The sequence below is a fragment of the Nelumbo lutea genome, chromosome 3 (assembly GCF_056320005.1).
Source record: "Nelumbo lutea isolate HS-2025 chromosome 3, American lotus-T2T, whole genome shotgun sequence".
NCBI lineage: Eukaryota > Viridiplantae > Streptophyta > Magnoliopsida > Proteales > Nelumbonaceae > Nelumbo > Nelumbo lutea.
In genome coordinates, this window is record NC_142686.1 from 11581423 (window position 1) to 11719127 (window position 137705).

Genomic DNA, 137705 nt, shown 5'->3' on the forward strand with positions numbered 1-137705 from the left:
GCGGCCCTCGAAGAACGGAACCCCCCAAAGAGACCAAAGACCGAAGAACCAATCTTTTTCACGGAGGACGACGCGCGAGGAGTCCACTACCCCCATGATGACGCGCTTCGACAATGATACTACTGGCCAACGATGAAGGCAGAAACTGTTGAGCTCGTCAGAAAATGCGACAAGTGTCAGAAGCACTAACGTCCACCATCAACCCGCCTCCTACCTCAAATACCTCGCCAGCCCGTGGCCCTTCGCACAATGGGGCATCGACCTCCTAGGGCCATTCCCACCAGCAACAGGCAAAAGAAAATTCTTGGTTGTTGCGGTAGATTACTTTACGAAGTGGATAGAAGCCGAACCTCTGGCAACTGTTACGGCTCGAAACATACAGAACTTCTTTTGGAAGAACATAGTATGTCGGTTCGGGTTACCTCAGGTTCTAATCTCCGACAACGGCAAGCAGTTCGAGGATATCAAGTTCCAAGAGTGGTGCCAGAACATGGGGATTCGGTAAAATTTCACGTCAGTCGTGCACCCGCAGGCAAACGGTCAGACGGAAGTAATGAACAGAGCCATCCTGCGCGGACTGAAAGCACGTCTGGATCGAGCTAAGGGATTGTGGGCCGAAGAGCTACCAAGTGTCTTATGGGCTCACCGAACGACCGAAAAAGCAGCCACGGGAGAAACCCCCTTCAACCTCACCTACGGCACTGAAGCAGTGATCCCGACGGAAATCGAAATACCAACATTGCGATTAGAAACATACGACGATCGGATGAACGGAGACGAGTTACGCACCAACCTCGACCTACTGGACGAGGTAAGGGACCTCGCGCACATTCGAACGGCGGCATACCAACAGCAGGTAGCTCGCTACTACAATAACAGAGTAAAGCAATGAAGCTTCCGAGTCGGCGACCTGGTCCTCCGTAAGATTATGGTGCTCGAACCCGGCATCGGCAAGCTTGGACCTAATTGGGAAGGGCCCTATAAAGTAAAAGCAGCACTAGGGAGCGCATACGAACTCGAAACCTTGGAAGGCAAACGAGTACCTCGAACGTGGAACATCGTGAACTTAAGGCGATACTACCTATAAACCACCTAGCGAAGTGGACGAAATCAGGCCCTATGTTCCACAAGGCAAGCCAAGGAACTTCGGCGTAGACTGCACATTATCAGCTCGGCAAAAAATCAGTTTGCGGCATAAAAGACCGCGGAAATTTAATAACCCGGCAAAGAAACAGCTCGGGGAAGTTGAGCAAGGGGAAAAAGACTCCATTGCAAGAAACAATACAATGGTAAAAAAAAAAAAATACATGCCCGGAGCCACTTCTTTGCCATCGGAAGGCACTTCAACAACACCCGAAGGCCCTACCTCTCCTTCAGAGTCCGGCTCGCCATTGGCAGCATTGGCCATCTCCTGAGTTATACGCGAAGTGGTTATGGCACTTACATCGAGGTCGGGGTACGTATTCCGGATCATCCACCTGCTCAACTTGAACCCCCTCCTGTAAGAGTCCACCATCAGATCGTCAAAACGCGGAGAGGCAATGTAGTCTTCAACTGCCTTCTTCTTGGCGTCTTCAATGCCTTGGGAAAAAATCTGTGTTCTCTCCCTGATGTCCTCCTGAAGATATTCGATTTGATGCTGCAAATCCAACTTCAAGTCCGCCATATGCTTGACAACTACCCCCATGGCCTCGGCGTCCTGCTGAGACCTCGCCTGTCTGGCCATCGCGACGCGAGCAGCCTCTTCAGCAGAATAAGCAGCCGCCTCAGCAGCCCGGGTATTTGCCTCTGCAACACGGAAGGCTTCTTCAGCAGCATGAGCGGCAGCCTCAGCTGCTCGCGCCAGTCGCGAGCTCCTCTCCACTTGGGCCGCCAAGGCATGAATCGAAGAATTCACCTACCAAAAGAAACAAGTGAGCAAATGACAGCAGAAGCAACAGAATAAAAAGGAATACAGAATCTAACTTACCACCATGGCATGTGTTACGGCACGACAAGCGACCTGATTCAAGGGAAGATCGGTCCACGCCGCGACCTCCTCAGGGAAAGTAGCGTCCCTACTCTTCTGAAGAGCGTAGTTCGGTGTCAGCACGCTCCTAAACTCACCTTGAGCTCCCGAGCCTGAGGGCCTAGCCCGTGTATGAGCAGACCCGGAGTGAGCAGGAGCACTTGAGTACGCAGGAGCGCTCGTATGAGTAGTCTCAGCGTAAGGCGCCCCGGCAGTTTCGTGCACCGGTGGAGTCACTTCGGGCTCCCGGGGCAGATGCTCCGGCGTATGGTCTGGGACTTGGGGCTTCTCATCCAGGGGCAGCTCGGTACGAGTTCGTTTGGCGACCCGCTTCCTCCTCTTCATACCTTGAAACAAGCACCCCCCACGAGTTCTCTCCGCATCCATCACACCTGTAGAAACGAGTTCGACATCAGAAAAAATGAAAGAACAAAGCAAACAAGAAACCACATAGCTAGAAACCTACCCGCACTCAGGCCGGCTGCAATAAGCTTGGCCTCCGTTAAGTAGTGGTGGCACTTTAAGCCTTGCTGTGCCCATTGCCGGAGACCCTTCACCGTCTCTTTATCAAGAGTTACGCCCAAATCGGGAGCGGCCTCACCCCACCCGGTCTGAAAGGGCCATCCTTGTGCACTTCGCACGCCGAAGTAGTCCCGCTTCCAAGCCGGGACCTTATTAGGAAGATCGTGCAGAAGCTTGAAACCCTGGCGAGGAGAAAGGTAATACGCCCGCTTCCCCCCAGGAAGAGAACCCGCCTGTCTCTTGAGCATCAAGATAGAGGAGAATATCTCTAAGTCCAAGGGAAAGTTCTGCTCGCAAAAAAGGGAAATTGTCCCCACCAGGTTCCGAATAGAGTTCGGATGAAGCTGGCCAATGGTGACACCGAAGTGGTTTATGACTTCGACGAGAAGGGGATGGAAAGGAAGTCGCAACCCTGCAGCGATCTGCTCTCGAAAAATCACGATCTCGTCAAGACCGTGTTCCCAAGGAAAGCTACCCGAAGGAATAAAATATGTGTACCCCCTAGGAAGATTGTAAGACAGAAGTATGGATTGAAGCCCCTCAAGCGTCATGGTCGAAGGGCCAAACCGGTCTAGCATCCGACCTCGGCAGAAGGTAGACGCCAAATTGCCCGAAGCGACTCGACCTACTAGTTCGTAGTCCTCAAACTCCACCTCAGGATCACTGAGGCAGTCTGGGGACACGACTCGGTTGGTGGAACCTACATCGGCCCTACTCGAAGAATCGTCTGAGCTATCAAAGCTAGACATTGGGGGAAAAGACGAATTCAAGAAAGTACTCACCGGAAAGTTTGAAGAAAAACCAAAGAACCGTGAAGACTGTATAACCAGCCTTGACGCGAGCTGGAAAAGACTTGGATGCGAACTCAGTAGACAAACTGCAGAAGTGACAAAACAACCGGGGTCCCCCACTATTTATAGCTATAGTAACCAAGAATCGACCGTGCAGACCGAAGATGATCCGACGGCCCACGTTCTTACCGACCGCACAACCCTTGACGTCGAGACGTGATTGGCGCACGTCTTTCCGAAAAAAGCGAAACGTCAGCGCATGTCTTTTTGAAACCGACGTCGCTTCGACACGCGTCTTTCCGAAACTGACGCGCAGCATGTCTCCCTGACAGTCGCCTGCGCACGTACAGCAGTGGCGTGCCTTTTTGAAATGACCCGCTGTCATGTCCCAGCGGCGCAAATTGGTTTGAAATTTAAAACGCGCGGTCACAACCACCAGCGTTCTTGAGTAAGCACGTTTCTAGCCTTCTCGGAAACCGAAAGAACCCTAGCAAAAGCGTCTCGTGTAGTGAAGGTTCGAAGGACAGGACAAATCCACCTGCTACCTCGCGAAAACTCCCCGCACCATGGCAAGACCCTCGGCGCAAGGAGTGGGGGGCAATTGATGAAGGAAGATTTGGCCCGACCTCTCTATTATGTGACACGTGGCAGAAACAACAGCTTGGCAAAAGGGGCCAAGCCTAGGCGGGAACAAGGGGACACACTTCGCCGAACTGACCCTTGTAACAGCTCGGGATACACTTTGCCGAACTGACCCACCTTGTAACAGTTCGGGATACACCTCGCCGAACTGACCTGCCCTATAGATACCTCCGAGCTCAAGACCGCCTCGCTCAGCACTTCGCATCACCTTCTGGGCACCAAAACCAAACAAGTTGTACCATGCCTGACACTAGGGAAGTCCGTGCCCGAGGGCGCCACGCCTGACTGACTTGGGATTTGACGTTTGGAAGCAGCACTCTAAATGGCCACCTGCCACCGCCATTGACACCGTCATCTCCAGTTAGACGGTTAGGCAGTGACGGTTCTGTCTCAGCAGAAAGGATGACGGCCGAATTGGCAAGCACAGGGGTAATCATACCCGACCTGACAAGGGCCTCGGGACGAGTACACGAAGTGACTATAAGAGCCCCCTGCCCCCCGACAACGGAGGTATGCAAAAATTTTGCGCTATCTGGTATTACCTTGCTTTTAAAGGATTTAACTTGAGCTTCGGAGCCTCTACACCGGGTTCCCCCCAGAGCTTTCCCATCTCCTCCGTTTCAGGTTCCCTGCTACCCCGTTCGGAAGCAAGGCAGCGGACAGCTAAGACCAGCCGGATCGCGCTCCATCAGATTTATTGTTAATTTTCTCATAAAAAATAATGGATTTATAAGTATCACAATCCACTTTTATCTTGTGACTCTTTTATCCTTCATTTTATTTCAGATTTTGAATGTTGAGAGAGGCGCAGCCCAATATGCCATTACCAATATGACTTTGAAAAACACAAGGTATATTTTGAAAGTTTGAAAGAAAATGAAGGGTAAAAGATTCACGATGTGTCTTTAAGTCTATGTAAAAAGCATTTGCTTAGGCTCAGTTTGGAAAGAGTACAAATGCAAATATATAGAATGCAAAACCTCATATTTATACTATTTTGTACATATATGCATTTATACTCTGCCTTAATGTACATTTAAGTCGATTTTTAATTATTCGGGATATGTTTAAGTCCTTTACCCTAAACATATTTTCGGCTAAGATGGTGTTTTTTTTTTTTTGAATAAACTTTGGTTGCCCACATTCCACAACCTTCGTTGTCCACAAGACTCTTCTTATATGACAAATAAGTAGGAGTGATCATTTTCAGCCCAGTTTAGACCTGGCCCACGTTTTCTGACTGAGGTATAAGCCTAATACTTTAGGTGGCACACACAATTCATATTATATATAATATTTTATATTATACAATGCATAAAATAAATTTTGCATACATAATATATGACATATATATAATATTTTACACATAAACGATAGAAGGTCCAAAATCAGGCATGGCCCCTCCTAGCCACTTAGCCGGAGCCATGATCGCCCTTACACATAAGCCCATATGAACTCTTTTTTTTTTTTTTAAATACTAATGTTGTTGAAAAATGTCATGTCAAATGCAAGGTGCCAACTAGCTAGTAAGGTAATTGGCTGGTTATAAAGGACATTTGGAAATTGAATCCCGCCTTCTCAAAGTTGGGGGTATGGAGTAGGCTACTCCCCATTGTGTAGTCCCATGGAGCGAAAAAAAAAAAAGATATGACATATAATCTAGGGATAACCCTAATTGCTGTGTAGTGTGGATAACTTTGCAACTTGTCATAAGGTTTAATATTCATTTGAGGCAAAAACAAATAGAAGATTTAGAAATATCATATACAAGGTTTTGCATCAAAAATATTTGTATTTGTACTATTCCCAAATTGAACTTAGTTTAGAAAGGCTGTAAATACAAATATGAAATAATATATACAAAGGTTTGCACTATATATATTTGTATTTATACCCTTTCCAAACTGAGCATAAGACTTCGTTTGGAATCAGTGTAAAACATCAAGTACACTGATGACGTTTTGCACTAAATCAGAAAGTGGCCATTGCTTTTTTGAATATAGTGATGGGTGGAAGAGTGTAAAGTTTTACATCGATAAAATTGATGCAGTTTTCACATCGATTATCGATGTAAACCTTTAGAGCTGATGAGGTTTTACATTGATTATTGACGTAAAACTACACTCTAACCAAACACACGCAAAACTGAACCAAAGTATAGTTTTACGTCAATAATAATTACACCCTCTTTCCAACGCATACAAAACCGAGTCGATGTAAAATTTTCATCAATTATTGATTTACATCATATCCAAATGCATCCAAAGGCGCAAGATTGTGACCACACCACACAACCCCTTTTATCGGCATCATGGCATGTGTGCCACTTTTTTTACCTCAGTAGAGGTATAGATCCTTATTTTCTTAAATGACCTTTTCTAACTCTCTTAATAAAGTAGGGGTATAAATTAGATGCATTTAACTTAGGTTAGAAACCGAACCATCCCTAATTATAGAACTTATATTGAATTCAACCTTAAGGGTCCTCTTTTTTTTTTTTTTTTTTTGAAGCCAAAGGCAAAAAAATTATTTCAAAACAGTAGGTTACATCTCATCCAAAAATGTAGACCTGATGAAATCTGGAGGAGTCGACTAGGTCATAGCATGATTATATCTAACAACATGATTTGCTAGCCCGTGGGCTAAGCGATTACAAGATCGAGATGCATGAATAAAATTGGTTGACATAAAGCCATAAACAAGATGCCTACATTCTAGAATAGTATAATGTAATCTCTAGGGAGGGTCTGCACCCGAAGAGAGAATGTTGATGATGTGTTTTGCATCACTTTCAATGATGAGAGCCACAAGGTCCATTGCAATGACACACCTCATACCTTCCAAAATTGCTAAGGCTTCAGCTTCAGCTGGGGAAGAACAATGGAGGGGAGCACATCTACCCAGTATGAAATAGCCATTGTGATCTTTGATAACAATTCCAAAAGCCAAACGATAAACACTCCACATCCCATCTGTATTAATTTTAATGACTCCAATAAGAAGCCTGATCCACCTCTAAACCAGCTGAGGACCCGTGCTGATTTGAGAGTGAACACTATTAGTGTTTGAATTTGAAATAGTAGATCTAGAAAGTAAGGCACAATGAGCTTCAATGGCTACAAGCGTTTGTAATGGATTAAAAGGGTGTTGCTCAAATATCGCTTTGTTTTTATGCTTCCAAATGAACCACATTACAATGACCCATCGAACAAACATTGGAAAGCAAGAATGTTGATTTCTTATTTTGTTAATATGTCTCCAATGCTGTAACCAATAACGTAAATTATTGTTTTGAGTATTCTCAATCCAGATACCCAATGAGGCAAACCATATGGGCTGAACAATTGGACATTGAAATAAGAGGTGATCCACAGTCTCGTCTGAAACTCTACACAAGTAGCAAGTTGCTTCAATCTTAGTTGATCTTTTAGCCAGCTCTACATTAACTGAAATAGCTCCCTTACAATATCTCCATAAGAACATCTTGACGCGGGAATTAAAGTTTTCATTTTCCACAATTCTTTCCAACTAAGATTTTCGCAAACCCAGGAAGCATGAGAATATTCTAAAACATCTTGACACGACAGTTTATATCCAGAGTTGCAAGAGAACCTTCCATGAGGAGTAAATGACCAAATCAGCTTGTCATTAGTTAAAGGATTCACCTGAGGGATAACAATCTTTGTAATCTGGTTAATAATGTCCTCATCAAAGAGCATATGTAAGAGTTGGTTGTTCCATGTCCATGAGTTCCGATTCATGAGCATGGCCACCTTGCTACAAGCAAGATTCCAGTTATTTGGCTTTTCAATTAGTCGATTAGGAATCCACGGATCTTTGAAAATATCTACATCCCAACCGTTTGAGATTAATCATCTATAACACTTAATGAGATCTTCCTGGCAAGCTAATAGGCTAGACTACAGCAATGAGTGTGAACTTTTATGATTTTGTTTCCAGAAATTTGATTGAGGTAAGATACTTTTCTTTAAGTATTTTAACCCATAAAGAATCGGTTTTTGTGAGAAAACGCCAAGCCAGCTTAAGTAAGAGAGTTATGTCCATCAAACTTGGGTCTCTGAAGCCAATACCCCCTTTCTCGAAAGGGAGTAAAAATGACTTCCATGCTTTTAGGTAGATGGGTCTTTCTTTTGATGCCTTCCCCCACCAAAAATCGTGGCAATTTGATCTTAGCTCCTTGTAGATGGAGGATAGAAGAGCATTGGTTGCCATATGGTAAAGGGGGAGGAAAGCTAAAGTAGATTTAATGAGAGCAGATCCACCTGCATGAGAGAGGATTCCTGATTTCCATTTCTTAAGTTTTGACCTTGCTTTATCTACAATAAATCTCCAGTTTGAGTGCTTCTTTGAGGTATTGAGAAGTGGCCCACCCAAGTACATATCTTCCAACTTCATATCTTTTATTCCCAACATATCCATGATTTCAGATCTTGATGAAAGAGGTGTGCATTTACTAAAGGAGATTGAAGACTTATCATAGTTCACCGCTTGGCCATAACAAGTACAGAACAGATCCAGTAACAGTTTCAACTTTTGAGTCTCCGAAGTGGTTGCTTCCCCGAAAATCAGTAAATTGTCATAAAAAATAAGATGATTTAACTTTAAATTTGATCTTCTAAATTTAAAACCTTTGAGTTCACCAGCATTAAGAGCATCAGAGAGCATTATGGATAGCAATTCCAAATAAATAATAAATAAGTACGGGGAGAGAGGACACCCCTGTCTGATCCCTCTAGTTGGCTATAAAGGTTTATTGGGAGTACCATTAACAATGATGCGCATAGATGAATAAGCTAAACAGTTACTTACAAGACTGATGAAAACCTCAGAGAAACCCAAGAGCTCCATATAGTGAAGAAGAAAATGCCATTCAACATGGTTGTAAGCTTTATAAAGATCGATTTTGAGAATAAAATGACCTGGGGTAGAAGATCTTTTGTTCATTGAATGCATTATTTCTCTAGCCATAATGACATTATCAACAATTTGTCTACCTAGCATAAAAGCATTTTGAAAAGGAGATTTAACCAATTACATCTTGAAGCAACAATATGAAAATATCTAGAGTTCTTGTCCCTGTGATTTAACCAATTACATCTTGATCTTTGCTTCCACTACATTTCTTCAATATCATACCACTTCCTAAGTTGGCTCTCAAAGAAAGTTCTTCAGCTGATGAAATGTTTACCACGTCTCCCATTTGGATATGCTCAATGCACTTTTTGATTTCTTGAATTTTTAAGGAAAATTCTAAGTAGGAATGAAACCAATTCCATAAAATAAACTTACAATTCAAGCACTTTTGTGCAAAAGGAGACATATTGAGTGGTCCAAATTGATGAGAAAATATCAGCATATCCATCACAAGAAGTCCAAAGAGCTTCAAATATCTTTACAGGTTTCACTCGTCTCTTGAAGCCAACTAAGTTACAGAGAATGGGATTGTGGTCACTTCCAATTGTTGGAAAATGTTTTACCATGACCTTCAGATACAACTGCAGCCAAGACGGGTGGGCTAAGAGTCTGTCCAAATGCTCCTTCATGAGTAGATGCACTAATCTTCTATTTGTCCAGGTACAAGGGCCATGGAAGCCCACGTCCAGGAGTTCACAATCATTTATGAAAGAATTGAACACTCTTGTCTCTCTATCACTAACAGCCTGACCACCTGATTTTTCTTTATTGTTTGTTATAGTGTTTATATCTCCAATAATTGCCCATGGACCTGTTAGATTAAGCATGGAAATCTCTTATTGATTGCCATAGTTTTGGTCGGTCTTCTCTTTGGGAAAAGACATAGACGCAAAGTAAGTTCCAACTACCTCTCTCAGCCTGATCCCCTACACTTGCAATAATAAGGTTTTTATCTGAACTAACAATTTTAACATTAATATGATCTGCCCAGAATAGGCACAAGCCACCAGAGAGACCAACAACATCAACGCAGTGAAGATAGTTCTAGTTTAACTGATGCATAAATTTTCTCATTCTTGAACTTGAAGCTTTAATTTCTGACAAAAATGTGATTTCTAGTAAAGTGCTAGTTAAGAGCTTTGACAGGTGACGAACTGCCCGAGTGTCACGGTTTGACATAGGCTTAGCCTTGCCTACGCTTGGCGGGCTTATGTTAAGGGACACCATCACCACTTTCGCCTATAATATTTTTGGGAGAATTGATGTCATTTTCAGACAGACCTCTAAAAACTTAATGTACTCTTTGAGGAGGGGTGGTCAACCTCCTTGGGTGCCTGACCTTGGCACTCCTAGACCAACATCCCTTGCGGGGCGGCCCTAGTTAATGGCTAGCATGGCTACTAGGGTTTCTCATGGGCGCACATGCATATGGGGACAGTGCATGGACCCGCATTGCTCCACTGACACTCAATGGAGGCTTGGCATGCAGGCCTGGCCCAAGCATGACCCTTCACTATGCCAGCCCCTTGCCCAAGCTGAATGAGCTATCCCATTGCCCATAGCACATGAGTGTGTTCTGGCCCAGCAGTTGCCTATCATCATTGGCACACAAGTGCCTACATCATCGACATAAAGGAGACCCTTCACATCGTCGCCAAATTGCCTCGCATCATGACCTTCCCTCTTTAGCATGTAAGCGGTGCCTCCCATGAATCGGACAAAGCCAACAAAAACTCCGACCATACGACTTGAGGTTATAATACAATGCTACTGAACTTGGTAAAACCATCTCATCGAGCAACTCCTAACCCTAAACATATAAAAAGCTTGTCAATCTACGATAGAAGCCTCCCAATCCCTTGGCAGTCCTCTTACCATAGAAGTCGAACTCACGTAGACATCGTTCTCCCATTTCTCACGCATACGATTATTTACATAAGAATCTACGATAAAACCCTTTCATTTCATAACTTTCTTAAGAAAACCCATCACTTACTCTCTAATAAGATAATTATGTTTTTCACAAAAAAAAAAAAACAGATTAAAACTATCTCTCCTCGATCCCCAATACTTAATTGTTTTTCTTTACCCCATTTTAAACGTCTTATTTCTTCTTAAAGTATTAGTTAATTAAGAGCCAACCCAAGACTAGCCTAATAATTACCCTGGACCCAACATATGTCAAGGTCTCAAGTTGCCAGCTCAAACCTAACCATTTTTTTTTTGGTTTTATTTGATTGTCCACTTTCTTTGTCAGAACCTTCCACATGCATAGCCAGTAGTCTTGGCTTTGCGCAGAGGACCATACCACATCAGTTGTCTATCAGTCGTGTCGTCACTAATTTATAGGAGTGCGATTGGGTTAGGTGAGGCAACCTTAACCAATCTGATTATCGGGTTGGGCTTTGGTTGGATGAGAATACTTCGAAATTTTCATATTTTTGTTTTTGAAGCTAGCCACTCACGATTAAGTAATTAATTTTGACAGTAAAAGCTTAAAAAATCTTAACAAATATACATACACATAGGCCAAAATATCTGAGCACTTAATCCTGACCTGACTTTCAACCCAATCGTATTTATAAAGTTGAATTGTTTTTTATGTTTCTTTTTCTTTTTCAGATCAGAAATAAGAAATAGTTATCATTTATTATAGCCTGTCTGACCATATATTTTTTATGAAACAAAAAGCATTCACTCCCACCCATCTCTTCTAAGCTAAAAAACAAGACTCTCATTGTCTAGTCTGTTGCTGTTAGCATTTCTTGTCCAATAAATGGAAATTTCGACAGCACTCCTCTTGCCATGCAAATCAACATGCTGACGAAGTCGGGGAAAATAAAACGAAAAGAAAAGTTTGTCCTTTAATACAAGTGCCTTGCACATGCAAGACCGGCGCGTCTAGTATATACAAAAGCAACCGCAGACTTGCTGCACATATGACGCGGGTACGAATTAATGAAGCAATTTTACAATTGAATCATGGGTTGGAACTTGGAATGGAAGAATCCACTCAACTCATTAGGTTCAATCTAGATAGTCTGTTGGGGTGTACCAAATAGGATGTACCTCCAATGCTACACTCCACATTAGTTCAATATCCAATCTTAAATTGAAATCAGATTTGCTCACTCACAGATCATGGAGCGTGACTGGGAGCATCTTTTCATAAAAGCCCCTAAAATTCAATTATGGGATATAATTTCGATGCATGGCTTAAATCACTGTCAGGTTGGTGTCACATTTTGATAGAAAAATAAAATAAAACAACAAAAAAAAATCCAAGGGAAAGTTAAAAACAAAAAAAGAATTGCAACTTTCTTTAGAACTTTGCGTCAAATTTCTTTCTATTTAAAAATTGGGTAAATTACAATAATTTTGAAGACCCTGGGGTCAATGACAAATACCCTCTTAGCTTTCATTTACAATAAACACCCTTTGAACTCTCACTTTCTAACAATTACCTTCATGGTTAAATCAAATGATAGAATGCGTCAAATTACCAAAATGCCTACATAAACTTTTCTTATTTTATTTTTATCGCCCTTTTCTTTTGAATCCTATTTGACAAAATAAACCCTCCATTTTTCCAAACGAAACCAATTAAAATAACAAGAATCATTTCACTGGCATGAAAAAAAAAACAAATGTTTTAAAATTTTGATTCATTTCACTCACATGAATGTTTCCCATCATTTTAAAATATAAGAATTATCCTATCCTTTCTCCAATAAACCAAAAAAAAAAAATCAAATAAAACCTTACATTTATACCATTTAGTCATAAATCTGTAAGGATCTATTGGAATAACTGAGAGGACTCCAATGTTGTATTTAGACAAGTAATCAAATCATAAATCATTTAAACAAACAAAAAAAGGGTACTTTAGAGATTTAAAAATTTGATTACCCGACTCTCACAGGCTCGCTACGTTTACTGTTACTCTTAGTTTGTGATGGTCACTCACCAAGTTTTTTTTTATCACAATTCAAGTCAAAACGGATACCTTATGAAATATTTTTCACTGGCGAAAATTCAATGAATTGTTGTTTGAATTCAGGTGGGTTAGATATTTTGTCAGATTTGATCAGATATACCCTTTACCAAATCCAATCTGATCCATTTACAACCTTATTAGTCTTTCCGGAGGTCCCCGTTATTTGATATTTTTTTATAGGTTGAACATTTTATACAGTGTTCGGTATTTTGGCCATTTTCCACTTTGTTTGATCTCGAAATGCTACATCAATATTTTCAAAGCGCACCACCCTTAGGCAGTGTTTGATTGCAATGTAAATAAATTTGCACTGATATAAAATCATGGCAGTGCAAATAATTTAATTATAAATTTTGACTTATTTTTGTTTCAAATTCTATCTTATTTTGTTTGATAACAGTATGAATGAAATAAATTAAGACATAAAGTAGACAAAGTAAAATCCAAAACAAAATTAAACAAGAATTTATATTTACACTCCCATGCATTTGTACTAGTATAAATAACCTTACACTGGAAACAAATACAGCCTTAAGGACATTTGATAAACATGATTTGGTAAATTTTGACAAAAATATTTATATTTTATATCCCAGTGCTTTGAATCCATAACTCAGTAGTATATAACATTATTAAAAAACATGACGAGTCTCAAAACCTACCATTTTGAATACACCACAATATGTATCAGCCCATATAAATATAAGTATCAATACTTTTTTTGGGTAGAAGTATATCATAAATAATTAAAACTTAACTAAATATAAACATGTATTATTATTTTTTTAATAGCAGTCCTTACTTCTCATGATCCTTTCTAGGAAAGATTAAAGTTGTGTTTGATTTGATGAAAATTTAGAAAGCAACAGTTATAAAAAATCACAAAATTCCTTAAATCTTTCTTTGCTTGACTGGTTTCCTTTTCACTTTGAAGGAATTGGTTTGAGGAATCTGATACTAAGAACTTTCACAAAGAAAAGGCAAGGCATAAATCATAATGCCGAGTAAATTTGAATCCAGATCTTTCTTAACAAAAAGGCCGCACAGCTTCCATACAACTTTCTATAAGATGCTTTCTTTTTCAAACCAAAGAAACGATACTGAAATTCGATGCCATATCACCCAAATTCAAATTTAGATTCCACACCTCCTCTAATATCTATCATTATTCATGTACCAACCTCAAAATCCCATCCCCTTCCCCCAATTTTAAAGAAAATAAATAAAAATCCAAAAACCTACTACCCTATTTACAACTTATACCATTCCAATTTCCAAATTTCAAACGGAGGCAGAAATGAGAAAACCCCTTAAAAAAAAAGGTCACAGTAATAATCCGTTAATTACAAAGTTGTGACGTGACGACAAATCCAATCAAAACGTTGTGGAAATGGAACCCGACTCGTTGTTTGCGTAACCACCGAATCGTTGACGCGCTCGACTCGTCACCCCCAACTCCAACACGTCCTCCCAGTCCACCTCCTCATCCTCTTCTTCATCTCTCCCTCTCATCATCTGCAACATCCTCTTTGCCTTCTCCCTTGCTCTCTCACTCCCTCTGTCTTCCACCTCCCTCAGTACCTCCATAGCTCCGGCTTCCTTCGCCAATCCCTTAAACCTCAGACTCCCTTGGCTCAGCGCGTACAACGCCGCCACACAGTTCTCCCGAGTCGCTTCCGATTCCAACTCATGCCTCCTCAACATCCCCACGAAGCACTCTACCGCATTGGCGTCGAGCATCGCCGTGCGTCCCTCCATACACACCGCTAAATTGCACAGTATGAGCAATGCACGGCTTGCCAAATCCCCCGCGCTAGCCAAGGCTAACAGCGTCGGGATGGAACCCATTTTCACAAGTTTTGTACGATTGCTCTGAACGAGTGAGAGGTGATACAACGCCAGCGCCGAGTCGTGCCGAGCCCGCTGGCTCTCGGATCGGAGCATGTGAAGAAGCGGCTGCAACGCCCCTAACACCCCTATCGCCATTTTGTTGTCGTCTTCGAGAGCCAAGCTGAAAAGGGCACCCACCGCGTGCTCCTGTGCTTCTGCGAATCCACCTTTCACCACGTCGATCAACGGCGGGACAATTCCCGACCGTACGATCTTTACCTTGTTCATCTTCTCCAAAGACAGATTCACCAACGCCGCGACCGCGTTTATCTGAATGGCAGAGTATCGCGAGACCAGTAGAGGTCGCAGGGCTGACAGTAATCGAGGCGTACAGAGGGTATTCCTAGTTTCTTCTTGGGTTCTAGTTACCTTTCTCAGCGAAATCACGGCTTCTTCCTGCTCGAATACCTGGCAACTCCTGAGCTTAAAGATAAACTCGTCCTCCTCGGATGAATTGGTGTTCGGGGTTTCGTCATCTGCGATAATCTCAGACGACGACGAAGAAGAGTAACAAGAGGGCCTAGTGGCAAGGGGTAGAGGTGTGCTGGGATTGGTCGTCGTCACCGATTCCTCCGACTCCGAGCTCGTGTAGAAGTGAGTCCGTCGACGATTTACCTCAGTCTCCGCGTGAGTAAAATTGACCGGAGGATTCTCTGCAATCCCTTTAAGCAGCTCTTTCTCAGAAGCCCCTAGCTTGGCATCCTCTTCTTTTTCTTCGTCTTCTTTGTTGTTTTTGCTCCGTGATTTTTCGTCTTGAGACGCTATTAATGCAAGAACAAACTTCTCTGCCGGCCCATACTCCATGGGCTTAGGGCATTCGACGCCAGAAGTATCACACCATTTGAGAATAGTCGATTTCAATGCGATGTTGGGAATTACCGTAGAGAAATCAGGTTTTGAGCCGCCGGAGAGGATCGGTGTAAAACCCAAGTTTTTACAAGCCTGAACGCAGTTCCGCTCGAATGTCTGACCGGAAGCAACAATTACCGGATCCGCCATTAACGACTCAGAAATAGGACACACGAATTCCTTGGGAAATTGCTTCATTTCGGCTTTCGAGATGCCAGACGAAGACCGGAAGGAGAACCACTTGTGCCTCCCACTCCCCATTTTTGCAACTAATCTTCAAACCTATTCTCTCTCTCCTTCCAGATTATTTGATCAAATCTTGAGCAACTCATCTCGAAATTCTTCTGAGAGATATAGAAAAAGTTTCGACCATGGACCAAACAAACAAAATCGACGAGATTCAATGAAGTCAAAGCAGTTGCATTTCTGAAAATATAAAGGGTGTGCGTGTACCATATACAGAAGGGAGTCTATGCTACCTTACATCTCTGACTGAGAGGGAAAGAGTTGGTGGTGCGCTGCTGCACACATCGGGCTGACGTAACCGTAGACAGACCAGGTCCCCGCCTTTTCTGCGTCTGCGAGTTTTGAAGAATAGAGCGGCGATACCTCTCTCAATAAGAATGAAACCACAGATTAGAATTCATTCCAATTTCCAACTTCGGAAGCCAACAATTCAATTTGATGACTTTTTTTTTTTTTTTTTTTGGTTTTTTGAGTTTTGACTGATCTACATCAACCTCAACCTCAAGTATTACTATTTACAGAAGGGGAAGAACGGCCACTGACCAGGTTTCGTTACTTATCCAAGTTCCAAATTTGCCCTCGTACCAAACTAAAATATAACGAAGCGTGACATTGTTAAATGATAGTTGACCACACGATCACAGGGTCTCTCTTCTCCGGAGTCTGAGCCTCACAAGTAGATCAAATAATTAATGTATGTCCCAGAAGTTAATCAGACTCAGAAATTGTTTATTAACTTAAAATAAAAAGGTATTTATGTGTATTGGCAATTTTATCCTTTATTTCACATATGCTGTTTTTCACCTTTTTTTTTTTATTGTATTGTATCGTACTTATGATTCACATCTTGTAAGTTTATAAACCCCGATGTGATATATATAGTAAGTTCTTAGAAGAATGGTTGGGTTCTGTTTTATTCATCGATTCTCTTTTTAATAATTGACTTGGATTCCTATTTTCATTCTGTATTTCATGAGTTAAGTTTGCTTCAATAAATTCCTTTAGGCTGTGTTTGATCGAAAAGAAAAGAGAGGAAAAAGGTACATTTGTATTTGCACTCAATCATATATATTTGTATATATATTTGAACCTGTGCAAATACAAACAAAGCCTTGGGAACAAAGGAAGAGTCCTGCCTTTCCTATAAAATAAACCTATCATTTTGCCAAATTGCCAAACTTAATATGAAAAAAAGTATAAATACAAATATATAATTTAAAAATATTATATATATTTGCATTTACACTCTCTCTGAACCGAATCTTGCCAAACGATGGAATGAATAAAGTGGAGTAATGGGCACATATATTTTTCACAAATTGGTGTGGCTTTAGAAAGAAAGGGATAATATTTGAATTAGGAAATATCATATGCGGTGTATCATGTATGGGCTTTTTTTTTTTTTTTTTTTTTTGTCTTTTAATTTTTGTAGGGTAAAGCCAAGATTCCATTTGCCTTCCACCACATTCTCAATTATTTGACCACTAAAAAGCAACAACACATTTCTTATTCTTTCTCCCATCTGCATACTTTCTGCAACAATGTATTTCAATAGGTAATACCAAAAAAAAGCAACAATATATTTTAGTATATATAAATATAAATATAAATATTTTATTTTACTTACTGCTATTATCAAATGCAAAACCTGCATCTTTTTCGCCTTTTATTACCTTATTTTAGAGGCGAAACCGCAAAAGTAATACACTTTAAATAGTGTTTTACACTTGATCCTTGCTGGTTGGTGATTAACGATGAAGCATCAGTTCTGGTCCTTCTGGGTAGAGAGAAATTAAGGTTTCATATATAAAGAAAAATCATATGGGACACAGGGGCACCATGGTTCATATGCTAGTGGTCCCAGTGGATCAATTACTCCATGGCCATTGGTTGCTTATTCATTAAAGATTTGTTTGGTTTGTAGTTGAAATTAGAATTAAAATGGTTTATTCCCATCGTATTCTCTCAGATGGGAGAATGTCATTTCTACAGGAATAGGAATTGGGATCCGATTCTGTCCAATCAAACCATTGGAATTGGAATAACCCATTCCATTCCATCAATGCATTTACTCAAATAAAATAATTCCCCAAAAACCAGGATTTACCGATTTAGTCCATCGGTTCGACCATGGTTTTCAAACTGCTTTTGACCCAGACAGCTAGACCATTAGACCCAAAAACCATTCAGGCAATCAGTTCCATTTTACTTCAAACCCGGTCCTTGGCCAAAAACCATTTGACCATTTTTATTTTAATTATTTTTAATTTTTATTAGAACGGGCCATCTATTCAAATCGAACGGTCAAACCGTCACCCAAAAAAAAAGTGGCCATAATGATTTCGATACCAGGTCTTCAACACTGATGCTACCGGTGTTGATAGCGAGACGTTCTTTTTTCCTTTTCCTTTTTTTTTTTTTTTTTTCCATTTTATACATGGCAATGGCAACCAAGTTTGGGCATCAAAGTATGACTTATTCCCTTTTATCTTCCTCTTTACCTGTCAAATTTCAGCTGAAGGATAAATGCCACGTGGCAATTTTATAAAGGAAAAATAAAATAAAATAATCCCACCAGAGTATATTCTGGAATTGCATGCCTAAGGCCCTCGAATCGAACTGCTTTATTAATGATTGATTGATTGTTACCCATTATGGTTTTGGCTCCATTCCATAATCCATAGCATTGGTTTGAAAATCTTACACCCAAATATAATGCTTTTACACTAGGAAACGAGAATGCCACTTTCGTGATATCAAATCAGTGTTGATACCAAATGTCTTTATTTTGTTTGTGTTATGGTCAAATTGACAACCTGTGATGCACTGGTTCATATAACCTTTAAGTTGCAATTCATAGGATATGTTTTCTTATTCTGGTATCATGTGATATGTTTTCTTATTTCTTTGCTGGCATTTTCGTTCATAAAATTTAAAATGCTGGTCTCAATTAGGGTGTTCATGGTTTGATTAATCAAATTGTGAGTCTAATTTTCAAGCTAAAACTGTTAATACTGGTTTTTGAAAAATTAATAATCAAAATTAAATCAAAGCTGATTGGTTAACTGATTGATTGACCGGTTTAATTAATCTTTGATTCAGTTTGTCAAATTTTTTGGTTTTTTTTATTAAATGTATCATAAATAAATATATAATTATATAATAAAACTTGATCACCCCTAGTCTCAAGTTACGAGCTTATTTAGAGTCCGTTTGGTTGAATTCAGCTTTCCGGGGTTTTCATCAAACATGGTTTCCTGACTTTCCTGGTGGGTCTACCTTGCAAACATACTGGTTCAGCATTTTCTACAAGTACTTTAAATACTATACATACTTTTGATATTAAAAAATAATATTTTTCTATTGTCTTTGATAATGCTAACACTATTGATGTTACCATAAATATTTAAAAAATCAATTAAAACTTATTATTATGAAAAAATATTTTACAATAAATGCACATATCATATTTTAACTTTATGCGTCTAAGATGGTTTCAATATTGTTTCACACTATATTTCAAAAATTAGAAATTGCATTTTGTATATAAGATATTTCGCATAAGTGAAATTCCATATATTCTATGTTAGTAACTTGCATCTCATATAAGACAGTCCTTGTAATGATAGAATACCTATTCGCAATGAAGGCTCAGTTTGGAAGGAGTACAAATACGAATTTGTAGAGTACAAAACCTTGTATTTTGTATTATTTTCTATGTATTTGCATTGTACATATTTGTATTTATACTCTTTCCAAACTAAGCCTAAATGAAAATTGATGATGATAGGAATATTATGTAAAAGGATTTATAGATTTACTACCCAATTTTTTGTATATTAGTTCGTCAAATATATGGTATTAGCTATTTTTTCACAACTAGAAATGAAGAATATTGGCATCAAATTATTGAAGTAATGAAGAATAAATTTAAAAATATTGGAAGCATATTTCTCCTATATATTGTTTATATGCAATACTAGACCCTATGATTAAATAAGAAGGCATGAATACTTATAATTGTTACTATGAGAACATGCAAATTGATGTTATAACAAAAACAAATCTTTATTATTTAAAATGTGTAATTTATACGAATTACAACATAGAAAAAAAAAAAACCTTCACTACCACTATCTAGGGGCGCTAGTAATAGTAGTACATCTTTTGTTTCAGATAAATCATGGTCATAAATAAATAAAAACTAGCAACGATCAATTGCTAGCTCCTTTTTCTCAAGTTCATTAAACGAACATTATTTTACTTGCAAAGTGATTTCACGAGCTTTATGACAAGTGAAGAATTACAAAATTTTAATCTTTTAGCTTACTGAAAAACATATGAACACAATTATTCTATGCTTGCCACCATGGCAAGGTTCAAAGTATTGACACGTATCGGCTTGTATTGGCCGATATGCCCCTATAGTGGGTGTATTGGGGATCTGACCATTTCAGGGGGTGGAGGAGCCCTAAACCGGTTTCAGAAAAAAAAATGATAAAAAAATAGTACCGATACTCCCCTACCGACATATTGGGCGTATCGATATTTTGAACCTTGCACCATGATACATGATCTATTAACCCCTCTAATCTAATATTCATAGTTTGCATCAAGGTCTTGTTTTATTGCTAATAGCAAGGTTTTAGATGATAAAGGAAGCCCATAATGAATGTGATTCTAAAACTGTTTGTTTCAAGGATTAGCTAAATGCAAATGATAGATTACAAGACCAAGGAGGACATGACCCTTCATCTGTTGAATCACCGAAAGATCCAAATGATGCTCAAGGAGGAAATGGAGCTTGAAGACCTAATAATTGTACAAGATTTTTAATACTTGTAAATTTTGATTTTCCATTTTATTTGTAATCCAAGTCACTTTTGATTTTTTTTTCCAATCCCATTGTAAATTTTTATTTTCAATTTTATTATATTTCTCTTTTAGTATTTCATTCCCAATTTCCAATTCCATTATAATTGTTTTCAATTTAATTTTATAATTTCGTATATGAACAATTATATATTAAAACTCATATGAAATAGAATTTTATGGTTTTTTTCATTTAGTTCTCTACTTATCTTAAAATAACTATTATTATTATTCAATATTTTTACTTAAAAAAAGTTAAATGGACTGACCCAATAGCACAGGACAGGCCATGGGCCATATTGGACCACCCTTTTAACTGTTGTATCATGCCAACACGGAGAACTTTGGTGATCGGCTTCGGTCAGGGCAAGCCTGTGCTCACACCGTCCCAACGGCCTCCTGCAGCCTTGCCGAACTCACTGTGGTGCAGGTGACACAACAAACCCGTGCACCTATAAAAAAAATCGGATCATTAAGTACATTAACGACAAAATCAATCTCTAAAGCAGGGCTGGTCTTGGTTGCTGGTAAAATCAAACCCGTGCTCTCTCTCTCTCTCTCTCTCGGTAAAATCACCATTTGTGATTATTGACAGACTTCTACGATTTGCCCGCCAATTTGTGATTATTGACAAAATTTCTCCACATAAGCACTTTTATTAATGATCACTGAATGGCCAAACTACCCTTCAATGGCCATGTTAGAAAAGTTTGGTCATGTAAAATAATTAAATTTTCACCTGAGCAACTTTTATCATGGAAAAATATAAAAACCTCCCCTAAAGTTACTGGCAATCATAATAACTATCTATAAGATTTTACTTTGACATAAAAGCCTTCCCTATAGTTTCACAAGGACCTGCAGTTGACCCCTTTCCTCTTTGTCCCTGTAATTATTAGGGTATCTTTCAATATAATTCAAAATGTCAAATTTGTCCTATATTTTAAAAGACCTAATGTTTTCTTAAGAGTAAAATAAGTTTATTCTTCACTCTTGACGAATTTTTTAGTTAAAAGTGAAAAACTTCTTTGGAGGGTATTTTAATAAATCTTCATATGAATTGATAGATATAAGGGTAAAATGGATCCTTCTGAAAAAATAATGCACTTGGTAAACATTTTCGTCCAAGACAATAAAATTGCAAAATTTTCAATACTATAGGAGAGACGTGTGAAAATGAAACGGGAATGTTTTTATGATTGTCAGAAACCTTGGGAGGTTTTTAAATATCACATCATTACCCTAGATAAATAGGATCACTGAACCGCTAAATAATGTACATTAGGCAATTTCCTTTGGTTTAAACTTCAAAAAGTACATGGCTTATGCTCTGCCAAAGTATCAAGGAACTCACGTCCTCTGAATCTGTGCAGAATTTTCTGCACCAAACCAATATCAATCTGTCACGCCAGCCTATCCTTCCATTAAAATCATTTTTTCTAGATGATGTGGCAGATTACTATTGGTTGGTGCAGAAAGATGTAAAAAGTAAAAGATTGTTTCGACAAAAAAACAAAAACAAAAAAACTCTGGTGACAACTGACAAGTATCCATGCATATCAAGAATGCTATTACGATCAAGGTTCAAAATATTAATACGCCCGACACACCCGGTAGTGGCACATCAGGCAGTATCAATAATTTTTTTTTAGTTTTTTTTTTTTTTTTTTTTATCCGGTTCAGAGGAGATGGTTTAAGGTCTGTCCACCCCCTGAACTGGTCAAAACCCTGATACACCATCTGTAAGAGTGTATCGGGAAGCTCCAAATACGTGTTGACTGATACGTGTGAGATAATTGAACCATGATCATGGCATATATCCATTTCCAACCCGATGCACTTTACGGTACTTTGATCCTAGACATGGACTGGCATGGCAGAATTCAACAGAGAGAACACAATTCAGTAATGGTTGTAAACTTGATTATGCGAAGCTGATAGTCTGTACAACCTGAAAACTTTACAATTTTCTTTATCAAATGCATTTCATATGAATTAGATTGGACGAACGGGCTGAACATCAACCCGTCTTCCACTCTAGCCAGATTCCTACAAATATAATGGCCATGTACACCGAGAGAGAGAGAGAGAGAGAGAGAGAGCAAAAAAAATAAAAAAAAAGAATTAAGGTGACGGCATCAAAATCGCGAGCCCATGGACTCTTTTAACAATATACACTCTGTACACTGACTGCAGCTTGCTTCAGCCATTAAGCTTTGCTAGGAATTGGCTGAGATTGTATTCCTCTGCATACTGTGACTGGTCCCAAAGCTCCTCTAGTCCACCAAGGATGGCTTTCAACCCTTTCCCCCCACCTATTGGTTTTGAGTCTCCGTCAAAGTTGCCATCTGAACTCTTTGAAACAGCAGAACCCTGGTTCATCCAATGGAAATGGATTAGTTATGTCCAGAAAAACATGGCAGTTTATACTTTCTACGAGAAAGTCTGAACTGCATTAATTTAGATTGTCAGAGCTGCATTTAGTAATTGTGGACCAAAATCACCTTTCTGCTGGCCTGTGCGGGTGTGAATAGATCAAGTAACTGGTCCGTATTCATTGTTTTTAGACTAGTGTTCTCAGCATTTATGACAGCATTGGCAACTGACAGTTTAAACTTTTGGAGGCTCATAACTTTCTCCTCAAGGGTTCCACGCATGATCAGCCGATGGACATTCACAACTTTGCGCTGACCCAACCTGTGTGCTCTGTCCATTGCCTGCATAAACATTACAAACAAATGAAACTTGTTAATTATAAAACAGGTTATAGGCTTTCCCGCCCTCCAAATTTAGTCATAACCAGCCATGGCTCAGACGATTTATGGGATGTCTGAAAATGAGCAAAAAGGAGCAGTTTTGTGAAAGTCTTGTAAATGACATCATATACCACAACATATATTCCATTTTTATAGACTAGCCCCACTTGTCACATTACATAATGAAAATGAATTCCTTAAATTTTCAATACATAAAGGGTGTAATATGATTTCCTAATCACAAAGGATAGGGGGTTTTAGGCTTAACAATGTTGGACAGTTTATGCCCTCGAAATCCACTAATTGCTGCAAACATATTTTATTATGAATAAAATTTATTTGTAAAATCAGTGTCATGGGTACTGGTTTCTGTAAATGCACTTGATCTGCATTTTAGGATTGTGATCATTTACTGGTTTGAACTACTGAATTGGAAATATGACGATCAGTATACGGCTAAAATGTTTTAAACTAGTGGCTAGACCTAGGAACGCTTTGCCGAACAAGGTTGACATGCAAATACTACCTTGTGAGAAGGGGCAATATGTCTCTATTGTCGGAGTTGACTCTAGGTATGAGCATAGATGTTTGTGAATCATTGAACTGTACCCATTTCAGATGACTCCTACACTATGATTGGTAAAGTATCTGGTCGTTGTTTTAGATTTTATTGCATTTGACATAGCTAGCCAGTGATGTTTAATTGAGAGATATACATGGATGTCTTGGTACATTCATGAAAAAAATAACAAGTGTTCATTGTGACAGGGCCTGCTATTTCATCATATGTCTTCTATGATGGATTCCCCATAAATCCTGTCAACGGGTGATTTCGAAATGTTTTTTCACTTGGTTTGCAAATTATAAAAACTTATATATATATATATATATATATATATTAGTTAACAACTTGTTTGCAAAATGTTTTCCAAGGGACATCATGAAAAGGATAGGCACTAGATGTCTGTAAGGAAATAAGTCCTTCCCTATCATTCCAAGTGTAAAAAAGTGTGAGAAAAAGGACTATATTGATTGCTCGTAATACCTATTGGATACCATCTAGGTCAAACTAATGTTGTTAGGCCTGTGGGTGGCTAGGCCTGGCAAAACCTACCTCCAGATTAGGCTTGGGCCAAGTTGGACTCAATCCAATACTACGCAGCATGCTACACAGCATTGCATAATCACCTACTGCCAATAGCATTCTACTTGAACCTGATTACCACATTGGATGCTATCTTTAATTTGGATTATTTCCAAATTAGTTTGGATTTGTTCCTATTTGGCATTAAGCTGAGATTTGGGGGAAATCCCAATCCAAACCAATCACCACCCAGCATTGGATGCTATGTTATACAACCCGAAGTCACCGCGACAGAAGTAGGAGTGCAAATGGACCAAATTATGATCCAATCCGCATTCAAATCCAAAATCCAAATCCAAACCAATCACCACCCGGCATTGGATGCTATGTTATAAAATCCGAAGTCACCCCGACAGAAGTAGGAGTGCAAATGGACCAGATTATGATCCAATCTGAATTCAAATCCGTTCCAAATTTATTGGATTTGGATATTCCCTTGTCGGATTTTTGGATTCGATAATAGAAGCCGATAAAAAATTATGATCCAACTGTTCTTTCAACAAAATGAGTCACATCCATCCTAATTTCATTTTTCTCATTTTTCTTGAAGTAAATCTCTTCCAGTTCTTTAAAAGTTTTTCTCGCAAATTTTTTCTTCTCCTATGAATTGAACCCCAAACACTTTGCTCACTTACACTTCAATATTCACAATCTTTTCCAGGTCAACTGTTCTTTCAACAAAATGAGTCACATCCATCCTAATTTCATTTTTCTCATTTTTCTTGAAGTAGCTTTTCCTTCCACAATTTCGCAGTCTGAACCTGCCTGATTTTTGTCATTCAATGGCTTTGTCCCGTAGTTCCTTTTCCTTGTACACCCTAGGACCTGCCACACCCTACAACTGAACCGAACCTAGTTTATTGGAGATTAAACTACAGCACAAAGTCCCTGGCTTGCCAAGCAACCTACAACTGAACCGAACCAACCCGTGAACAATAGTTTAATCTCCAAGAATTATTAAAAAATTATTTTTTTATAGCAAAAATACACAATAAAATAAAATTTAAAAAGCTAAACAACAGTAGTTTAAACTCCAATAATTATTGAAAATTTTCTATTAAATAAAAAATAGATATATACATAATTATTTAAAAAATATTTATCACAAAAAACAATAAAAAATTACTGAAATTCAATAAATATTAATTTTAGTACAGATAAATATATAATAAATAAAGATTAAGTTTTTAAAATTATTATTAGAAAACAATAATTTTTTTGCAAGTTATTTTTCTAGAATTATTAATTGGTATAAATGATATTAGTTATTTACAATATTATTTGAATAGTACCATTATTTAAATTTTAAAATATTAATTACTTGTTGAATTTAATAATCCATAAAATTATAGTACTATTAATACATAATTTTGTTATTTTAACTATTTAAAATCTAGTTATGCTAAATATTTCGTTATTTAAAATATTTAGTTATTTAACTAAATAATTAAAATCTTAATCTATTTATTATAATTGAAAGTTATTCAGTAACTTTTTAAAATATATTATTAATTGATTTAAAACATTAATTTTAATATCTTGTTCTTTAAGATATTTAGTTATTGAAATATTTAAATAATATTTCATTTTTATTGTTAGATTTTTATTATTTGAATAACATTTAGATTGAATAATCCAGAAAATCATAATTTATATTGTTTGTACATAATTTCGTGATGAATTTTGTAAAAACATATAATTACTAATAATACGAATATTATTAAATCAATTACAATTATTTTTTCTTTTTAATAAATATTTTAAAATTATTATATAATTTTGTTAGAATATTTAAATAATTCTTAAGTTTTTTAATTTAAACTTTCTTTAGTAGATGTAGATAAAAAGTGGGGGAGAAGGTAAATAAGAATTAGAGATAACTAAGGAGAGAAACTCCTTACTAAATTAGAGATAACTTAGGAGAAAGTTGAGGATAGTAGGGGAGGTTGTTTAAGAGAAATTTTAGGATATTGGAACATGGTGGAGAGTAGAATTTCTTAGTTTCGAAAATGACATGGATTAAAAAAATTAATAAATTAAAAAAAAGGAGAAAACCTGCCTATAAATCCAAGGCACATGGTGTCTAGTAATAGTCCGGGATACAAAAGTTTTCAGTCACCTTCAACTTCCAAATTCTTGAAGTTAGACTGCTTAGAAAAACCTAGACCTTTCAATAAAGCCATCAGCTTAGCCTTTAGTGAATCTCAACCTCTAAAGGTTCCAAAGATATAAACATCACCTTGCCTGAAGAGTCTCCGAAAAGGCAAAAACATCTCCTGTACCTTCCCTTCCTGGGTTTGCATGGAGAGCTCCCATCAAAATTTAGTTTTATTTTGTTACATGCTGAACATCTAAGGTTTTCATCACGTTGCCCTCAAGGACCTAAAGACCGTAATAACACAAGTCCTCACATACACACAAGTACTGCATAACAAACCTAAAAAGGAACTTTCCAAAAAGAAAAACCAACTTAGGAACCTATAAATGGAGGTCTCCCAAAGGAGGCCGGTTATGTAGGCAGCCCCTCCAAGGGCTGGCCAACTTTTTTCCCCTTTGCCCTCCTCCCTATGATCCAGACTGCCGTTCTCCTTAGACCTTCAGGGCTAGACCACCTCAGTGCTGAATTCCATAGACCCACACCTGGAGTTAGTGAGAAGATGATCTCTTTTATATCTATTCCTATGCTTAACAAGTTATTAATCATATGTATACCTCAATAGATGGTAGCGCAGTATTTGCACATTTCATATTGGTAGAACTTGTTAATCCAGAGGTTACAATTTTAAGTGAAAAGGATAGGGAGCAAAAAGGAATATATGATTTGCAACCACATGTTACAGGACAAGCAGCATTTAGAAATTGCAAACTGACCCAAGGCAAAGAATAATACCTGGTGATCTCTCATTGGATTCCAATCATGTTCCATGAAAATAAGTGTATCAGCTGATGTCAAGTTCAAACCAAGCCCTCCAACTGCCAAAAGTAACATGTGAGCAATTGTTCAGAGCTGAATCAACTATTAAACAGTCAATATCTTACCATGTGTTGTCAGTAGAAGTACATCAATGGTGGGGTCTGAATTGAAGGCTTTCACAATTTCAAAACGCTTTTCTGGTTCAATAGAACCATCCAACCGCAAGTATGTGACACTGCTTCAAATGGAAACCATTATTAGACACAGCAAGTGTTAACATTAGAGATCTGTTTTACATTGCAAAATCAAGGATAAACATCATCACATTATCAGTGACAATAATTTTAATGCTTAGGAAAATGGAGAATAGTTTTCTACAATGTTCAGAGAACCAGACCAGGCATAGAACCAGAGAAGGGAGAGGTTCACAGGTCAGAGGTTCGACCGGGGTCGAACCATGATGATGTGGCATATACATATATATATATACTATGGGTCATATAAATACTGTATGTAATATATTTTACAACTTTTAATGTACTTAAATATGGTGGATGGATGGTAAGCTTCTTAATTTTTAAAACAAATGACTAGGGTTCAAGCTTTTTAACTTTCATTTTTTTAAATACATGCATAATAATGTAATATGTATAATAAATAGTCATTAATTAGCACAATTAAAGAGGTGGATTAGCGGTAATTAAGTAATCTGTGAAAATAAGAGGTCTTTGGTTCAAATCTTGTTAACAACATTTTAAAATTTCACTTATGCACCTTGGCAGTTTCATAAAACTGGGACTGGTTCACCAGTTTTCCGGTTCAACCGGCCGGTCAGCCGGTTTTCAGCGGGTTTTGAGCAAGTCCGGTTATTGGGGTATGACCAAACCGGTCAGAGTCCCAGGTCACAGTTCAACCGGTTCAACTGGCCGTCCGGTTTTGTAAACACTGGTCTTCTAGACTATTATCATCAATGTTTACAAATAGTTTTTTTGAGCCACAAGCAATCAAATGGTTGATATATGATGCCATACAACCATGAGCCACATAATCAAGCGTGTGGCATTTCCACCCCACCCAATCTAAGTGGAAATTGAGAATATCTCAGGGATATTCCACAAATCATGCAAAGTAGGAAAACAAGTAGAGGAGGTTTAGGTTAAGAATGGGAAATTAATGAAAAATTTTAACAGAAATTTAGAGAATGTGACCAATCAGGAATTGAAAACATTAAACACAAATAAGAAAATGCATATACCAATTAATTTAAAGAATGTGAACAACGAGGACCTGAAAAAAATCATGATTAAATAACGTCTGTTTTCTTTATAATGCTTGAGGTCCAACAGGTATACATACATGCAAACCAAATACTTGTATCCAGGTTCCTTCCTTCAACATAACAATAAATTTTGCCAACGGATGTAGTACAGGAAGGGGAGAGAAATAAGAAATGTAACCCCTCGCTAGTAGAGACAAGAGAGACAAGAAATGATAGAGAAACTGGAGCAAGCTCCGACAACCACAATTCCTTGAATCTTAAGACTGTTTGGTAAGAATGCAAAAAGCATATGCATCAATGTAAATGCAAATTCATCAAAAAGTAAGAATTGCAAACTTGGATTGGTTTTGCATTGATAAATTCTGTATTATGTTTGGTTGTGATACAAGTACAAATTTCAAGACCAGAAGTTTTTTACTTTAAGAGTAAAGAAAAATTCATTAAAAGGCAGAAAAAGATAGCACATAAGGAAGGTGATAAGGCATCATTCGAGAGAAAAAATAAAACCCCCAAAACAACCTCAGTACTATACCCTTACTTGGGCAATTACAACTTACAATCTCCTATCCCATTTTGAATGCAAAACGCCAGAAAAAATTACATTCATTTTCAGTGCAAAGTCGTATTTGTACCAAATAAGTATAAAACCGAACTAGAGTACAGATTTGCTTCAGAACACAGCCAAACTTTCATTTATGAAATCAAGCCTATCACTTCAATTGCACTGGCTCTATTTATCAAATCAAGCCTATCATTTATCAAACTGGCTAACTTTAATAGAACCCTGTTTCAACTAGGAAACTGACCAAAAACAACTTCTGACTGCTTGAGAACAAAGGCAAACCCTTGGGTAATTCATAAACACCTAAATAAATACTTAAACCTTTAAAATAACTTTAAATACCCACTACATATTCTAATTAAACTAAACAAACCAAAAGCAACTCCAACATAAATCAAGAAAATGGGAAGATACAAATTCCATTATTGACTAGCACCTTATCACTACAATCGCCTAAGCACTATCAAGACATGTTGAATTTATAAGATCTTGGTCACTATGCACAGATAACAACCTACCTAACAATACCAACCAAAACTGGAAATAGGCTGACAGAAAGGCGAACTGATTGCATCTTTACCTTTTCTAAATTCTGAAACCACTCCAATAAGACTACTTAAACTAATTTGATACTCCAAGATAATAAATATGGAGTCTCTTTACTTTCTTCAACTTATGAATCACCAACTTATCAGATTATAAGTCATCACCGTGGATATGCTATATCAATAAATCCAATTGCACTCTCATATAATTTAAAAGTTATTATACAATTTAATTTATAAATTATACAGATCAATATTATACATGTTGTATATGTAAAGGCATGCAACCAAATTCATCAAATAGAATAAATCCACTACCGTACAATTTATCCTAAATTACTCCCACCTCAGCCCAAATCAATATTCCAACTATATGGGGTTTGCTAGATGAATCATGCATTGACAATATTCTAGGTAACAGTAGCACCCAGTTACCAAGCCAACACTAATGCCTTTCACTTGCACATACCAAATTGAGATATTTGCTAATATATCAAAACTTTCTAGCATTGGGGAAATATCAAGAGATATTTTAGAATTTTCAATTCCAGCCTTCTCCAGAGATTTGTGTTTTGATGATTGAAAAAAATGAAAAATGCTTGCAGAAATTCCACTATGATTTGGTGAAATTGCAAATTTCCCAAAAAGCAGAAAAGACAAAGCCTGCTTGCATAACACCAAGAATCCTCCCAAAACCTCACTTTTTCTCAATTGCACACTTGGAATTTGTAACTTGTGGCCATAGTGTCCTATAAAATAATTCCACTGGCTTGACTAGATGATTTCACATTTTGCATTGCTGCATGCACGATCTTGTCTACATGTTATGGCTCAACCAGACAATTGCACTGTATTCAATTTCTCCAAATCTCAATCAAAGGTAAAAAAAAAAAAAAGGAATTACAGGACAAGTGCCAAATATATACAAACAGCACGCAATTCCTACAAGCCTCAAGAACAAGAGAAGCATTGATCCAGTAGCTACTTTTCTTCAATAACCAAATAGTATGAACATTAAAGAATTTATTGCAAGGCAATCACAGAGGATATAAAGTTATACACCTTAGTTAAAAGCCATTCTCAATTTGGAGGGGGAGGAAGAGGGAAAAGGAAGTGGAAGAGAGTAATACAGAATAATAATATGTTCAATATAAGAAAACAATGGACTGAAACCTTGGAATATAAAGTATTGACAGAGAAGATTATTTCTAACAGGATTAGTCACCAAGAGAAGAGAATTAGAAAATATATGCATGTTTACATGCAATTACCGAATGCAAAAAGTTAAGCAATAAAAAATATACCTTTTCATATGAGTTTGAAATAAGTCCCTTTCAATTATGTCCAACAAACCCTGCATGCAGTGATCATTTAAGAAGGGGATGATAGAATGACCACAACATAAAACAGCATAAAAATCTAAACCAAACATCAAAGAGAAATGATACTTTGTGCTGAGCAAATATCAAAACTCTGTGCTGTCCAACACCAACGGCACCTTCAGAATTGGAAGCATCAATACCTATACCACATTCTTCCAGTATTTCTTGAAGAGCAACTAACTTAGGAGAGTGGTGCAATTCACGAAGGGCTGAGATAAAGTCAGAACTGTCAGGCATGAGTTCAGACAGAAAACTTGTCAGGGAATCTGGAAGCCTTTCACCAATGACAAGCAACGGGTGACTACATAGCTTTAGAAGGTATTGAAGTGCCTGTAATGTAAAATTAGGAGTGAGTACAGTTAGTTATAAAGTGATAAAATAAAATGCACTGGTAATAATTGAATTGCCACTAAACCTGGAAGACATGTGATGATGCTCCCCGTGAAAGGCTATTTCCTTCTGTATCGTGTGAGCTGTTTTGTTTTACAATAGATGACATTTCCTTTTTCACATCTGAAGCAGAGAACTGTTCATATAGTTTTATCTGGATAGGGCTCAGGTCACAGTATCGATCCTGGATAATTTTCTCTGGTAGATCAGACAAAACCTCATCTTTTGTTCGACGGAGCAGGAATGGCATGACCTATCATGTAAAGGAAACCATGAGTTGACAATTGGACAAAATTGCAAAATCTCTTCTTGATTATCAAATGCTCATACGACAAGGAAAAAACCTGCTTATGTAATGCTTCCATAGCAAGGGCACCTGCTTCAGCATCCTTAGCAGAACATTTAGAATCTCTAGCTGCTAGCAATGGTTTCCCGTAAGTTGCTTGGAACTGAAGAAATAACACCAAGTTAGATGATTTTTATCGACAAACATTCAATACATTATAAAAACAGTCAGAACATCCACCAGCCATGATGGAAGAGAATATGTCAAAATCATCTAAACTGATTTTCTTACTTAGCAACCTTATCTGCTGCTCTATTCCCATGGCGAATATAGATCACACACAGATTAAAAAGAACATCCACCAATGTTTGACACTTTAAGGGCATAGAAAAGAAAATCTAAAGGAAAGAAAGATCCAAAGACTCACAACCTATGTTCATTGTAGCAAGCCCAAACAGCTATTCATTCATATAACAAACAGAAAAGGCAATAAAGTAGTTAACTGGTCACATAAGGCTTTCATCAATCCTTGACAAGACCAGAATGCTAGGACAATGATGAAGGTGAAGACATTTCATAATTCATATAAACAATGTAACTTCTGGCTAGTAGATGCAGACAAAATTTTTTTTTTGACAGGAAACGGTAACTTTCATTAGATAAAACCATAAGAAACAACTGTCACCTTCCAAAGTAAAAGGTGACCCCTGAATAACAAAAATCTTACAACACTGCACAAAACAAAAACTCCCCATTCACCCCCTGTTTTGCAAGGTAGTCAGCTAAAGAATTTGCTGACCTCCTAGACCAATACACTTTTGCATCCAGCTCCCTTGTGAGGCTCAATAATTCCCTTACCTGTTGTCCAAGGGACCACGTTCCCAAACTGTTTGATTGCAGCCATCCTACTACTAATTTTGAATCCTCCACTTCCAACTGTTGGAAACCCAATTGCTTGGCCCATCTGAGCCCCTGGAAGAGCGCCAAAACTTCAGCTCTAAGCGAGTCCCTCACACCTACTGGGCCAGAATACAGAGCTAGGATTTTTCCTTCCGCATCTCTAAACACACCCCCTATTTCCAGAAGGTCCGGGGTTCCAAATAGAGCTGCCATAAAAGTCCAGTTTGACATGACACTGCAAAGGAGGGGACCAAACTTCTTTTATGGTAGGTGATGAAGTAAAAGATCTTGCTGAAATATTCCAGCCTCTAATCAAATCATCTGTAGAGACATCCTTGACCAATTCAAGAGTTTTCAGCCAATGTACTGCCTTGATGGTGATCCCTTCAATAACTTCAGGAGCTGATTTTTCTTTCCCTTGGAAAATCCTATTGTTTCTCTCTTCCCATACTGCCCACAAGATAGCTGCCCTCGCTGTTCTTCACATCACCCTTCCTTTCTTCTTTGGTTGTCGGAAAAAGCTAGGGTCAAATAAATCTGCTACACCTGTGAGAGGATTCCACCTACAATCAAACAGAGAGGAGAACCAATCCCAAATTAGAGCACTAAAAGGACAAGAAATTAATAGGTGACTCACCGTCTCACCATTCCCCAAACAAAGGCTACAGACATGAGGTGACAAGCACCAATTTGGTCTCTTTCTTTGAAGCACCTTCAAGTATTTATTTTTTGGAGAAACACTTCCCAACAAAACGCCCTTACTTTTGGGGGGACAGGAGCGCTCCAAACTTCTTTAACAGGAAAAGAGGAAACCGGGCTAAGTCGGACCAAAGCATTAAAAAACGAAGAACAAGAAAAACTACCTGTAGAAGTTTCTGCCCAAACTCTACTGTCCGGAGAGTAGTGGTCTAGAAAAACTAAACTTAGAAGAGAAAAAATATCAATTGTTGACTCCACTTCTGAGTCCCTCAAACCTCTCCTTAGTCCCAATCCCCTGGAATACGAAAAGAAGAGATAAATTGAGATTTTTTCAAAGAAAGGAAATAAAGGTTCGGAAATCTATCCTTAAGAGGAGATTCCCCAATCCACAAGTCCTCCCAAAAAACAATTTTATTACCCACACAAGCATCATACTTGATGAAAGGATAGAAGAAAGGCAAGATACCAACAATATCTTTCCACGGGGAAAAACGCGAAGCCCTTGGGTCGAGTCCAGCGTCCCATCCATTTGCTGCCATTCCATGAATACTTCTTATCACCTTATGCCATACACTCTCTTGCTCCTTAGGAAACCTCCATAACCATCTGCCTAACAAAGCTGCATTTCTTATTCTAATATTTCCAATCCCTAAACCCCCTTTGTCTTTCTTTCTAGACACCACTTCCCATTTTACCCTATGATCCTTTTTGGTATCTCCAGGCTCCCATAGGAACTCTCTCATTTTTTTCAATCTGATTTGCAATCTTAACAGGCAATTTGAAGGTAGACAAAAAGTACACTAGCAAATTTGCTAGTGTTGACTTAATTAGAGTGATTCTACCCCCCAAAGAAATGTAGTTCCTTTTCCAACCCGCTAGTCTTTTTGAGAATCTTTCCAAGACTGGGTACCAAAAGCTAACAAACCTCGGATTTCCTTCCAAAGGTAAGCCTAAATACTTAGGGGCCATTCACTTACCTCACAACCTAGAGATCTAGCCAACAATGCCACCTGACCTTCTTGCTTATTAATTCCAGCTACACAGCTTTTATTCAAATTTACTCTTAAGTTGGAGACCTTTTCAAAATTCTCTACCAAGACCTTTAAATTTTCCAACTCCTCTGGATCTCCTTCACAAAAGAGGATCAAGTCATCAACAAATTGAAGGTGGGTTACAACTATTTCATCCCTCCCTACTCTCCACCCTTTAATCAAATTTCTAGCATTGGCTCTAGTAATCTGGACACTCAACACATCAACTATCAGGGTGAAAAGGAGAAAGAGGGTCCTCTTGTCTTAATCCTCTCTTTGCTGGGAAGAAATCCTTGGCCACCCCATTTACTAGAATGGAGTAGTGACATGAAGAGATATAGCCCTTAACCCACATGCACCACCTTTCTCCAAATCCTCTGATTCTCAATACTTCCAGTAAAAAGTCCCAATCCACCAAATCATAGGCCTTCTCCAAATCTAGTTTGCAAATCAGACCCTTTTCTCCTTGTCTTTTTCTGTAATCCACACATTCATTGGCAATAAGGATCTGATCAATAATTTGTCTTCTTGACACAAATGCCCCTTGGTTCAGAGAAATCAAAGAAGGTAGTACCTTTTTATTCTTTCTACCAAGACCTTTGATATAACCTTATACATACTCCCAATTAGGCTTATGGGCCTAAAATCCTTTGGGTGGTTTGCATTTATCTTTTTAGGAATCAAAGCTATGAAAGTAGCATTGGCACCCGAATTTATCTTACCTCTCTCAAAGAATTCCAAGAAGACCTCCATTAAATCACCACCTATAATATCCCAACAATCTTGGTAAAAGGCCATTGTGAAACCATCTGGGCCTGGGGCTTTAGATCTTTCCATTGAAAAAATAGCATCTCTTACTTCTTGGACTTCAAAATTCTTTTCTAGTTGATCCATCAAAACTCTATTCCCAGGTAGCCAATCAAGGTCAGGGATTTCTTCTCTCTCTCTTCTTGGGCTGTCATAAATGGATTTGAAATGCTCTACAAAGGCTCTTGATATCTCCTCCTCACTTGTAATCACTTCCCCATTCCATTCCAGCCTCCCCACAAAATTCTTTCTCTTCCTTCCATTTACTAAGGTGTCAAAAAATTTGGTATTCCCGTCTCCCTCCTTCAGCCACTTACACCTGGATTTTTGTCTCCAACTTATCTCCTCTTTCCTTATGATTTCATGCAATTCCTGTTTCAGCTTCCAATGCTCTTCCCTCTCTCGTACTGTCATTCTCCTCTCTGCCTCACCTCCATCAATTGGCAATCCACTCTTTTCTTTCTTCCACTCTTCCAAATTCTTCCTTGTTCCAAGCTTTGATTCTAGCTTTTAGGGCCTGCAACTTTTTATAGAATTTGTACCCTTTCCATCTGAGTTCCACTTGGTCTTCTTCCCACCACAATTGAACCTTTTTTATAAAATCAATATGTAGCAACCACATGTTCTCAAACCAGAAGGGACATGGCCCCCTTCCTATGTTTTCTTGGGATAACCTAACTGGACAATGGTCTGAGGTAAGTCTAGGGAGAGCCCTCATTGCTAGTCCCCTCCAAGCAGATTCAAATTCTGAAGAGAATAAGAATCTATTTAATTTACACAGGGGTTCTTCTTGGAAGTTGGACCAAGTGAAGTTTGCTTGCAACATAGGTAGCTCTCTCAATTCATATGAGTCCACAAAAAGGTTGAACTTTCTCATGCTAGAGGTCACCCTATGATTTGAATTGGTAGTTTCATTTAGGAATCTTATGACATTAAAGGTTGAACTTTCATTTTGGTAGTCTCTCAATTCCTTCCTTCCTGTACCTCCTCTTTCATAATCCACACCACACCTAAGTCTTTCGACTACACTCATCTTTTTTCTTCTTGTTTTAGAATTCTCTCCCTCCCCTTTGTTTAAAGCTTTTAACCGAGTTACTTCTTGTCCTTTTTTCTTATTCTTGCTAAGTTTTTTATTTGCCTTTTTAGTTCCAGCACCACTCTTATTAATCTCCCTCTCCTTTTCCATAGAAGTAGTCCCAATCAGTTCCGTCCCCTCTTCTGATCCCAACCTGGAGTAAATTTCCACCTCTATCAACTGCTTGAAAAGGATCACTATTAATTCCCAAATTCTCTCCCCTTCCTCCTTAGACCCTTCTACATCCTCACCGACCCCCATCTCCTGTGTTACTCCCGCCGAGTCACTAGGAACCACAGCTGTTGGGCAGGACTTGGAGACACCTGCAGGCTGAACAGGCAAGACAACCGGAGAGAATAGGATTAGTTGAAACAAAAAAAGGAACTAAGAGGATTGGCACAGCATACTGGGCTTCAAAGGGTCTGCACTAATCTCCACAAAAGACTGGACTAAAGGGATTTTAAGTCGGGGATTCTCCTCCAAACCAACTTTTGAAGGGAAAGACGGGGATGAGGATAATCCTGTAGCTTTGCTTGCTGAATGCTGACAAGGAGGCACTCTACTAACACTTGGCTATGTCTCTGGACAGGGATAGGAACTGCTCCATCTTTGACCAAGGTATTGTCCTTGCCCAGGTGAGGAACTACTGCACCGTAGCTCTTCTGAGTTCCCAAAAGAAGTCCAGAGGGTGCTGGTGAAGAAGGTTCGAACAGAAGTCTTGTTCCCATCTCCGTTTCCTCCAAGAAACTTTTGCCACACCTACTTTTGACGCTGCCTATACTGGAACCTCCAGAAATTTCCACAGCAGTCTTTTCCCCTTCAAAGTTTACCCAATCTGAATCAAACTCATCCTCTTCCTCTTTGCTTCTGCTATACCTCGGATTTGGTCGTTCAGGGCTGGTGGAGTAAGAGACCAGCCTCGGCCTCCAAAACAGTTTTTCCGCAGCCTTAACAGATTGAACCTTCGAACAGGGCTGAGATGGGACGATGATAGACATCTTTTATCATCTCCTGTTTTCTTTGCCTCTCATCACGTGGTCACTTAAAGTGGCATGTGACTTAGCTCTAAGTTGGGCCCTGGTCCACTTTGAGTTCCATGTTAAGAGGTGTAGAAGCAATCGAGTGGAATATCTCATCACTGTAGCCGCCCCTGTCTTCAATATTAGACTCAATGCACTGATATCTAGCTCGTCTCCCATCAAATCTAAAAGAGCTTTATGATCTTCAAAAGGGGTAAACAGTATTGGTCCTTTTACCTTCAAATTTCTAACTAGTCTTCTGCGATAAGCCTCCAGTTTTCTGGTTTTTTTCAACTTCAACCACCAATTTCTTTTCCCAAACTACCTTTTCGGTATTGTAAGCCATTTTATCAATACCCAGACCATTCACCAAGAAATGACTTTCAGTTTCTTTTTCCTTTTCAGGGTAAGGTTCACTCGTTTCTCCATACCCCTGCTTCAACCCCATCAATACCCAGACCATTCACCAAGAAATGACCACTCACTCCAACTTGATCTATTTTTCCCTTCAGGGATACAAACTAGCTGCTTCTTCCCTCTTCCGAAGTATTCAACCAACACAAGGAACCTTCCCTTTTTTTTTTCCCTATTTCTTCAATACAACAGTATTTTGCTCACTTGATGTCCCTCCAAATGAGGTAATAGGGTTCAACAGTGCTCTCCAAGATTGCAGTCATTGGATGAAAAGGCTCCTTGGATGAATGCCATATGAAAGAATATTTCTCTAGAAAGTAAAATAACTAGACCAATGTCAAATGCATATTTTTCTAGAAAGAAATGGAGAATCATTTATTTCACTTGGATTTTAGCCACACAAATCCTGCCCCACAATTGATCTCAATCATAATCCATGTTTTGCTTTCAAATGTAAGCTTTACAATTTACATGATTTCTTACCGTCACTTATGTTTCCTCGGTCTTACCCTAGCTCTTCTAGAGATTTCTACTTGAACCAAGTCACTCACTAGTTGTAGAATCAAACCATCTCAATTAATTGTCGCTCATCTTGTCACCAACTGGCGGCACTCCTTAGTCTTCTCTAGACTCTAATAACAATACTTATAATCTTTGTCATTATCATCATCACCATCTAAGCCCGATCACAGGGGTCAACTATCATTTATAATACTGTCCTTTCTAATTTTACCATGCATCCATTTCAGCTACACTCATTTTTTTAAACATGTTGCTTCTTGATTGTCCGTCACTCTATTCCAGTAAAACAATTCTAGTATTCAAGTTGTTCGTAATGTAGCAGAAAATAAACAAACTTCCCTCCTGTAACATCTCCAGTCAACAGAATTGGACCAAAATAATTTCTAAAGCAGCAAGGTCATTGCCCGAAAAACGTGTTAATAATATAGAAAAATTCATTATAGAATTGAAACTTTAATGTCATGCTCACTGTTGCTCAATGCACTACTTGTATGTCTCACTTGATCTCTAATTTGTTGTTACAGGCCATTCTCTCATATTATTTGTTAACAAACAAGAAATATAATCAATGCAACAAATATTTAGATGATAACTGACAAAAAAAAGCAAGTTATATATTAAAGGTAAAGATCAATACGTACTTGCCGCTCAGTTCCAAGAAACCCTGGCATTAAGAAGTCAAAGAGGGACCATAACTCCAATATGTTGTTCTGAAAAACAAATTAAATATTTGTCAAAAAGAACCTAGAATTTCAAGATTGCATTTTATTTTCTACCCAACCATTTTAACCATCAATGCCAAGAATAAAACAAACCTGTATGGGTGTTCCACTCAATATAAGACGGTGTTCAGCTTTCAACTGTTTCACTGCACCAGTAACCTTAGACTTCGAGTTCTTAATTATATGTCCCTCATCCAATATGCAGTAATTCCAGGGAATCTGTCCAAGATAATCAATATCTTTACGGACCACATCATAAGAAGTTATGATAACATTATGCTTATCAAAATGACTGCGGAGAGAGATCCGTTCTTGGGCAGAACCAACATACTGGAGAGGAATCACCACAGATGAATCTATGTACTTGTCTATTTCATATACCCAGTGTCCAACTAGTGTAGTTGGACAAACAATTAGGGACCAAAGATCCTTGCCATCAATTGAAGAACGACGGTCTACAATGTCAGATGCCACAATAGCCGATGCCTGTAGTGTTTTACCAAGTCCCATATCATCACATAAGATTCCATGAAGCTTGAAACGCTTCAAGAAAGCTAACCAGTTTATACCCTCTTGTTGATACCTGGAAGCAACAAAAATTATAAACCTCAAAGACCAAACTACAGATCCATTCAATAACACTTCACGTTCTAAATAATGAACAGGAAATATGCATCACCAGGTTCAATGCAAGAATAAACACAAGATTGAATAAAGATATTTAGGAACCTCAAATTGCATATAAAAATAACACTATTTTCATAATGATCATAATATAATAGGTAAAGTGGGCACCACCACTTAACCAAGACAGATTCTTTTTCAAATCTCTTACATTCTATGATTCTTTCTTCTTCTCTTTTTTTCCATAGATCTTCTCTGACAGATTACATGGTATCAGAGCATAATCTGTCAGAAAGGAATGTAGCTTTCTTTCTGACTCTCTTCTATATTTCATGCCTGATCCCTTCAACAACTTGAAGGACTAGAGATCTGATTGATCGTCTCTTTTCTCTCTCCCATTTTGCCTCCTTCTTTGTAAGAGAAAGGTTTATTACTGGGTTGCTTCTGAAGAGATTGAAGCACGTAGAAGGCTCTGTTGGACTGCAAGGAAAATTTCTTGCTGAGTTCAATCTGGACGGTGTTTGTGGAAGCCTGTTATAGTTCAAGAAGGTGCTGAAAGGTGACCAGACCTTGCTTTTGATGCGGGGTTGGTATTTTCTATTTGCTGAAATAAAAACCAGAGTTCTAGCAAGTTTGCTCAGACTGTACTTAATGAGTTACAGTGGCAGTGGTTGCATGGTGCAAGTATTAGCATGTTGTGAGTAAGTATTTTTTAGATCAGTTTTGACCCTCCCAGAAAGCAGTGGTGCTGTTTTCTTCAATTGTTACAGTCACGTGCCTGTTTGACCTGAAAAGGAGTGTGTTTGTTATTTAGTGTTGCTGTTTTCCTTTTGGAAGAACAAAGGAGGTTGGAAGTAGTGTTACAGAAGTATCTTCAGAGGGTTCTGTTAATTCAAACTCTTCTGGAGGGCAAGTTGCTTCTGGTGGTGGAATGGGCAGCATGGGTTTACTTGTGTCCATTGTTCTTCTTGATGGACTAAACTACTAGGAAAGGTCCAAGAGTGTGAAGATGATTGATGGAGCCAAGGGAAAGTTGGGGCATCTCATTGGGAACACTAATAAACTTGCTAGTGAAGGGGCTGATTATGAGAAGTGGGAGCAAAAAAGTTATATGATTATGTCATGACTTACATCTTCAATTCAGCCTACTCTTAGAATTTTATGTGGGCCGAAATAGCCAAGGAGATTTGGGACCAAGCAAAATAAATATATTCAGAACAAAGACATTTTGTTTGGATCTACCACCTCCAAATTGAGTCACGGCACGGTTTGCATGTGTAAGGAGTTGGACACTTCGACTATTACAAGACTATTAACTGGTACAGTGATGAGGATGCTCCAGCCTATAGAGAGTTGATTTCCTAACAAAGAAATTTTTTTGGCTTCTAGCAGGTCTGAATTCTATTTATATGAACCTATCTGTGTTCAGATTTTGGATGGTCAAGTGCTTCCAGGTCTTGAAGAGGTTTTTGCATTGATTCAGTCTGAGGAAAGTAGGAAGACTGCAAAAGAAGGGTGAAAATGATAGGGATTAGCTTTGGTGGCGCCATTGTAAGATGCCTAGCCACACAAAAGAATTTTGTTTGGACTTGACTGGTAAGCCTAAGAAGTTCCAACGGAAGCATAAGTACAAGGCCTAATGCAGCTACTATTGCCTCCTTTGCAACTAAGAAAGAAAGTCAGCAACAACCAAATCAAAGTATCTCCTCTATGGGCTCTATATCTAAAGGTCTTCTAAGTACAATGCATGATCAATTTAACCAGTTTGGGCATGTTGTCAAACAGTTTGAGCATGGTCTTCTAAGTACCATGCTCTTTATGTCTCAACTTCACTTCTCAATCACATTGGATCATTGAAGCAGGATCCACAAACCACATGACTGGTCAAGTTAAACTTGTTGATGGATTCTCTCCTACTATTATGAGGTAGGAAGTTATCTCCCTACCTATGGGCCTTGGCTTATTTGATGTTTACCATGTTCTCAAGATGTCCATCAGCCTTCTCTATATTAGTTGCATTACAAAGTCCTTCAATTGTTTAATAACCTTTTTCCCCAAAACTTGTGTGTTTCAGGATTTGGCTTTGGGGAGAAAGTTTGGTAGAGGACACATGAATGATGGTCTCTATATTATGGATTCAATGGCTTCTAAACTCTAAAGTTTCCAAAGGCACAAGTTTATTGAATCAGTCAAGTTACCATAAGAGTCATTGTAATAAAAATCAGAGTCATTTATCTTTTGCTTCCTTGAATATCTTCTTCCCAGATTTTTGCCAATGTCTTTATCCATGTTAGAGTGCTCTACTTCTCAATCGAGTAAACCTTTTAGAAATTCACACCTCACTATTTAAAGAAGATTTGATTTTCCCTTCCATGTTGTGCATACTGAGGGGTAGAGCTCCTTTGAGTCCTTTAAAGTTGAACCTCGTGTTGAATCTTCTATAGTTTCTTCTGTTCCCTTGGTTAAGTCTTCTTCTCCTCCTAACTCTCATATTCCTGTTTCTCCACCTCCTCCTGCAAACCCTCCTATTTTCATAACACATCCTATTGTTTAGAGGAGGCACCAACGGCTAAGGCACAAGAATACACATGTTCCCCCATCTCTAGTTGAAGAGAGGGCAAGTCCTACACCGCTATCTCTAATACCTACCTTCCCAAACCATGACCTACCCACTGCTTATTCTTAAAGCCTTTTGCCCCCTTCCCACTTTTCCTTCCTAGCCTCTATTTCCTCCCAACCCATTTCCAAAACTGTAGCCAAAGCCTTATCTAGACTAGAATGGGGAGGTGCCATAAGAACTGCAATAGAATCACTTCATAAGAACAATTCTGGGACATTGTAGACTTGCCTTCTAGGAAGGAGCTAGTTGGATGTAAGTGGGTTTATACCAAGTATATGTTGGTGGTACGATTGAGAGATATAAAGCCCACCTTGTTGCCAAGGGTTATACTCAAGTGTATGGGATTAGATTATATGGATATCTTCTCTCCAGTAGCTAAAATGACTTCCGTTAGGGTCCTATGTCTTTGGCAATGAGTTGTGTTTGCCTAACAAACTTAAAATTATGATACAATGTAAGAAAACAAAAGGGAATTGACTAACAGATATAGTTAAAAATGGGTAGCAGAAAAGACAAACAGGTTAACAAGTACCTCCTTAATGTTACTTTTAGTTCAGTGGAAAGTTTATAATCATCAATATGGGAATTATCCAACAGTTGTTCAAGAAACTGTGCATCTTCTGTACTTCTAGATAAATCATCACTCAGACCAGCTGGTGGCGGAAGGCCCCTAGCTAATGGAAGTAGTGGTACAAGAGCAGCAAAACTATGCGTCACGCTCTGTCTGACAGCATGATCACAATCACTCATACACCTTAGCAGAGGGACAACTAACAAAGGAGCATAAGGGACAAGATCCACCCCTAAACCCTGAACAAGCAAAGTTACAAGCATCCCAGCTCCTTGTCTTGCATGAACAGAAGTTGAATCGCCCAACATAGGAATAACTTTCGCAATGACAACTCCCATGACGTGTATAGTCATTGACTTAGCCATTGAGGTGATACACCTTGAAGCAGCTAATCTAACAGCAACATGGAAATGCCGCACACATTCGAAGATGCAAGGTAAAAGTGTGAGTAATTTTAGTCTTAGCGTATCATCCAGCATAGACACAATGGAGCGAACCACCTGGAAAGCATCACATATATAAGATAGAGAACATTAAACTCCACGAGAACAAAGGCAATTGCAAGGATGGATATAGAATAGTCAACAAAGAACAAAATGTCATTCAAAATAAAGGTGATGGACATGGAAATCAGAAACAATAATAACCTGGATATTGTTTATTAATATCTGTGGATCCTTAACAGAGGCAATTGCAAGCTTCAATCGATGATCATCCGTAGAAATAGGCCCTTCCAAACTTCCAGGCCTGAGAACTTCAGTTAGGCAATCCCACAACTTTGGAAGTTTATCAAATAGTGAACTTCCAAACTTTCCACATAAATGTTTAAGTGCAAGCTCTGATCCACGTTTACTTATAAAGCCCTCAATCCTTGACCTGTCTTCCACGCCAGCTAGCAAATGAACTCTTGTCTTCTGATTACTGATATTTCTCCCAAAAGACAGCAGATTTTGATCCTCGATAATCTCCATGGAATTTATTATGGCAGCTTGAGGTGTCTCACAAGGATCCACACATGTCAAACTACAAAGGTTCTTAATTAATTTATCATTTGGACCAGGTTTACGTGTGATACAGTGATAAATAAGCTCAGCAAGCGCCTCAGCTGCCTTCTCTTGAAGAATTTCCTCCTAGCATTATTTGGTCAAAAGCAATATTAAAAAAACAAAGCACACATTCCTATACAATTTGAAACAAGAGAGAGAGAGAGAACTTGTGGAGTTGTTACCTGCTCTCTTTTTATAGAAGCCATTAGAGGTAGTATAATTGGATTGAGTTTAGCAGGCAGCTCAGACATCCATACAACTGCTGCTGCAACCAATGCAGAGACAGTAACATGCAAATTGCTCTGTGTACAGTTTCAAGCAAGGAGAGCATATAAGGTGAAACATATTAGTACTAGTTTCATGTAAGCATCAAAATACCAGCACAAGAAACTGCTGACCATTACTAGACAAAAAATGAGAAATTTCGAATCTCACAACAGAGGCATACCTGAACACATTTTAAATAGCCAGATGTTGTCAGAAGTCTTTGCTTAGAAGATTCTATATCATCAAGAATATGTCTTTCAGTAGTATCCACCCCAGTGGGCAGCACAATTTTTGAGGCGAAACTTATCGCATCATCAACACTTAGGGTATCCAAGTCAAACTTAGTAGCTGCCAACATGCTCTTGAACAAACCAGATGAATTGACCTTATGAAACAATAGATTGGCCTCATTACGCATCTTGGAATAAGTTCTTGAAAGCTCAGAATATGGAAGAAGTGAGTCTTTTGTAGGAAAAGCTGGATCGGAACACACCAACAAATCCAACAGCCGTTCTCTAATACGACCAGCAAAACTAGACATAACTCCGTAATTTACAGAAACATGCCTACTCTTGATCTCCTTGAACCAAGAAACAAGAACCATGGAAGCAACCTGTAGAAAATCAATATCTTAGTGTAAAACCAGTGAAGGATAAGTTATAACAAATATGTGGACCTACCTGTCTTTGGACCCCTGATAAAGAGGCTAGATCCATCCACAGTGGATCAAAAACATACTGCAAAGACCACTCCGGCAGTTTAGAAGCAAAAATGCCTAATGCTGCAGCAGTTACTGCCCGTGTGTGAGTCACAGACTTGTCACCATCTGTGCCAACTATTATTTTAACAAAATTTGCAGAAGCATCTCCCTTTCTTTCCAGCAAAATAGCTCCTTTGGCAGAATCAAAACTAAATTGTCCACTGCATTCATTCTCAAGTTTTACGGCCCTCATCTTAGCGGCAGCTCTAAAATGACTTTTCCGAGGAAGGGCAACTGGCCAAAACATTTTTGAAGAATCCAAGGGCGAACCGTACGGAGTAGTTGCAAGCTCTATCCAAAATGAAAAATATGATTTTGCTGCAGCTTCCAGATCCGGCTCTGGACACTGGTAAAAATGATATAATGATAAGAGAAAAAAAATTGCAACTTCTACTAAAATGCATAAATGGGTAACAATCAAAAACCTGAAGCAGGAGCCTCCAAACCCTCTCTGAACATTGAAGGATCTCCTCGTTTGATTCCAAGAGCAAGTTCTGGAAAACAATCCTAAGGGTATCACCCAGAATAAAAGAAGGCCAAATAGAATTAACTACAGGCTCAGTTGAGTTCCTTCTGCATCCAACTTCAAGCAATCGCTCCTGGAACAAAATCCTCAGGCAATGTCAGAACTTATCATATCATAATACAGCAATATTTTATAAGCAAAAGGCAAGACACATTTTTCAAAGAAACGTGCAAAAATGAAAAAAAAAGCCAAATTTTGATAAATCCAGAAAGAAAAATAAAAAATTGAAAATATTAAACAAAATTAGTTAAGATGCAAATTAAAATTTTAAATAAATGCTTAAAAAACAAATTATCTCAAATTAAAATATATAAACATAACATGTAAAACATATTCAGAATGAAAATTTAAAAATAAAATGATTTTATAGTTTTAGTTGTCTTTTAAAAAGATATTTATTAGGATGAAGGAATGAAACATTGAAGGTCTCTTCATGTCTTGTAACATCTTGAATCTCAGTTCCACAGTGGTAGAAATAGCAAAAGTGAAGCTGGAGGAGATTCCACAATGGTAGAAATCTCAAATAGTGTTTGGACGAAGGTCTGGGACGTGACAGAACATGAAGCGTCACTCTGGGTGGAAGGTTGAGAGCATAGTTTTCAAGGCGTCTAGGAGATTCTGGGCGACATTGGGATGCCTAGTCCCCTAGGCGGGTGCCTAGGTGATAAAAGTTTTATAATATAAAAAACTGACTTTTGGCTAGTTTCCTAGTTTTATATACCATTCATCATGTATGTTAATTGAAAAAATAGCAACTATCTTTATTAGGAACATTAAATTTCCTCTAAAAATGTGGCAAATCATTACATCTAAAAGATAAAAAATCTTTTACATGTATTAATTTCATTATTTTCAAAAACAATACTACTATAATAAGTATTTAATAGAGCAAATTCATATTAATTAGCAGTTAAAGAAGGTTATTAACTTTATATGATAAATATTCAAGATAGAAAGTAAAATAGAAAAAAAAACTAGGATGGAGTTTCTGCTTAATTTAATTAGAGAAAGAGAGAATAGAAAAAAAAAAGAACTTTATTATTCTATTCTTTCTTTCCTCTCTTTCCTTTTCTTTTTCTCTCCTCAAAACCCTTTGATCTTTTAAATTTCAATAGTAAAACATTAAAACAAAGTATAATTGATATATATAGCATATAATAAAATGTAGTAACACATACATTAATAAGGCACATCAATATAAATGACATTATAAAAGGCGCCTGCCTTGCCATTTTTGTCGCCTAGGCGGGCGCCTAGTTGCCTAGAAGGGCACCTAGTTGCTAAAAGTCAAGGCGTTTGGGGGAGGCACCCAGCCAAGGGTGCCTAGTCGCCTAGGTGATGCCTTGACAACTATGGTTGAGAGGTTGGAGATGAAGCTGATGCAACAGGGTGGAGGCCCCATGGCAACAAAGGAATGGGAGGGAGACTATTTACAAATGCACCTGGTATGGAAAAGCGGATGGAAGGAAAGAGGAAATATTTATTCCTTGGATAGGTTGGAAATTTTAAATGGTCTTGAAAAGGAGGAGAATAATCTCGAGAAACAAAAGAACAATGAAGTATTAAAATCGGGTACCATGTTAGACCTGATTAGGTTATGCAATAAAACATGTAAAACGAGCGGGACAGGTAACAGGGGCAATTGCTTTGAACTAGGTGGAATTCAGAGGGCCTTTAGCAACTCGCCAGACAATCCCATGAGTCTGATGGCCCCCAACGTCATGACTTGAGCTATTGGGCCTTATCCAATACATTATCCATTTCATCTACATCTTCCTCAAAAGAAGACGATAGGGTAAGAGAAGTTGATATTAAAAAGTTGGAAATGTCAAAGGAAGAAAAAGAAGGGAAAGGAAGGGAGAACAGCCTAGGGAAGAAGATAATATGGAGGGGAAGGAGAGGGGGACAACATTCAAATAGGGCCCAAGTTGGAAGATATGATCCCAAGATTGTTAGTGAAACAGTAGAGAAGAATGTTAAGAAGGGTGAAAAGGGAGGATTTAGGCGATGAGGGTGGTGCAGCTCCGGCTACAGAGGAGGAGGAAGCAATTATAGATGGAAGACTACCGAAATTGAGAGAATAGTGGATATGGAAATGGTGCTGAACAAAGAGGTGGAAGGCTAAAAGCTAAAAGGAGACAATTACAGATTCCTATTTAAGATACTTAATCTTCTCGATCATCATCATCCAGGAATTGTCACACCATATCTTTGCTAAATTATGGAAACTTAATTATTTCTAATGACTTCGATACATGTCCTTCAACATGCAACAGATCAATCCTTGTTACAGGTGCTGTTGTTCTTCTATGAACATGACCCAACCATCCGTGTTACAGGTGGTTCTCCTAGGTTCTTTTGAATGACTTCATTTCTGACCCTATCATTTATAATTTTTCCACACATCCATCTCAGCATATTCCATTAATTCAAAGATTGGTTACATGAAAATCCCCTTAGAGAGGCACCAGGTGCAGCCTCTCCATACAGAAAACACAAAAACTACATAAAAAAGTGCATGACTGTTAAAAAGCAAAAATTACAGTTCAACCCAGAACAATGTTTCCCTGTTTGTCCCTTGTTTTGCCAAGACATCAACAAATACATTAGCTGATCTCCCAACCCACTGTACTGTTACAGACATATTCCTTGTCAGCCATTTGAATTTCTTTATCTCATTCTTGTAGTCCCACGTGACATCCTCCGGACTATTTAACCAGTTCACCACTGTCTTAAGAGTCCCATTCAACCAGAAGCTGCTCCACACCCATTTCTTTTGCAAGAATTATTCCTTGTATTGCAGATAACAGCTCTGCCCGAAGAGAGTTCCCAACACCTAAAGGGCCAATATATAGTAAGACAGCCTCTCCAGCCTCATTCCTCAGTACACCTCCCAATCTAGAGGGACCCAGGTTGCCCTGCCTACTTCCATCAAAATTCAGCTTCAAAGAACCGTGAGGAGGGGGGGACCCAGCTTGTCATTACCTTTACCTTGGAGGAGGAATAGCTTGCTACTGATAACCAATCCCTCCGAGGCCTGACTGCTCCTCTCCTTTTCCTGGAAGGTCCTGGCATTCCTTTCTTCCCAAACTGTCCATAACAACGCTGCTCGTGCACACCTCCACATTTTCCTTCCTCTTTTATGGGGCCAGTAGAACATAGAAGGGTTAAAGATGTACTTACTTCTGTTGGCATATCCCTTCTACACCCAAACAATGATAGAAGCCAAACCCAGTGCTCTGCAGTGACACTACAAGATAACAATAATTGATAACAGTCCTCACCATGAGATCTACAAAGAGTGCACCGGTTTGGAGAAATACAAAGGAAGGGTCTTCTCTTTTGTAGGTTATCCATTGTGCTTACTTTACCATGCCACACTTCCCAACACAAAGCTATGACCTTGAGGGGAACCAGCCTACATCAGACTTCTTTGGAAGGGGAACTTTGTTGAGAGGAGGTTTGGCATAGGAAATTAAAAAAGGAACCACGAGAAACCAAAATCCTCTTATTAGGTTTCAAAGGACCCAACCAAACCTTATTGAGGAGACCAAGAAGAGAAGACAAACAATCAACTTCATCCTCCCTTAACCCTCTACAAAAACCAAAATCCCAAGACAATGACAACAAATTTAAAATTGAAGGAATGAATTTTTAAATCATCTCTTTTTTATACAAAGAAACGGAGTACAAGGGTGGAAAAAGGTCTTTTAGGGGAAAGATCTCCAACCCAAATGTCCTCCCAAAACAGAATAGAAATACCGGAACAAGCACCATACCTAATACAACCAAGGAACTACAAAAGAATTTTGTGAATTGCTTTCCATGGTGTTGCTAGGTTAGCCCTCCTTGAAGCACCAGCATCCCATCCACGCTCTGAGCATCCATGAATACTCTTCACCACTTCATGCCACAACCTATCTCGCTCCATAGGCCACCTCCACAACCACTTCCCTAACAAAGCTGATTTCTTTTTCAGCACATTTCCAAGCCCTAATCCTCCTTCCTCTTTGTAGCTTCTACTCACAACCTCCCAACTGATTAAGTGGCCTTTTTTACCTTCTCCCGGTTCCCAAAGAAAATCTCTCATCAAGGTGATCCTCCCACCCAAAGAGATGTAATTTTTCTTCCACACAACTAATCTCTTTTCAAACTTCTCTATGACAGGGGTCCATAACCTACTCTCGCTAGGGTTTGCCCCTAATGGCAACCCTAAATAGGACAAAGGCCAGGTAGAAATGGAGAACTGAAGACAATTTGCAATAGCCTCAACCTTCTCAAAGTCCAGATTGACTCCAGCTAAGCAGTTCTTTTCTAAATTGATTTTCAAATTGGACACTACTTCAAAGGCTTTAATCATTTCTTTCAAGTTTCCAACCTTCTCACTAAAACCACCACCACATAAGAGCATCAACTCATCTGCAAACTACGAATGAGTTACTAGAATTTGGTTTGTGCCTTTCTCCATCCCCCTATCACATCTTCCCTAACAGCCCTGGTGATAATTTGACTGAACACATCAGCTACCAAGGTAAAGAGAAAAGGTGAAAGTGGATCCCCTTGTCTAATACCCCTACTAATTTGGAAAAAAATTCCTTACCACCCCATTTACTAGGATGGAGTAGTGACAAGAGCTGACACAACCAAACATCCAACCACACCATCTTCTTCCTCAAAGATTTTTTCTAGCCACCTAACTTGATCTTCATCCAGATTTGGCCAATCTATCGCTTCCAAATCCAACCTCTTAAAGTGATCCACAAACTTCTTAGTAATATCATCCTGATTAGTGAAAACCTCCCCCCTAGCTCTAGCTTAGACACAAAGTTCTTTCTCCTCCCATTTACCACATCATAAAAAAAACTTTTGTATTTCCATCACCTTCCTTGATCCACCTATGCCTCGATTTCTGCCTCCAACTTATTTCTTCTCTCAATAAGACCTCTTCTAAATCCTTCAATTGTCTCCTCATGTTTCTCTCACCCTCCATTCTAGTTTGAGCTTCTCTTTCGTCCAGCTCTTCTATCCTAGAGATCACTTTTTGCTCCTCAATTCTTCCAAAGTGATCCATATTCCATTCTTTTATTTTGGATCTCAGCCTTTGCAGTTCATGTGAAATCTTACCCCTTTCTACTTTATCCTCCTCAATTCCTTATTCCACCATAATTTAACTTTATTCACAATGTCCGGGTGAGTTAGCTACATGTTCTCAAAACTAAAAGGCCTAGGTCCACCGGTAAAATCTTCCCACCTATTCTTTTAGGACAGTGATCCGAGGTTACCCTGGGCAAAGCTCTAGACACCAAGTTTCCCCAATAGTTCTAGACCTGTCAAACTTTGACCGCAAGGGAGTTTCCTATAGGTTAGACCAAGTAAATTTAGCTTGTAGCAGCAGGATCTCATTTAACTCACAATCAGCAATAAAGCTATTATACTTTCTCATGCTAGTTGTGATGGTTTGTTGGGAATTTATAGTTTCTTCGAAAAAACGTATTACATTGAAGTCCCCTCCTAAACACCACAGACCTTCCCATAGACCCTGAATTGCACACAACTCCTCCCACATGCCTTTCCTTTCTCTATAGATATTGCTTAACACCCAAGTGAAGTCATCCTCTACATTCTTGAATTTGATGGAAACCGAGAACCTCCCTATTAACATCTCCAATGCTTCTACTACATCATCCTTCCATAATGTGACAATCCCTTCCGAGGATCCCCAAGAAGGGGCTGAGGTCCACCTTACTCCTCTAGACCTCCACACACTCCTCACCCATCTTCTGTTCAACTCCAACAACTTTGTTTCTTGTAACATAACAATGTAAGGCCTTTTTCTACTAAGTAAATCCTTTATCACCCTCCTTTTCCTTGCACTCCCTAACCCCCTAATATCCCAACTAACTATTCTAGATTCCCTTAGTTCATCCCCTTTCTCCTATAACCTCTACCACTAAACTCTAGATTCCCTTCGATGTCACCAATTAATCTTTCCACTTCAGATTGTTTCTTCTTTTCCTTATTCTTTTCTGCCTCACTCTTTTTATTATAAATTTCACATGTCCTTTCCTTTCGGCCCTCTCTTCAACCTGACCTCCCTCAGCAATAGCTTCCAAAACTGAAGTCTGAAATCCTCCTTTATCATAGTCAGCCCCTTCCTTTCCCCTAACCATCACCATTTCACTGAACCTGTCCACATATCCTTCCTTTTGTTTGAGATTCTCAAACTCGGTACAAATCAGTCTCCAAATTTTATCTACCCCCCCACTTTTCCCTTCAATGCACCCTTCCCCAACTCTTCCACGTTCTTCCACCTCCAATCATACCCTTTTTGTACCTTCTGGGTGGGATATGCTGGTACCTCTGTTTCAGGCATAATACACTGGTTAGTAACCAAAAACAGATTGACATCCATATCAGGTTGGATAGGGATAGCACAAGGAACGCTAGGACTAGATTGTTTGCCAAATACGATTGAAATTGGTGCCATTTCCTTACAGTGGACTAGACTTCTTATCCATGCTCACAAGAGAGGGTTGTTCCCTTACGTTTAAGTCCTGTACGTCCTGATACTTTTCGTTGGCTCCCTCATTATGGGATAGTGGGATCTGTCCAGCAAACGCAGCACCTCCAACCCTTTGTTCTTCCTTGGGAAGTCTGCAGTAGTCCCTTGTTCTGCTAAATACAACACCTCTGTATTCAAGCTCCCCGTTTCAAACAGATTTTGTTTAGCTTGCAAATCGAGACTACCCAGAATTTGGGCTCCATCTGACTCATAGTCATCGTCGCTGCTGCTTTCATCTCCAGACCAAACTACAGATTCTAGATTTTTTAAATCAATGCGCTTAACGCATCTAGGATTCCACCTCTCAGGCGACAACTGATTCAAGCTCTTAGTTGGGATCCACTGAAAAGATCTACTAGAATGTGCACTCTGCCCTGAGTTCTGAACTCGAGCCATGGAACTTGAGGAGGAAGAAGATAGACGATTAAAAATGTCTATCAACTGAATCCCGGTTGCATTAGAGTGAAGAATTAGAATGGTAAAAACATAATGGTCAGGTAAGGTTTGCTGAGAGGGCGAGAGGGGGAGGAGCTGAGATGGGAGAGGAACTGTGTTTTCATCTGGTGCCATTGTCTGAGATGGTGAGAGGGTGAGAGGGTGAAGCAAAGAGAAGGTTGCTGAGAGGGTGAGAGGGAGAGGAACTGTGTTTTCATCTGGTGCCATTGTCTGAGTTGGTGAGAGGGTGAGAGGGTGAAGCAAAGAGAAGGTTGCTGAGAGGGTGAGAAGGGGAGAGGGGGAGGAGCTGAGATGGGAGAATTTGTGGAGGTAGGCCGTTGGAAAAAAGTTTTGAAGATTGAATCTAAGGAACTCCTATTTGAGGAACAGAGATTAAATGGTCAGCTGAGCTTGAAGATCAGGGAAGCAAAGAGAGGGATGGTGCTGTTAGAAGGACTGGGGGTCATTGAAGGGCTCAAGGAGTTTGTGGAAGGTGCAAGTAACAAAGGCAAGCAAAATAGTTGGAAAGAGCTTTTCTCAGAATCTGGAAGAAGGGTTGTTGTAGAGTGTAAGAGAAACCTTAAAGGTTATTTTATCTCCTTGACAGAATTTTTTGGCAAGGGTAGAAAGCAGATGATCTGCTTTCCAGAAGGAAGGAAGAGTCAGGGCTGGAAGGCAGTTCTTGACGCCTTGTGTGAACTGCTGAAACGCATGAGTGTAAAAAGAGAAGCAATCGTAAAAAGAAAGATAAGCAGGTCTAGTAGTATGGTGAACAAGACTAAGCAAGAGGCTCCTTTAGTGTTAGCTGGGGCAGGTAATTACAGAATGGGAGTAAACATACAGAGAGGGGATTGGGAAAGTAAATTGATAGCTGAAGCTTCAGCGCCCATTCTTGACTGGAGGAAAGTTGCAGATCTGTTAACAGCAAGGTTAAAGTTAAAGAGCACATTTATTTTAACATTCTTTGAGAAGAACAAGGCTTTGCTGGATTTGCTTGAGAACAGAGTAGAAGTTGAGGCTTTAAACATCCAAGCTAAGCTTGGAAATTTCACAGTATCAAGATGGTGTCCGGGTTCAAACTCCAAAGATTTCTTTGTTGAAGATGGAATGGCGGTGCGTCTGCTAGGTCTTCCCTTTCATTTGTGGAAGCAAGAAACTGCTGAAGTCATTGCTTTGATGTGTGGAGGATCACTAGGAGGGGCCTTTTGGGGAGACCTTCGTTCAGCTTCCATTTTATTGAATGGAGTAAAACCTGAGGAGATACCTCGGAAGATAGAGGTGCTAGTCGAGAGGCAGTGCTACTCAGTGTGGCTGGCTTCATCCACTGAATCGATGCTCTGGAAAGAGGCTCGTATGGAGGGAGATGAGAAGGTTGAAGAAGAACAGCTGCGTGGCAAGAAAGGGTTGGAGGATTCAAACAAGAAAAGCACTTTCACTAAAATGGAAAAACATTTGCTGGAGAAACAAAAGGGTAGTAGTCAGGGGGTGGGATTTTCGCGTGTGGAAGAAGTGAGCAGTTTGGAGGGTGGCAGGTCCTTTGCACAGGTTGTAACTGGCGCCAAGACTGTTCTGAAGAGGGAAAAGGGGTTGGGCCAAGGAAGATTTGAACTTAAACCTGTTAGAACCAAACCGAGGTCGGGGCTGGACGCGCGTGACCTTCTTAAAAGTCACATGAGCTCGCGGGTGCTTACAAATGGGCCAAAGTAAAAGCCCATGTGGGCTGCAAAGGGTATTCTTAAAGGCCCAAACAGGCCAGCGGGCCCGACCCAAATTGTTTATAAGGCGCGTGAGCCACTAAAGAAACACGTGACTGGGGTTTCGACTATGATAGACTTCGGTTTCGGTCTATCATCGTCCCCAACGTGAGCCACAAAAGGGGGAATGCACGCAGCGTCAGAAACCAGGAAAGAAGAGGGCGTTACAGTGGGTCTCTCAACACAGCTTGAAGGTGCTTAGCCCCGTGCAAGGCTTCTCAGAGAGGCTGGAGCTAAGTTTCACTAGGGGAAGAACTGAAGAGAAGAAAGAGAAGTTTGAAGGGTGGGTGCAGTGCGGTGAAGACGATGATGAACCGGAGGACCTTTCTGTCGATGGCTCTAGCATGGGCAATGTAAACAATGAAGGCAGCTGTGCTGGAGGTGATATGGAAGGGTGGAATATTGCAAGATAATTCCAGGGTGAAGACTGCAATCGGATTATCTCATTCCCAAGACCACAGAGTGCGCAAGGTTTATCAGAAGGGGAAAATCGGGAGAACCGGAAGCAGAGCAGGAATATGCTATCTAGGGGTGACCCAGAGGTAGAGTGGAAAGATCACCAGGTTGACCAAAGGACAGAAGTATTTCCCAACCAACTCAGGAAGATAATTATTTACCAACCTTCGGAACAAGAGAAGGAGGCCGGGCACAGTCCTATTCTAGCTTGTCCTTCAGTCCCAGGTAACCATGTGATTTCGGTTTGTGCTACTAATGTGTCTCCTGTGTCTTTGGTTCCAGATTTCGTTCCTATACCATGTCCTGTAACCCATGAATATGCAGTCGAGCTAGTAGGCGGGCTCTCTGAGGAGGGGGAGAGGGGAAGGAAGGATTGTGGGAAGGTGTGGGAAGAAACGTATAGAAGTGGACGAGTGTGGGAAATCATTGAAAGAGTGTTTAAGGATGTGGAAGGGCAACTGATATGGAGGAGGGAAGGGGAGGAAGGAAGAGAGGAGGGACAGGAATGAGGGTAGAGATGGAGCGGTTTACGGGGAGAAAGCAAGGAAGGAGGGAGGTAACAGTAAGGGGAGGAAGGTTGGAGAGGAAAGAACTGAGGTGGGAATAGAGGAGAGGAAGGAAAGGCATGGGGACAGAGATGAAGGGGATTCTGTAGGAAGGATAGGGATGGTGGAATCAGTGAGAGAAGACACGATAGCAGAATTTGTAGGGAAGTTGGGCTGTAGGCTGGAGGATTTGAACGAGTTGAAAGAAAGTTTACAGAAGAGGAAGATGCAGATCATAACAAAGAAGAGGAGGTTGAGTGAAGTAGAGAGACTAAAGAGAGATGTAGAAGGAGAATTGGGAGTGCGAAGAAGAGAGCAACAATAAAAGAGGTAATAAGACGGTATGACCCAGACATTGTGCTGTTGCAAGAGTCTAAGAGAATGGAGTTTAGTGACAAATGGGCAAGGAGTGTATGGAAAGCCAGGGGGATTAGCTGGGTGGCGGCTCTATCGTGGGGTGCTTCAGAGGGGATTGTAACAATGTAGAAGAGGGATGTGGTTGAAGGGATGGAGGAGTTGATCGGAAAGTACTCGGTTTCCATGAAGTTTAAGCAGCAAGAGGATGATTATATGTGGGTGCTCACAAATGTTTACAGACCGAATGATTACAGAGAGAGAAAGGAGTTGTGGGAGGAACTGGCTGATGTTAGAGGGTTGTGGGATGGGCCTTGGTGCATGGGTGAGGACTTCAATGTGATAAGGTTCTCGGAAGAGTCCAATAAGATTAACCAGAGGGTGACAAAAAGCATGAGGAAGTTTAACAGTTTTGTGGATGCCCTTGAGAATAAAGAGATTCCCCTAGCGCATAAGGCATTTACATGGTCAAATCTCCAATCTAGACCCATTTGCTCTAAGCTGGATAGATTCCTGTTCTCTTTGGATTGGTAAGAACATTGGGGAACCTTGGATGCTAGAGCTCTCCCAAGGGTGACCTCAGATCACTGGCCCATAGTGTTATGCAAGGAGTAAAGAAGGTGTGGAAGTCCTACCCCCTTTAGATTTGAAAATATGTAGTTATTGCATCCAGGGTTTACTAACAAAGTGAGGGAGTGGTGGCATGAGTGTAACCCATCGGTGGAGTGGGAGGGGATAAAATTCCATAAGAAACTACAATTCTTGAAAGCAAGAATTAAGGAGTGGAACTTGATGGAGTTCAAGAGGACAGAAGAAAGAAAGGGAGACTTGATGAAGAAGATTGAAAGCCTTGACTTTAAAGAGGAAAGGGGAGAATTTGGAGAGGAAGACAATGACCTCAGGAGAGAATTGAGAAGACAGTTAGAGGATTGCCTGCACAAGGAGGAAATTAGCTAGAGGCAAAAATCTCGGTGTAAATGGTTGCAAGAGGGAGATAGAAACACTAGGTATTTCCACTCTCTAGCAGATGGCAGGAGAAGGAAGAACTTTATCTCCAAATTGGTACTAGAAGGATTGAGTTAGTACAGCAAAAGGAGATTGCCAGGGCATGTGTGGAGCATTTCAAATCTATTCTAAGAAGGCCTGTGAGTAGAAGGGTGTGGGTAGAAGGTTTGGATTGGCCAGATGTAGGGGTGGGGAACATAAGAAGGATGGAAAGAAGCTTTAATATAGAAAAGATCAAGGAGGCTGTGTTTTCTATGGATAGAACAAAAGCTCCAGAGTCGGATGGGTTTATAATGGCTTTTTATCAGGATTATTGGGATATTTTGAAAGATGATCTCTCGCGGGTGTTTGAGGAGTTTTTTAGGAGAGGAATTGTCAATCCGGGTGTGAACTCTACATTTATAGCCTTAATTCCCAAGAGAGAGAGCTTCTGGAACCCAGTGATGGAAAGGTTTGAAAAAAGATTGGTATCCTGGAAAAAGAATTACCTCTCTTGGCGGGAGAATTACATTAATTAAGGCCACGCATGCTAACTTACCCATCTTCTTCATGTCGGTGTTTAAAGTCCTAGTGAAGATTGCTAACAGATTAGAGAAGTTAATGAGAGATTTCCTGTGGGAGCCGGGAGAAGAGAAGAGGGATCATAGAGATAGCTGGGAAATAGTGTGCAGGAGTAAGTCGTGTGGGGGTTTGGGGCTTGAGAGTATTAGGAGAAGGAATATGACTCTACTGGGGAAGTGTTTGTGGAAGTTTCCTATGGAGAAAGAGAAGCTATGGGCTAGAATAGTGGCAAGTATTCATGGGTTGGAGCACAACGGATGGGACACTGGAATCAGAGCTAGGATCACAAGCAATTCTCCTTGGAAATCCATTCATGACCTGCTACCAGTTTTCATTCCTGATATCAGGTATGACTTGAATTCCAGTAATTCCATAAAATTTTGGGAACAAACTTGGGTGGGGAGTGCCCCTCTAAGGATCAATTTCCGTCTTTGTACGCTCTTTCTTATTTGAAAAATGAGTCGATCTCGTCTTTCACCACCCCATCCTCTTCCAATTCTGGGATTTAGTGGAACTTGGGTGTAAGAAGGGATTTGAGAGATTCAGACTTCGACTGTATTTCGAGCCTTCTTGCAATTCTTGATAACGTTGTCTTAGACCCCACTAGGGCGGATTCTAGAATTTGGACACCTAATTTGGAAATCCATTCATGACCTGCTACCAGATTAAAATGAAAACACCCTCCACTCTTATTTCCACCTTCCTTGGTATATCTTCAGGTGTCACTCTGCTCAGGAGAATAACTACAGAATGGAGGTCTCCCTCCACCCATCAGTGCAATGGCATCTGCTACTTCTTGCCTCCAAAGATGGAAAGGCAATCCGATTATCCGTACCAGAACCCCATCTTCAATAGAAAAGTTTTTGGCATTAGAGAGAGGATTCCATCTGAAGATTGTAATAGTTCCCAGATCAGTCTGAAAATTAACTGTTGAGAAGTTTGCTCTGTTCTCCCCAAAATCAACTAAAGCTTTACATTTATCAAAGGGAGTTACAAGAAACTCACTCTCCAGCTTCAGATTCAACATCAAGTAATCTGCAACTCTCCTCCAGTCAACAGATTGCAACCCTACCTCTATTATGAACTTACTAATCCATTTTTCCTTCTTCGAATGTTCCATCACCTTGCACTGTCCATTGGCTTTTGCTACAATCACTGGCTCTTGCTCCATGCTTCCAAACATACTGGACCTCCATGGAGCAAAAATTCCTCAAGCACACTACACATTCCCCTCCAACCTTGACGTAGTCTTCCTGCTGGGAAACAAACCAGCTTTGCATTCTTTCTGCTTTCAACTATATAATTCTTACCATCATCATCTGCAGCCATGCCAATACTTCTATCCCACTCAACAGAACCATAGCCCTCCTTGCTTCCCTTATATTCAGATTTCTTCTCCATCGACCTGCCTCCACAAACTTCTGCCACACTCAGTTTTTGGACATGTGGTTTCTCAACTGTCCAACATTCTGCTTCATACAGTGTAGTTGGCCTTATAAATGCTTTACAAAATTTTCCTTTTGATCAAGTGGTATCATCTATCACACAAGACTGGAAATGAATACCTCCATTTTGCTCATCCCAATCTAAATCTATGGAGAACATCCTCCTCAATCTCTCCCTTGTTATGATTTATTGAATCAAGGTACCTGAAAAGGTCAAATTGCATTATCCCTTGATCTCCAACCCTGAGTGCATTCTCATTTGCACTACTATTATCACTAAAATTACATATCATATATATATATATATATATATATATATATATATATATATATATATATATATTCTATCTCAGTCCTAATTATTTTAAAACCAAATGGTTCTAGGGTGCTTGTCCATAATCTTATTTTTGCATTTAATCCTTCATTAGTTTCATCAATTACAACAATGTCATTAGCAAACAACAAGCACCATGAGAACTCTTTTTTTAATATGTTTAGCCGATTCAGCTGTGACTAATGCATATATATAAGAGTATAAGAGTTGAGTGCTGAACCTTGGTAAAGACCCACAACTGCAAAATCTAATGTCCCTCCAACAAGTGTTCTGACATTTATTATTGCACTTTCGTAATATCCTTAATTAGATCTATATGGCTATCGGTGATTCCCTTCTTTTCCAACATTTGGAGATCTCTACTTTTTTTTAATCTTTTGAAGGGCTACACAACAGGGGGTAGCCCATCCCCCAACCCAGGTGCAGGCGTGATTCGACCCCAAGTCTCCGCTACGACCAGCAGGAGACCTTACCAATCAGCTGGTTGGCACATTGCAATCTCTCTTCTCTCTAAACTTTTCTATCAATCAGCTGAAAGGAAAGATAGCTTTCGTGGCTGCTCCCTAGTATAAACCGAAATTGCTTTTCCGATATACTAGGGTCATGACGTAATCCTCAATTATTCTCTCCCAAAGTTTAAAAGTGTGGTTCATGAGCTTAATCTCCTAATAGTTATCACAATTTGTATATCACCTTTGTTCTTAAATATAAGCACTATATTACTTTTTCTCCATTCATTATGTATATTATTTTCTTCAGTTATCTAATTAAATAGCTTAGTTACCCATAATAAGCGTACCTTTTTTATAACTTTCCTACCTCTATCGGAATACCATATGGACTTAACGCCTTTTCCTTCTTCATCATATTTATCACTTCTTTCATTTCAGGAATTCTAATTTTACGAGGTACATGCCATTTCCAACAATATTTGTATTACTAATCTCTCTTCTAGTGCCCTTTGTACCATGTCTCTCCAGTACGATAGATTTTCCCTTTTCTAGTTTATAAATTCATTTTTCTCCCTCTTTGCTACCTTGTTTCTGATAGCTCTCATCATATGGTTTTATATTTTTGCAAGTTTTCTTTATTTTTAGATTTTTACCAGTCTTTATAACATGCTCAATTTAACCTGATTATGTTATGAACCCCTCTTCATTCCCCCACAAAGTTTCATTGACACTTTTCCAATTCCCTTTAGACTCTCCTAAAACATCATTTGCTACTTTCTTGATGCAGTTTGCAATTTCAAGCCACATCTCATTAGTGTTTCCATCTACATCCCATTTTCCTTCTACTATGAGCCAACCTATAAATTGTGCTAATTTTTCTCCCTTTAGATCTCCCACCTAATTATTGAACACCTATTTTTTATCCTATTTCTCTTCCATTTCCTAATATGCATTTTTACCACCACTATCTATGTCGTGGTTAAACATTCCCGGTGATAACTTCTTCATTCATAATCCTTCACACAAAATTTGTACTATTGTCCTAGTAAGGAGAATACATATTTCATGTTTGAAATATTTTAAATGTTATTTGTATCTCTTGGTCCATCCCCTCAAACTGTTGTTAAATATGCACCACACAATATCTTACACTTCTTTTTCCAACATGGCCACGTAAATGTCCGCCTATAAAATTGTTGTAATCATATAATGTGCAAAAACTATTGAGCATTATTGCAGTTTTCACTTTCAAAGAATGACCTAGCTTCTTTACCCACACTCGTCCCAACCCTTGCCAAATTCTGACCTCAACCAAGCATTATTGCAGTTTTCGCTTTCAAATAATGATTACGAACAAAAAACTCAGGATCCAAAGTAGAGCTCCCCTTAAAAAGAAGTAAATGGAGAAGAACAAGAAAAACAAAAGAGGTGAGTCCCAAACTTCTATACAAAAGGAGCAAAGACCGATCTTTCAAGAAGAAAACAAGGGAGGAAAAAATAATAACAAGAAGAAAGAAGAAGAAGAAGAAGAAGAAGAAGAAGAAGAAGAAAAGGGCAGAAAATCATGTTTTTCATTGAAAAAATAATAATAACAATAAGCAACCCCTAAAATTTAGAAGAAAAGGAACACTAACAAATAACAGTCCTGCTTATTTGGGCCATAGGAGGGTAGAATGGATAGAGACAAACACATATGCAAGGAAATGGCCCCTTGAATAAAAAGACAAGGAAACTCAAACACATATACAAGGACATGAACATGAACAATAAAAGATGTTTGCAAAACAATGAACATGTGGAGGTGGAAAAAGTTTACCAATGTACGTATAGCTGAATGTCGAACAGATGTAATACTATGTCTCATAAATGGCCATAGACGTGGAGCCAATGTTGATAACATGTAAGGATTTTCTTCAGACTTAATTCCACCACCGTGCTGATCACCCTGAACCAATTCATTCAGATCAAAGTCTTGTTTCTCTTTCAAGGTCAATGCTCCATACATCTTTGGAATCATCTCTTCCTCAGAATATACTTCTGCCAGTAAATTCATGACACTGGAAACCAAACCACAAATATTTAAGTGTTTCATTCATAACATAAACATCAATGTCAGGCAACAAATGATAACCTGCCAACCAAGCACCATCATGACACTGTCATGCAGATAACTGGATCCAGTCTCTATGTACACCTCAACTTGAAGAATGAACTAAGAAAATACAAATGTGTACAAAAACCCCACTATAAATGCAAAATACAAGCTAATCAAATCAAAGTGAAATGGTGGAAAATAACATGCATTTAGAAGCAACACAGCAATTAGCCTGCCCAAGGGAATCAACAGTCACCACACAGGCGAGGCACATGCCTGGTGCACCTGGTGCGCCTTGCGCTTCAGCCTAGGTGCATGCCTTTTGAAAATTTGCTCACTCATTCATCCTAATAAAAGATATTGTATTGAAAATTATAAAACCATTTTTATAGGGATTAAGAATTTAAGACCCTAGTACAGATTTGTTTGAGCTTGCCTAGAGGGGCTTGGTACAAAAGCAGCACATAAAATCAGGAACGCGTAATGTTTAACATCACATTAGCCATTTGAAGTAAAGCAATTCGATGAAAATAAAGAAATTGAGAGTTTACACTTGAACATGTTTAATATGTTATGATTGATTTTATTTTTGAATTTTCATTATAAATATGTTTTACATGTTACATTTATGCATTTTAATTTGAGATAATAAGTTTTTTAACACATTTATTTTAAATTTTAAGTTTATATTTTATATTACACCTTGCTCCTCCCACCTTGGGGAAAAAATGCCCCTTGCGTTTTTTTGCGCCTTGCTCTTTTAAAACATTGCCTCTAGTAGTACATATTATAAAACTCACCCTCAAGTTGGGTAAAAAATTCCTATCATTCCCAACATGAGGGCGAGCAAACAGTTACATCCTCCATAAATACATCTAGTTGCTCCTTGCATTTACATTTCATTTCTTTCTAATGAAATGCTTATGAGCTTCAATATACTTCATTCATTCATGTAAAGGGGCATGGATCTGTCAACTGGGAATCCCAACTCTCCAAGAAGGTGCTTAATCCACAACGCTTCAGCCACTCCATGAGCCATAGTGTGGTAGTCAGCTTCAGCACTATAACCCACCAACCACCACCTGCATCTTGCTCTTCAAGGTAGATCTCCTAACATATGCTGATCCGGCCCAAACAGCACCAATGTAAATTTCTACCTTCATATGGTCATGTGTAGCAAAAAAAAAAAAAATGCCAGGTCAGGGTGCTTCTTCAGGTTTCTATGCACTCTTTATGCAGCCATAAGATGAGACTTCTACGAGGAGTGTGTATATTATGAAAACCCACAACATAGGCAATTTCTGGAAGAAATCAACCTTAACTTTTCACCATCCTGTGCTTAAGCTCAATAGGTGTGTCAACTAGTTTGACCCTCAGCTTTCTAGAATCCAGAAGAAAAGTCCTACATCCTTTCCCTCAAACTGAAATATCAAGTATTGTCTCAACATCTTTGTTTCTGATTCCTAGTTACTAGTCATGACAAAGTCATCCAAAGAAACAATCAAAGCCGGAACATTAACCCACTCCCTCTTCACAAATAATGTGTGATCAGCCTAACACTGCCAACAACTGCAAGGGGTCTACCACCCAATATCCACAACCTTTTAAATTGGAATCTAAGGGGTTTTACCATATACACCTCCTCCCCAATGTCCAAATTAAGAAAAGCAATATTAGAGTTCAACGGATGAAGATCCCAATCATAATTTGCTGCCATTTAGTAAAACTTGTATAGAGTTCATTTTAGCAATAAGGGGGAAGGTGTCAACATAATCCACACCATATGCCTAGGAGAAACCCTTTGCAACTAATCTTGCTTTGTATCTCTTCACTGAGCCATCCGCCCAATGTTAACAACCATTGACCCAAAACAGGTTCTTGTTTTTCAGAAACTAATTCACATATGTTATTCTTATGTAGGGACAAATTTCTCCCTTCATAGCATTTGTCCACTCATGTAGAGCAAGGGCATCTATAACATTCTTAGGAAGAGAAACATCAGCCACATCAAACAAGAAATCCTAAAAGAAGTGAAAGAAGTTAACAAGAAGTAAAATGAGAAAAAGGAAGTTTAGTGATACATGAATGAACACCTTTATGAATAGCATTTGTCCACTCACCCATTCACCCATAACAGGTTCTTGTTTCTCAGAAACTAATTCCCATGTATTATTCTTATGTAGGGACGAATTTCTCCCTTCATAGCATTTGTCCACTCAAGTAGAGCAAGGGTTTCTATAACATTCTTAGGAAGAGAAACATCAGACAAGAAAACCTAAAAGAAATGAAAAAAGGTTACAAGTAAAATGAGAAAAAGAAAGTTTAGTGATACATGAATGAACATCTTTTAAATCACCCTTCAATTAAATTAACCAATTGAATTTTTTTCTGAAATTGGGTGAAAACCATCAAATGAAAATCTTGAATGACTTTGGGAACCTTCATCAAATTCGAAGGATTCCTCAATTCTGGACAGGGTGATAGTGCATGGTTGGTTTACCATTCCATCTTCGGAATGATGAAGTAGCAGAAGCCATTGCAGTATTGTGTGGAGTAAGACTGGCTAGTGCTTTCTGGGGAGATCTCAGGTCTGTAGCAAACCTATTAAATGGAGTCAAGCCTGAGGAGGTCCCCAAGAAAGCAAACTTGTGAGTTGAAGGAGCTTTCTTGGCAGTCTGGTTGGCTTCCTCCATAGAAGCTGAACTGTGGAGGGAAACTCGAAGGGAGGAAGACGGCAAGGTTGAAAAAGAAACCTTACGTGGCAGCAAGGGGTTGGTAGACCTGCAAGGAAGAGACAATAACACAGAGAAAAAGGGCGAGCAAGCTTTTATCTGTAACAAATGGCGTTAAAGCTCCTTCTTCAAACACCTGTTTGAATGAGAGAACAAGGAAGCTGATTCACAAACAGTTGAGGATCATGTTGTGAGATTAATGGATCAGCCGGCAAAGACCACGGCTGTGGCTCAGGTGTTGCCTCCACTCGCAAGGGAAGTCAGTCCAGTAGCTCAGGAAAAACAGGATATGGTTTTGGAAGGGAAAGAACCTAACACTTTGATCTATAATGTAACACCAGAAAATGGACAGCACCAGAAGACGAGTCGGCTGTTAAAGTTAACAAGGTATTGAATCCTACTGTAAACTCTCCAATGCAAAGCCAATCACAGGGACCAGGTTTAGGCCTGCCTCCTTATGCTGGTTCCCTTCCCTCGAAAGATGTCCCCTTGGTCCCCAACAACACAGGTATTGTTGCCCATTCGTTTTTGGTTACTAATGTGCCTCCTGTACTTGAAACAGGTACTCCAGCATCCCAAGTGAAAGTTCCAGATGAGGCGAAGAGTAGAGAAAATGGAAACTTTGAAAGTGCGCTGATAGAGGGAGAAGTGGCACCTAAAGAGAAACAGGAGGAGGAACTAGAGAAGATATGGGAGCAGATCTGTACATTGCTGGAGGAGTATAAAGAGAAGGAGGGATTAGATCACAGGAAGTGAGCGGTAACTCCTCAGATGGGCTGTGACAAAAGCTCTAATTTAGGAGGGGGGAGAGGGGTTTCTGAAGCCAGTGCATCAACCAGTAAGACTGAGGGAAATATGAAAAGAAGAAAAGGTCAGAAGTGGAGAGATTAATCTCAGATATTGAGGGTGACATTGAATTCAGTGGTAGAGGGGAAAAAAGAAAGGTTCTTCTATAAGGTGGAGCTTGTTGGGAAGGGTTTTCTGAAACATGATTTTCAATGAAAATCATCAGCTGGAACATGAGAGGTATAGCACGTGAAAGAAAGAGAAGGGCAATTAAAAACTTACTAAGAAAAGAGAAATCAGACATAGTGTTGTTACAGGAATCCAAGCTGGCAGAATTGGATGGAAGATGGGTCAGAAGTGTGTGGAGATCAAGAGGAGTTTGTTGGACTTCGTCTCTTTCTTGGGGAGCCTCTGGAGGTCTAGTTACTTTATGGAGGGAGCTCATAGGGAGATTTTCTGTGCCTTTAAAGTTCAGGAATGTGTGCGATGGTTTCACCTGGGTTCTAACCAACGTCTATGAGCCAAAAATTTATGGAGAAAGGAATGAAATGTGGGAAGAGTTGTATGGAATAAGATGTCTATGGGATGGTCCTTGGTGTCTTGGGGTGGTGGGGGGGTGTCAATGTAATTAAGTTTTGTAATGAATCTAACAACCCCCAAAGATCAGTTACAACAGCATGAGAAAGTCACTGATTAATACTTGTGGCCTTAAGGATTTACCCCTCTTAACAACCGATTTAAAATTGTCTAATTTCCATGGAAATCCCCTTTGCTTGAAACTAGATAGATTCCTCATTAATGAAGAGTGGGAGAATCATTGGAGGAATTTGGTGGCTAAAGCTTTACCCAGAGTCACTTCTGAACACTGCCCTATTGAATTAAGTCTTGAAAATCTAGGCTCCAGTCTACGACCATTTAGATTTGAGAATATGTGGTTAACTCACCCAGACTTATGCACTTGGTTGGGGAATGGTGGAGATTTGAGAGGGGTGAAGTGGAAGGGAGTGAGATTCCACAAAAAGCTGAAAGGACTGAGATCCAATATCAAGGGGTGGAACAGGGAGCACCTTGGAAGGATAGAGGAGCAAAAAACTAACTTGGTGTCCCGGATTTGAGGAACTAGATTCCAAAGAAGTTCAAAAAATTATGAGAAAGAAAGGGTGTTGAGAAGAAATTTAAAGAAGGAATTGGAAGAAAAAAAATTTGTGGCTAAGTAAGAAGTGAATGGAGAGGAAGACATAAATCAAGATGAGATATCCAAATTGTATGTGGATCATTTCAAACTAATCTATAGGAATCCGTTGAATGATAGGCCAAGATTGGAAGGAATGGATTGGACAAGGCTGTCTAAAGAACAAGTAAACTGGATAGAAAGGGATTTTAGTGAAGAGATCAGGCAGGTGGTGTTTTCAATTGATAGATCCAAAGCACCTGGTCCAGATGGCCTCACCATGGCTTTCAATCAATACTATTGAAGTTAATGCTACCTTCTTAGCCCTAATCCCAAAGAAGATAGATGCAAAGGACCCAAAGGATTTTAGACTGATTAACGTACTGGAAAGCATCTACAATCTTCTGTGATGGGGGTGATAGGCGAGAAGTGAGGAATCCTAGGTCCCTGGTACAACACTTTGAGAATGTCTCCAATTTGAAGATAAACCTAGACAAGAGTTGTGTAGTAGGTGTTAATGTGAATGAGAGGGTTCTTGAATCTGTGGCGGATTGTTTAGGTTGTCCCGTTTCTTCTTGGCCCTTGCAATACCTAGGTCTCCCTCTAGGTGCTAACCCAAAGGAGAGTAGTTTTTGGACCCAATTTTGGAAATGTTTGAGAAAAGATTAGCCTTGGAAAAAGAACTACATCTCTCTAGGAGGTTGAGTGACTTTATTGAGAGCCACCCTAGCAAACCTACCAGCCTATTTTTTCTCTGTCTTTAGGATTCCTATTAGGGAGGCTAAGAAGTTGAAGAGATTAATGAGAAATTTTCTTTGGAAGCCAATGGAGGAAAAGAAAGATTACTTAATTAACTGGGAAATAGTTTGTAGGAGTAAAGAGGAGGGTGGACTAGGATTAGGAAGGCTAGTTCTCAAGAATCAAGCTCTCTTGGGAAAATTGTCGGGGAGGTGGCGCTTAGAAACGGAGAGGTTGTGGCATGAATTGATAGCTAGCATATATGGCAGATTGGAATATGTATGAAATGTTGGTGTATCGCATCGAGCTACATTGTCAACTCCGTGGAAAGCAATCCAGTGTATCCTCCCACAATTTCTCAATTATGTCAGGTATAATTGTCAACCCTGGTAACTTTGTTTTCTTTTGGGAAGACATTTGGGTGGGTATCTCTGCCCTTAAGGACCGGTTTCCATCCCTCTACATGGAAAAAGTTATCTCTCACTTTCTCCAACCACCTGCCTCACCCTCCTTAAGTTGGGACTTTGGTTTTTGTAGAGGTTCGAGGGATGATGAATTTATTAGGGTTTCAGACCTGTTGTCTCTTCTTGGTAGTGTTTTTTGGGACCCTCTTAGATTGGATGTGAGATTATGGTCCCCTCATCCTAAAGGTTACTTCACTTATGCTTCCTTTTTTAAGGCCCTTTGTTCTTCCCCAGAATAGTTGGGTTTTCCGACCAAGGAAATATGGACTAGACCTGTTTCACCTAAAATTATTATTTTCTACTAGGAGGTGTTTTATAGAAAGTTCAATACCTTGGATTGCTTGTAGAAGAAACGGCCTTTAATGTGCTTGTCCCCTAACTGGTGCGTATTTTGCAGGGCTAGTGGTGAGGATTGCTCCCACTTACTTCTATCTTGTTCCTTTTCTGTTGCTAATTGGAGTTTGATTTTTGCTTTGTTTGGGTGCAGTTATTTGATCCTTCCTTCTTTGTGTGGCCTGCAAAAAAAGGAAGAACTGTGTGGAGATGTATTAGAGCAGCTGCCTTGTGGACAATCTGGGAAGAAAGAAATGCAAGGTTATTCAAAGAAGAGGAAAGAAGCATTCAGGCTGTGAAGGATTGTATCATGACTAGGGCCATTCATTGGTTGAGAACTTTGGACTCCTTTCATATTTTTTCCTTTGATGATATTTGGAGAAACTGGATAGCAGTGGCTAATAGTGTCATACGAGGAAGGAGAAGAAATCTGTAGTGTGGATGCCTCCATCTGAAGGTTGGGTAAAGCTGAATTTTGATGGTAGCAGCCAAGGAAATCCAGGCCCATCGGGGATAGAGGGGGTGCTGAGAGATCAGGATAGCAGCATCTTAGCCTTGTTTCCAGGCCCCGTGAGAATAGGACTCTAATAGAGCTGAGATTTTAGCGACTGTACAAGGTATTCAGATTGCAGAACAATTAGGAGTTCAGATGTTGGTAATTGAAGGAGACTCCAAAATTGTTGTGGGATGGCTGACACTTGACAGATCCAAGCCCAGCTATATGGCGACACAACGACTTATTAAGGAAAGTTAATTGGCTCACAAATACCTTAGTGGATGCTTAACCCTCCCTGACAAAACAGAAAAAACAGATTACAACAGAGCCCAAAAGAAATTTGCTCTTCCCACCCCCTGTTTAGCCAATGTGTCTGCCATAGAGTTAGCACTCCTCTTGGCCATTGAACCCTAAATTGCATATTTTGAATTAGCTGTGTAATTTTCTTTTTTCATTTGAAAACTTCCACAGATTGGACTCTTCCTTCTGCAGCCATCTAACAGTCAGCCGAGAGTCACCTTCCACCAACAGATTACTGATATTCAGCTGCTTAGCTCTTTTGATCCCTTCCAGAGCTGCCAAAATTACAGCTCTCAACGAATCCCCAACCTATAGATAATTCAACCTTCTTCATCCCTGAAAACACCACCTATACCTGATAGGCCTGGATTTCCTTTACTGCTGCCATCAAAATTCAATTTAATGAATCCCAAGGCTGGCGCAGTCCAAGTTGGACTAGGGGAAGTAGACATGGGAGCAGACCAAGTCACTTCTTTCCAATTTCTAATGATGTCTCCTGCTGAATAGCCTTCAAAGAGCTTCATAGACTTGACCCAGTGAACCACCCTAAAAGATATATTAATTCAATGATGGCTTCCTTTCTTTTTTCTTTTTCATGAAAAACTCTTTGATTTCTTTCCTGACACACCGTCCAACAAACAGCTGCTCTAACACATCTCTACAAGATTTTACCTCTCTTTTTTAAACCCCTCACTGATGTAGAACTAAACAAGCTCTGCACACTTGAAGGGGAGGGCCACTTGCAACCAAATAAGGAGAAAAACCAACACCAGATATCTAAAACAAAGGGACAAGAAACTAACAAGTGATAGCAGCTTTCACCATTCTTCTTACATAAAATGCACCAGTGCGGGGATAAACACCAATTAGGCCTTTTCTTTTGAAGTAGGTCATGTTACACTTTTCTAGGATAGTTTCCCAGCAAAAAGCACCTATGCGGGCTGCACTTTAATTTTATTTCTATTTTACTCCTATCTTAACTTGATGCAATACTATAGTATAAGAGGTAACAGCTAGTGCCTCCCCATGCATTTCTTGTAAAGCCTTAGATCTCTGGTTTAATAAAATTATCTTCATTCATCAAAAAAAAAAAGACTTTGGGAACCTCCTCTATGGATCAAAGATGATAGAGTGGTCAAAAATGAAACTAATAAAATGATGACAACCCCCTCAACACAAAAAGAGGCTGGGCCCTATACCACAAAGTAAACAATATGCAATGAAAAACATATTCTTCTAATTATTGTGAGTGAGATTGGTTTTACGATGTTTATTAAATTAGCACTTACACAACACGAGTATGGCACGTGGACAGACTTGAACAAGATCAGTTAACTATCAGTTCGGTTCGTCGGTTTTCCAGTTTTTTTATTTTTATACTATATTAAAATTAAATATATAATAAAAAACTAGAAATACATATAAAATATTATATCACAAATAATAAATAATATATTATATATTATAAATATATTTATTTATTTATATATATAATGCATATATGTTCATTCATAATATATAGAAAATATAAAATATATATGAAAGATATATAATATATATGTATACCAGTCGGTTCGGTTAACCATAGTTATTTTATTTTGATTAACCAAACCCAAATAGTACCTTCGGTTTTTCAAAAATACCAAACCAAAACTGACCTGTTTGGTTTGGTCCCATTGGTTTGGTTTTTTTATTTTTCATGATCACCCTAACCTGCAATGAGGTAAGAAAGGAAAACATAGAAGAAAACAGAGAGAAGAGAAGAGACAAAGGGAAAAATAAAGACATTAATGCCCCTGCACCTTTAGTTATACATACAACTAAAAGAAATAATCATATCTTAAAAATGTGCTAGAGGACACATGGTGGATTCTTACCATTGTGCATCGTAAACAATATTAGGTGCAGATCTAGAAGCAAGAAAAGAATTCATTGGGTAATAAGATATCGGCATTGTTTAAACTTTTTAAATTTATTTTATATTTGTCGGTCTCTTAGGAAAAGGATTTAAATTTCCCAGAATGTTACAGTTGTTTCAAAAATTACTAAATTCAAGATTTCTTATTTTTAGTAATTTCTGGAGTCTTTACATTAAATTAGTTTTTGTAGGAAGGAAAATGATGTTTAGATGTTAAGAGCACATATTCGAGTGCTCCAATTGGTTACCTATGGATTTGACATAGTTCTAAAGCTATTAGAAGTTTATTTGGGTCAGTTTCAAGTCCAAACTGGAGTCTGTAAAGGGACACCCCAGTTCATAAGTTGTCTATAAATAGAGTCTTTTTTCTATATTCCTGATTTCTTACTCATTCTTTGGTGGGCAGAAAGTTGACTACATGCTTTTCCTCTTTCACACTACCAAGAAAAGTACTAGATCTGAATCTTGTAGGACCCCAATCCCATACAAAATCAGATTGGTAAAACTTGTAAAACATGAGAAACACCATAGTGAAGGAAGCTAAAACCAAGCTCAATGATTTGAAGCAATATCTATGAAGTAAAAGATCAACTCCATGATCAAACCAACTACATGGCATCTAAAGTCACTTCTTTGGAGTTTGGAGCATAAATATATAGTAGTGGATCACAAAATTGAGCAAAAATGTACTGCAACAGATCACAATGTTAAACCGAAATTTGCTGCAATGGATCATTCTAACAAACAAAGAACAGTAAAAAAGTGTTGACCATACCTACTGGTAGATGGACTTAGGTCATCCAGGTCAAGCAAGATATCCCAAAGTAGCATAACTATGGAATGCAAGGTGTGACCATTAAGAGAAACTATTGCAGTAGCAGTGGGTATCAAAGCCTCAGCAGCCACTGCTCTGACATCATCATCTGGATCCTCCAGCCCTGACTTACATGCAGGAAGAACAGAGCCAAGCAGATCATGAAGCATTTCCTGAACAGAAATAAAAGAACAATAATCTCAAAAAACATACAACATGAAATATTATCATAGAGGATGCTTAAAATGAAAATATCAACCGAATACAGTCCCTGAAGTAGATAAATGTACAACTAAGGCCCAAATATACACCATGAATCATTTCATGAATTAGAACATATACTTCTTAAAACATCAACTATCAAGAGATTATCATTCACAAATCGAAGATTTGAATACTAATAGAAGTTCAAAAAACCAAGCCATTAACACAATCAACAAAAACCAAGGCTTCTAAGATATAGAAGCATGTCTATCCCAATCTAATAAATCATCATTTCCTGTTAGATCAGTGAGTTGAACTTTACTTACTTATCCATTAAATTGGTATGCCTATCCATCACAAATCAAAGAATCGGCAAGCCTATCTATCCATGAAAAGTGCAAGATGAATGCATAAGTGCATATCTAGCATGCATGCATGCATGCATTCAAACATATATACATAATGGTGGTTCTACATGCACAAAAACACAAGTTCCTTCGGATAAGAGGCTTTGTGACATGTCCAAAATGCAACCCAATAATACATAATCACCCAATGCATACATTAGAGATACATCAATATAAAGAATCCTACCCTTCTGACAGCAACCAAATACTTGATACCCAACAGGCTTCCATGACGAATTTCCCATTCTGGTCTACACTGAAAAAATATAAAGATATGTTAAAGCAAATGCATCAAAAAAAAAACTTGAGACTTCTAGAACACATGAAGGAATAAATATATTCATGTAATAGTACCTGCATTTGCAGCAGAATGTTTAGTGTCTCATGAACCAAGGAAGGATGCATGTACTTAAGAACAGCACCTAGTGCTTGTGCACAAGTTTCCCGCACAGGAGCAACAACCTGGTCAGAAACATAATCGCCAAAACTGCAAGAAAGAGCAGGATTAACTGAAAGTAAGATCAATTCATGGGGAAAATATATAAAAGATGAACAAAAGAAAACATTCAAAAGAAACATTATGGAATGAACAAAAACAATAGAAGAAAATCAAATAAAAAATCAAAAGCATACCGATCTAATGACAAAACACAAAGAAAACGAAGGGCACAATCCTGAAGAAATTCCCAATTTTTAATCCATGAGTGTCTTGTTTGTTTCACCAACTTAACTAATTTGCTGCTACTGGGTAGACCTTTCAATATCTCCAACCATTGGATGGAATTTTCATCAGCAAAAGATCTGTTATGCTTTGCCATATCATCAAATCCTTTAAACTGCAAATCAGATCCATCAGGATAACAATCAGGTTTTATCTTAATAAGATCACTTCCAGGTGCACCATTGACCTGGACAGTGGTGGAACTCTGTTCACCATCTTCAAAATTTAAGCAGACATCAATCTTTATGTCCTTGTCCACCATTGCTACTGGATTAACAAGTGAACATGACACATCTTCAGATTTTTGTCTTTTAAGATCCGGCTCAGACTCCTCCCCTGCAACTTGGACATTCAGATCAATTTCCCTTTCTCTCTTTGTTTTAACCAAATTAACTCTATCTTCAGATTCAACTGACCACATGCTTTCCGAGCAAGAATCAGACATAAACACACCAGCTGAAGCACCTTGATGTGATAAAATTTCTCTTAGAGCCATAATACTGCCATGGCGCACCTCCCAAGCTGACATAACCACCATCAAAAATACATTGTTAAAGAAATTAAAAAACCCGAAGAAAACTATTGAAAGAACTTACTGGATTAAAACATACAAGGTGCTTACTGGGATCAAACATATCAACGATGAGCTGTTCAACAAAACTCTGGAAAGGCCACCGCCCATCACCTTCACTCTCAAATCCATCCTCTTCCATAACAGCATCCACAAAAATCTGTAGAGTATGACATCTTAGAAAAATTACAAGCAGAGCCACTAAATGCCTCTAAGTTGGCATTAAACAAGAGAAGAAAAAGCCATGAAAATAGATGCAATGTCATTGGCAGTTTTTAAAAGCGCAAAGCGCAAAAAAGGCGCACGGATCAATTTGCGCCTGAGGCGCAAGGCGAGGCGCGCACCTTTTTGAAGCAAGGCGCAAAAATACAAAAATACAAAACAAAACAAAAAAGCTAAAAGATCAAAAAAAAGGTCAGAATTTTCAAAAAAAATGCCAAAATTTTCAAAAAAATAATCAAAAAATATTAAACATAATATTACTAAAAATATAAAGTTAGATTTTAAAATAATGTTTTAAAAAACCTATTATCTAAAATTAAATACATAAACATAAGATGCAAAGCATATTCAAATGAGAATTTAAAAATAAAATCAAATAAAAACCATTTTCAAGCATGTAAAACCACTAATGTAATGTAATGTAAAACATATTACATTCTTGATTCTACGAGCCGCTTTTGTGCCACGCCCCTCGAGGACCTAGGCGAGAAGCATACCCTAAAATGCGCTTCTCGCTTGTGTGCCTAGGCATGCCTGAGGTGTGCCTTTTAAATCACTAGTCATTGGCATAGAAAACAAAAAAGTAGTGGATGTATCCGAAATACCATCATCATCATTAGTGATGCAAGTTGGGCAGGATGGGTCGGATTTATGGTCAATTCACACCCAACCCTAAGACTGCATTGTACCTAGGGTAACAGAATGCTAACTGATAACAGAAAAATTGCAACATGATTTAACTTACCTTCTCACCCCTGATGGTCCCAGATTGATTAGTTAACAGCAATCAAAGTTAAGAATTTCAGACCCTAACATAGACTTGTTCGGGCTTGCCTCGATGGGCATAGTACAAAAGCAACTCATAGAATCAAGAATGCAATATGTTTTATATCACATTAGCAACTTGAAACAATGCAATTAAGGAAAAAAGAGATTGTGGGTTTTACATGCTTGATTTATTTTTAAATTTTCATTTGAATATGCCTTACATGTTATGTTTATGTATTTTAACTTTAGGTAATAGGTTTTTTAAAACATTTATTTTAAAATTTAAGTTTATATTTTTATATGTTTAATATTTTTTGCATTTATTTAATTTTTGGTTTTTTTAATTTTCTGACTTTTTTTTATCTTTTAGCTTTTTTTGGTAATTTTGTGCCTTGCTTAAAAAGATGCGCGCCTCAGGAGCAAATTGGCCCTTGCGCCTCATGGATTCGAGTCTTGTCACATTCACTTTAGGATTTCAATTACTTAGTGACCTGGGTGGTTTCATGAAACTAGGACCTGTTTTCCGGTTAAACCGGATGGTCAGCCGGTTTTCACTGGGTTTTTTGGCATTACGGTTTTCACTGGGTTTTTTGGCATTACGGTTCTTGGGGTGTGACTGAACCAACTAGGGCCCCGGATCACAGTTCAGCGGGTCTGACCAGCCGGTCCGGTCTGGTTTTCTACACTGCCAAATTGCAAGCTGAAATGATGAAACAAATGCACAAGCAAAGTAGCTGCTTATTTTAACTCTGGAAACACAAACCAGAATTCTAGTCAAGCATAGCAGGTATTAAGATAGGCCCCACACAAGAAGAATTCAGCTTGTGTCTTTTTTTATCAATAACAGAAACTTTATTAAGATTTATGAAGCTTTAGGTACAATAAAGGGGAGATAAAAAGTCTTAGCTCCCCATCAGCAAATTACAATGAAAGAAGATTAAATATTAGCCCAAAAAAAATCCCCCCTATTCACCCCTTGCTTGGCCAAACCATCTGCAAAAGAATTAGCAGTCCTTTTCACCCAGCTGTATTGTATCTCAATGCCCCTACATAGCCATAAAACTTTTTTCTTTTCATTATTATAACTCCACAAGCCACTGTCCTCTTTCTTCAACCAGCTAATCCCCACCTTTGAATCACCTTCCAAAATCAGCCAACTGATATTTAGTTCCCTTGCTCTTTGAACCCCTTCCATTGCTGCAAGGATCTCAGCCCTAAGAGAGTCCCCTTCTCCAATAGGGCCTGAGAACAGAGCAATAGCAATCCCTTCCTCATTCCTGAAAACTCCCCCAATCCCAGAGGGCCCTGGATTCCTTATGCTACTGCCATCAAAATTCACTTTTATATAAATCCGGAAAGAGGAGGGGACCAAAAGGGACTAAATATGGCTTTCAGCTTATTCTATTATTAGTTATACACAAATAAATCAGTTATGGAAATGCATGTCAACTAGCAAATTTAAGTCCAACATGAACAGCATTGTACCGTACAAAGCCAAGCTCAGACCCAATGTCAGGAAAAGATGGGACGGAAGTGGGAGTACAATATCAGGCTGCCTCATAAGACTCCAATCCTAGTATGGACCCCATTGCATTCAAATAGCAGCACAATTTTTTTTCTATTGATAAGGGCACAAACAGAACCAATACCAATTATAATTTTCTTTTTTCCCTTCTGAGACAAAAGTCTCTACCAATGGGAGAAAAAGAGGGGAGAACCCTGGAAATATGGCAAAAAAAAAAACATACAAAGCTAAGAGAAAAGACAAACATTCTTAATTTCTTCCACCAAAACTAAGAGGGCTCAAGTAAACAAATGTGCAGAGAAAGGATGAAACATAATAATAATAATAATAATACCTTATTTGAATTTAATGGATCTGAACATGACCCCCTTGGTGTCCCCGAGTTTTGAGAACATGAAACTTCAAGATCACCCTCATCTGTCCACCCTTTCATTTGGTCTTTTGCATTTATTTTTGCTTTCCGTTTCAAGAGATTCAATTCCCTCGCACTTGGTCTTTTAGAAATTAAACTAGGAACCATATTTGCAACTAAGTTTTGGATATTGTGTCCAGATTGTGCAGTATAGAATCTATAGTTCATCTCATCTCCATGGGAATTAAATTTGTGGACAAGAAGATCCTCATCTCTGATCATTTCATTGACATCCATAAACTGCTCACATACATCCAAACCTGTAAATGGAAGTACTCATGCATTTAACAACTGTGAGAGCAAAGAATGTAAAAACAATCTCACTGTAAATAAGGCAGATAGACATGCAAAATTCTTAACAGTCCGTTCGCAGAACATTCTATTAGATAGCAACATATTGCCCTGACCGCTTGAACCAAATGGCATAGGAATTGTGCAACCAACATCATCCAATTCCAGACACTTATACAAGTTAAATACAAAGTTAACCAGAGAATCACTACCACAGTTCCCATGCATCTAACAAAAAATCTATTTTGTGTAGATGCAAATTCCCTAGTAGGGCCATGAAGCCTGCTTGCTACCAACCCTACATGTTTACTGTAAGTAACAATCAGGAATTTTATTGATATATTTATAAGAATAAAAAGATTTTATGTGCCAAGCACCAAATTGAAAGGATAACCATTCTAAAACAGTCTATACTACATATATTTCATTTAATAATTTAAAAACAATTGGCCAAAACCCTATCCATTCTTGCTAAAGGATCAGCCATGCCATTTGATCAATGGATGACTATTTCTGTACGTAGAAGCACTATGTCACTAATGTGATCCATCTATTTGGGCAGGGGACCCTCTGGATTTGCCACATCACTCCCATATTTTGGACCAGCAGGAGAAAAAAGTAAAGAAGAGACTAGAGAGATGGCTTCTAGAAGGTGAGAATAGACATAAAACAAGAAAAACAAGAGGATGTGATAAACGGAGAGAGAGAGAGAGGAAGGAGAATTGCAAGAAAAGAAAACGGAAGAAAGAAAATTGAGAGAAATAGAGTTTTGCATTGATAAAAAAAACACAAGAAAAACACTATTCAATAAGTCACTGATGTAGAACTGTAAGGACAAAAATTCAACTACCGTGGACTGGATGGATGGGATAGAGCGATACAATAGAAGAAGACAATACAGAAGATAAAGAGAAGAGAAGATGACAATAAAGACCTTTTTTATCAGCAAGATGACAATAAAGACTTTAGGCATGTAACCAACAGGGTTTCACAGGCTCCATCAAACCAGACACCCCCTATGGGTAGGAACAATATATCTTGGCATCCAATGTGGCACCTGCTCATCCATGAGTGAGAAATCTGAAATCTCCAGTTTCCCAAGTTATAGGAGCAGTTTTCTTTAATGCTACTAGCACATATCAATCCCCTTAATCCTTATTAAGAGATTTTTAAGTTATATAAAAGTTTTAGTGCCCACCAATATGTATGTAGAATTTAGAAAGTTATCCTGGACCTTGATTTGGAATCATATCACTTTTCTTTAAGGCTGTTTGTTTACACTTCACACAAAAAAGAAAAAAAAAACTTGTCCACTATGTTTGGCTTTGCTTTCTTTGTTATTCATATTGCATGAGAATAAGCACCAAAACATTGGACGTGTCCTCACCACAACTACCTTGAGGGCACTCCTTAGAACTTGAAAAGACTTCACAACTAATAAAGCAAGGCCCAAGTGATCAAACATCAAAAGCGTCAACCACCAACAGAACAATACTCAAGACATTCTGAGGAGGCTTGTATGCTGCCCCTTCACCTAAGTTGTGGGCCCCGCACCTCTTAAAAGCAAACAACTTTATCCTTATTTCATGGGACCCACTGTTAGTCTTCTCAAAATCCTTGCTCGAGGAGTTAATGATTTTATCAGAATCGACCACTATTTAAAGACTCTCATATGTGTCCCTTTTCAAATAAAGGCTTGTCAGTTCCCATCTGCATGATTACATTTACCCCCCCCCTTTTCGAACGTCTCCCCTCTCTCTCTTCCACTTGCCCTTCCCATTCCAGCACCCCCCGACCTTTTGTTTTCCATCGTCTTCCTTCTCCCAGCCTACGTTCTTTTGCTCAAGCAGCTTCCCATTTTCCTCTGCGAAGCAATCTAACTCTTGAATTCGATCAGGCCGGACCACTGAGTCCTCCTGAATCTAACAAAGTCGGATGCAACCTTCAACCACCAACCTCAAGTCACACCACTCTCTAGCAAAGTTTAATGCCAAGCTTATGGGGGATCAGATGTATGTTCTCTACTTTGACGAGTATTCTTTCTGCTACCGAACTCATTAACTTATACGTGCAGGCATCCACTCTTCTAAAGCAACCGCATGCATTTACGATCACAGAACGTATTTAGATTCCAAGCATGGAGCAGAATCCCAAAGGGATAATCTAACTCTTTAATTGTCCCCACTAGCGAATTCCATCTACCCAACCTGAGATCTAGTATCCTGATCTAAGCTATTTCTCAATCCAGGATTTCATCAGCCTCTCCTCCTTGCTGTGAAAAATAAAGAGAAAGAAACCTCCATTTAACTTTCTCACCTGAACGTTTTCTTTGAAGCTCCATTCAGTGGTCTTGTTAATTGTGATTTTATAAACTATGGAGAATGGGTCCCATACAAAAGGTTTTCTTAGGCTGATAATACACCACCTAACCCCTTTTTACTTTGATATTCAGATTCACTAATAACTCTTATCTACTGTCTCCCATAGCAACTGTTCCTTGTAACCCCCTGTTTGGCCAGTGTATCAGCCATATAATGTGCTGATTTGTATGAAAACTCAAGATACATTCACCTTTTGCCTAATGGCAGGAAAAAGAACTTCATGACAAAGTTGGTCGTAGAGGGGAGAGAAATAGCCCAACATGAAGAAATAATAAAGATTTTTTGTGGATCATTTCAAGGACTTTAAGGAACACCCTTGGCAATAGAGATCAATGGGAGAAGTTGGATTGGCCTACCTTGAGAAGTGAATTGGCAGAGATAATAGAAAAGTATAAATTTCATATTAAAGTACAGAAAATCAACATATTCATGAGAAGAAAAGGAAGAAGCAAAATAAAACTCAAAAAACATAGGGGCTGAACCCTTAATTTTGTTATAGGAAAAGAAGAAAATAAAAGTATTGATAGTAGTAGTAGTAGTAGAAGTAGTAGAGGAAGAATGTATGGAAGAGGAAAATGTGCTGATTAGATAAAATTTTAAGTTCTTCCTTACTTATTGGTTCAGGTTTTTAAGTCTCTGAGGGTCAATACAGCATTTAGCAATGTTTGTGTTGATTAAACCCTAATAAATAAGAAAATAATAAAAAAAATAGTATATAAGCACACAAAATGATTATTTTAGTTTAATAATGTCTATTTTATAATTATAATCTCAAAAAAGAATGAATAAAAAAGTATTTTATAGTAGGAAGTAGAAAACTGCTTGGCGATTAGGCGAGGCGAGCCTCAAAGGGCACCTTATCGCCTAGGCGCCACCTTGACAACTATGTTCCATATATCATCTCTCAAGAACAAGGAGCCGTAGTTATGGAAAGGTTAATAGTAAACCAAATTTGGTGGCCAATAAGTGCATACTGTATACAAGATATTAAAAGGGGAGGGAACAGGGAAGAGAGGCTTGATGTGTGTGTCTTATCTAGAATAAGGTTATAATTTAGTTTATTGGTCTTTCCTGGATATGGATTTAAGGCAATGAGGGTTTGGAGACAAATTGAAAGGGATGCTTGAGTGCATGCCACCATTTAATATATGTCTATGGCACTGTTAAAAAATTTCCCCCCCTAAGAGAGGGCATAGGCAAGGAGACCCTCTATCCCTTTCTCTTTACTATTGTTGTCAATGTCCTCAGTCAACTTATTGCTAGAAAAGATAGGCTAAACTTGTTGAAAGGTTGGAGGATAAGCAGAGAGACTGTGAAATGGCACACAGTTGCAATTTGCTGACAACATTATCATTTTCAATGAAGAATCTGGGTTGGGAGGAGCTAGGAACCTACAATCATAAACCAAGTGTTTTAAAAGATTAAAAAAAACCTTAGAGTCGGTTTCCGAGAAAATGGCTTGGCTGATGATTTAGCAAGCAAGGAGTTAATAGGGAGAATATATTTTGGGCATGTTTGTAATTTGCAATTTGATTATGTTATAAGGGGTCACCTTATTTAGGAAGGTGACAGTTGTAATTCTATAATTCCCAAGCCTAATGAAAGATAATTTTCCTATCAAAAAAAAAATCTTAAGAGTCAATTGGGCAACGAGTTGTAATCTGAGAGTCAATCTGGAGGACGAGGTGGTGGAGTCACCTTAATAAACTCCAACCCAACAATGAAAGCTGCATTAATTGCAAAAAGGCTACAGAAATTAATGAAAGATTTCAAATGTTTTAGGCTCAATTGTAAACAAAGAAAGAGAGGATGGATGGAACTTTTATCTCCCAAGAGGTTCATTGTAAATCTGTTACATTTTCTCAATAAAAAGGGTCATTACCCAATATACAGTCCTAACCTTTGTCATTGTTTTGCACAAAGTGGTTGTGGCAGCTCCAAAGCTCAAACCCATGTTTCCACACTTGCTATCCCAAGATTTTATCATTACGCCAAATAATGGCACCCTCATAGTTTATCTAATTTCATAAAATCTATAGTTGTTGATCAAATATAATAATGATATTTCTAATTATCAAAAAATATAAAGACAAATTTCTTGTGGGATCCAAGAACGACTAAAAGGGATCTCTTCATAAATTAGGGTACAAACAGAAGAAAGAAAGAGGAGGTTGGGGTAATACGAACATTGGATTAAAAAACGAAGCACTGCCAGATGGTTGTGGAGGTTTTCGACCAAGGCTCATACACTGTGGAACAAGGTGATCAAGAGCACATATGGCTTGTCCGCTGATGGATGGGAAGTTGGTTTGGCTGCTAAAACCACTTTTACAGCTCCTTGGAAAGCAATCCCCTCTTTATATCCAGAGATCATCAAGCTCATGAGGCTGGAGATAAAGAACTAAATTTTTGCACAACATTTGGTGGGAGGACCTTTGTAATGATAAATTTCCATCTCTCCTTTCTATTTATCATTATAAGGTTGTCATGGTATCTGAGTGTCTCTTTCTTTATTTGATCTTGGCATGTCTTGGAACATGGGTTTTAGAAAAAGGTCTTAGTGACGAGGAGGTATGTTACATTTCCACCCTCATTGAGTCTTCCAATGCTTCTTTTGGACGGGACTAAAACAGATAAAAGAGTACGCATTACTGGTGCTTTTGGGGTTTTCTCATGTGTCTCTTTATTCAGTGACCTGACATCTAATCTGGCTTTACGTCAAGCTTTTCTCCAATATGCATTTCTTTGTAGAGCAAGCTGTGAGACTGGTTCATACTTCCTAACCTCCTGTCCATAGATGTCAAGGTGATGGCTAGACGACTAGGCAGTTTTCAAATCTCATGTTGCCCAAATGCCATTATAATTTGAATAAGGCTCACGACCAAAGAATCAAGACACCTAGGTGACTAGGCAGGCACTTAAATCCAATGTGGGCGCATATATACAATACACATTACTACATTTAATTATTTAATATTTTTATAATGGATTTTTACAGTAAATAATTTGTATTGATTAGTTATATTTGCTACAATAGAACCTATTACATACTATCACCTTTTTCATTAGAAGAATACTAGCAAAGCTTTTGCCTTCTAGGGTTTTGTTTTCATAGTAGGATCAAATAGAAGAGCAAGAACTCTCCACTGACAGGTTAGTTTCACACACAGTCCAACTCCAGCCTGTAGGTAAGGGTGCCAATGGACCGGTTTAGGATTGGACTCCAACCAGTCCAAAATCAAATTGGATGGATTGGACAGACCAACAAGACATATTGGATTTGACCAATCCGGTCCAAAATATTTATTAGATTGGATTGGACTTGGTCTGTCCGTAACAAATTTATATTGGATTGGGTTAGATTAAGTCAGTATCTGGTCCATTGATATAAGATAAGAATATATGTGTCAATGGACCAGGTTTGGGTTGAAACCAATCTAAATCAAAATGAATTTGAACAGATCGGACAGTCCAGACATTGAATTGGACCTGTCAAAATTGGTCCATAACATTCATTGGATTGGAATGGACCTGGTCCATTTATAATGGACTCACATTGGACTGGACCAAATTGGGCCAAATCCAGTCCAATTGACACCCCTACCTGTAGGTACATAACCAAAAGGGAAATCTAAACAACATTGAACAAGGGCTTCTTCTTCTCAGTTTCAGTCTGGCCAACACCACTTATCTTTCTTCTTACCCTCTTTGTTTTGAGCTTTTTTCCTTCCAAAATAAGGGCTTCTTTATTTGTCTTTTCCCTACATTTTTTGAGTGATTCTTTTAGAATGAAACAGGGGCTCCGCCCCCTTCTTTTTCAAGGGCTCTGCCCCCCTGTTTTCTTCTTCTTGGACCAAAACAAGGGTAACGCCCCCAATTTTCTTCTACTTTTTTTCTTTTTTCTAACTTTTCTATTGTACAAGTTCTAACAAGAGAGGGAAAAGAGAACAGAAACTCCTAGAGAGAACAGAAACTCCTAGAGAAGAAACAAGAGAGGGAAGAGAGAACAGAGAGATTTTTGGGTTGAATCTAGCTTCGCTTTCTTATTGCTTTGCCTTTTATTTTTAGACGTACAAGTTGGAAGTTGTAACAACTCAAGAATTCAAGAATCAAGATTACCACTTGCCTCTTGCATATAGCTGGTTTTAATCCATGTGCTCTTTTCCTTGGGTATACTTGTTTGATAGCTAGTATACTGACTTGTTCTTGGTTTCTAACAGTTCCAACCCCCCCCCCCTCTGAAGCAGCCTCATCCTCAAGGATGAGGTGAGAAAACAGTTGCCTTAGTATTGAGCAAGCCTCCCATGTTGCATCATCTGGAGGCAGTCCTTGCCATTCGACTAAAGCTTCACGTACCAGTTATTGATGTTGTTTGATCCAACGATAACCTGGGATATGCTTTTGTTGCCAAACAGTGTGTCCCTCCTCATCAAATTCTGGTAGAGGTGGGGCAAGGAGCTGAAGTATCCACAGGTTTTTTCAATTTTGATATATGAAAAACAGGGTGGGGATGGCAGGATTGGGATATAGATAATCTGTATGCAACTACTCCAACACGTTAAGTGATGAAAAATGGTCCTTAGTACCTTGGAGATAACTTGTGCCAGCTTTTTCACCCCAGTGATGCTTGTCGATAAGGAAGAAGCTTCAGATAAACCAAATCACCTATGTTATATTCAACCCGATGATGATGTTTATCAAATTGGGCCTTCATTTGTTGGTGAGCCTGTGTTAAATTTATTTTGAGCTCCTTGAGAATGTTAACTATATCTGATAGGTGATTGTCAACCACCGCCACTGAGGTGCATCCTTTTTCATAAGGAAGAATGGTGGGTGGTTAACACCCATAAAGTACCTTAAACGGCACCATACGCATTGAGACGTGAAATGTGGAGTTATACCAGAATTCTGCCCAGGGTAGCCACTAGACCCATTGTCATGGGCAGTGATTTAAAAGGTGTGCCTAGGCGCACCGGCAAGGCGCATTTCAGGGTATGCGCCTCGCCTAGGTCCTAGGTGCAGTCCTTTCACGTGCGCCTTTTGAAAAGCAAGTAAAACTATAAAATGTCTTCTTAAAAAGCAAGTAAAACTATAAAATCATTAATTTTTGTGTGAAAACTAAGAATTTAAGACCTAACGCGGACTTGTTTAGGCTTGCCTCAAGGGGCATGGCACAAAGGCAGCTCGTAGAATCAGGAAAGTAATATGTTTTACATTACATTAGCCATGTGAAGTAATGCAATTGAGTGAAAAAAGAGATTAGAGGTTTTAAATGCTTGAAAATGTTTTATATGTTTAATTTTATTTTTAAATTCTCATTTGAATATGCTTTACAAATTACATCTTATGTTTATGTATTTTATTTTTAGATAATAGGTTTTTTAAAACATTATTTTAAAATTTAAGTTTATATTTTTTAATAATATTATGCTTAGAATTTTTTATTTTTTTATTTTTTAAATTTTTTTGGCTTTTTTTTAATTTTCTGACTTTTTTTTATTTTTTAGCATTTTTTTATAATTTTGCGCCTTGCTTCAAAAAGGCATGTGCCTTGCGCCTCAAGCGCAAATTTACCCTTGCGCTTTTAATTTTTAAAACACTGGTCATGGTTTATCACTAACAAAACACCTCAGATATGTTTCTAAATATTTGTTAATATCCTCTGTTTGCCCATCCGTCTATGGGTGTTAACTCATAGACCTGTTGAGGGCGGAGCCTTGGAGCTTGAAATACTCACGCCAGAAATTGCTTAGGAATGTTGGATCACAACCCGACAAGATGGCTTTAGGTGTGCCATGTAAACATGTGATTTCCTTTATGAACACAGTTGCTACCATTGCAGGACTATATGGGTGCGACAAAGGTATAAAATGGGCATATTTTGATAACTGGTCAACCAGCACCAATTTGACAGAGTATCCCTTAGACTTGGGTAGACCCACAATCAAGTCAATATGGATTTCTTCGCATACTAAATCTGGTATTTTCAATGGTTGGAGAATGGCGTAGTACGGAAACAAGGCACGTTGAGAAAAGCTTCAAAGAAAAGAGCATAAGTCGAACTACCAAGAAGAAGAATTCTTCACTAAATAATTAAGAGAAAATTCAATATCAAAAAAATGTCTTAGCCTTCCCCTAGCTACTCTTTATATAGGCATACACCCTTATGGCTCTCCTACAAGAAAGTTTCCTAATCTATGAAAACACTCCATAATAGAATCCTACTAAAACTCCTCAAAAAGAAAGTCTTAATTGAGCAATCCTAATATAAGAAAACACTCCATAATAGAACCCTACTAAAACTCTTCAAAAAGAAAGTCCTAATTGAATACAAATTTGAAATCTCACTATAACGCTAACTTGGTCTTTTTTATCGATAGCAGAAATCTTTATTAATGAATAATACTTGTGAAAATTAATTACAGAAAATGGGGAGGTAAACTATCTTAACTCCCCATTGAGTTAAGATACTCAATGTGCCCAAAACAAATGGCAAGTTAGCGTTAACAAAATACTAAAAATGCGCCCAAAACAAATAATCCTTAGCCACCCCTCGCTTAGCTAGCCCATCAACCATTGAGTTAGCACTTCTCTTAACCCAGCTGTATTGCACCTCTAAGTCCTTACACAGCCAATCAAATTTTTTCTTCTCATAGATGTAGCTCCACAAGCCACTGATATCTCCTTTCAGCCACCTAATCACCACCTTCGAGTCCCCCTCAATCACTAAGCATCTAATGCTTAATTCTCTTGCTCTTTGGATTCCTTCAAGAACTGCTAGAATTTCAGCCCTAAGAGACTCACCCTCTCCAATTGGCCCAGAGAACATGGCAGTAAGATACCCCACCTCATTCCTGAAAACACCCCCTATTCTAGAAGGCCCTGGATTCCTTACACTGCATCCATCAAAATTCAGATTTATGAATCCGGCGGGAGGGGGGTCCAAGTGGGACTACAGTTCCTTTTATACATAGCAACAGTAGCAACCGCTTTCCACTTTCTCAGCATGTCTGCCATAGAGAATTCAGAGAATATCTCCATTGATTTCAGCCAACGAGCAACCCTTGAAAGTATCAAATATGTTAGGTTTTCTGTGGTTATTTCCTTATCTGAAAAAATTTGTGAATTTCTTTCTTCCTTTATTGACTAGCACACTGCAGCCCTAATGCTTCTACACATAATCTTCCCCCTTCTCTTAGGCCAACTAAAGAAAGAAGGAGAGAACAAGCATTGCACACTCACGAAGGGATTCCAAGTATACCCAAAAAGGGAAAACACCCACTCCCAAACAGTCTTAGTAACTGTACAAGTAACCATAATATGATAACCCGTTTCCCCACCATCTTTGCAAAGAATACACCTATTAGGAAGTAAACAACAATTGGGCCTCTTTCTTTGAAGCAAGTCATTTGTGTTAACACTTTCTAGGAAAATTTCCCAACAAAAACTACCAACCCGAGGAGGAATGGGTTTGCTCCAAATCTCTTTAACCGGGAATGACAGCCCAAGCAGAGTAGTAGGATGGACTAATGTCTCAAAAAACGAAGCACAAGAGAAAGAGCTAGTTGAAGAAGGGGTCCAGATTCTGGTGTCTCCCTTACTAGGGTTCAAGAAAACATTTTCAAGGATGGTTAGCAAAGATGACATACACCCCAAATTTGTATCCCTTATTGCCCTTCTCAACCCCAGATTCCACCCAAACTCATAAGAAGAATCAGAAGGAACCAAGAAGGAGGAAATGGGTTCATTTTTCAAATCTAACAAAGCAAACAATGATGGAAATTGGTCTTTCAGGGTAGGTCCCCAACCCAAATTTGCTCCCATAATTTTATTCGATTACCGGAGTTCAAATCGTACTTGATCCAAGGGGAGAAAACTGGAAGCAGATCATGAATGGCTTTCCATGGGGATGCAGCAGTAGTCCTTCCTAAAATTCTAGGATTCCAGTCATTCTCATCCAACCCATGTATGCTAGCCACAATCTTCGTCCACAATTTGTCCCTTTCCAACGGGAATCTCCACAACCATTTCCCTAATAATGCCATGTTCCTTTTCCTAATATTCCCAATCCCAAGCCCCCTAGCTTCTTGCTCCTATTTACCACTTCCCACCTCACCCTATGGTCTTTCTTCTCCACTCCTAGTTCCCATAAAAAATCCCTCATTAATTTTTCTATCTTGTTGGGGACCTCTGTAGGAATCTTGAACACTGACATGAAGTAAATAGGAAGGTTGGAAAGGGTAGACCTAATCAAGGTGATTCTCCCCCCAAGAGAAAGATAATTTTTCCTCTAAGAAGCAAGCCTTTTCTCAAATCTCTCTACTACCGGGTTCCAAAAGCTTTCATTCTTGAGGTTATCTCCTAGGGGGAGGCCCAAATAACTGATAGGCCACTCCGAGATAACACTAACTTGGTAATGACGAACTATGATAGAAACTCTGCAATGGCGCCAACTTGGTAAAAACGAACTAAGATAGAAATTCTGTGGTGATGCTATATCGGTAAATATTTACTAAGTTGGGTCGTTCGCGTCATCTCTGCTTCTTATGTGTCTTGGAATGGTCCCAACTTGCATAGAACTTATTAGCTTCCTTCTGTGATGCATCATCCTCTCCCTATATGTACTAAGATGGGTCATCGAAAACCAACTTTGTAAATGTTTACTCAATTGGTCCAAATTCCATACTACATCAGAGAACACCAGCAGGCGATTGCACCTTGTATTTTTGGAGTTGACAAGTTGATCACACGGCTACAAATTCCTTAATGATGCGCTTCATGCCTACCCAAAAATAGTGTGATGCAATGTGGCAGTATGTTCTTAAAATATTGATGCCCACCCTCTAGTGAATTGTGGTACAATTACAATAACTGAGGCAAGTGTGCTGAAGTGGATGAGAGAACCATGCGACCCTTGTAAAAATAGAATTGGGCCTTGCATTGAGTAACCTGGTACCATTGATGGGTTTTGGAACCATTTAGATTGAATTGCTTGCAGTTTGGGGTCTTCTTGTGTTTTTTGTTTGAGAATGTCTAGTAGTGGGTACTGCGGTTTTGAGACTATTAGAATGGAGAGCTCTTGTTTGTGATACAAGGCATCTGCTACTATATTGGATGTGCATGCCTTAAAGTCTATCACGTAATCGAATCCCATGAGTTTGTAGGTCCACTTGAGCTGAGATTCTGTATGGAGTTGTTGTTAAGCCAAGTGTTTCAAACTTTGTTGGTTTGTTCTTATGATGAACTTACAACCCATTAGGTATGCTCTCCATTTTTAGACTACAAGAACAATTGCCATCAATTCTCTTTCGTATGTGGATTTGCATAATGATTGTCCATTGAGAGCTTTTCTGAAATAGGCTATTAGTTGGTCCTCTTGCATTAGAACGGCTCCTAGGCCTCTCCCAGAAGCATCACATTCAACAATAAAGGTTTTATTGAAATCTGGTAAAGCAAGTATTAATGGTCTGGATAGAGCTTGCTTAAGTAGATTGAATGCAACTCATATCGTCTCATTCCACAGAGAGGCCCAGAAACCCCCTTAGGCTCTTGAGATATGTAAGTTGGGGCCATGATTTGATGGCGGCTACCTTCTCTGAGTCAGCTGAGACCATGCCTTTGCTTACCATGTGGCCCAAATAATTAATCCGGGTTTTGCCAAAATCACATTTTAGATTTTTTTTGCAAATAGTTGGTGATGATGTAATGTTTCTAATGTGATTTTAAGATGGTCCAAATGAGCAGCCCAGTCTGGCTATATACAAGAATATCGTCAAAAAACACAAGCATTAAACGATGAAGGTATGGACGAAATACCTCATTCATGAGTGACTGAAACGTTGGCGGCGCATTTGTGAGTCCAAATGGCATCACCAGGAACTTGTAATGGTTGGCATGTGTTCTAAACATCGATTTGTTGACATCATCCAGGTGGACATGTACTTGATGATAATTGGATCTTAAATCCAATTTGGAGAAGATAGTGGCTAACGTGAGCTCGTCCAAGAGTTCTTCAATCAATGGTATTGGAAACCTATTCTTCACAGCAATCTTGTTTAATGCCTGATAATCAATGCAGAATTGCCAAGTATCGTCTTTTTTCTTGACAAGTAGCATCGGTGATGAACAAGGACTTGAGTTGGATTGTATGTGTTGCTTGGATATCATTTCAGCTACAATCTTCTCTATTTCATTTTTTTTGAGAGTTCGGATACATGTAGGGTTTTACATTTGCCGATGGGGCACCAATGTGATTGGGATTCTGTGGTTACTTTGTCTTCTATGAATACATCCTCAAAGTTTGCAAGGAGTACACTAGTGATGAACAAGGACTTGAGCTAGGTTGTATGTGTTGTGTGGATATCAATTCAGCTACAATCTTCTCTATTTCATTTTTTTGAGAGTTCGGATATTTGTAGGGTCTTACATTTGCCGATGGGGCACCTGGTGCGATTGTGATTCTATGATCACTTTGTCGTGATTGTGGCAACCCTGGGGTTCTTTGAATACATCCACAAAGTTTGCCAAGAATCGTTGGAGTTCCATGGATATCTCTTGTTATGCATGTCTCGGATTCAATTCTTTAAGCTTGGGACTATCCGAGCCTAGGCCCATATTCATCAAAAGATGGTATCCTTGCTATCTACAACACGTAATCATGGATTGGAGGCTTTGATTCTGTGTTGTTGCAGGTCTTACACCTTAGAGATGGTAGTCCACACCATCTACAGAGAAGTTCATTGTCATGCGGCCCCAATCAAATACCACAACGTCTGCTCCTGAGAACTGAAAAGGGTGCAACTCAGCCTAAAGAAGATAACCTTGTACCTTCATGATGACATTTTTGCACAGACCTGAGCATGGAAGGTTATGGCCATTGGCAACCAAAATGTTGAAGGGTTGGGTCTAATACACAATTAGGCCCAATTGCTTGGATAAAATTTCAGAAATGAAAGTTAATGTGCTTATCATAACAAATACGGGTTTACCCAACACTATATCTTCGACCCTAATTTTTCTTGGGGAGCAGGAACCGCTCAAGGCATGTAGAGAGATCTCCGATGAGTCTAGTCTATTCCCCTCCATGCTGTTAGGGTATGCCAGATTCTCTGGTTCTTCAGATTCACCATTTTGGATTAGATAGGCCCTCTGGATCTTGCATTTGTGTCATGGGCCGTACTTTTGTTCGCAATTGTAGCAGAGGCCGCACTCTCGGCGTTTATACACCTCAGTCCAATAGAGCTTTTTGTAGGAGAATAATGCTTGTGAGTTATGTTCTGGAGCTGGGGATATTATGGGCTTGGACCGAATTGGTTCAATTCTGAGTGGGTTCTTGATGAGAGGAGCAAACTATGGTGGTCGTCCTATCTTTTTCCATTGGTTTAATTTTCCTTCTTGTAGTCTTGTGAGTCCCACAGCGGCCATAACAAAGGAGGGCTGCATGCACTTCACTTTGACTCTAATGCCGTCGCGCAGGCCGATGAAGCTCCCAAGCAGTGCAGTTTCCAGCCACCCTTGTACACGATTTGCAAGTTTCAAAAACTCTTGTTGGTATTCCCAAACAGTTCCCTTTTGGTGTATTTTGGACAGGGCTTCATCATGATTTTCGAACCCTATTGGTCCAAATCTTACGCACAGAGCCTCAGTGAAGTCTACCCAGGAAACTTGAGGGTGAGAACATCGAAACCATTGGAACCATACAACGGCTTCACCTTCTAAATGGAACAAAGAAACCAAAATGCGTTGGTTGTTGGGTGTCTCGTGGAACTCAAAGTAACATTAGCATAGAAAATCCAAGGGATTGGATCGTCGCCTGAGGCCCTGAGTACCTTTGGAACTAGTAAGTCACGTTTTACGGGTCGAGTGCTGGTCTGTTTGGGTTCTCAACCGATAACTTCCTGATTTCCTTCCAGATTGTTGTCAGTGGCGCCCCTCACGATTTGAACCAGTATGGCATTCAATGACTTCTTGATGTTTTGAAGGTTGGCGATGACCTTGTACAGGTCGATATCCATTTGATCGACCCAATCTTCCATGGAGTTGGATCATGTGCTTGGCATTGGCTCTGATACCAGCTGTTGGGTTTCTGCCCAACACAAACACTGATTTGAGATAGTATAGCCTCCTAGAGAAGAAACGAGAGAAGGAAGACAGAACTGAGAGATTTCTGGGTTGAATCTAGCTTCGCTTTCTTATTGCTTTGCCAACTATTTATAGATGTACAAGTTCGTAGTTGTAACAACTTAAAAATTCAAGAATCAAGATTACCACTTGTTTCTTGCATAGCTGGTTTTAATCCATGTGCTCTTTTCGGTGAGTATACTTGTTTGATAACTGGTTTACTGACTTGTTCTTCATTTCTAACACTAACTCTATGCATTTTCTTTTCTTCCTACTTGAAGCAAGAAGCACATGCATAAATTGGCATGTGACTTGAGGTAAGCTACATACCTGCATACAATTAAAACTTCAAATTGAACTAGTGACACGCTGATGGGACTGTAGTGGCTCTATATTAGGTGCCAATTGGACTTGGGACTCAACCAGGGCAAAACTGATAGCAGTCTTAAATGGGCTAAGATGGAGCAAGACCCACCAACACAGGCTAATATACACGAATTTTTCTCACTTTGTACATTGTACATATTGTTTATAATATTTCACAATTTTTTTTATTACTGATCAAATATATATATATATACAAAAGCAAATAAATAATACATACCAAAATTCAATTAAATGCAACGAAAAAAGAAACAAGAATTTTCATAGTGGAAAGCAGTTGAACTCACCCAGACGTCGACGAAGATTCTGTTTCTGACGAGCTAACCGCTCTCCTGAGTTCTTGTTACCATCATTTGTAATATCATATTCCTGTACCATAACAGCCATTAACATAAAAAAAGCAACTTGCTCATGGCAAGGTACAAGAAAGAACAAAGATATATACAGAATAAAACTTATCTTTTTATAGAATGTAAAAACATAGCAGATAGAATATCTTGGGAAACCATTACAAGTCAAAACATAAAATATTGAAATAAAGAAAAGGCATCATTAAGGTTGAAGCAGAAGAACAGTTCAAAAGTTTCCAACAAAACCCGGTTAAGTGGCACATCATATTTTTTTGGTGAGCAGAGGCATTCATTAAAACAAAGAAAACAGAGCAACATCATCCAGAACAAAATACAGGACAGAAAATAACACAAACTACACTACTCGACTAAAAAAGGAAACTAACAACTAAGAAAAGTCTGACGCTAGGGAGTTAGAAAGCCAAGCCGGGAAGTCTTATCTAGGGAGCTAGAGGCACATCATATAAGCAATCAAAATGTTAGTTAACATTTTATAAAGATACAAAAGAAACTATAACTTTACAGTGTAATACACCACAAATAAGATTCCAGCAAAAGTTTCCATATTTTTTTAGAGCTAACAATCACATTATTAGGGGAAGACTTCTCCAACCTGTCAAAAACTCTGGTTTCTTTCCCTCCAAAAGCTCCAACAATTTTTACAGAGCCATTACCCATACCAGAATGCTACTAAAGCCAAGGACAGCAAAGGTCAAAAGGTGATAATATCTTCGATGGAATGGACAGCTACCCCGAAATCAGAGAAAACAGAAGGAACCTAACAAACAAATGGTACAAGCATTTTTCCTCACTCTTGCACATGTTACATCTATCCACATCAGGAGGCCTTCAAAGTTCAAGCAAGAACAACTATTTTATGATGGAAAACTATTAAAATAAAAGCCTCTAATACTTGGAGGCTTATTTTTCCCCATGTCCAATCCGGCTTCAGTTGAATTCATTAAAACACCTAGCAAGAACCACATAAAGTAACTTCTACTTCTTTTTCAACCACCTATTTCAAATTAACTCTTCTCAACTGATCGTTCCACAATTCCAACCAAAGTAAAACCATGAATCTCTTTATTCTTGTACAATACATCCCTCTACCTTCTGCTCACCTCACTTCTTCCAGAAACTCCTCTACCTTCTGCTCACCTCACTTCTTCCAGAAACTTAACTTCCTTGGTCCTTAGCTAACAGTCAAGTCAGTAACTTGCTTGAAAATTGCTTCTAACATTTTTTTTCACTGCTTGCAAATATATCTTGCTTATTCTAGAGACTTTTTATGAGTACCTCTGAACTTTATTAGATGTGGTAAAAAAAATGATATTTACAAGCATTTGTCTCCCAAAAGCTACGGTAGCCTCTCTAAACCCTTGTCTTTCCATTGAGTCTGCCACCATGTTTGCTTATCTATTTGACCAAGATGGTTTACTCCCATCTCTCTAGGAAATTCTTTTCTTTGTCATAAAGCACGTCAGTCCTGAAGGAATCATTTCCTAACAACCCTACCACAGTTTTGGTGTCTCCTTCAATCTCATTATTTTGCAAGTTAAACCTCCTAAATAGCTTTAATCTTTTGTGTAAGAGTATGGTCTTATAAAAGACCATAGTAATTCAAACCTACGGCCACGTGCAGAGAGTGAATTCGCAGAACGATGAAACAGTTATGCGAATTCAGAAGTGAAAGCCATGTGAATTCACTCAGTAGAACTTAGGTGATTTTAGAAGCAAATGAGACAGGACAACCGATAACAACAGAAGTTACAGTCATGTGTGGCAATAGGAAAGGGAGACCAAGTACAGTGAAAAGCACGTGACTTGGATCCTAAAAAAAGATGCCGAGAGTGTTATCGGCACACAATCCCATAAATGTGACTAACAAAAATACAAAATTGGCAACTAACTGGCGAATGTCCAGAAAGTTCCCCAAGATTCTATAAAAGACCCTGAAAAAGGGGAAGACAATAATCAGACCCTTTTTAGTTTAGCCTCAGAAAGAGGTAAATAACTTCCTTTTTCACCTTTTTCCCTGTTCTCTTTCTGTGGACATGGATTAACGTCCATCTTCTTTCAGAGATCAAGACATCTCAGATCCCGAAGAGCGCTTTGCCATTTAAACCTTCAAACTCAACTCAACCAATCTCAGGCTACACGCACTTGGAGTAGAGAAAATAATTCTGCTCCTATGGAGTCTCCTTCCTCTATTGGTACCAAGTAAAAAACAAGGAAGTGCAATGAATTGTTTCTCAAGACTCCTCCTATATGAGCTTATTCTGGAGACTTCAATCATTAACAAGAAGTGCAATGAGTTGTTTCTCAAGACTCCTCCTATATGAGCTTATTCTGGAGACTTCAATCATTAACAAGGAAGTGCAATGAGTTTTTTCTCAAGACTCCTCCTATATGAGCTTATTCTGAAGGCTTGAATCATTAACTTCAATATATAAAAATTGAAATTTGTCTTCCAACTTGAATCATTAAATGACAAAGTATTCTCCCAAGTGATTCAGGTCCAAAACAGTGAGAATAACCTCAGAGCTTAAATATTATCTCTCCTACAAGGAATAATGTTTACCTTTTTTCAATGAAGATTAAACTTACAGGTGGAAGTTGAGGGTCCAGTTGCCATAACATGGCTCACTGGCACAGCTGCAGATCCATGGTTTTTTACAATATGAGAATCATCTACTAAAAACAGAAAGAGAATACAAGGATTGGTGATTAAACAATCACCAAAAAAAGAGAAAAACTCTCAATCACTTGTCACTCCACCATATAAAACCAAAAAATCATAAAAAGAAGCTTATATAACCATCAATACAATGAAATCCCAGTTTCCAAATACAAAATAGATGTCTCCCATTCTTGCATATAAGCAAACAACCCAATTTATATTATATATAGAATAGGACTGGGTCCGCATCAGCAGTTTCTCTCCCCTTAGCATTGTGCCTCAAGACCCTCAGGAAATTTTCAGATTAAAAGTTATCTGAAAAAAAAAATCATGTAATATATGTAATAGAATTAGCATTTTGTGTCACATTTTTCCTTGTAAAGTGAATCGTGGAATGCTCATTAAATGTTTTCAATTTGCGAACTCCTAAGACAATGCAACAGCTAACCCATTGGCTTATCTTTGGACCAAACAAAAAGTTGAATTTTACTCCCTAACCAGACATCTCATATCCTGCTACCACCTTTGAGTCACCTTCCACAACGATGTTTATTAGATTTAACAATTTGCCAATTCAAAATCGTTGTAGCGCTGCTAGAATTTCTTTTCCCTTTCTGGAACCAGACTGAATCTCCCAACAGATATTCAGACCACTTCCCTACCAGAAGAAAGATATTTTGGAAATATCTTACAACAAAACTGTAGCTCTATGGATAGTGTGGGGAGAAAGAAACACAATGATATTCAAAGACAACAAAGGCGGTTCATTGTGTCCAAACTAGAGAATATTTCAAAGATTCTAGTGTGGTGACATTACTACAGTAAGGCAGCTTGTGCCTTCAACAGAACAGCATAAAGTTATTTTTGATTGTTGCAGCATCAGGAATCCAGGAAGATCAGGATAATAGGAGACACCTTCCAGAATCACAAGCTAGAAATTTTGATCATATACATGGGTCCATAGCAAAGGAAATTATATGCAATGCTGAGTTGCAATCCCTTCTACAAAAGCTAAGGCTAGCTAAATCGCTAGAGTGCAAATGGCTGGTTGCAGAAGGAAACTAGTTAGTTGTTATTGGATGGTTGGAAGACTGAAAGAGATCCTTTGGGTTCACTCATGCAATAAGAGAGGCCAGATCTTTAGCATTCAATATGAACACATCATTCAGATAGGTGCAAAAACAAAGATGCAGACCTGCAGACAATGAAAACAATGAAAAAGAGTAACGACGAGGGTTTGCTAAACAAGCAGGCAGTTCTAAACTACATAAATTATTATATTAAAATCCTGGGGCTCTACCGCTCTAGGTAGGCCTGTTTTCAGTTATCTAACTCTGACCTAACTCTTTGAATTTCTCCGTTTCTTCTGTCTAAATAAAGCTCTTGTTGTCCCATTATTGGTCAACAGAGAGAACAGTTATAAGTTGGGTATCAATCAAAAATATATATTAATTCCAACTATTCAGATCCAAAAAAAATAACAGCACAGAGAAACTAATTCCAAGGATATCAATACAATAGGTAAACCTTGCTACCATACACCTTAACCATAAGAAAAGCATGCCTTTGGATTTTCTATTATTCCAATAAACTATTTATTACTAATCACAAAATACAAAAGCAGCTCCCAAAAGTTCAAGAAAAATAGTAATATTACCTGTCCTCCAGATGCCAACAAAGCACCAAACTCTAAAATCTTGCTGAAGTCAAAGCTGCAAAATTAAAATCAATGTACAAATAAATAAACAAAGTTGCATTAAAAATAGTTTACAGAAGACTTGTAAAGGACAGATTCATGCATAAAGGCGTCATAAATAGAAAACAAATATAAACAACAAATGAGAAATACAACAGTATCCAATGAGGCAAAAGTGCATTCCAAATCAAGATCCATGATAACCTTCTGAAAGAGAGCCCTGCAACAACTTTTGGATGAAACTCTGGCCAACCCATAACCACATCATCAACAGTGCCAGAAATTCCAGCCCCTTCCATCTCTGCTTCAAGACAAGCAAATACTTCTTTCAGAGATGTATGCTTAACATTCTCTGCAATAGCCCCTACAGCACGAGCAGCAGCAACCCGTGTATCCCAGTTCTTACTACGAAGATATTGAGAAACCTAGAGTCCATAAAGACAAAATGTCAAGTTTAAAATCAATCTTTAACAATGACTTAACTTTCAAAGTTATAACATATAGGCTCAGTTTGCTTCCAGTGTTGTGCCCGGGCTTGGCGTGCAGATTTCTAGGATTAATGCGGGCCTGGGCTAGGCTGAGATTAAGCACAAAAGCCTGGGCCCGGGCTTGGGAATTTTGTGGGTTGGGCAGGCAAGGCAAAGAATGGTCACCCCTAAGAGGGATATTTCTTTTCTAGTGAGATAACAAACAAGATGATGTGGCCACCACTTCATATGAGAGAATTGAAATATGAGCAAGATGGAGCAAATTTTGCATCAGTTTTTGGGATACAAAATTTTCACTGCCAGTGAGAGGAAATGAGACAAAAAGTACAAATTTTATATTGGGTAGGAGTATTCATCATAGTTACAAACAAACGAATGTAAAATTGAATTGGGTGCAAAATTTGTATCCAGATCAGATTTGCATTACGACCAAACAAAACCATACTGACAAATATTAAATACAAAAGCTTAAAGCTATGATGATAGTTCAATAATAGGCTAAATTAGTAGAATGAAAGCAATTACTCCGCCAATTAAATTTCGTTCCACACCTCAAGGTTAAAAATGTTGGCATCAGTGAAGAATGCAGAAATAAACATTGATATTTTATGAAATGATAAAAGAAGCACACACACACAACCTTTTAAATTACTATCTTGTTCCACACTATCAGATAAACCTAGAAGCAAAAGGTTAACAGACAATTATACGCTCCGATCAAAAAAATAATATGTTGCAATGCTGCCATGTGTTAAGAGTCAAAATCACATAATAGAATAAGTTCAAGCAAAAATTTTAGCTCATAAAAAGTTCATTCTAATAGATCAACCAAATATTTCATGTGTAAAAAGACTTTTGAGTATCTCAAAGTGGTAATCATGTCCATTAGAAGCAATAAAATCCCTACTCCACATTATTACTTGCACAAGGGTTTCTTGACTATATAGCAAGCAAAGAGAAAATGGGAGTTTATGCGGTGTATTGAATACCCAACTCCAAAGGGCATATTTTATTAGAAGGGCAGAGAATACAATTACAAAAATCACCCTATTGAGCAAATATACATATATAAGATTATACATAATTGAAGAATCGTAAAACCATAAGACAACATAAAATAAAATATTGTTTAAAATTTTGATTACAATTTTATCCCACTCCCCCTTAAACTGATGTGGGGTGAACATCAATTTGTCCACACTCCCCCTCAAACTGAACTATCCTAATACCGAAGGTTGCTTCTTGAATTTCTATGAAACAATTGAATTTCTTAGATAAACCATTCAGTTGTAGAGCAACGTGTATAAGGCAACCATCCCAATCAGCATATGAATATGCACGAAAATGAAATAAGGATAAAGAGGGAAACAATAATCCCCTCTCTGAAGCAAGAGACATCCAACTTTACAGCCCCTTCCTATCACTCTTCTGATATCTTGCTCCTATATCAAAAAAAAAAAAAAACTACCATGACAAAAGTGAACATTGTAACCATCATCAACCAATTGACCAACAGATATCAGATTACTGGTTAATTTAGGACCCCTATTGTATATAGATTTTCTCAAGAGGTAAGGTATTTATGTCCCCCCTCATAGGTTTTTTCTTGAAACTTAATAAAAATTTACAGTGCCCTCCCTTCCACCGGGGGTAAAGTTTGGGGTTTAAAAAAATAGTGGCTAAATTAGGAACCAAAAATACTGGTTTAGAGATAGACAACTTGAGAGGGTAGCAGACAGGGTCAGATTATTAGGACCAATGATAGTAAGTTTATCCCCATTGGCAGTGACAATTTGATTATTCCAGAGAGCCCTAAGTCAACAATTCAAAGGGAATTCATTGGAGAACAGAAGCAACAATAATTGCCAAAGAGCCCAATAGCAGAGAATGCAAATGAGATAGCTAGCTAATGAAATCATGGCCTGAACATGTTGCTCTAAGAAGCAACTAGGAATATGCAAAGTATGACCTAAAGTTGAGACTTGAGAGAGTGTTCATGAGGTACCAGAAAGAGTTGAACTTGTCTCACAATTAGTCCCATCAGAAGTGACATGATAAGCTTTAAACATTTTCTTTCCTCAAAAATACGTGGTTCTGCAGTCAGCCACCACATGATTATGATGCTTGCAATATACACAAAAAACTTTTTCGCTTGCAATTAGACGCAAGATGGACAAATTTCTTACATTCATTTTTTTGGGAAAAAGGTTAAAGTAATCTTATTCAATGAGAAAGCAGATTACAGCAAGACTCAGGCCAACTAGATCCTCCTGGGCCCAAAACAAATTACAAGAACATCCATGATTTAGTACAAAGAAGGAGAGAAACATTCTGGCTTTTAAACTCCTCATTCACCAACAGCCAGGAGCAAATCTTCTCCACCACTTTCTGCACAATCTCATCTGGACTTTTTGATTGATTACAGAAAATTCTGTTGTTTCTTTCCATCCAAATGGACCAAAGGACAGCCTGTGGAATAGTATTCCAAACAAGCCTGCCTTTCTTGCTAAGACCCTCCAATCTCCAACTCATAAACAGCTCCTTCACAGACTTAGGCATAGCCCAACACACCTCTAGTTTCTTGAAGAAATGTCCCCAGATTGAAGAGGAAATCAGACAGTGATGCACAAATGATCTATAGATTCAGCACCCATGCTGCATAAAACACAGGAGGGATCAAGAATCTGAACACCCCTTCTCTTCAAGTTGACCCTAGTTAAACATTTATTCAAAACCATTGTCCAAACCAGGAAGTTAACCTTGGAAGGACAGATGGGGTTCCAAATCTGCCCATCCGAGAAGTTCTCCTGACCTGAGCTGCACATCTTAAGGAAAAGGGATTTAGCTGTGAAGCTACCATCTGCATTCCATTTCCAAGTCCATTCATCTTCCATACTCATGTCAATTCTCTGATTTTGAATCTGCCTCAACAGACCTACATACTCCTCCACTTCCCAGTCTAGTAAATTCCTCCTACATAGGGGAGTCCAAGTAAAAGAGCTCCCAGAAGTACTAGTGTTATCAGCAACTGAAGAATCTTGATTCACTGCAATTTGGAACAGCCAGGGAAAAGCATCAGCCAAGGGACCTTCATCAGACCAGGAATCCTTCCAAAACTTAATTATATCCCCTTTTCCAACTTTAAACTTGACACGTTCATGAAAAGAGTATTGACCTTAGAAATACAAACCCAGAGAGAGCTACCCCCAAATGAAAGGGGATCAAGAGTTTTCCAATTTCCCCAATCCACACCATACTTAGTCACAATGAGGCACCTCCACCAAGCATTTCTCTCATAAGCAAATCTCCATTTCCATTTGCTAAGAAGAGCAGCATTGAAATCTTTCACTTTCCTAATTCCCAAACCACCCTTCTCCTTAGGAATGCACACTTGCTCCCACTTAACAACGTAAATTTTCTTCTCATCCTTCTAACCCCCCCCCAATAAGAAGTTCCTTTGAAGCTGATCAAACCTCTTTGCAATTTTATTTGGAATTGGAAAGGGAGAAAGAAAATGTGTTGGGAAGTTGGACAGGGAGCTCTTAATCAATGATAAATATTTAGCCTTCCAAAGAGCCAACCTCTTCTCCATTCTCTCAATGATTGGGCACCAGATTGAAGAAGATAAACATTTAGCCCCAAACCCAATCCACACCATACTTAGTCACAATGAGGCACCTCCACCAAGCATTTCTCTCATAAGCAAATCTCCATTTCCATTTGCTAAGAAGAGCAGCATTGAAATCTTTCACTTTCCTAATTCCCAAACCACCCTTCTCCTTAGGAATGCACACTTGCTCCCACTTAACAACGTAAATTTTCTTCTCATCCTTCTAACCCCCCCCCCCCAATAAGAAGTTCCTTTGAAGCTGATCAAACCTCTTTGCAATTTTATTTGGAATTGGAAAGGGAGAAAGAAAATGTGTTGGGAAGTTGAACAGGGAGCTCTTAATCAATGATAAATATTTAGCCTTCCAAAGAGCCAACCTCTTCTCCATTCTCTCAATGATTGGGCACCAGATTGAAGAAGATAAACATTTAGCCCCAAGAGGCAGCCCCAAATACTTAACCAAAAGGAGCTCCATATGGCAGGCCATTATCTGTGCACAATCCTCCAAATTTAAAACTTGACCCACTGGGATGATCTTACTTTTGCTCAGATTGACTTTGAGACCTATAACCACTTCAAACCAACTCAGAAGTCCAAGAACTGTTTCCAACTGAGGCAGAGATGCATCCACAAAGCAGAGGGTATCATCAGCAAACTGAAGAATATTAACTCTCTTTACCTGGAGAGATAGCAAACCCATTCCATAATCCCGATTCTACAGCCTTCTTACTAAAAAGAGTGAGGATTTCCATAACACAGATGAACAGAAAGGGTGACAGAGGATCTCCCTATCTCAGCCCCCTAGAACTACCAAGGAAACCCGTGGATTGCCCATTAATTAGGATTGAAAATTTGGAGGTCTTAGTACAAACACTAACCCAGTTTCTCCATTTCTGGCCAAAATTCATACAATCCAACACCCTATCCAAACAATTCCAATTGACACATTCATAATCCTTCTCAATGTCAAGCTTACAAACAACCCCCGGAATACCCTGTCTTCTCCTTGAGTCAATTAAGTCATTAGCAACTAAAATTGAGTCTACCATCTGTTTGCCTGGAATAAATGCACTCTGATTATTTGAAATAACATTACCCATCACCCTTTCATTCTTTCTGCCAAGACTTCCGCCAAAATTTTATAGAAACTGTGAAGTAAGCTAATCGGCCTAAACTCTTTAATATTCACAGCCCCCTCAATTTTTGGAATAAGGGAGATAAAAGTGGCATTTAGACTTCTTTGTAGGGATGCATTTGTATGAAACTCCTGAAACACCTTCATCACATCTTCTTTCACAAAGTCTCAGCACTTCAGATAGAAGAGATTGGTGAAACCATCCGGCCCAGGAGATAATATCACCTTCAAGCTTCTTAATGGCTGCACTGACTTCCTCTTCTGTAAAAGGCCTTTCAAGCCAAATTTTCTGGGTCTCACTCAGTTGCCTAAAGGAGAGATTTAAGGGAAATGGCCTCAGCTTCCACTTTTCCTTGTAAAGGTCTTTATTTAATCTCTGAATCAGATTCACCACATCTCTCATTCCATGTCAACTTCTTAATAACTGAAACTCTAGCTCTAGCATTAGCCACTTTGTGAAAGAAATGTGTATTTTTGTCACCTACCTTTAGCCAAGTAACTTTAGTCTGTTGTCTCCAATTCAATTCCTCTTTCACCACCAATTTTTCAATGCTGTTTATTTGCTTGAAGTCTTTTCAGCCTTAACTCTTCAGAAATAGGACCCATTTCTTCTGCTTTATCAATCTCTTCAATAATACCCAATAAAGCTTTTCTTTCAGTCCCCAACTTTAACTTATTCTCCAAGCTCCAGACTTTAATTCTTTTTTTTGATAGCCATCATTTTTTTCGCCAGAACAAAGGAACTGAATCCCTCCACCTAAAGTTCTTCCCATACCTTCTTTATCAATGGTCTGAGAGTTTTCTCCTCATACCAAGAGTTTTCAAATTTAAAGGGAATTTTGACCTTCTCCCTCTTCCCACAAATAAGTTGAATAGGACTGTGGTCTGAGACAGGTCTGGGTAAAGATATCTGCCTAAAGTCCGGAGAGATGTCCTCCCAATTTGAAGAAACAAGAAATCTATCCAATCTGACCGGAGTAGGGATATCCTAGTTATTTGTCCAAGTGAACCTGCTACCTTGAATGGGAATGTCCATTAGATCCATAGTATTAATGAAATCTGCAAACTGCCTCATCAACACAGTTCTGCCACTTCTTGTATTCTTCTCTTTCACCAATAAGGTGACATTAAAATCACCCCCAATAACCCAAGGATGAGTCAAAGTCCCCCTCATATCAGCCAGTTCCTCCCAAAAACTCCTCCTAAGATTAGAAACTGTTGGACCATACACATTTGTGACTTGAACGATATTACCATCCTGCACCTTCAAGACAAGAGAGATGGAGAAATTCCCACTTCTGCAAGAAATCAAACTACAAACTAGGGGGTCCCAAAGACATAACAAGCCTCCCGCACTCTCATTGGCTCCCTTTGCCCTCCATCTTACCTGACCATCTCCCCAAATACTCCGAATAATACCAGCATCAATTTTCTCCAATTTGGTTTCTTGAATCAATACAATTCCCGAATTTGAAGCCTTTAAGGAATCACAAACCACCATTCTTCTTCTCCCCGACCTCAGCCCTCGAACATTCCAAGATTTAATATTCATTGATATGAAGAGCCAACACCTCCCACTCCTAGAACTCACTCCCCCCACCCTCTCAGTTTTGCTTCGACCCCCTTACCACCCCAACACTGCTCCCAGCCTTCTCATTCAAGCCCAAGAGAGACACATCATTTCTCTGCTCCTCTTGGAGATTGTCCCCCCCTATTTTAGCCCCCATCTTACCCCTTTCCAACAGATTTCTTTTTTCTATCTCTTCCAAGAACTTCACTGTCTCCGCTTCCATTCCCTCCATTGAGACCCCCAAAAAGCTCCCCAACCCCAGAAGTTTAGAAGAAACCCAGGAAGAGGACTTAGAAGTGCTGCTACTAGACTTACTGGCTTCATCAGTCCCAATATTTGAATTTCCCACACTCACTATCTAGCCATTTTCTTCTCTCCTATCTATTCGCAGCATGGCTTAGCTCCTTTTCCTCTGCCACTCTATGTTGATTTTCAGTATCGCTCCTAATCGCAGACTGATCTTCAACTTCCACTACTGCCAGCGGCGTCACCTCCAGCAATTGCTCGTTCATAGGGACCATGGAAAGGGAAGGTTGGTTCAGTCTTCTACGATCAGCTTTCACCTTCTCCACCATTTCAGAAGGACAAGGTTGGGGGGCCGAGTGCTCTAGGCTATCACCACCGAGCTCTACTTCAGGGGAAGAAGAGGTCTAATTCTTCGAAGTGACAAGCCCAATCCGCCCATCCTATAAACAAGGCCGAGTGATCCATGTCGGTTCAAACCGGTCCAAAGAAGAAGTTGGATCCAAGCTAGCCAGGCTGAACTGTCTTGGTCTACTTTCGGCCCATCTTGGTTCACTTGCAGCTTTAAGGTTGATTTTTCTACTAGGCTTTTGATTAGGCCAGATAAATGGGTTTAGCTGACCCGGATCTGAATCTTGGACCCGCTTTGAAACTCCCACATCTGCACCATCCCCAACCTCAGAGAGAAGTCTTGCCTCATTAATTGTCGTCAGAGAGCACTCTTCCATAGGCACCACTTTTAGGTCTCTTAAGCACTCTTTTATTAAATTTTTAATATTTTCAACCAACTCACCATCTCCAAGAAGACTCATTTTCGAAACAGAGGCACTTCCCTCAAGGCCCACCCTGACTTTTGAATTTTGGCCCTCCGTTAGTATTGCGATCGAACGGTTCCTATCAGAACCGCAGGTCCAATCTTCTTCTTCTTCCTTCTCCGACGATTTCATCGACACAAATCCTCCTCCCCAGAGATTAATTGGATGAGCATGCAATGGGGAGCATTCACTGACGTCCTCTAAGACTACTATCTTCAAGACCATCGAGTCCTCCCTCACCTTTTGAGTTCCCTCTTCTCTGAGCCTCTCTGTCTTCCACCTCCAAACTGACAGAAGGACTTCTAGCCAAATGGAAACCACGAAGAGAACTTCCCCAGCAACAATCTCCACCTTCTTCATAATCGAGCCTCCCTTCTTCACCTTCATTCGAATCCATTCGCATGTAGCCAGCTCAGAGAGAGAATCATCTGTTTCGAGAAAACCACCGCACGCATCCCCAATTGCTCTGATGACACTCGAACACCATAGAAACAAATCCGACCGATCAAATTCCTCTTTCGACTCCGGATAAAAACAACATGCGCTAGCTCCCCACCAGTCAAGAAGAAGAGGGTTCCTCCCCATTGACCACGGACCTTTTTCAAGAATCCATTGTGCAACTGCTCTGGAAGGCAGGATGAACAAGAAGAGCTCATCCGCCAACTTCTTCACCTTCACTCCCCCCGCCTCCTTCCAAATTTGATTAGCCCAGATCTCCACCTCTTGTAACCCCACCTTCCACCCAAATCTACCAACTAAACAATCCCTTAAAAACTTCCTTCTTGCCTCCATCCCGTTCATCTCCGTAAATATCATAAGCTTACCTTCGACAGTTTTCATATCAGAACGTCCCAAGTCTGGCCAAACTCCTACTTTCACTGCTTTTCTGTAGGAGAAATTTGATCTTGACCATGCCCCCATGCCTTCTCTCTTGTACCAGTTCTGAGCTTCCCATCTCTTTCCTCCACTTTGGACACCCCTAGGAAACCTGTTTTCCCTGAACTCCATTAGTATCCCCTTCCTAGCCGTCAAACCCTAGACCATTACAACTTCATTAGTATACTCCTCAATCTCTAAGAATGCGATGCGTTCTATAGTGACCTAATTGTGTAGCTCAAAATGGTACATTTTTTTGAGAGCTTTGAAAATCACAGCATCCCGAAGAAATGTCTTCAAGCTTTGAACCCAAAGAAATGGTATATTTTCTTACATTCATGGCATTCGAGGTGCAAGAAATCATGAATATCAGCTAGCTTCCCATTGTTTGTATGTGCTATAAATGCTACCTCAGCTTCCTACCCTACAAGCATAGCTTGACTATAAATTCATGTCTCTTCCCACAACTTACACATAATAGAATCCATATCATCAATAGCTCCCCTAATAAGAATATTGGTTCAAATTAACTCATATTCAAGATGCAACTTCATAAAAATTGCATAGCCTTCCATTCATTGTTGATCTTTTGAAATTTCTCATTAAATGAATGATCACTTATAAAATACACCATTTCAAGCTCTATCCAAAGAGAAATAAATCCAGCATACTACTCAATGACTTTTCTTGACACCATGGGTGCACATGAATTTGTCATGCTCCAACTGGAATTTCCAAACAACTTGTTGGTAGACCTCTAAATATTCCAAAATTGCTTTAGCTGTCGGAAATCCTTGGAGTTGGTAAGCAATAGTTGTGTCTATAGATCCCAACAACCAAGTTATGATTTGAGCATTGCCAACCTCCCACTATCATAGTTCCAAGGCCAACTTTTTATCATGTCTAATTCTTGTTCCATCAAGTAATCTCCATAGTCCTTTCCCCTTGAAATAAAAGTTAAAGTCAAATCTCCACACTATAGCTCATCTCAAATCCACAGGATAGGGTCTCATACACCACCTAACCAATGCTAAACCCAAATGTAGGAGATCAGAACTCCTAACTCCTAAGAAGAGATATTTTTGGTTCCATGAACAAAGAGGAAAAATGGGTCATCCAAGTAAAGGAAACAAGCCCTAGGCTTAAATCAGAACCCAAACCCTGCCTGATCAAGGAGAAATACAGAGGGAGATCAGAACTGTCCTTGTTTAATTCTAATTTCATGCTTACTTGAAACTTGATCTTTCAGTTCCCAGAAAAGAGTAAGAAAAATAAGGAATAATATCCCTCAAAATACCTCTGATTGAACCTCCATCTGACAATTGGTTAAGCACACTGATTCAAAACTTTGACAATACCTATTTCAAGTAGCCACTATAGACAGAACGAGTGACCAGTACAAGAGCCTTCCCCTCTTTATACACATGTGCAGGTTAGATCTCTCATGCTTCTATACCATATCACTTGCACTAGAGTTTCATGCAATAGCAAGTAGAGAGAAAACAAGAGTTTAGGATGTGCACTCAAATGAATACCCCCACCTCCAATGGGCATGTTTTGTTAGAAGGGCAAAGCATATATTCAATTACAAAAATGCCCTATATTACTTGCACCAGAGTTTAATACTTTAATGGCAATAGCAAGTAAAGAGAAAAGACAAGATTAGGAGATGTTTTCAAATGAATACCCCCCCCAACCTCTAGAGGGCATGTTATCTTATAATGGCAAAGCATATATATAATGAGAGAGAAAGAGAGACGAGCACTAGGGTGTGAATAGGACTGCCAATATCATCATTTTTAAAGAAAAAGATGCATAGCATGGGAATCTGAAATTAAATCAGAAAGACCTACACTTCAGTGGGCTTCAAATTCTGCCTGAGATCTGATTTCGGTTTTTAATTAAAACATTTTAGTCAATACAACTGAATAAATGATGAGACATGTAAATATCATGTACCATTACTAGGCTAAAGATAATCAAACTGCCAAAAAAAATGGATGTTAAAAAATAACTTAAAACAATAACAAAATATTAAAAAATAATTCAACTGTGAAATCAAGTAATGCACTGGACAGATGGACAAAGACAAAAGCAACAGATAGAACATCCTACCTTCCTCAAGAGAGAGTTTAAATCCTGAGGATGCAACTTCGCAATATCCCCAATTTGACGAGCAGCTGCAAATCTTGTTGCTTGGGTTGAACCAGCTTGATTGTGACCAAGAAAGTACCAAATGCAAAAATCATGAGGACAAACCAATCAAAATTTATGCCAACTTGCTAAAAAGGAAGTCTACCAACAGTAAGCATGGATATCAACTTGGTCAAATTTGAGAAGTAAAAAGATACCATCCAATAAAGTGAGTAACCGATTAAGGCGAGACGACTGTTGAGCCATGACACCTGCAAATATGCAGTGTCTCTCATCCGAACATGTAGCACAGGCAAGTGATGTATTCCTTCCGGTTCCAGTAGGCCTTAAAGTACCAAATCATCAACTTGAGTATTGGTACAAGAAAATATATATCCTTCTCAAAACAATTTTGCAAATGCAACCATATAATATGCAAGACAGGTCTAGCTTCACAGCAATCTGCATCAAAACCACATATTCAAGACCTGTATGTGGTAAAGTAATCCAAAGTGCTATATCATAAATCAAAAGCATCCATAAATAAAATTTATATACAAACTGAATATCACTCTCTGAGATATAATTTACAGAAGAAAAGGTCTTAATATGAAAAACTGACAGGAAGTAGAACAGATCAATCTGATATTCTTTATACCACATGAAAAATGAATAAGAAAATAAACCAAGAAATAGGAAGAAGTAACACCTAGCAACCATGAAGACGCCAAAAAAACCACCTATTAATTTAACAAGGATAGGAGAAAGATCAAACTGACTCCAGCTAAGGGCAACCAATGTTGTGATCAAGTAACATGAAATGTTCTAATTTCATATAAGCTAAAAGATTACTCTCAAACATCCCAATGATCCCATGAAAGAGAAGCATCCAGCTTCCTAAGACAAACATAAGAAGCAACACCTCTAGCAAGTCCAGATTTCAAAGGCATAAAATCACACTATGGTGCATAAACAAGGCCCTTACCCAATGTTGGTCCCATCCGTGGTTCACAATAGCGACGATATTCGACAAAACATCACTGATACATCCCCATTTGCTAGGTAGTGATACGAAATAGTCCAGGAATCTTTTTTTCCAAATATCCCCAATATTTTGCCAATATATCAGCAATATTTCAGATTTCATTGATAGATTATATATTTAAAGTTAAAACTTTAAAATACAATTAAAATTGTTCAATGTTTCATTAAAATCATCATAATTTTGTAAAGATAATTTCCTAAAAGATCCAGCAGGAAATTAGTAATTCGATAATTGGTTTACTACTTTGATTGATTACGAGATTATCTGCAAGCAAACTTCCAGCAAGCCCTGTTTATGAAATTCCACATATCCATTTGTTGTGTTTTTTTTTATGAATGAATATAATTTATTAAGTCAGAAATATGAGGCAATGCAGTAGACCCATGAGGAGGCATGAGTTGTTACCACTTCTAACAAATATTACATCAAACTAAAGCAGAATTGACCAGAATTAACCAGAACTGTTTATGAAATTCCACCTATCCATTTGTTGTGTTTTTTTTTATGAATGAATATAATTTATTAAATCAGAAATATGAGGCAATACAGTAGACCCAAGAGGAGGCATGAGTTGTTACCTCTTCTAACAAATATTACATCAAACTAAAGCAGAATTGACCAGAATTAACCAGAACTAAATTACAAAGCAGCCCAAAATAAACGTTCCCTTGAGGCCCCTTGCTTAGCTAACCCATCCGCTAAGGCATTTGCTGATCTTCCCACCCAATGAAAGGTAACAGCCATGTTTTTTGTGATCCAGTTGACTTTCCTTAGCATATCTCTATGTCACCACATAGCTGAAGCTGGTTCTGTCAGCCATCCCACAACAATCTCAGAGTCCCCTCAGAGTCCCCTTCAACTACCAAGCGCTGGACTCCTAATTGTTCTGCAATCTGAATACCTTGTACTGCTGCTAATAACTCAGCTCTATTGGAGTCTCCTATTCCCATGGGGCCTGAAAACAATGCTAATATTTTGCTTTCATTATCTCTCAACACCCCTCCTATCCCTGAAGGGCCTGGGTTTCCTTGGCTGCTTCCATCAAAATTCAGCTTTACCCATCCTTCAAGTGGAGGCATCCACACATTGGATTAGTTTTAGATATATCATAGTTAAGATAGAAATTGAAAATTAACAAAAGTAACGATATGATTAAAAATAAACTTAAATATTTGTTATTCAATTATGACATCATGGGTTTCTTGGAAAAGATGGATCATTGACCCACCATCTAGATAAAAAAATAGCATTGCTTTTGGACTAGTTTTAAATTAGGGAAATTATAGTCAAAGCCGGCTGCACATTTAAAATTAGGCTACAAGTTGGTCCATAAACCAACATAACTTTGACAACCAGCTCTACATTTCAAATTATAAAAAACCCTTGCCAGGTCATCGGAGGATTATGTGGTTGTTGCCAACATGGGACTCTTAATCCATGTTGGACACAACAAAAAGCTTATACTAAAATTTCCCTTTAACGTTGGGTGATTGGAAAATTAAAAAAAAAAAAAGGTTTTGTCTCTCTCTCTCTCATAGTCATCTTTATCTGCTCAACGACCATGTGAATTGAAAATAAATAAAAATGGTTTTTGGTTTTTGTATTTACGTTCTCTATATCAATTTCTCTCATTATCTCTCTCTACCTATCGTTCTCCCTCAATCTCTCTCATTCTCTTTCTTGGTCGATCTCTCCTCCCTTAATTTCTATCATTCTCCTTCATTTTCTCTCCCACTCCCTCTCTCATTTGTTTTATTTTCTTAGACATTTATATGGTATTAATCAAATCGTATAAAAGAACATGAGACCAACTTGGTAATGTTCAAAAATTATTACACCAATTTGATAAAAATTCACAGGAAACTCTTAGCTATGAAATTTACACCAACTAGAGAACGATAGAGATTGAGGGAAAAGGATATATTGACCGAGAGGGAGAGTGGGGGAGAAAATGAGAAAGATTGAGGGAGAACAATAGAGAGAGGTTTTGATTTGGCTACAGAACGTATATGAGAGAGTGGGAGAGACAGAGAGAGCAGAAGATCGAGAGATGACTGTAAGAGTGAGAGAGAAGGGAGGAAAATCGAGAGACAAAGGGAGTGGGAGAGAAACTGAAAACCTACTTTCGATATAGGTTTTTTGATGTGTCCAACATGGACTAAAAGTCCCATGTTGGCAACAGCCACATAAGCCTCCGATGACATGACAGAGGGTTTTTATAATTTGAAATGTAGAGACGGTTCCCAGAGTTTTATTGGTTTCTAGACCAACCTGCAACCTAATTTTAAATGTACAACCGATTTTGACTATAATTTTCCCTTTAAATTATATATTTCATTTACATTATATAAAATATTTTTTACTTTTTACACTTAATTTTTTATTTCTAGGTTGACAGTAAATTTTGCATTACATTTCCATCATTGACAAAATTATTTCTTATGTATAAAACTTATTTTTGTTTAATATAATGAATGCACAATATTAGAGATGTACCCAATATTTTATTTTTTATAAATATATAACATTAGATATGTGCCCAAAATTTTCTCTATCTTCTTTTTTAGTTTTCTAATTCTTTGTAATTTCTATTATTAAAGATTTTATTATCTGACTATAGCATCATTTAATTTCTCGGTAGATTTTGAATTTGGAATTCCATTTTTATCATTTAATAAAATACTTGTTACATTTCATAGTTATTTATTTTAATTTTTTATTATTTAATTATGACATTATTTATTAATCCATTTGACCCCAAATGGTTGAATTTATTGCCCACCACCAGGAGGGAAGAAAATGGTTTTGTTTTCAAATTACTTTTCAAAATATTTATTTTTATACTATTTAAATTAATATTACAGATTTAATTACAAGAATTTAATGATGAGAAAAATATATCTTAAATATAGGATTTAATGAGAGAGAATAGGAAAATATTTTTATTTCCAATTGGTTTTAAATTTTACATCCATTTCCATCATTAATAAAACATTTATTATTTATCATACTTATTATTGTTTAATATGTATGTTAAAAATGTTCCCAATTTTTTAATATAATGAATGCACAATATTAGAGATGTACCAAATATTTTAGTTTGTATAAATATATAACATTAGAAATGTGCCCAAAATTTTCTCTATCTTTTTTTTTGTTTTGTGATTCTTTGCATTTTCTATTATTAAAGATTTTATTATTTGACGATGGCATCATTTAATTTCTAGGTAGATTTTGAATTTGGAATTCCATTTTTATCATTAATAAAAATACTTGTTACATTTCATAGTTATTTATTTTAATTTTTTATTATTTAATTATGACATTATTTATTAATCCATTTGACCCCAAATGGTCGAATTTATTGCCCACCACCAAGAGGGAAGAAAATGGTTTTGTTTTCAAATTACTTTTCAAAATATTTATTTTTATACTATTAAAATTAATATTACGGATTTAATTATAAAAATTTAATGATGAGAAAAATATATCTTAAATATAGGATTTAATGAGAGAGAATAGGAAAATATTTTTATTTCCAATTGGTTTTAAATTTTACATCCATTTCCATCATTAATAAAACATTTCTTATTTATCATACTTATTATTGTTTAAAATGTATGTTAAAAATGTTCCCAATTTTTTAATTTCTATTTTTTTCATTTTATCTATTTTTTAATTTTATTATTTAGTCGTGGCAACATGGATTAACCCATTTGACCCAAAATTATTTAATTTCTTACCACCACCTAGATGCAAACACTATTTTTGCTAGGTAGGTTTTAAAAGTATAAGCTTTTATGTTATTGGAATTATTAATTTATTAAGTATGGATTTAATTAATAGAACTTAATGAGAAGAAACAAAAATGACTTAAATATATGATTCACCGAACACGAATGCAAGTTAATAACTTAAATGTCGGATTTAATAAGAGAGAATTGAATGAATTGAATATCTTTAAATTACCTCTTTTCAACTCATTTAATATCAAGAACCAATTACCCTATTTGCTCTCATTTTTTATCAATAAATTTAAATATAGAGGGGTAAATTTTGTCCTTAGAAAATTCCAGATATATTCTTGAGGCCATTCGTGCTTTTTAAAGTAGTATAGAATCTATAGATATGCCTCAAGGGGCATGGCACAAAGGCAGTTTGTAGAATCAGAAATGTAATATGTTTTACATCACATTATCTACTTGAAGTAATGCAATTGAGGAAAAAAAGAGATTATGGGTTTTATATGTTTGATTTTATTTTTAAGTTCTCATTTGAATATGCTTTATGTGTTATGTTTATGTATTTTAATTTTAGATGATAGGTTATTTTAAAACATTTATTTTAAATTTTAAGTTTATATTTTTTATTAATATTATGTTTAATATTTTTTGCATTTTTTAATTTTTTGGCATTTTTTTGAATTTTCTGGCTTTTTTATTTTTTAGCATTTTTTATTTTTGCGCCTTGCTTCAAAAAGGCGCATGTCTCGCCTTGCACCTTGCACCTTGCCCCTCTGGCGCAAATTGACCGCTACACTTTTTTTGCACCTTGCATTTTTAAAACACTGCCTTAAAGAGGCATGAGGTTCCACCTCTCCAAACAGAAAACACATAAACTAAAGCAAATAGCTTATTTTGCATTTCAGTTAACCAGTTTATTTTGCTTATGTTCCTTTCAGCTGGGGATGAAGCGGTCAGCTCAGTACCATCCTCCTCCCTAGGACCTACAGCATTGGAATTGAACTTACCATGCTCAGAATTGAAACCCTCCAACATCATGATGCAAAATGCCTCACCTGCAGTTACCCATCAGTTCCATCTGGATGGGGAAAAACAAAAGAATCTTTCAAAACAAAGCGAAGGATGTAGACTGTCTCATCTCCTGTGCTGTGGGAAAATTAGTGTCATGAACTGCAGGTGTGAAAGGCTTCAAATCCAACCTAGGGTATTTGGAGCTCAGTTGAGATCCAAAAGTGTATTTGAATTGTAATGTAAGCTGGGAGATTGTTCTCAGTTTTTTTGCTCCTTTTATGGGGCTTATTTCTATGCTCTATTTCAGTTAATAAATTTACCTTACCTTTTTCAAAAAAAAATTAGGGCGTGGTGGTTCCTTTCCAGATCCCCTTCCACACCCAATCATCAATTTTGCTCACAGAGCTACTGAACCAAGGTCTACCACTAACTGATCATTCATAAAGTTTTCTACAAGATTAACTAAAAGTTCCCCTTTCCCGCCCATCTTTCGTCTACAGCTGACAATAACCTGCCACACTCTCTACCATGTTCTTCCCACCTATTATCTGATATTCAGTATTAGAAACAAAAAGTCCACCAGTGGTTTCTCACACACAATTTACAGAAAGCAATACCAGAAAAATAGAGCCTTGGAAATTGTAAATTCATATTCCAGCAGAGGATTACCTGGAAAATGAATAAGGACCTCTTTCCTAGGGTCATCTGCAATTACAGCACTTGTTGGTAATTTCCAAGCCTCCATATCTCGGACATTGTTCAGTTATTCAAGATTAGGCCTTCAGCTGGGAGGAGAGTCCCATATCAGTCACCTCCCTGTAAAAGATAAAAACATAAACTTCTTTTCTAAACAACAAACAAATATAGGCCAACTTCTTTAAAAGCCAAACAAGTACCACCCAACTTCTCTAAGAGCAATACAACAATTACATACCTAATAAAAACAAAAAAAAAGAGCAAAAACTATGCATCTCTTTGGCAAACAAGACATTAGTAGTAGATGATTTTCATCTTTCAATTACATAACTCCACATTACTCATCTCCACCGATAAGACAACAAAAAGTCAACAAACATGACATATGTAAACAATTAAATAAATCATTACATTCGGGCAATTATGTTGGTAAAGAATTAAAATAGAAAAGATGAGTAATACATATAGTGTATGCAGTTTCTTTAACCAAAAAATAACAAAAACAAAATGGAAACTAATTAATAGAAAAAATGGAAGTTCAAGACTCTGCATTTTTCCACCCGTCAATCAATGAAACATACATTCTACAGGAGTACAATACACACAATGAAAAACCTATGAAATCCATGGGTTATACAGAAGAAAATACAAAACACGAAAAAAGTAAAGCCATGCATGCAGTTGCATTTTTCCTTTATAATAAGCAGAAATAACTTGCACTGATTTGGAAGGAGAACTCGTCAATTTGGGTCGATTTGTTTTCCAATCGGACAAATTTCTAGAATTTTCCTCTTTGTCCTCAAAACCCTAGCCACCAAGTGCTTCCCCTATCCTCTCCGTCGTCCAAGCTGAAATGGCTATGCCTTTTCATCTTTTTCTCCTTCTAGATGAAATCTGAAAACGTTTTTTATTTATTCCTATAAGTTTTGCTAGCTCCACCACCACCGTAAAACTCTCTCAATACAAAGAAACATTCAACTGCAGCACAGGCTTGATTAAGTAGGCAGGAAGAGTACTTACCTAGAGTAAATCTGTTTTTCTCTTGTTAATATTAGTGTGTGATAATTGTAATTCATCAGTCTAAAAATTATAAAAATCATCCTTGGAGCACTGGTATAGTAGAGGTCAGATTAACAGGCAAGTGTGAGGTTCCTAATACCTTCCCACATCATACCTTGGTCCCCAAATACAAAGAATCTCTAATCCCCATTGGGCAATGAGTCACCAAGAAAACTTGTTTTCTTGCAAAATCCTGAGCCTCCTAAGTTCCTGATTCCAAAAATTTAGGTGGTGACTCCATCATCATTAATCTATAATCGGTCCACCCCTGGGCACATTCTCACAGTGCCAATTTTGACAGTTTGCTAGGGTTAGGAGTGCTTACGGTTCTGTTAACAGAATCAGTATCACCAGTTTCTACATTAATCCAAACCAAAAAAAACCGCCCTTCTGTTTTTTGGTTTTTGTATATTGTAATTTTTATTCAAAAAAAAAAATATCCCCCTTGCAAAACAGAACAAAGCCATGACTCCCCAATGCAAGACAGTGAAAACACTTCCCTCTGAGATGAATGTCTCATCTTCTCAATGGATTAACAGAAACAGAGAAAGCCACGTAACATCCCAATGATGGAAGCTAGAACCCGTTATGTTGAAAGGCTTCCAAACAGTGGCAGAGCCAGGAATTTTCTCCTGAGGGGACCAAGAGATGAGGGAGAATGACGAACGGTGATTAGGCGAAATTTTCTACAGTGCATGGGATGTGTTCTCCATCTTATTTTTCTACAGTGCACCAAGAGATGACCGAGAAATCTACCTAATAATTGGCTTCTGTCATTCGAGCCCAACATCTTTTTCAAATGAAATTGCCATCAAAGATCATTATCCTTATCTAATGCAACTAATATCAAGAGTCAGATAAGGATCAGAAACTCAAATGGATGTGATTTTTTTATGACAATTGGGATTAGTTAAACGAGTGATAAACTATATATATATATATATAGGAGGAAAAAGCAAAATGAAGGAGATGGAAAGGATTTAAGATAAGATGGTGAAAACAAAAATCAACTAATTTTCATAATCCTTGAGTTGGAACACAAAATAATAATCCCTAAATTGAGATGGGGTTGTTAGTTGTTACCTGAGAGATACACAGAGCGACGGCGGTGGTGAGGCGGCAACCAATTCCAGAAACAGAGTGAGAGACAGAGGCAGGCGTTCCTTCTTCCTTGTGCGACCGCCGACCAGATGGAAGTACCGGAGAGAGTGAAGAATGGAGATTAGAGAGAGTGAGCAACAGAGGAAGAATGGAATATGGCCCGAATCTTGGAAAGGCGGACGGTGGCAGCAGAGGCTAAGTTCGGTGTTCCTGTTCCACTTCCAGGAGGGCAGACGGCGCCGGCGGAGCGTGTTCTTCTTCGCCTGTGTTCACTGTTGGCCGTTCGGTGTTCCACGACCACGAGACTGATAGAGGAATGAGAGAGATTGGGAAGAACAGCGTTTGGTGTTCTACGACCACGATAGATTGAGAGAGATGGGAGAGATTGGAGAAGGAACTCGAGGCTAGGGTTTCTTTCAAAAACAAAAGGAAAAGGTAAAGGGGGAAGGGGAAATGGGAAATATCAATTTCGAGGATTTGGCCATGTGGGAATGGGATGGAAAATAAAAGGGTAAATTATAAAGGCCCCTATACCAATGGGGTCAGTGACAAATAGCCCTCTGAATTTTCATTTGCGACAAAAACTCTCCTCAATTTTTACTTTACAACGAATACCTCCCTCCATTAAAGTTTTGTCCGTTAACTTGTAAAATATTGTCATTCAGCTGTTAAAATATTTAAATTCTCAAACTACCTATTTATGATTTAATTAGTTTTTTAAACATGACATTAAAGCCCTCTCAATTGTTTCAATATGTTCTTGAAGATTTCTAGTCGGATTCAATATTCGAATGAAATTGTAGAAGTTTCTTTTTATGGATATAAAGTTATGATTTGTTTGTTTTTCTTGAGAAATTAGTTGATCATTTCTATTTTTAAAACAAAAAGAGACATTCACGTGGGTGAATAAATCAATCATTAAAAATATTTTACAATGAAGAAAGGCATTCATGTAGTCAATGAATCAATAATTATAAGTGTTAAATACTTAAAGTGCCCTATGGTTTAACAAATGGAAAAAAATCTTACTCTACTATTTGAAAAAATAACTTAAAGACCCTTAAATTTTATGATAATGAACAATAGTTAAGAACCAGTAACAGAAAATTTGAAAAGACTACTCTACCATTGATTTTTCTTCAATTTTTCAAAATGTAACATTTCTTCGTAGCTTTTTCTGTCGTGATAGAATCTCCAAACTCCAGCTTCTCAGTCAAAATCCCCATCACCACTGAGAGACGCGCCTCCATTTCTTCTATATGCTACAAAGAAAAAGGTAAAATGCATTCTCATAATATACGTTTACCTAGTTTAAGAAGGATGACAGACCAAAATCAATAGTGTTGGCAGTGCAATGATATTGGATATATGACAATGTCATTTCCTGGACAATATCATAAGATATATTTGCGGTACTTGCCTTTCGAGCCTGTTGAGTCTGAAGTAGCAATCTTCACTTTTGGCTTGAGATGTCATTTTTTTTCTACTTACAGAGATTATTATATTTCAAGCATGGCAACTCAAACACAGTACACATCCATTCTAAAAATGACACTAACAAGGAAGTCTTTATAGGCCAATAACTTGCTCCACATGGGCGGCACAACAACAATAGTGCAGTCACAAACACAATGCATGACCTAGAAAATATAAATAAAACCCAAATCTCTTATTCTCAAACTAAACAAGCTAACTTCAAAAAGTATTCCATTGTGAATCTTGTGACAAAATGGGACTCTGATTACTTTAGTACATGGTTTCAAATGTCGCAAAATATCACCAAGTCGGGCCAAAAAAAACATATTTCCTAATGTGTCGACAAGCATGTCGACTAACGTACAAGAAAAAGAATATGGTTTCACATCTAACAGAAAAAAAGAGGAAAAAATGAGAGAAAAAAGGCATCCGCACAATACAAAACATAAATTTATACATAGAGAATCACATGCGTGCTTAAAAAAATAAAGAACAAGGGGACAACATGTTACACGCATAGAGAATCATCATACAAATTTTAAGCCTATAAGAAGAAGAGGAAAAAGGGTTTCATACTTCATATAATAAGGGATTTTTTGTTTCCTTACCTAGAGGCTAGAACGAGGAGTCGAGGCTTGGTTTTGGTCTTCTAGAGGCTGCATCAGCAACCAGTTGGAGTTGGAGTATTGGATACTTGGAGGCTGAAGTTGGAGTTGGAGTCTTGAGCAACCGAGCAAGTGAGCAATATCCACTTTTCATTTCAGGTTTCTTAGCCATTCTCGAACTCAAGTAAGAGCATACCCTCTTCCAAATTTTTTAGGAGTAAAGAAAAAAAAAAAAAAAAACTAAAGGTTGAACTTCTGCTGGAAGCCTGGCACCTGAAGTTGATATTCAAGTTATGGGTTTTGCATATGTGATTTGTGAATGACCGAAGGTTGAAGACTTTGAAGTTGAAGCAGAGCTCCCTGAGAACGTTATCAACTTTATGGTTTCCCTCTTTGGAATGAATTACATTCTAAGTGTTAAGACCTTGAGATACTTAGATGATTAGATTATGTGTTGACGTGTTGTTAAATTGTTAAGTATAAAAGTTTAAATATGATGTGTGATGGTCACATTAATCTGGGTAGATGCTCTACAGTAGATGAAGGTCTACCATAATATTGTAGGCCTTCAACAAAACAACTACTTAGTATTTTTAATATTATACGGTATATTATATAATATATTAGTATATTATTTAGTATTGTTAATTTAATAATATAATATATTAGCATATTATATTAATATAAATGATTCCATTAATATTTTATATTTAATATTTCAAAAAATATATTTATAAAAAATAATTAAAAAAATAGTAAATTAATTACTTTATAATATCAAACATAAAATATTTTTCAAGTGATAAAATATTAACTACTTGGTATTTTTAAAATATTTATTAAAAATAATAAAATGTTTATTAAATTTTATAATAAATCATAATTTGTTCTAAATTTAATATAGAAAAGTCATAATAAATTTATTAAAATTTACACTAAATCATAATTTATTATAAATTTTATTATTCAAAAACGGAATAAATTCATTAAGTTTTATAAGAAAACATAATTTAGTAGAGTCTTAATACTGAAAAAAGGAGAATCAATTTGTTAAATTTATAATAAAACATAATGTATTATAACTTTAATATTTAAAAACATTAAAATTAACAATAGGAAAAAAATTAGATAAAATTGTAAAAACATCAAAATGCATAATAAATCAGTATATACGTTAACACTTTATTAAAATAAAATAGTATATTATTTAAATACATAACAATATATTATTTATATTATATAATATATATTTAAGAACATTAATACCCATTATGTTAATATAAATTACTCATATTGACACATAGTTTATTAGCTTTATATAATGGTTGGGAATAAGATAATAGTCTATAAATGTGTATTAATGCTTCTTTTATCATTTTACAAAATATCATTGCATATTTCCACATATTTCATAATATTTTCACAATGTCTCTAATTTTTACAATATTTCCCTTCGACATTTCTGACCTATGTCCTATATTTTGGTAAGTGACATTTCTATTGACATCGACATTTAAAACATTGCTTAAGTAGAGAGGTAATTGCTAAATCACATCAGAGTGTGCCACTTATAGAGTGGGAATAGGCCAACCCACTATATATACAAAATGGGACCCGTATTACATATGAATAAACTTCCTTGTACTCTTCATATCATTGGATTTTATTTTGAAACTTTCAAGAACAATGAAGGGCAAAATCAAGTCACACGACAACACATGCAAATTGATTGTAATAGTGTGCTAACGGTAGGAGAGGATTTTGTTCACTGTCAACAAATCTTAAGGGTCTTTATGTTAGTTTTCAAACATTAAGGTAAGTTTTTGTCTATTTGCTTAGTCATATGGGTACTTTAAGTATTTAGCCTTAATTAAAAAACATATCCCAATGATTATTGTTATTTTAGCAGGTTTTGTTTGGAGAAATTCGAGGTACTTTTGGTCAATTAGGATTTATAAAAAAAGGACTGAGAGAAAAATAAAATAAGACGAGTTTAGGTGGGAATTTTGGTAAATTAATGCATTATATCACATGAATTAACAACTAGGGGGTATTTGTTGCAAAGTGAAAGTTCAGGGGGTATTTGTCATTGACCCTTAGTATATATATATATATATATATATATATATATATATATATATATATATATATATATATATATATATATATATGTGTGTGTATGTATGTATGTATGCATGCATGTATGTATATGTGCGTGTGTGTAATACCAGTCAGTTTGATTAATCGTTTGTTTTTTACTAGATTAATCGAAAATCAAACCGGTCCTTCAATTTTTCTAATCAAGCCGAAGTCAAATTGACCAATTTGGTTAAATAGGTTTTTTGGTTGATTATCAAATTTACCTTAGTTTTTTTTATTCTTCAATTTTTTATGGGCACCCCTAGCTATGACTTTTCCAATGCTTGCCATGTGTTCCACCTTGTCTAAGATGCGTGGTGTTCTCCTTTATTTACTCGTCTATGGTGTTGATGGGTTTTGGAAATTGTTAATATATTATCAAATTTTGGCTTGAGATATTTTATTTATTTAATATTGTTCATAGGCTACACAATGGAGGTGTTCCATCCTTTGTAGCTCGTTTGCCTTCAATATTAACATCTTTCATCTAAAAATTGTTAAAAATCCAGAAACAATGCATGCATGGGTTGTACTCTATTTGGTTCAATCTAATTACAGATGTCACATTGCTCTTGGGGAGTTGGACCCGGTTGAGGATCAACGAAAACCCAACATGAAGTCTTAATTCAATTATGACTACAACATATTTAATTTATTTGTTAATATTTAAGTAATATTTACAAAAAAGAATGACATTTAACATTGTTAAATTAAAATAAATAACATATAACACAAAGAGATAATATGAAAAATAATTATTTTATTAATTAATTAGCAATGTTTTATTATATTGGTTAAAAATAACTATTGTAGTTAATCTAAATTACTAAATTATTGTTATAACAAATAACTAAAATAAAGATTAATTATTTTAAACAACATTGCATACTTCCTTATAATAGTTATTAGTTCATAGGGGTATCAACGGTATTCAAAAATCCAATTTCAAATTCGAAATTCAACATAATCGAATCGAATTTAGATCATTTGAATATCTAGTCGATCGAAGTCGGATATGACTTGATTCAATTCGATAAATATTTGAATTGGATTGATCATTTAATTTTATATAATATATACAACATTTAAACATTTTATATAATTAAAGTATATAAATAATTTATACATTTATGTATTTTATATAAATACAATTGTTAATTTATATATTTATTAATTACCTAAAATAATTAATTGGTCAAATTCAAATCGAATCAATTATTCAAACATTTAATCGAATTTGAATTCAAATATTAACTTCCAATATATATCGGATATCTGTCGAATTCAGATTTTGGCCAACTTGATTCAAATTCGTTCCATTTACACCCCTATTAGTTCCTATCGTTTCACTTTCCTTTTACAAACCACGTGCATCGTACGGGTCCCTACTAATAACGTAAAATAAATAAAATATAATACTAAGAGTTTATATGGAAAAATTTTATTTTCTTAAGTAATTAATAGTAAATTATTATTGTTGTTAAGAATAATTAATCCAAATTGCCAAATTACTAAATTATCTTTATAACAAATCACTAAAATAAAGAGATTTTAAACAACATTGCATTCCTTCTTATAATAGTTACCAATTCATTTTGTTTCACTTCCCCTTAACAAATCACATGCATTGCACAAGTTGAGTATACATCCTAACTGTAAAAATAGGAAAAAATGAATTACTGATCTGGTTAAAATTTGAAACTGGTCAACTAGTTAATTTGGTTTGACTTGGGTTTAGGGATTTTTTTTTTTAAATGATAGTATCAATTCGATTTCAAAAAAACACCCCACAATTTGGTTAGCCGAACAATGAACAGCCCTGATTTCGAGAAATATGGAAAATTATTGATTTCTTATAAAGCATATTTTTCTAAAAATGATGAGGAGATTACAAAAAATAATTAGTGCGGTATTAATGGTAAACTATTGTGATGGGCATATCACCACCTTGTCAGTGGGTCACCCATGAGCCGTCACCCATTAGCCTTCAAAGTTCAAACTAAGGGTAATCATGGGTAGGGCTTGGCTTGAGCTTAGCAACTATGTTAAGGTTTAGCCAAGTCTAGCCCTTGTGCCTAAAATATAAGCATGGGTCTGTGCCACCCATGCTTAGGCTAGCTAAGGCATTAATTGAGTCTAAGGCTGTGTTTGGTTGCAATACAAATAAATTTGTATTGATGTAAAACTATGGCGGTGCAAATAACTTGACTGTAAATTTTGACATATTTTTGTTTTAAATTTTAGCTTATTTTGTTCGGTTTCAATACAAATGAAGTAAATTAAGACACAAAACATAAAAAAGTAAACTCCAAAACAAGATTAAACAAGAATTTGTATTTTTACATTTGCACTTTCATGCATTTGTAGTAGTACAAATAAATTTGCACTGGAACCAAACATAACCTAAGGCACAGTTTGGAAGGAGTATGAATACAAATATATAGCATACAAAACTTTGTATTTTTTGTATTGTTTCCAAACTGAGCAAAAGTAATTAAATACATCAGATTTAACTTACATAATACTAGTGGGGACCGGTTTGATGCATGAGAAAATCCTATTTCGAATTTGATGAAAAATGGATCATAAAGATATACTAATTCATGTGGCAAAAATAATTTCTTTAATTATTGGTTTAAATTATAGTTTTCCAAGATAATTTCCTGAAAATGCAAAAAAAAAAAAAGGTTAGAAACTGCAACAGATAATTTTCAATGAAAGTTACACAAAAATTCCAATTTCCAAAAGTGCACTAAATTATCCTTAATTTTCCATAATGTAATTTTATGAACAATTTGGAAAAATTATTATATTTGTGTAATTTTGATTTTTTTTAATTTTATTTTTAAATTTCTATCGAATAATATATTTACAAAAAGTACATTAATTTAACTTGTGTAATTTTGATTTTTTTTTAATTTTATTTTTAAATTTCTATCGAATAATATATTTACAAAGATTACACTAATTTAACTTTTATTTTTCAAAATATGTTAATCAATAATTTCCTTTTCCACAATTTAAAAAATTACAACCTTTTATTTTCCAATATAAACATCGTAATAAATGATTCCCTTTTCCAAAAGTACATTTTGAAGAAATTAAGTTTCAATAATCATTTACTACATCTTGAGAAAATACAGTTGTTTTTTAATAATTGTCTTTATATTATAATTATTATTGATAACCATTAAACGTATTTTTTAATTATTTGGAATAGTTACTCAATAATCATATTGAATAGTTTTTTTTTGTAAATATTGTTTTTTATAATTAATGTAATTGACAAATTCTATAAACGATCATTTTTAACTATAATTTGCAATTTCTTGGAAATTTTGAATAATTACTATTATTTTAAAACTTCATAACAACTATTAATGATGAATATTTATTGATAATTTAACTATAACATTAGCAATAAACATTTTTTTATAAATTTTAACTGTAATTCTCATTTTTTGTAAAAATTAATTAAAGAGTTTTCAATTTCTAAAAATATCGGTAATTAGCAAAAACAAATTGTAGAACAGAAAATAAATAACATCATAGAATTGAACATAAGTCACCAAACAAAGATGCCTATCGTGATTGGGTTCCTCGGACTCAAATAGGACCTTTGATGGAGATTGGGAATATGCATAGAGCGAAGAAAGTTGGAGGGTATGGGTAACTATCATGGACTAAAGCAGTGACTAAAATATTGATATTAGGTATCGTATCGGACAACTCGGATACATATATAGATACGGATACGGATACGCTTTGAAAACAAATGGATACGGACGAAAAATATGAAAATGCATGGAGGAAAATACATACAAATTCCATAAGTACAATAATATCATTAAATTTAAGATCAAAATAATCACAAATAGTATACAAATACATAAAATTTGTATATTTTAGTGATACATATGAATAAATATATTATAATTAGTATATAAGGATGCATAGAAATCATATAATTTTAATAATGCATAAATCATGAGTCCATGGCACTAAACATATGCACCTATTATATTTTCATTATTATATAAATTATTTTTATTTTTTAATTTTTTAACATTAACACAAAGTCAACTAAATATTAAATTCTCAATTACAAATTGAAATATTAATTAATACTTTATAAAAATATAATCTTAACCTAAAGTATATCAAATTTGTTAAAATTTATAGTATAAAAATCATATAAGAATTCATAAATTTTAATTACTAAAATAATTATTCATTTATTAATATTTTTTTATATAAATTTTCTAATATGAAAAATCATTTTTTGAAATAAATATAGATTAATGGATTTGATAAATTCAATTTAATGTTGTTATAAATAATAAATATGTTGTTATTACTTATTGATATAAATTAAAATATTAATTAATAAGTTGTAAAAATATATAATAATTTTAATATGCATATCATTTGCAAAATTATAAATTTTAAGTATTAAAATAACTATTATACTCTTAATATTTTATTTGTATAACTTTCTTGATATTAAAAACCATCTTTTTATATAAGCATGGATTTGATAGATTATTTATTGTATTAGTTTATAAAATACTGTTTTGAAAATTTAGGGTTTTTTTTTTGTTTTTTTGTTTCGTTTTGAAACTTTAGTTAGAGTTTTTTTTTTTTTTTTGGGGGGGGGGTAATAGATTAAAAAAATTCGCATGTAGATAAAGAAGTTAATAAATTTTATTTATTATCAAAAGGATAAGCGTGGTTTAGTGGCTTAGAATTGCATTTAAGATGCAAGGCTTTGGGCATGCTTTGGTGATTTGAGTTTGATTCACCATGCCTGTACTTTTTTATAGAGAAACATTGTGTATCAATGTGTATGACTCATGGGATATACTTTTATTCGTAACGTATCCCATATTAGCATAGGCCGATACTGATACAATATGTCCCATATCGGATGTATCATGTCGATATTTAAATCCTTGTGCTAGAGTCTCGAGGTTCTAATGTTTACCTTTATATAGAGCCCATGCATTAACAAAACGTGGATGTGATGGGTGAGATATATAGGACCTTAGTAGGGCACATCCAAGTAATTCAAGTGGCACATTCAAAATGCTTGGAAGGTGCCTGGGGCCCACTTTCTTGCAAAGTGGGGAAGTGGGGTGTCTATGCCAACAAGTGGCAGTTAGCAACAAGGTTCAACATATTGATACGTATCTGGCTGTATCGACGATATGTATCATATTGGGGGCTTTTCGATATGCCTCTACAAATGGTGTTTTGGAGTCTTGACCAGTTCAAAGGGTGGAAGAACCTTAAATCGGCCCCTCTCAACCATATTCAAAAAAAAAAAAAAAACTAAGAAAAAAAAAATCTGTGATACACCACTACCGGCGTATGCCAGGTTGGATGCGTGTCCCTAAGGTCGGAGGTATGCTAGGTTGGAGACGTGTCTTTAGGCGTAGGCATGTAACCCAATTTGGGATTGTTACCTTGGGTCGTGTTGTCTGGGAACCTTTGAGGTGTTGTTAAGCATCGCTCACATTGCCACGTGTCACAATGTCAATAACAATATATATCAAAGTTAAATATTAAATAACAACAAATGACACTAACTTTTGATAATTTTACACTAATTTTTGATAATTTGCAATAACTAATGATTAAAATTCAGAAAACAATAGTAAACTACAATAACAAATTAAATATTAAATAACAATAACTTTTAATAAATTTACATTAGTTTATGATCATTTTCAACAATTAATTATTAACATCAGAAAAATAAGAGTAAATTACAATAAAAACTAAATGTTGAGTAAATTGCACTAATTTTTGTTATTTTTTAAATTAATGTTTAAATAAAAAATAACAATAAATGACACTAATTTTTGATTTTTTACACAAAATAACATTACGTTACAATAAAAAAACAAATGTTGGATAACAATAAATTACACCAAATTTTGATAATTTTCAATAATTAATGATTAAAACAATAAAATAAGAGTAGAATACAATGAAAGTTTACAAATTAAATAACAATAGATTATACTAAATTTTGATAATTTTCAACAATTAATGTTTAAATAGCAGAAAATAACACTAAATTACAACAAGAAATTTAATATTAATTAACAATAAATTGCACCAATTTCTGATAATTTTCAATAATTAATGATTAAAATTAAGAAAACAACAGTAAAATATAGTGAAAAATTAAATATTAAATAACAATAAATTCCACTATTTTTTTTCATAATTTTCAATAATTAATGTTTAAAAATAAGAAAATAACAGTAAATTGCAATAAAAAATGAAATATTAATAATAATATATGACACTAATTTCTGATTATTATTGCAATAAATATGATTGGCATGAAATTGTTAATTAGCAAACTATTGTATTTAAACAAAATTTCATAAATAAATGGTTGAAAAATTATTAACTAATATTCATGATTATTATTGCAATTATAGTTACTTAAAAATTATTATTATTATTATTATTATTAAATACTATAATTAGTATTATTTAATGAAACTAAAAATGTGAATGCTGAAACGGATTTGGGTCAAAATATCCAGGATATGACCCAAGACCATCATCATCTTGGCCCGTTTGTGTTACAGTGGTCGCTTGACTCAACAACCACAGTAGCGAAACAGGGCAGGTCTTGGTTGGTTTTTTAATGCATAAAGAACTAAACCGATCCATTTGCGCCGACGACCATTAAGAAATGTTCTTTGTTTTTCACCATTTCTCATTTTCCGACTGTCATCAGTCAAGACTTTTTCATGGGCTTGGTAGTTCAACGGATTGTTCTATCGTAGCTTAAGGCCGCTTCGATAATCTTAAACAAATAATAGGAATATGATATATATCTTAATAATATATAACATGGTTTTTAAAAATGATTCGGAGACCAAACCGGTCAGGGGTCCCGTTATCGGGTCCATTGGTCCAACCGTTTGATTTGAATAGTCGATTCATTCTGACAAAAAAATTAAAACTTTAAAAAAACAAAAAAATAGTCAAAACCATACAAATGGTTCGAACGGCTTGGATCAGTGGTTTACTAACCAAAATCAACATTTTTGAACAAATTTCCAATTTTGCGATACCCTCAAATTTTTTGACAATTGCCTAATACCTCACTAGCGGTTAATTTTTCGTTACACTCCTTTCACATATGACATTAGATGAATGATAATTATTTTAAAATGCCCTTTTCACCCGCTGTTGGAACACGTCACCGGTGGCAATTACAGTGGCGACAAAACACCACAACCACCTTGATGTCTCTAATTCATTGCTCGTTACCCAAATCACTTCTCTGGATCACGACCACCTCTAGAAACCGAACCAGAGGAACACCACGACCACCTCCGAGTCCCAACTAAAAGCCGAGCAAAAGAAGAAGATGAGGATGGCTTCCAAAGAAGAGCAAACTATCTGCCAAAATGGACAAGAACAAGAGTTTGACGAAGAAGAGAGCGAAGATGATGAGGATGACTTGACAACAACAGAAATCAAATGACGGCATAAACCCCCGGCTGCCGTCATCTGGGCTTCATGGCTGGTGAAGAACGGTGAAGGCAATCAGCAATAACCCCCGGCTGTGAACATCCTCGCAACTATGAACTAGTGGTAGCGATAACCCCTTCCACTTCCGCCTCTCTCTCTCTCTATCTCACTCTCTCTCTACTAGTAGTCTATTGTCGTTCCAACCCAATTCAGGTGTAACCATCTGGTTCTCGCCCATTGTTTCAGAGAACCCAGTTGGGAAGCAGCAGGTTTGTTGAATTCGGGTTGGTATAAATCTCTTGTATGGCCGATCATCGTCTTTGAAGAGGATGCCTGGTTTCTCGGTTTGCTGAAGAACCCTTTCCACATAACCGAGATACTGTCTATTTGTTGTAGGTTCTTGGAAGGAAATCCTAACATCTCTATACCTGTAGTTAGGTTGAAAAGCTCTGTATTTGTTCACGAGATGGCTTTGAATGGTAGGGCTGCTTTTAGACGAGGTACCCAAGTAGCAAAAACAATCGAATACACCAACTTCATGAATTTATCTTGCGGAGATTCACGAGCCATACAAGAAATCGTTCTTTTTGTTACTGTCGTCCTCTACATCTGTCGTTGGTTAAGACGATGTCCTCGATTCTGCAACTGAAACACCACCTCCCGCTTATTGTCCATTCCCCAACCGAATTCACGAGCATGGAATTTAGATCACCTTAGTCCCTTATTGATCATTTCGTCGCTACTAGCATAGAACTTTGGTAGATCAAAATTTTTACAGCCAAATCGTCCAAACCCTCCATCGTAAGCCTTCTTCAACCAATCGCTACTCCAAATCGTCCTTCCCCTGCTCCAATTCTCGAACAGTTCTTCACTCTACCTCCCTCTCCACCTTAGCACCACCTCCTCCACAGCCTACAGCATCAAGAAACCTCCAACATTTCGTCATCGTGTCATAGCATCCCGTTCATGTGCTGTTGAGCAACAACAAGCAACGCTTTTCGCTTGTGGCTTTCTGAAATTTCCTCAGAATGAGAAAACTGCAGTGCTTGAAGGATTTTTTGAAATTCATTGTTGCCCGGTTATTTGGTTTCTCCGATGGATCCTTCTTCTTCCCCTTCGTCGAGCTCTTGTCGAGCAATTTCAATTGGGACCAGATGAGAAATCTGAAATTTCTCATTTAATATGAGAAACTGCCATCTGGTTGTGTTTGGATCGTTCAAATATGAAATCACTTCGGTTGTGCATTTAATTTCCTCCCGAGTCCCAACTGAAATTGCCATCAATGAAAGATGACGGAACACCATTACCACCTCCCAAGTCCCAACTGAAGGTCGGAGCAGAGGAACACCACGGCCACCTCCACTTTGATGTCCCTAATTCTCCGCTAGTCACCCAATCTACCTCTAGCCTCTTTCTAGAATACCAAACCAAATGAACAAAAACTGATGCTTGTAGGGGTAATTCCATTGAGAACAGGGGAATGCTTCCACCGTTCTCTCGAGTTTGGGATTGGGAAAAGCAACACCATCACCGGTGGCAATTACATTGAAGACGGAAACACTGGCATCCTCTCCTCAAAGAGCAATGAACCGGTATACACAGTAAATTGGGTTTTACTTCGAAATTTGGATGAATAATGAAGGACAAATTCTATATTTCATTTTTTTATATTTGTCAGCGTATCAATTGTCAACAAATTAAGGACAATATCTAAACAGTTTGTCAATTTTATAATAGAGTATTTTAAGAGATTTATCCTATATATTATATAATTATAAAATTAATAACAAAGAAGTATTATATATATTAAATAATTAATATATTATAAAATATATGTCAAAGTTGGATTTTAGGCTTTATATAGGGCTGAGCTCATGATTTAGGTCCAACAGTTGGGCCAAACTCGGACTCGGGCTTGGTGTTTTTCTATTTATAAGGAGGTAAAGCCCGACCCAATAGGTCCAGTCTTAACGTTGGTTGCTGAAAAATAAAATTTGGGTTTTCGTCAAACTAAGCTTAGGGGGCAATTAATGGTTAATTAGGGCAGGTCTCTTGGAAAACATACATTCGAAGCAAAACTTACCGGCTATGAGTAAAAAATGTCAACAAATTTTGAAGAATTTCCATTATGAACAATTTGGGAAATACAAAAACATTAGGTTCTGTTTGGAAGGAGTACAAATACAAATATGTAGATTGTAAAACCTTACATTTTTTATTATTTTGTATGTATTTGTAATGTACATATTTGCATTTGTACTCTTTCCAAATTAAGCCTTATAGGGAAAACACATAGATAAATAAAGGGAAAGAGAGTGTCTTATAATAGAAAATGAGGAGGGATTGGATTAAATATTCTTTCTTTACTAAAATACCCCTGCTCTTGAATTTAGTTAATCTCCATTGAAAGGGTAGAAAATGTAATTAAAATAATACTATTAAGTACATTCAATTACCTCTCATTAAGTTTCACATTTAAGTCATTAAATAAATCACATTCTTTATCATTGAATCCAACATTTATACTTTTGTTTATCATCGTTAAATTCCACTAATAAATCCATATACAACAAATATTAATAGAATGAAAATTTATATTTTTTAAATAAACATAAAATTTATGAATGAAGATTTGGCCCGACCTCATAGTTACGCAACAAGTGGCAAAGGCAACAGCTCGCCTAAGGCGCGAGCACCAAAGGGAGGAACCAGCGGTCCAAACTCCCTACTAGGAGCCCGAACTCTCCCTGGGGCCCCGAGCCAAACCCAAAGGGCAGTAGCCCAAACTAGCCTGCCCAATGGCAGTTCGGGAAACACATCACCGAACTGGCCGGCCCTATGGCAGTTCGGGACACACCTCCGAACTGGCCTGCCCTATGGCAGTTTGGGACACACCTCCGAACTCAAGACTTCACCTTGCTCACCACTCTAGCACTTCGCCTCCAAGACGCAAAACTGAACAACCGTACCATGCCTGACACCGAGAAAGTTCGTATTTAGGGGCGGTGCACCTGACTGACTTGGGATCTGACGCTTGATAGTCACACTTCAAACGGCCACCTGCCACCGCCATCTCCAGTTACAAAGACGACTCCGACAAGGAGCAATGGCGGTTCTGTCCCAACAGAAGGGATGACACCCGAACTGGCAGAAGCACGGAAGTGATCATATCCGACCTGACAGAAGCCTCAGAGTGAGTGCGCGAAGTGGTTATAAAAGGCCCCCTACCCCTAACAACAAGGTATGCAAACTTTGCGCCATCTGGTTTTATCTTGCCTTTAAGAGAATACTAACTTGAGCTTCGGAGCAATCTCACCGGGTTTTCCCTGGAGTTCCCTCATCTTCTCCATTTCAGGCTACCTGTTGCTTCAGTCAAAGGCAAGGTCATTGACAGTTAGGACCGGCCGGATTGCACACCATGAATTGGCGCCGTCTGTGGGAACGCTACTAAAAGCCTCCCTCTAAAACTCTCTTAACCTCCTCTTCTTCCAAAAACTCCAACACCCATGGCTTCTTCCAACAATGCCGGACGTGGCACAAAAATGAACACCACCGAGGAACAACTCCAAGTTCCCGTGGTGTGGATCGGGAAGTTCACCATCCCTCTTTCAATGAATGGAATCCCCAGCTTGAATGCGCCACAAGCAGTGGCGCCCCTGAACCTTCCTGCCTTGAACATCCCACTTCCACTCCCCATCAAAGCAACCTTCGCTGAACCAACTGCTGTCCCACTGGCGACGCGCCAGAACCAGCTAGATGACCTAATGCAATGCATGCGAGCAATGCAAATCCAAATGCAACAATTCCAGCAGCATCCGGTACTACACCACCTCTCCCAACACCATTATCAGTAGCAGTTCCCTCAACTACCTTTGAACCAGTCACTGCTTCCACCTCGGCACCCTATTCCGAAGCCGGTTAAGGCCTCCCCTCAAGGTGGACGCCCTCACCGAGGAGAAGCTTCCCAACTCTATAACCCCCCTAATAGCTAGGCCTCATCCCCAGGCCGAGAGCAAAGAAAAATTACCCCCACCTCGCAGCTAGCAGGTGGGTTGGGAACCTCGCCCACAAAGTCAGCACCTCGGCGATCCAAGCCTGAGTTCCCACTCACGGAGAACTGGTTCAGCACCCTAGCAGCAGACCAACATTTCAGGCCCATCAAGCTTGGCAACACGGAAGCAAGCAGCGCCAGTACCAGGCCCGCTCAACGAAGGCGCCGACGAAGTCACCGAACTTCCACCCGTGTCCTGCCCGAGCTCAGAGGAAAGAAAAAGACAAGCTCGGACGAGGTAAAAGCCACCCCGATTCTCTCAGTTCCTTCCCCCCTCGCACCAGAACTCCTTGCAGTCCCCATGCCCAAAGACTTCAAGCTTCCATCTTTGGACAAGTATGATGGGTCCTTTGACCCCAACAACCACGTCGATGCTTTCTAGTCGCAAATGCACCTCGTTAGGTCCAATGAGTCATGCATGTGTGTGGTCTTCACCATCACCTTCAGGGGGTGGCCCGCACCTGGTACCAGAACCTAGCCCCCGGGTCAGTAAGAAGCTGGGCCCAGTTCGTGCAGATCCCGCACACTTCATTACCAGCTAGCGGTGCCCCAGAATCGAGGAAAGCATCTTCGGGGTAGTCCAGAGGGAAGGAGAATCCATCCGGGGCTACATCAAGCGATTCAATGAAGCATGCTTGCAGATACCGCGATTAGACCCCGCGGTACCGCTCGTGGCGGCCAAGAGAGGGGTAACGCACAAGGAGTTCAAATGGCACATGGTGGCTAACCAGACAACGACTATGACCGATTTCCTCAAGCTCGTGGACAAGTTCATGAGAACAGAGGAAGAAATCAACTAAAGAACCGAAGGCGGGGTCCAGAAAAGAAAAAGGGAATGTGAGCCCTCCAACCCAGGCGACAGAAGGAGCCAGGCCCGAGAGGCAAAGCCAAGCCAGCTGTCCCAAGCCCCCTTAGCAGTTCGAATGGATTACACGCCGTTAAACACATGGCGAACTGAGATCTTGATGACGATTAAGGACGCCCCCTACGTAAAGTGGCCACCTTGCCTAAAGAGCAATCCAAACGAGAGAAATAAAAATCTATACTGTAGTTTTCATAGATATCACAGTCATAGTACCGAACAATGTAATAATCTTCAGGACGAGATAGAGGGACTCATCCATCGCAGATACTTGAGAAATTTTGTACAACATAATGATAATAATAATAAGGCAGGTCGGCAAGGGGAGCACGGAAAGGATGCCCCCGAATCCAGCAGTAGACCGACCGAAGTGTTGCAACGACCTCCTCTAGAAGAGAGGCCAGTTCGGGGAACCATCCATGTGATAGTGGGTGGTTTGGTGGTAGCAGGGTGCACTTCGGCAGCGGCACAGACGTCAGTTCGTAGGGCAGCCCGAGAAGAACAGAACCCTCCAAAGAGGCCGAAGACGGAAGAACCGATCTTTTTCATGGAAGACGACGTGCGAGGTGTCCACTATCCCCACGATGATGTGCTCGTCATAAAACAAAGGATCAACGACTTCGAAGTCCGGCGCATACTTGTGGACTCAGGCAGCTCGGCGGACATCCTCTTTAAGTCGGCGTTTGACCAACTACAGTTGCAGAGAAGCGAGTTGAAGCCCGCAAACACTCCTCTGGTGGGCTTTAGCGGAGAGGAAGTCTGGCCCCTGGGGAAGATAATAGTACCTGTGGAAGTTGGCACATGGCCTTGCGCGGTCAGACTCAACAATGATTTCTTGGTGGTCGCGACCCCCTCCCCATACAATGCCATAATAGGGTGCCCAATTACGCATATCGTGCAGGCAGTGGTCTCCACCTACTATCTGGCAATGAAGTTCCCCACAGACTTTGGTGTGGGGGTAGCCCGAGGCGACCAGCTTGAGTCCTGCAAGTGTTATGTTGCCGCCCTAAAGGGAAAAACCAAGGCAGCCGATGACCTCGAACTGGAGCGACCTAAGGAACGAGCTTCGCCCACAGAGGAAACGGTCGTGATCCCGACCTCGGCTATAAATCCAACACGAACGCTATAGATTGGTGCTTCCGTCAAAGAGCATCTACAAATTGAACTTGTGAGTTTCTTACTTCAAAATTTAGATATTTTTGCATGGTCCGCGGCCGATATGCTCGGTATTGACCCTGGCCTTATAACTCACAAACTTAACACTGACCCTGTAGTCAAACCCATTAGACAGAAGAAAAGCAACTTAGCCCCGGAGCACTAGAGGGCGGTTGACCAGTTCCTTGCAGCGGACTTCATAAGGGAAGTTCATTACCCGAGCTGGGTAGCCAACCCAGTGCTGGTGAAAAAAGCAAACGGTAAGTGGTGCATGTGCATCGACTACACCGACCTGAATCGAGCTTGCCCAAAAGACTGCTTCCCCCTCCCCCGGATTGATCGCATAGTGGACGCGACCTCGGGACATGAGCTCCAGTTTGATGAGTAAAAAACCAGCTTCATAACCGAGTTCGGCCTGTACTGTTACAAGGTCATGCCCTTCGGACTAAAGAACGCTGGGGCGACCTTCCAAAGACTTGTAAATAAGCTTTTTCGGCCCTTAATTGGCACAAAAATAGAATGTTATGTAGACGACATGGTCGTCAAGACGCAATTTTCACAATAATTAATAAAAGACTTAGATTCTGTCTTCCAAATTCTACGTCAATATAGCATGAAACTGAACCCAAACAAGTGTGTCTTTGGTGTCACCTCGGGTAAGTTCCTAGGGTACATTGTCAACCGGCGCGGTATTGAGGTCAACCCAGACAAGATAAAGGCCATCCTAGATATGAGACCGCCCCGAAAGGTAAAAGAGGTTTAGAGGCTAAACAGCCGCATAGCCGCTTTGAGCCACTTCATGTCCAAATCGGTAGATCGCTGTCTGCCTTTCTTTAAGGCAATCAAAGGCAAAAGGTTTGAATGGACCCAAGACTGCCAGCTCGCGTTCGATGAGCTGAAGAGCTACCTCGCCACTATGCCGACCTTATCCAGGCCCGAGGAGGGCGAGGTCTTAGAACTGTACCTCTCGGCGATCGACAAGGTGGTCAGTTCGGTACTAATAAAAGAAGTAGATCGGGTCCAGCGGCCCGTCTATTATGTTAGTAAAATTCTACAGGGAGCAGAGATGAGATGCCCGCAGATAGAAAAGCTAGCATACGCGCTGGTAATTGCAGCTCAGAAACTCCGCCCATATTTCCAGGCTCACACCGTTGTCGTCTTGACTAACAAACCCCTGAGACAAGTCTTACTCAAGCCTGAGGTTTCTGGTCGGCTGACGAAGTAGGCCATCAAGCTCAGCGAGTATGACCTCCAGTATAAGCCACGGACTGCCATTAAGGCCCAAGCCTTAGTAGATTTTATTGCCAAGTGCACATTCAGCCTCGAAGCCCCTGGAACGGTTGAGCCCGAGATCCCAAGTTCGGGTGAACCCGGAGCTCCCAAGCCAATAAAGTCTGAACCCCGTAAAGTAGCAGCTAGTGTGACATCTCTCCTGGTTAGGCCAAGCGCGAACTGGGATGAGGAACCCTGGATCCTTCACGTAGATGGCTCCTCGAACCAGCAGGGCAGTGGGGCTGGAATAGTCCTATGCGGCCCGGGTGGCTCAAAATTGGAATACACACTATGCTTTGAGTTTGCGACATCCAACAAAGAGGCAGAGTACGAGGCACTAATAGCCGGGCTGAACCTAGTGCAAAAGGTAAGAGCAAAGCACATAGTTATCTGCAGTGATTCCCAGCTCGTGGTCAACCAGGTTACGGGCGAGTACGAAGCACGCGAGCTCTCCATGTTCGCATACTTGGCGAAAGTAAAAGAGGCTCTACTCAACTTCTAGTCACACTTCATTAGGCAAATCCAGAGGTCAAAGAACACTAAGGCCGACGCCCTGTCCCGGTTAGCCAGCACGAGTCACAACACCATGAGAACCATGTACATAGAGGACTTACCTCGGCCTAGCATTCTCGGTGGGGCAGAGGAGGTCGCCCCCGTCCTTGAAGCAGAGCCGAGCTGGATCGACCCACTCGTGAGCTTCTTGCTAGATGGAACCCTCCCTGCGGACCGCAATGCAGCCAAGAGGGTGTAGCGTCAGACAACCAAATATAACATAATAAACGAACGGTTGTACCGACAGTCCTACACGCTACCCTACTTGCGTTGCCTGCGACCTGTCGAAGCCGAGCTTGTACTCTGCGACACTCATGGTCTGTGTGGCGGACACCTAAGGGGCAGAGCCCTCACCCAAAAGGCACTTCGACAAGGATACTACTTCATCAACGATGAAGGCAGAAGCCGTCGAGCTCGCCAGAAAATGCGACAAGTGTCAGAAGCACACCAATATCCACCATCAGCCTGCTTCCGACCTCAAATACCTCACCAGCCCATGGCCCTTTGCACAATGGGGCATCGACCTCCTAGGGCCATTCCCTCCAGCAACAGGTGGGAGAAAGTTCCTGGTGGTGGCAGTAGATTACTTCACAAAATGGATAGAAGCTGAACCTCTAGCAACAATTACAGCCCGAAACATACAGAACTTCTTTTGGAAGAACATAGTATGTCACTTCGGGCTATCTCGGGTACTGATCTCCGACAACGGCAAACAGTTTGAGGATATCAAGTTCCAAGAATGGTGCCAAAATATGGGAATTTGTCAGAACTTTACATCGATCGCACACCCGGGAGAGACCCCCTTTAACCTCACATACGACACTGAAGCGGTAATCCCAACAGAAATCGAAAAACCTACACTGCGACTGGAAGCATATGACGATCAAACAAATGGAGACGAGTTGCGTACCAACCTCGACCTACTGGACGAGGTAAGAGACATCGCGGACATCCGGACAGTGGCCTACCAGCAGCAAGTAGCTCGGTTCTACATCGCCAGAGTAAAGAAGCAAAGCTTCCGAATCGGCGACCTGGTTCTCCGTAAGATCATGGTGCTCGAACACGACGTGGGCAAACTTGGACCAAATTGGGAAGGGCCCTACAGAGTAAAAAGAGCGCTTGAGGGGGCATATGAGCTTGAAAACTTGGAGGGCAAACAAGTACCCTGAGCGTGGAACATCGCTAACTTAAGGCGACACTACCTATAGACCGCCAAGCGAAATGGACGAAATCGCTACAAGAGCGGCTAGGATGCCAAGCTAACGAAGGAACCTCGGCATAGGCAAGCAAAGAAAAGTCAACCAAAAGATAGGCGAAGCAAAGACAAGTATTAAACACCGAAACAGGTCGCACGAGTGCAATAACCCGGGCGAGAAATAGACCGGGCATATTATCAGTTCAGGAGAAAGAACAACCAACCTCGCCCTCGGAATCCGGCTCGCCATCAGCAGCGTTGGCCATCTCCTGAGTTATGCACGAAGTGGATGTGGCACTGATATCGAGCTCGGGGTACGTGTTCCGGATCATCCACCGGCTCAATTGAAATCCCCTCCCGTACGAGTCCACCATCAGGTCATCAAAGTGCGGCGATGCGATGTATTCATCAACGACCTTCTTCTTAGCATCTTCTATGCCTTGGGAAAAGATCCATGTTTTCTCCCTTATGTCCTCCTGAAGGTATTCGACCTGATGTTGCAAATCCAGCCTCAGGTCTGCCATATGCTTCACAACTACCCCCATGGCCTCGGCATCCCTCTGAGACCTCACCTGCCTGGCCATAGCAATGTGAGCTGCCTCATCAGCAGTACGAGCAGCCACCTCAGCAGCTTGGATAGTCGCCTCTACGGCACGGAAAGCCTCTTCGGCAGCTCGTGCCTGCCTCGAGCTCATCTCCACCTGGACCGCTAAGGCATGAATAGAAGAGTTCACCTACCAAAAGGAACAAGTGATTAAACAACGACAACAAGAGGGATAAAAAACAAAGAAGCCCCGACAAGAAATTTGACTCACCACCATAGCATGAGTTGCGGCACGGCAGGCGATCTGGTTCAAGGGAAGATCGGTCCACGTTGCGATCTCCTCGGGGAAGGTAGCCTCCCTACTCTTCTGAAGCATAGTTCGGCGACAGCATGCTCCTAAATTCCCCTTGAGCTCCCGAGCCTGAGGGCCCAACTCGCGTATGAGCGGACCCAGAGTAAGCAAGAGCACTAGAGTAGGCGGGGGCACCCGTGTGAGTAGTCTCGGCATAAGGGGCCCCTGCCGCTTCTTGCATTGAAGGAGCCACCTCAGGCTCCCTGGGCAGATCCTTTGACGTGTAGTCTGGTACATGAGGCTCCGTATCCTGGGGCAGCTCGGCACGAGTTCGCTTGGCGACCCGCTTCCTCCTCTTCATACCTTGGAATATGTGCCCACCGCGAGTCCTCTCTGAGTCCAACACACCTGCAAAAAAGAGTTCGACATGCATCAGAAT

The 137705-nt window shown here is 38.4% G+C and overlaps 1 protein-coding gene and 1 pseudogene across 5 annotated transcripts; both read right to left on the reverse strand.

Moving 5' to 3' along the window:
• Positions 1-13860: 13860 nt before the first annotated feature.
• LOC148862945 (U-box domain-containing protein 40 pseudogene) lies at positions 13861-16366 on the reverse strand (annotated as a pseudogene). Its single transcript, XR_016110687.1, has 2 exons — positions 16114-16366; positions 13861-15978 (listed from the first exon to the last, which is right to left on the reverse strand). The product of XR_016110687.1 is annotated as a U-box domain-containing protein 40 pseudogene (transcript).
• A 6287-nt stretch (positions 16367-22653) lies between these two features.
• RGD3 (ROOT GROWTH DEFECTIVE 3) lies at positions 22654-116105 on the reverse strand. Of its 4 annotated transcripts, none has more exons than XR_016110706.1 (30): positions 115603-116105; positions 113434-113580; positions 107184-107427; positions 106948-107042; positions 96300-96520; positions 96057-96111; positions 91657-91738; positions 76116-76453; positions 73318-73426; positions 72608-73217; positions 72329-72461; positions 72162-72230; positions 71325-71536; positions 61333-61573; positions 45513-45686; positions 45008-45433; positions 44509-44940; positions 44243-44362; positions 43662-44144; positions 42976-43514; positions 39293-39782; positions 39119-39187; positions 32069-32173; positions 31750-31977; positions 31475-31664; positions 31257-31306; positions 27692-27801; positions 27543-27625; positions 23257-23469; positions 22654-23125 (listed from the first exon to the last, which is right to left on the reverse strand). XR_016110706.1 is itself a non-coding variant. In XM_088980823.1 (30 exons), exons 3-30 carry the CDS (start codon positions 107230-107232, stop codon positions 22955-22957), a joined length of 6171 nt encoding a protein of 2056 aa, XP_088836949.1. In that variant the 5' UTR covers positions 107233-107427; positions 113434-113580; positions 115603-116105; the 3' UTR covers positions 22654-22954. The 4 variants fall into 4 exon arrangements, 3 of the variants coding, with proteins under 3 accessions (XP_088836949.1, XP_088836952.1, XP_088836950.1); XM_088980823.1 differs by having other exon boundaries at positions 31401-31664; XM_088980826.1 differs by having other exon boundaries at positions 31401-31664; positions 73307-73426.
• Between the last annotated feature and the right edge of the window lie 21600 nt (positions 116106-137705).

Coding starts and splice junctions, on each gene's coding strand:
- RGD3 (XM_088980823.1), bottom strand. CDS start 107,232: ATGGCTCAACAGTCGTCTCGCCTTAATCGGTTACTCACTTTATTGGAT. Junction 107,043..107,183: donor GTTACTCACTTTATTGGATG/GTATCTTTTTAC, acceptor GTCACAATCAAG/CTGGTTCAACCCAAGCAACA. Junction 43,515..43,661: donor TATTAATAAACAATATCCAG/GTTATTATTGTT, acceptor GATGCTTTCCAG/GTGGTTCGCTCCATTGTGTC.